At 44.9% G+C, this 126,466-nt stretch overlaps 3 long non-coding RNA genes and 1 pseudogene across 36 annotated transcripts; 1 reads left to right on the forward strand and 3 right to left on the reverse strand.

The window, feature by feature from the left end:
• Positions 1–249: 249 nt before the first annotated feature.
• Positions 250–63,688, reverse strand: LOC127927814 (DIS3-like exonuclease 1; annotated as a pseudogene).
• LOC127927812 (uncharacterized) lies at positions 1,188–2,783 on the forward strand. 4 transcript variants are annotated; one of them, XR_008129158.1, is made up of 3 exons: positions 1,855–2,034; positions 2,344–2,406; positions 2,592–2,783. It is a non-coding gene; the product is annotated as an uncharacterized LOC127927812 (long non-coding RNA). The 4 variants fall into 4 exon arrangements; XR_008129156.1 differs by lacking the exons at positions 1,855–2,034; positions 2,344–2,406 and adding an exon at positions 1,188–1,702; XR_008129157.1 differs by lacking the exon at positions 2,344–2,406 and having other exon boundaries at positions 1,848–2,050.
• LOC127927811 (uncharacterized) lies at positions 4,995–7,120 on the reverse strand. Of its 31 annotated transcripts, none has more exons than XR_008129128.1 (7): positions 6,953–7,119; positions 6,573–6,873; positions 6,359–6,530; positions 5,657–5,910; positions 5,273–5,612; positions 5,102–5,230; positions 4,995–5,057 (listed from the first exon to the last, which is right to left on the reverse strand). It is a non-coding gene; the product is annotated as an uncharacterized LOC127927811 (long non-coding RNA). The 31 variants fall into 31 exon arrangements; XR_008129149.1 differs by lacking the exon at positions 4,995–5,057 and having other exon boundaries at positions 5,069–5,230; positions 6,573–6,658; positions 6,745–6,873; XR_008129146.1 differs by lacking the exon at positions 4,995–5,057 and having other exon boundaries at positions 5,069–5,230; positions 6,573–6,701; positions 6,745–6,873.
• On the reverse strand, positions 19,189–20,435 carry LOC127927813 (uncharacterized). The gene is made up of 3 exons (XR_008129160.1): positions 20,358–20,435; positions 20,060–20,101; positions 19,189–19,672 (listed from the first exon to the last, which is right to left on the reverse strand). It is a non-coding gene; the product is annotated as an uncharacterized LOC127927813 (long non-coding RNA).
• Positions 63,689–126,466: the final 62,778 nt, after the last annotated feature.

The following is a 126,466-nucleotide window of genomic DNA, read 5'->3' on the forward strand; positions in this document are numbered from 1 at the left end:
ATAGTTAAATGGCTGGTTAGTTAGTAACAGTATACCTGGTGTCTATGTATAGTTAAATGGCTGGTTAGTTAGTAACAGTATACCTGGTGTCTATGTATAGTTAAATGGCTGGTTAGTTAGTGACACCATACCTGGTGTCTATGTATAGTTAAATGGCTGGTTAGTTAGTGACACCATAGTAACAGTATACCTGGTGTCTATGTATAGTTAAATGGCTGGTTAGGTAGTGACACCATAGTAACAGTATACCTGGTATCTATGGTGAAGCCACGTGCCCGGGCACTGTCCTGAAGCTGGTTGAAGAACTCCTGGCGTGGGGGCGGGTGGTGGCGCAGCAAGGCCTGCTGGGGGAAACTCTCCTGGATCTTCCGGGCCACCCAGTGGTTGGCATAGATCATGCACTCTGCCACCTGGAAACACACCCATCTCCATCTTGTTAGCTTGGATGTGCATTGGCTAGCTCCTTTTTTAATGTATTTTTATTTTACCTTTATTTAACTAGGCAAGTCAGTTAAGAACAAATTCTTATTTTCAATGATGGCCTGGGAACAGTGGGTTAACTCCTGTTCAGGGGCAGAACGACAGATTTGTACCTTGTCAGCTCGGGATTTGAACTGCAACCTTCCGGTTACTAGCCCAACGCTCTAACCACTAGGCTACGCTGCCGCCCCTTGATAGCAATGACAAGCAGGATTCGTTGGCAAACATGCTATGGTTTCTACTTTTTCAAATAGTCAATTACAACAGTCAAACATTACAAAAATAAACATGACAACAACAAACATTACAACAGTCAAACATTACAACAGACAAACATTACAAAAACAAACATAACAACAAACATTACAAAAACAAACATGACAACAGTCAAACATTACAAAAACAAACATGACAACAGTCAAACATGACAACAGTCAAACATGACAACAGACAAACATTACAACAGTCAAACATTACAACAGACAAACATGACAACAGACAAACATTACAACAGTCAAACATTACAACAGTCAAACATTACAACAGACAAACATTACAAAAACAAACATAACAACAGTCAAACATTACAAAAACATTACAACAGTCAAACATGACAACAGTCAAACATTACAACAGTCAAACATGACAACAGTCAAACATGACAACAGTCAAACATGACAACAGTCAAACATTACAACAGTCAAACATTACAACAGTCAAACATGACAACAGTCAAACATTACAACAACAAACATGACAACAGTCAAACATTACAACAGTCAAACATTACAACAACAAACATGACAACAGTCAAACATTACAACAGTCAAACATTACAACAGTCAAACATTACAACAGTCAAACATGACAACAGTCAAACATTACAACAGTCAAACATGACAACAGTCAAACATGACAACAGTCAAACATTACAACAACAAACATTACAACAACAAACATGACAACAACAAACATTACAACAGTCAAACATGACAACAGTCAAACATTACAACAGTCAAACATTACAACAGTCAAATATTACAACAGTCAAACATTACAACAGTCAAACATTACAACAGTCAAACATTACAACAGTCAAACATTACAACAGTCAAACATTACAACAGTCAAACATGACAACAGTCAAACATGACAACAGTCAAACATTACAACAGTCAAACATTACAACAGTCAAACATTACAACAGTCAAACATGACAACAGTCAAACATGACAAACATTCAGCAAACATTACAACAGTCAAACATTACAACAGTCAAACATTACAACAGTCAAACATTACAACAGTCAAACATTACAACAGTCAAACATACAACAAACAACAACAAACATTACAACAAAAGTCAAACATGACAACAGTCAAACATTACAACAGTCAAACATTACAACAGTCAAACATGACAACAGTCAAACATGACAACAGTCAAACATGACAACAGTCAAACATTACAACAGTCAAACATTACAACAGTCAAACATTACAACAGTCAAACATTACAACAGTCAAACATTACAACAGTCAAACATTACAACAGTCAAACATGACAACAGTCAAACATTACAAACATTACAACAAACATTACAACAGTCAAACATTACAACAACAAACATTACAACAAACATTACAACAGTCAAACATTACAACAAACATTAAATAGTCAAACATTACAACAAACATTACAACAGTCAAACATACAACAGTCAAACATTACAACAACAAACATTACAACAGTCAAACATGACAACAGTCAAACATTACAACAGTCAAACATTACAACAGTCAAATATTACAACAGTCAAACATGACAACAGTCAAACATTACAACAGTCAAACATACAACAGTCAAACATTACAACAGTCAAACATTACAACAGTCAAACATTACAACAGTCAAACATGACAACAGTCAAACATGACAACAACAAACATTACAACAACAAACATGACAACAGTCAAACATTACAACAACAACAAACATTACAACAGTCAAACATGACAACAGTCAAACATTACAACAGTCAAACATGACAACAGTCAAACATTAAACACAACATTACAACAAACATGACAACAGTCAAACATGACAACAGTCAAACATTACAACAGTCAAACATTACAACAGTCAAACATGACAACAGTCAAACATTACAACAGTCAAACATGACAACAGTCAAACATGACAACAGTCAAACATGACAACAGTCAAACATTGACAACAGTCAAACATGACAACAGTCAAACATGACAACAGTCAAACATGACAACAGTCAAACATGACAACAGTCAAACATGACAACAGTCAAACATGACAACAGTCAAACATGACAACAGTCAAACATGACAACAGTCAAACATGACAACAGTCAAACATGACAACAGTCAAACATTACAACAGTCAAACATTACAACAGTCAAACATTACAACAACAAACATGACAACAGTCAAACATTACAACAGTCAAATATTACAACAGTCAAACATTACAACAGTCAAACATGACAACAGTCAAACAATTGATGTTGTCAAACATTACAACAGATAACCTTTTTTTTTGTCGCACAAGAAAACAGTGAACAGAAATATGAATTCAAACGTCTGTTGCTACAAGGTTTTGTTCCCCACCGTCTCATGGACCTCCAGTGGCTGTCTGGGCACCAGGGCTGTGATGTTCCAGTCCAAACATCCAGCTGCAAACATTACCTCACCTCTACCCCTCCAGCTCCAACAGTCCATGACCCTTGTCAAACTGGGCCCGCAAGCTGTCTGGTGGACAGATGTATGGTCATTTATGGAAGTGTTCTCTAATCATTGACAAAGAATGATTAACAGAAACCAACTCTAGTACCTACCTGGCCACGTGGGTGAGACAGTGATTAACAGAAACCCTCTAGTACCCACCTGGCCACGTGGGTGAGACAAAGATGAACAGAAACCCTCTAGTACCTACCTGGCCACGTGGGTGAGACAGTGATTAACAGAAACCCTCTAGTACCTACCTGGCCACGTGGGTGAGACAACAATGATTAACAGAAACCCTCTCTAGTACCTACCTGGCCACGTGGGTGAGACAATGATTAACAAAAATCCTCTCTAGTACCTACCTGGCCACGTGCGTGATACAGTGATTAACAGAAACCCTCTAGTACCTACCTGGTCATGTGGGTGATACAGTGATTAACAGAAACCCTCTAGTACCCACCTGGCCACGTGGGTGAGACAATGATTAACAGAAACCCTCAAGTACCTACCTGGTCATGTGGGTGATACAGTGATTAACAGAAATCCTCTCTAGTACCTACCTGGCCACGTGGTGAGGGTCAAACAGGGCCTGGGTGAGCTGGGCCAGCTTGGCATCCCTCTCCCAGGTGGTAGCTGGCTATAGAAGAAGAAGAATATAACTTTATTGACAACACAATGAAGAATTCACTTTGGCTTCACAATAAGATGAATTAAACCAGAACATAAAAACACATCTGTTCTATTACCCTCTATAGTGCACTACTTTAGACAGCCTGGAGAAGGGTACAACACTACTTTAGACAGCCTGGAGAAGGGTAGTGCACTACTTTAGACAGCCTGAGAAGGGTAGTGCTCTACTTTAGACAGCGTGGAGAAGGGTAGTGCACTACTTTAGACAGCCTGGAGAAGGGTAGTGCACTACTTTAGTCAGCCTGGAGAAGGGTAGTGCAACTCAAACTTTAGGCAGCCTGGAGAAGGGTAGTGAACTACTTTAGGCAGCCTGGAGAAGGGTAGTGCAAACTACTTTAGACAGCCTGGAGAAGGGTAGTACTACTTTAGGCAGCCTGGAGAAGGGTAGTGCACTACTTTAGACAGCCTGGAGAAGGGTAGTGCAACTACTTTAGACAGCCTGGAAAAGGTAGTGCACTACTTTAGGCAGCCTGAGAAGGGTAGTGCACTACTTTAGACAGCCTGGAGAAGGGTAGTGCACTACTTTAGACAGCCTGAGAAGGGTAGTGCACAGTTAAACATTTAGACAGCCTGGAGAAGGGTAGTGTTCTACTTTAGACAGCCTGAGAAGGGTAGTGCACTACTTTAGACAGCCTGGAGAAGGGTAGTGCACTACTTTAGGCAGCCTGGAGAAGGGTAGTGCAAACTTTAGACAGCCTGGAGAAGGGTAGTGACTACTGGAGAAGGGACAGTGCACTACTTTAGACAGCCTGGAGAAGGGTAGTGCACTACTTTAGACAGCCTGGAGAAGGGTAGTGCAAACTTTAGACAGCCTGGAGAAGGGTAGTGCACTACTTTAGGCAGCCTGAGAAGGGTAGACAACAGTCAAACATTAGACAGCCTGGAGAAGGGTAGTGCACTACTTTAGACAGCCTGGAGAAGGGTAGTGCACTACTTTAGACAGCCTGGAGAAGGGTAGTGCACTACTTTAGGCAGCCTGGAGAAGGGTAGTGCACTACTTTAGACAGCCTGGAGAAGGGTAGTGCATTACTTTAGACAGCCTTTGTCCCTCTCCATTCAGCACCTATTATAACATGATGGGACCTCTGTCTCCTCTCCATTCAGCAGTATTATAACATGATGGGACCTCTGTCTCCCTCTCCATTCAGCAGTATTATAACATGATGGGACCTCTGTCTCCTCTCCATTCAGCAGTATTATAACATGATGGGACCTCTGTCTCCTCTCCATTCAGCAGTATTATAACATGATGGTACCTCTGTCTCCTCTCCATTCAGCAGTATTATAACATGATGGGACCTCTGTCCCTCTCCATTCAGCAGTATTATAACATGATGAAACCTCTGTCTCCTCTCCATTCAGCAGTATTATAACATGATGGGACCTCTGTCTCCTCTCCATTCAGCAGTATTATAACATGATGGGACCTCTGTCTCCTCTCCATTCAGCAGTATTATAACATGATGGGACCTCTGTCTCCTCTCCATTCAGCAGTATTATAACATGATGGTACCTCTGTCTCCTCTCCATTCAGCAGTATTATAACATGATGGTACCTCTGTCTCCTCTCCATTCAGCAGTATTATAACATGATGGGACCTCTGTCTCCTCTCCAGCAGTATTATAACATGATGGTACCTCTGTCTCCTCTCCATTCAGCAGTATTATAACATGATGGGACCTCTGTCTCCTCTCCATTCAGCAGTATTATAACATGATAAAAACCTCTGTCTCCTCTCCATTCAGCAGTATTATAACATGATGGGACCTCTGTCTCCTCTCCATTCAGCAGTATTATAACATGATGGGACCTCTGTCTCCTCTCCATTCAGCAGTATTATAACATGATGGGACCTCTGTCTCCTCTCCAGCAGTATTATAACATGATGGGACCTCTGTCTCCTCTCCATTCAGCAGTATTATAACATGATGGGACCTCTGTCTCCTCTCCATTCAGCAGTATTATAACATGATGGGACCTCTGTCTCCTCTTTCAGCAGTATTAAAACATGATGGTACCTCTGTCTCCCTCCACTCAGCAGTATTAAAACATGATGGTACCTACTTTGTCAGCCTCTCCATTCAGCAGTATTATAACATGATGGGACCTCTGTCTCCTACTCCATTCAGCAGTATTATAACATGATGGTAGCCTCTCCAGTTCATAGTAGCACTATAACATGATGGGATTCTCCATTCAGCAGTATTATAACATGATGGGACCTCTGCACTACTTGTTCAGCATTCAGCAGTATTATAACATGAAGGGTCCCCTACTGACAGCCTCTCCATTCAGCCTGGACATGATGGGACCTCTGTCTCCTCTCCATTCAGCAGTATTATAGACATGAAGGGTACACACTTTCAGCCAGAGCAGGGTATTATAACATGATGGTACACTCCAGCAGTATTATAACATGATGGGACCTCTGTCTCCTCTCCATTCAGCAGTATTATAACATGATGGGACCTCTGTCTCCTCTCCATTCAGCAGTATTATAACATGATGGGACCTCTGTCTCCTCTCCATTCAGCAGTATTATAACATGATGGGACCTCTGTCTCCTCTCCATTCAGCAGTATTATAACATGATGGGACCTCTGTCTCTCTCCATTCAGCAGTATTATAACATGATGGGACCTCTGTCTCCTCTCCATTCAGCAGTATTATAACATGATGGGACCTCTGTCTCCTCTCCATTCAGCAGTATTATAACATGATGGGACCTCTGTCTCCTCTCCATTCAGCAGTATTATAACATGATGGGACCTCTGCCTCCTCTCCATTCAGCAGTATTATAACATGATGGGACCTCTGTCTCCTCTCCATTCAGCAGTATTATAACATGATGGGACCTCTGTCTCCTCTCCATTCAGCAGTATTATAACATGATGGGACCTCTGTCTCCTCTCCATTCAGCAGTATTATAACATGATGGGACCTCTGTCTCCTCTCCAGCAGTATTATAACATGATGGACCTCTGCCTCTCTCATTCAGCAGTATTATAACATGATGGGACCTCTGTCTCCTCTCCATTCAGCAGTATTATAACATGATGGGACCTCTGTCTCCTCTCCATTCAGCAGTATTATAACATGATGGGACCTCTGTCTCCTCTCCATTCAGCAGTATTATAACATGATGGGACCTCTGTCTCCTCTCCAGCAGTATTATAACATGATGGGACCTCTGACTCTCCATTCAGCAGTATTATAACATGATGGGACTCTGTCTCCTCTCCATTCAGCAGTATTATAACATGATGGGACCTCTGACCTCTCCATTCAGCAGTATTATAACATGATGGGACCTCTGTCTCCTCTCCACTCAGCAGTATTAAACATGATGGGACCTCTGTCTCCTCTCCATTCAGCAGTATTAAAACATGATGGTACCTGTTCTGGGACCTCGGATTCTCCATTGACAGATGGGACCAGTTCGGTAAAGCTCCTCTATTCAGCAGGTACGGACATGATGGGCCTCAGACCTCTCCATTCAGCAGGGTTATCCAGGTAACATGGCATACCTGGACAACTCCTCTCCACAGAGTGACCTATAACAAATGAATCATCTCTGATGAACTTCCAGCAGGTTTATAACAGAGGGACAGAGGTCAGTCTCCATTCAGCAGTGTATAACATGATGGGACTCCTCCCTCTGCACCCCTCTCCATTCAGCAGTATTATAACAGATGGGACCTCTGGTTCTCCATTCAGCAGTATTATAACATGATGGGACCACCCCTCCCAGCAGAGGGACAAACAGAGGGTCAGTGGGACACAGACTGAGGGTGTCAGACACACGGACACAGGGACACGTTCTTCACCGGACAGGAGGACACGGACAGAGGACACACACCCAGCAGAGGTCAGAGGTCAGGGTTGGGACAGGACAGTACACACGGACAGTGACGCACAGAGGGACACACCAGAGGGACACACGGACACGCACAGAGGGACAGCACAGAGACACAGAGACACACAGAGGGACACAGAGGACAGCAGGACACAGAGGGAGGGACAGAGGGACACACGGACAGAGGGACACACACAGAGGGACACACGGACACGGACAGAGGGACACAGAGGGAGGGACAGAGGGACACACGGACAGAGGGACACACACAGAGGGACACACGGACACGCACAGAGGGACACAGAGGGAGGGACAGAGGGACACACGGACAGAGGGACACACGGACAGAGGGACACACGGACAGAGGGACACACGGACAGCTGTTAATGAGGCACGGACATACAGCCTCAGACTACCTGTTAGTTCCAACCAACGTTATGAGAGTGACCTAAGACTAAATGAATCATCCTGATGAACTTCACTGAGGTTTACAGAGCAGAGGTCAGAGGTCAGTGTGTTGTGGTGTAAGTAGGTGTTGTTCCTTCACCTGTCCACTCCTCCCAGCAGAGGTCAGAGGTCAGTGTGTTGTGGAGTCAGTAAGTGTTGTTCCTTCACCTGTCCACCCCTCCCAGCAGAGGTCAGAGGTCAGTGTGTTGTGGTGTCAGTAAGTGTTGTTCTTCTACCTGTGCACTCCTCCCAGCAGAGGTCAGAGTCAGGTCAGTGTGTTGTGGAGTCAGTAAGTGTTGATCTCTCACCTGTCCACCCCTCCCAGCAGAGAGCAGAGGTCAGCACTGAGGACAGCAGGCAGCATGTCATACCGGCGGTCAGCCAGGTAGTACGTGGTGGCCCTGAGAACATGACAGAAGAAAGAGTTTACTGGAGCTAACACAGTCCCCAGCAGGGGGCGACTGACCCCACAACATCAGACCGTACTGTCTGTCAGACTGGGGGAGGGAGACGGACAGGAGGGACGTGTCAGAGCTGTTGACTTTTGGGGAAGTGGGTATTCCAGGGTCACTTTAAGGGAGGAGATATCCAACAGTGGGTTAACTGCCCCTGAGGGCAGGGTAGCCTAGCGGTTAGAGCGTTGGACTAGTAACCAGCAGGTAGCCTAGCGGTTAGAGTGTTGGACTAGTAACCAGCAGGTAGCCTAGCGGTTAGAGCGTTGGACTAGTAACCAGCAGGTAGCCTAGTGGTTAGAGCGTTGGACTAGTAACCAGCAGGTAGCCTAGCGGTTAGAGCGTTGGACTAGTAACCAGCAGGTAGCCTAGCGGTTAGAGCGTTGGACTAGTAACCAGCAGGTAGCCTAGCGGTTAGAGCGTTGGACTAGTAACCAGCAGGTAGCCTAGCGGTTAGAGCGTTGGACTAGTAACCAGCAGGTAGCCTAGCGGTTAGAGCGTTGGACTAGTAACCAGCAGGTAGCCTAGTGGTTAGAGCGTTGGACTAGTAACCGGAAGGTTGCAAGTTTAAACCCCCGAGCTGACAAGGTACAAATCTGTCGTTCTGCCCCTGAACAGGCAGTTAACCCACTGTTCCCAGGCCGTCAATTGAAAATAAGAATTTGTTCTTAACTGACTTGCCTAGTTAAATAAAGGTTAAATAAAAATGATTCACCAAATTATATTTTGAAAGAGGAAGCTAAATATTTTAAGCATATGTTTTCTTTTCAGTCTCCTCCATTTCCACTGAATGATGTGAACTGTAAGGATTTATTTCCTAATAATAATAATAATAATAATGTCAAATGAACACATTTACAGAAAGACCTGTGTGAAGGCCAACTTACAGAAGAGGAACATTTTGAGGCAATAAAATATTTTCAGTCTGGAAAAACACCTTCCATAGCTTGATGGTAAAACACCAGGGCTTGATGGTAAAACACAAGGGCTTGATGGTAAAACACCAGGGCTTGATGGTAAAACACCAGGGCTTGATGGTAAACCATCAGGGCTTGATGGTAAAACACCAGGGCTTGATGGTAAAACATCAGGGCTTGATGGTAAAACACCAGGGCTTGATGGTAAAACATCAGGGCTTGATGGTAAAACACCAGGGCTTGATGGTAAAACATCATGTCTTGATGGTAAAACACCAGGGCTTGATGGTAAAACATCAGGGCTTGATGGTAAAACACCAGGGCTTGATGGTAAAACATCAGGGCTTGATGGTAAAACACCAGGGCTTGATGGTATACCAGTAGAAGTATATCAGACCTTTTTTTTTTACATACTCAAAGATCCATTATTAGCATGTTTTAATTACTCTAATACAAACGGTAGACTTTCAGGTACTCAACAAGAAGGTCTGATGTCATTACTACTAAAACAGGACCCAGGTGGTATAAAGATCCAGTCTATTTAAAACACTGGAGGCCTCTAACACTTCTATGTTGTGATGCGAGAAGCCTGGTAAAATGTGTAGCGCATTGAATAAAAAAGTTTTTTTACCAAATATTGTTTTTTACATGGACGATATATTGGAGATAATGTACGACAATTTCTTGAAATAATCGAAGATACCAGGTCTGGTCTTCATAGCAGATTTTGAAAAGGCGTTTGATAAAGTACGACGAGAGTTAATGGATTACTTTAATTTTTGGTGAATCTCTTATCCAAAGGGTTAAAGTTATGTACAGCAACCCCAGGTGTAAAATAGTAAATAATAGTGACTTGTCAGAAAATATAGAGTTTTTAAGAGGAGTAACACAAGGCTGTCCGTTGTCTCCATATCTATTTATTATGGCCATTGAAATGCCAGCTATTCAAATTGGATGCATCAAGAACATCAAGGAAATCCAGGGGGTAAAAACTAAAGTGTCAATGTATACCGATGACTCTAGTTCTTTTCTTAAGTCCGCAATCTGGATCCCTGTACAGTCTCATTCTGGATCCCTGTACAGTCTCATTCTGGATCCCTGTACAGTCTCATTCTGGATCCCTGTACAGTCTCATTCTGGATCCCTGTACAGTCTCAATCTGGATCCCTGTACAGTCTCATTCTGGATCCCTGTACAGTCTCATTCTGGATCCCTGTACAGTCTCATTCTGGATCCCTGTACAGTCTCAATCTGGATCCCTGTACAGTCTCATTCTGGATCCCTGTACAGTCTCAATCTGGATCCCTGTACAGTCTCATTCTGGATCCCTGTACAGTCTCATTCTGGATCCCTGTACAGTCTCATTCTGGATCCCTGTACAGTCTCAATCTGGATCCCTGTACAGTCTCATTCTGGATCCCTGTACAGTCTCATTCTGGATCCCTGTACAGTCTCAATCTGGATCCATGTACAGTCTCATTCTGGATCCCTGTACAGTCTCACCTGGATCCCTGTACAGTCCCTGTACAGTCTCAATCTGGATCCCTGTACAGTCTCAGATCTACAGTCTCATTCTGGATCCCTGTACAGTCTCAATCTGGATCCCTGTACAGTCTCAACCTGGATCCCTGTACAGTCTCATTCTGGATCCCTGTACAGTCTCATTCTGGATCCCTGTACAGTCTCATTCTGGATCCCTGTACAGTCTCATTCTGGATCCCTGTACAGTCTCAACCTGGATCCCTGTACAGTCTCAACCTGGATCCCTGTACAGTCTTGTTGAATATCTTGATCCCTTTTCTAGCCTCTCTGGATTACAACCTAATTATGACAAGTGAACCATATTACGTATTGGATTGTTAGAAAACTCAGTGTTTACACTACCTTGTAGGTTACTAATAAAATGGGTGGATGGTGAAGTAGACATACTTGGTATTCACATCTCAAAAAAATATGAATGAATTTACCACAATTAATTTAAATAGAAAGTTAGCAAAAATAGATAAGATTCTGCAACCATGGAGAGGTAAATAGTTGTATATTTCTGGTAAAATCAAATTGATGAACTCTTTGGTCCGATCCCAGTTTACTGACTAATGGCACTGCCATTGATGAACTCTTTGGTCTGATCCCAGTTTACTGACTAATGGCGCTGTCATTGATGAACTCTTTGGTCTGATCCCAGTTTACTGACTAATGGCGCTGCCATTGATGAACTCTTTGGTCTGATCCCAGTTTACTGACTAATGGCGCTGTCATTGATGAACTCTTTGGTCCGATCCCAGTTTACTGACTAATGGCGCTGCCATTGATGAACTCTTTGGTCTGATCCCAGTTTACTGACTAATGGCGCTGCCATTGATGAACTCTTTGGTCTGATCCCAGTTTACTGACTAATGGCACTGCCATTGATGAACTCTTTGGTCTGATCCCAGTTTACTGACTAATGGCGCTGCCATTGATGAACTCTTTGGTCTGATCCCAGTTTACTGACTAATTGCCATTGATGAACTGTCCAATCCCAGTTTACTGACTAATGGCGCTGCCATTGATGAACTCTGTGGTCTGATCCCAGTTTACTGACTAATGGCGCTACCATTGATGAACTCTTTGGTCTGATCCCAGTTTACTGACTAATGGCACTGCCATTGATGAACTCTTTGGTCTGATCCCAGTTTACTGACTAATGGCACTGCCATTGATGAACTCTTTGGTCCAATCCCAGTTTACTGACTAATGGCACTGCCATTGATGAACTCTTTGGTCCAATCCCAGTTTACTGACTAATGGCGCTGTCATTGATGAACTCTTTGGTCTGATCCCAGTTTACTGACTAATGGCACTGTCATTGATGAACTCTTTGGTCTGATCCCAGTTTACTGACTAATGGCACTGCCATTGATGAACTCTTTGGTCCAATCCCAGTTTACTGACTAATGGCACTGTCATTGATGAACTCTTTGGTCTGATCCCAGTTTACTGACTAATGGCACTGTCATTGATGAACTCTGTGGTCTGATCCCAGTTTACAGACTAATGGCACTGCCATTGATGAACTCTTTGGTCCAATCCCAGTTTACTGACTAATGGCGCTACCATTGATGAACTCTTTGGTCTGATCCCAGTTTACTGACTAATGGCGCTGTCATTGATGAACTCTTTGGTCTGATCCCAGTTTACTGACTAATGGCACTGCCATTGATGAACTCTTTGGTCCGATCCCAGTTTACTGACTAATGGCACTGCCATTGATGAACTCTGTGGTCTGATCCCAGTTTACTGACTAATGGCGCTGCCATTGATGAACTCTTTGGTCTGATCCCAGTTTACTGACTAATGGCGCTGCCATTGATGAACTCTTTGGTCTGATCCCAGTTTACTGACTAATGGCGCTGTCATTGATGAACTCTTTGGTCTGATCCCAGTTTACTGACTAATGGCGCTGCCATTGATGAACTCTTTGGTCTGATCCCAGTTTACTGACTAATGGCACTGCCATTGATGAACTCTGTGGTCTGATCCCAGTTACTGACTAATGGCGCTGCCATTGATGAACTCTGTGGTCTGATCCCAGTTACTGACTAATGGCGCTGCCATTGATGAACTCTGTGGTCTGGTCCCAGTTTACTGACTAATGGCACTGCCATTGATGAACTCTTTGGTCTGATCCCAGTTTACTGACTAATGGCGCTGTCATTGATGAACTCTTTGGTCTGATCCCAGTTTACTGACTAATGGCGCTGCCATTGATGAACTCTGTGGTCTGATCCCAGTTTACTGACTAATGGCACTGCCATTGATGAACTCTGTGGTCTGATCCCAGTTACTGACTAATGGCGCTGCCATTGATGAACTCTGTGGTCTGATCCCAGTTACTGACTAATGGCGCTGCCATTGATGAACTCTGTGGTCTGATCCCAGTTACTGACTAATGGCGCTGCCATTGATGAACTCTGTGGTCTGATCCCAGTTTACTGACTAATGGCACTGCCATTGATGAACTCTTTGGTCTGATCCCAGTTTACTGACTAATGGCGCTGCCATTGATGAACTCTGTGGTCTGATCCCAGTTACTGACTAATGGCGCTGCCATTGATGAACTCTTTGGTCTGATCCCAGTTTACTGACTAATGGCGCTGTCATTGATGAACTCTGTGGTCTGATCCCAGTTTACTGACTAATGGCACTGCCATTGATGAACTCTTTGGTCTGATCCCAGTTTACTGACTAATGGCGCTGTCATTGATGAACTCTTTGGTCTGATCCCAGTTTACTGACTAATGGCACTGCCATTGATGAACTCTTGGTCTTCCCAGTTTACTGACTAATGGCACTGCCATTGATGAACTCTGTGGTTGATCCCAGTTTACTGACTAAGTCATTGATGAACTCTTTGGTCTGATCCCAGTTTACTGACTAATGGCACTGCCATTGATGAACTCTGTGGTCTGATCCCAGTTTACTGACTAATGGCACTGCCATTGATGAACTCTGTGGTCTGATCCCAGTTTACTGACTAATGGCACTGCCATTGATGAACTCTGTGGTCTGATCCCAGTTTACTGACTAATGGCACTGCCATTGATGAACTCTGTGGTCTGATCCCAGTTTACTGACTAATGGCACTGCCATTGATGAACTCTTTGGTCCGATCCCAGTTTACTGACTAATGGCACTGCCATTGATGAACTCTTTGGTCTGATCCCAGTTTACTGACTAATGGCACTGTCATTGATGAACTCTTTGGTCTGATCCCAGTTTACTGACTAATGGCACAGCCATTGATGAACTCTTTGGTCCGATCCCAGTTTACTGACTAATGGCACAGCCATTGATGAACTCTTTGGTCTGATCCCAGTTTACTGACTAATGGCACAGCCATTGATGAACTCTTTGGTCCGATCCCAGTTTACTGACTAATGGCACAGCCATTGATGAACTCTTTGGTCTGATCCCAGTTTACTGACTAATGGCACTGCCATTGATGAACTCTTTGGTCTGATCCCAGTTTACTGACTAATGGCGCTGCCATTGATGAACTCTTTGGTCTGATCCCAGTTTACTGACTAATGGCACTGCCATTGATGAACTCTTTGGTCTGATCCCAGTTTACTGACTAATGGCGCTGTCATTGATGAACTCTTTGGTCTGATCCCAGTTTACTGACTAATGGCACTGCCATTGATGAACTCTTTGGTCTGATCCCAGTTTACTGACTAATGGCGCTGCCATTGATGAACTCTTTGGTCTGATCCCAGTTTACTGACTAATGGCGCTGTCATTGATGAACTCTTTGGTCTGATCCCAGTTTACTGACTAATGGCACTGCCATTGATGAACTCTTTGGTCCGATCCCAGTTTACTGACTAATGGCGCTGTCATTGATGAACTCTTTGGTCTGTGCCATTGATGAACTCTTTGGTCTGATCCCAGTTTACTGACTAATGGCGCTACCATTGATGAACTCTTTGGTCTGATCCCAGTTTACTGACTAATGGCGCTGTCATTGATGAACTCTTTGGTCTGATCCCAGTTTACTGACTAATGGCACTGCCATTGATGAACTCTTTGGGGTTTACTGACTAATGGCACTGCCATTGATGAACTCTTTGGTCTGATCCCAGTTTACTGACTAATGGCGCTGTCATTGATGAACTCTTTGGTCTGATCCCAGTTTACTGACTAATGGCACTGTCATTGATGAACTCTTTGGTCCGATCCCAGTTTACTGACTAATGGCGCTGCCTACTCCAGATGACTCATTTTTTAAATCATATGTGTATGAATAAAGCTTTTAGTGAGGAAGCTTTAATATTGAATAATTTTAGCCCCCAAACTCATATTCATTGTATAAATAGGCACATTTAATTTTGTCAGGCTTAGCAATCAAAATAAAATGAAATATTTTTTTGCATAAATTAAACTTAAACCCAAATTGGTTCTTCAGTAGATTATTAAGAAAAGCTCGTCCTTTGGTTCAAAAATGGCTTTTTTGCCTTTATACAGAATACAACTTCTCAGATTATTATTATTATTATTTTTTGCCTTTATTTAACTAGGCAAGAGTTAAGAACAAATTCTTATTTTCAAGGCCTAGGAACAGTGGGTTAACTGCCTTGTTCAGGGGCAGAACGACCTTAATATAATAATAATATATGCCATTTAGCAGACGCTTTTATCCAAAGCGACTTACAGTCATGTGTGCATACATTCTACGTATGGGTGGTCCCGGGAATCGAACCCACCCTGGCGTTACAAGCGCCATGCTCTACCAACTGTGCTACAGAAGGACCACAAAACCTTGTCAGCTCGGGTTTGAACTTGCAACCTTCCGGTTACTAGTCCAACACTCTAACCACCAAAATATTTTATTGCCTCAAAATGTTCCTGGGTGGCAGGGTAGCCACCCAGGGTAGCCACCCAGAACAGGGCTTGATGGTATGCCAGTAGGGGTATATCAGACCTTTTTGATGTACTCAAAGATCCATTAATTGCATGTTTTTTTGGAAAGGAAATGATATATGTCCTTTCTTAAACAAGCCGTACAAAAGCTGGGTACAATTTCAGTTTTATCCTCCAGAAAATATAGAACAAATATTACATCAAATGTCATGGTTAAACTGAAATATACTGATGAATTTAAAAAAATCTTTATGGAAAAAAAAAAAACTGGTATTATATTTATTAATGATATTATGAATAGAAATGTAGGAGTTATGTCACATACGCAGTTATCGAAAATATAGGAAAGATCCAAACGTACAACCAACTGATTGCAGCCGACCACAAAAATGGAGGAGGCGAGTGGAAAAGGGAGACGGCAGGGAACTAGTTTGTCTGTCATTATTAATGATACTAATTGGCTGAAAGGAACTGGCATAAAAGACAATATATACCAGTTTCATCTGAGGACAAACATGTTGACAGATGCGCCAGGAGATTTGCAATGTACTGATTCCATGGTTTATGAACTGCTACAATAAACCCACTTGATTCAACACTGAGTTTTTCAATTTAAGTTACTGTATAGAATCCTTGCCACCAACAGAATGCTATATATATGGGGCACAGAACAATCTCAGCTCTGAAGATTTTGTTGCGAAGAGACCAAATCACTAAATAATTTATTCTGTATTGCTACTATGTAGCTTGTTTCTGGTCACCGGGCTGAGAATGGTGATAGGTGGGATGGGCTCAGAAGGTGGATGGTGATAGGTTGGGATGGGCTGAGAGGGTGGTCTATGGTGATAGGTTGGGATGGGCTGAGAGGGTGGTCTATGGTGATAGGTGGGATGGGCTGAGGGTGGTCTATGGTGATAGGTTGGGATGGGCTGAGAGGGTGGTCTATGGTGATAGGTTGGGATGGGCTGAGAGGGTGGTCTATGGTGATAGGTGGGATGGGCTGAGAAGGTGGTCTATGGTGATAGGTTGGGATGGGCTGAGAGGGTGGTCTATGGTAATAGGTGGGATGGGCTGAGAGGGTGGTCTATGGTGATAGGTTGGGATGGGCTGAGAGGGTGGTCTATGGTGATAGGGTGGGATGGGCTGAGAGGGTGGTCTATGGTGCTAGGTTGGGATGGGCTGAGAGGGTCATGTGACTGCTTTATATCAAGGTACCGTGTATGTAAAACATATGTATATGTCCCCCGAAGAGGAGGAAGATATATGTCCCCCGAAGAGGAGGAAGATATATGTCCCCCGAAGAGGAGGAAGATATATGTCCTCCGAAGAGGAAGAAGATATATGTCCTCCGAAGAGGAAGAAGATATATGTCCTCCGAAGAGGAGGAAGATATATGTCCTCCGAAGAGGAGGAAGATATATGTCCTTCGAAGAGGAGGAAGATGTCCTCCGAAGAGGAAGAAGATATATGTCCCCCGAAGAGGAGGAAGATATATGTCCCGAAAGAGGAAGATATATGTCCCCGAAGAGGAGGAAGATATATGTCCTCCGATGAGGAGGAAGATATATGTCCCCGAAGAGGAGGAAGATATATGTCCCCGAAGAGGAGGAAGATATATGTCCTCCGAAGAGGAGGAAGATATGTCCCCCGAAGAGGAGGAAGATATATGTCCTCCGAAGAGGAGGAAGATATATGTCCTCCGAAGAGGAAGATATATGTCCCCTGAAGAGGAGGAAGATATATGTCCTTCGAAGAGGAGGAAGATATATGTCCTTCGAAGAGGAGGAAGATATATGTCCCCGAAGAGGAAGATATATGTCCCCGAAGAGGAAGATATATGTCCTTCGAAGAGGAAGATATATGTCCCCGAAGAGGAAGATATATGTCCTTCGAAGAGGAAGATATATGTCCCCCGAAGAGGAAGATATATATCCCCGAAGAGGAAGATATATGTCCCCCGAAGAGGAAGATATATGTCCCCGAAGAGGAAGATATATGTCCGAAGAGGAAGATATATGAAGAGGGGGGTGGAGGAGTTAATACATGTTTTCTTTATTTAAATATAGGGAGGACCTGGCACATGCCTCACAGACACTCAAACACATTCACTCCCCCCCTCTCCCTCTCACCTAGCGCGAGCCTCCAGGTCTGTCAGGGACCCCTCTTTAACAAAGTGTGTGACGTCAGCGATGTGAACGCCCAGCTCTAACCTCTCACCCCGCGGGCCGGGGGGGAGGCTGCGTATGGACAGGGTGTCGTCTACGTCCTCACAGCCCCGAGGGTCGACGCTGAACACCAGGTGGGTTTGTCTCAGATCCCGTCTGGTAATCACCTCAGCGGGGTCTACCGACCAGGGGCTCTCAGGGGAGGACACTGGCATCTCACCGAGCTAGAAACACACAAACAGATACGCAGCGACGCATACATCAACATACAGGGACATGTAGACACACACAACAAGAAATATACATTTAAAAACTAAAAAAAGCCTAATTTCTACATAAGTACTCCGCTGCATCTACAGGGTCTCCTAAAGGGACAAGTTTATGGAAGTAAGGACAACAATTGACATCTTAGTGCAAAGACTGACTTTACTAGAACCTACCTGGATACAGATCTCTATGAGGATGGTGTATTATACTATAACCTACCTGGATACAGATCTCTATGAGGATGGTGTATTATACTATAACCTACCTGGATACAGATCTCTATGAGGATGGTGTATTATACTATACCTGGATACAGATCTCTATGAGGATGGTGTATTATACTATACCCTACCTGGATACAGATCTCTATGAGGATGGTGTATTATACTATAACTGGATACAGATCTCTATGAGGATGGTGTATTATACTATAACTGGATACAGATCTCTATGAGGATGGTGTATTATACTATAACCTACCTGGATACAGATCTCTATGAGGATGGTGTATTATACTATAACCTACCTGGATACAGATCTCTATGAGGATGGTGTATTATACTATAACTGGATACAGATCTCTATGAGGATGGTGTATTATACTATAACTGGATACAGATCTCTATGAGGATGGTGTATTATACTATAACCTACCTGGATACAGATCTCTATGAGGATGATGTATTATACTATAACTGATACAGATCTCTATGACTATATACTATACCTGGATACAGATCTCTATGAGGATGGTGTATTATACTATAACTGGATACAGATCTCTATGAGGATGGTGTATTATACTATAACTGGATACAGATCTCTATGAGGATGGTGTATTATACTATAACTGGATACAGATCTCTATGAGGATGGTGTATTATACTATACCTGGATACAGATCTCTATGAGGATGGTGTATTATACTATAACTGGATACAGATCTCTATGAGGATGGTGTATTATACTATAACTGGATACAGATCTCTATGAGGATGGTGTATTATACTATAACCTACCTGGATACAGATCTCTATGAGGATGGTGTATTATACTATAACCTACCTGGATACAGATCTCTATGAGGATGGTGTATTATACTATAACCTACCTGGATACAGATCTCTATGAGGATGGTGTATTATACTATAACTGGATACAGATCTCTATGAGGATGGTGTATTATACTATAACTGGATACAGATCTCTATGAGGATGGTGTATTATACTATAACTGGATACAGATCTCTATGAGGATGGTGTATTATACTATAACCTACCTGGATACAGATCTCTATGAGGATGGTGTATTATACTATAACCTACCTGGATACAGATCTCTATGGGGATGGTGTATTATACTATAACTGGATACAGATCTCTATGAGGATGGTGTATTATACTATAACTGGATACAGATCTCTATGAGGATGGTGTATTATACTATAACTGGATACAGATCTCTATGAGGATGGTGTATTATACTATACCTGGATACAGATCTCTATAAGGATGGTGTATTATACTATAACCTACCTGGATACAGATCTCTATGAGGATGGTATTATACTATAACTGGATACAGATCTCTATAAGGATGGTGTATTATACTATAACATACCTGGATACAGATCTCTATGGGGATGGTGTATTATACTATAACCTACCTGGATACAGATCTCTATGAGGATGGTGTATTATACTATAACTGGATACAGATCTCTATGAGGATGGTGTATTATACTATAACTGGATACAGATCTCTATGAGGATGGTGTATTATACTATAACTGGATACAGATCTCTATGAGGATGGTGTATTATACTATACCTGGATACAGATCTCTATGAGGATGGTGTATTATACTATAACCTACCTGGATACAGATCTCTATGAGGATGGTGTATTATACTATAACCTACCTGGATACAGATCTCTATGAGGATGGTGTATTATACTATAACCTAACTGGATACAGATCTCTATGAGGATGGTGTATTATACTATACCTGGATACAGATCTCTATGAGGATGGTGTATTATACTATACCCTACCTGGATACAGATCTCTATGAGGATGGTGTATTATACTATAACTGGATACAGATCTCTATGAGGATGGTGTATTATACTATAACCTACCTGGATACAGATCTCTATGAGGATGGTGTATTATACTATACCCTACCTGGATACAGATCTCTATGAGGATGGTGTATTATACTATAACCTACCTGGATACAGATCTCTATGAGGATGGTGTATTATACTATAACCTACCTGGATACAGATCTCTATGAGGATGGTGTATTATACTATAACCTACCTGGATACAGATCTCTATGAGGATGGTGTATTATACTATAACTGGATACAGATCTCTATGAGGATGATGTATTATACTATAACCTACCTGGATACAGATCTCTATGAGGATGATGTATTATACTATAACCTACCTGGATACAGATCTCTATGAGGATGGTGTATTATACTATAACTGGATACAGATCTCTATGAGGATGGTGTATTATACTATAACCTACCTGGATACAGATCTCTATGAGGATGGTGTATTATACTATAACCTACCTGGATACAGATCTCTATGAGGATGGTGTATTATACTATAACTGGATACAGATCTCTATGAGGATGGTGTATTATACTATAACTGGATACAGATCTCTATGAGGATGGTGTATTATACTATACCCTACCTGGATACAGATCTCTATGAGGATGATGTATTATACTATAACTGGATACAGATCTCTATGAGGATGGTGTATTATACTATACCTGGATACAGATCTCTATGAGGATGGTGTATTATACTATACCTGGATACAGATCTCTATGAGGATGGTGTATTATACTATAACCTACCTGGATACAGATCTCTATGAGGATGGTGTATTATACTATAACTGGATACAGATCTCTATGAGGATGGTGTATTATACTATACCTGGATACAGATCTCTATGAGGATGGATGGTGTATTATACTATAACTGGATACAGATCTCTATGAGGATGGTGTATTATACTATACCTACCTGGATACAGATCTCTATGAGGATGGTGTATTATACTATAACCTACCTGGATACAGATCTCTATGAGGATGGTGTATTATACTATAACTGGATACAGATCTCTATGAGGATGGTGTATTATACTATAACTGGATACAGATCTCTATGAGGATGGTGTATTATACTATAACTGGATACAGATCTCTATGAGGATGGTGTATTATACTATAACTGGATACAGATCTCTATGAGGATGGTGTATTATACTATAACTGGATACAGATCTCTATGAGGATGGTGTATTATACTATAACCTACCTGGATACAGATCTCTATGAGGATGGTGTATTATACTATAATCTCTATGGGGATGGTGTATTATACTACTACTGGATACAGATCTCTATGAGGATGGTGTATTATACTATAACTGGATACAGATCTCTATGAGGATGGTGTATTATACTATACCTGGATACAGATCTCTATAAGGATGGTGTATTATACTATAACCTACCTGGATACAGATCTCTATGAGGATGGTGTATTATACTATAACTGGATACAGATCTCTATGAGGATGGTGTATTATACTATAACCTACCTGGATACAGATCTCTATGAGGATGGTGTATTATACTATAACCTACCTGGATACAGATCTCTATGAGGATGGTGTATTATACTATAACTGGATACAGATCTCTATGAGGATGGTGTATTATACTATAACTGGATACAGATCTCTATGAGGATGGTGTATTATACTATACCTGGATACAGATCTCTATGAGGATGGTGTATTATACTATACCTGGATACAGATCTCTATGAGGATGGTGTATTATACTATAACCTACCTGGATACAGATCTCTATGAGGATGGTGTATTATACTATAACCTACCTGGATACAGATCTCTATGAGGATGGTGTATTATACTATAACTGGATACAGATCTCTATGAGGATGGTGTATTATACTATACCTGGATACAGATCTCTATGAGGATGGTGTATTATACTATACCCTACCTGGATACAGATCTCTATGAGGATGGTGTATTATACTATAACTGGATACAGATCTCTATGAGGATGGTGTATTATACTATACCCTACCTGGATACAGATCTCTATGAGGATGGTGTATTATACTATACCCTACCTGGATACAGATCTCTATGAGGATGATGTATTATACTATACCCTACCTGGATACAGATCTCTATGAGGATGATGTATTATACTATACCCTACCTGGATACAGATCTCTATGAGGATGATGTATTATACTATAACCTACCTGGATACAGATCTCTATGAGGATGGTGTATTATACTATAACTGGATACAGATCTCTATGAGGATGGTGTATTATACTATAACTGGATACAGATCTCTATGAGGATGATGTATTATACTATAACTGGATACAGATCTCTATGAGGATGGTGTATTATACTATAACTGGATACAGATCTCTATGAGGATGGTGTATTATACTATAACCTACCTGGATACAGATCTCTATGAGGATGATGTATTATACTATAACCTACCTGTATCTCTATATGGTGTATTATACTATAACCTACCTGGATACAGATCTCTATGAGGATGGTGTATTATACTATACCCTACCTGGATACAGATCTCTATGAGGATGGTGTATTATACTATAACTGGATACAGATCTCTATGAGGATGGTGTATTATACTATACCTGGATACAGATCTCTATGAGGATGGTGTATTATACTATAACCTACCTGGATACAGATCTCTATGAGGATGGTGTATTATACTATAACCTACCTGGATACAGATCTCTATGAGGATGGTGTATTATACTATACCCTACCTGGATACAGATCTCTATGAGGATGGTGTATTATACTATAACCTACCTGGATACAGATCTCTATGAGGATGGTGTATTATACTATACCTGGATACAGATCTCTATGAGGATGGTGTATTATACTATAACCTACCTGGATACAGATCTCTATGAGGATGGTGTATTATACTATAACCTACCTGGATACAGATCTCTATGAGGATGGTGTATACTATACTATACAGATCTCTATGAGGATGGTGTATTATACTATAACTGGATACAGATCTCTATGAGGATGATGTATTATACTATACCCTACCTGGATACAGATCTCTATGAGGATGATGTATTATACTATAACCTACCTGGATACAGATCTCTATGAGGATGGTGTATTATACTATAACTGGATACAGATCTCTATGAGGATGATGTATTATACTATAACCTACCTGGATACAGATCTCTATGAGGATGATGTATTATACTATAACTGGATACAGATCTCTATGAGGATGGTGTATTATACTATAACCTACCTGGATACAGATCTCTATGAGGATGGTGTATTATACTATAACCTACCTGGATACAGATCTCTATGAGGATGGTGTATTATACTATACCTGGATACAGATCTCTATGAGGATGGTGTATTATACTATAACTGGATACAGATCTCTATGAGGATGATGTATTATACTATAACCTACCTGGATACAGATCTCTATGAGGATGGTGTATTATACTATACCTGGATACAGATCTCTATGAGGATGGTGTATTATACTATACCTGGATACAGATCTCTATGAGGATGGTGTATTATACTATAACCTACCTGGATACAGATCTCTATGAGGATGGTGTATTATACTATAACTGGATACAGATCTCTATGAGGATGGTGTATTATACTATAACTGGATACAGATCTCTATGAGGATGGTGTATTATACTATAACTGGATACAGATCTCTATGAGGATGGTGTATTATACTATACCCTACCTGGATACAGATCTCTATGAGGATGGTGTATTATACTATAACTGGATACAGATCTCTATGAGGATGGTGTATTATACTATACCCTACCTGGATACAGATCTCTATGAGGATGGTGTATTATACTATACCCTACCTGGATACAGATCTCTATGAGGATGGTGTATTATACTATACCCTACCTGGATACAGATCTCTATGAGGATGGTGTATTATACTATAACCTACCTGGATACAGATCTCTATGAGGATGGTGTATTATACTATAACCTACCTGGATACAGATCTCTATGAGGATGGTGTATTATACTATAACTGGATACAGATCTCTATGAGGATGGTGTATTATACTATAAACCTGGATACAGATCTCTATGAGGATGGTGTATTATACTATAACCTACCTGGATACAGATCTCTATGAGGATGGTGTATTATACTATAACTGGATACAGATCTCTATGAGGATGGTGTATTATACTATAACCTACCTGGATACAGATCTCTATGAGGATGGTGTATTATACTATACTATACAGATCTCTATGAGGATGGTGTATTATACTATAACTGGATACATGGTGTATTATCTCTGGATACAGATCTCTGAGGATGGTGTATTATACTATAACCTACCTGGATACAGATCTCTATGAGGATGATGTATTATACTATAACTGGATACAGATCTCTATGAGGATGGTGTATTATACTATACCCTACCTGGATACAGATCTCTATGAGGATGGTGTATTATACTATAACTGGATACAGATCTCTATGAGGATGGTGTATTATACTATAACTGGATACAGATCTCTATGAGGTATTATACTATAACTGGATACAGATCTCTATGAGGATGGTGTATTATACTATAACTGGATACAGATCTCTATGAGGATGGTGTATTATACTATAACTGGATACAGATCTCTATGAGGATGGTGTATTATACTATAACTGGATACAGATCTCTATGAGGATGGTGTATTATACTATAACCTACCTGGATACAGATCTCTATGAGGATGGTGTATTATACTATAACCTACCTGGATACAGATCTCTATGAGGATGGTGTATTATACTATAACCTACCTGGATACAGATCTCTATGAGGATGGTGTATTATACTATAACTGGATACAGATCTCTATGAGGATGGTGTATTATACTATAACTGATACAGATCTCTATGAGGATGGTGTATTATACTATAACTGGATACAGATCTCTATGAGGATGGTGTATTATACTATAACCTACCTGGATACAGATCTCTATGAGGATGGTGTATTATACTATAACCTACCTGGATACAGATCTCTATGAGGATGGTGTATTATACTATAACTGGATACAGATCTCTATGAGGATGGTGTATTATACTATAACTGGATACAGATCTCTATGAGGATGGTGTATTATACTATAACTGGATACAGATCTCTATGAGGATGGTGTATTATACTATACCTGGATACAGATCTCTATGAGGATGGTGTATTATACTATAACCTACCTGGATACAGATCTCTATGAGGATGGTGTATTATACTATAACTGGATACAGATCTCTATGAGGATGGTGTATTATACTATACCCTACCTGCGCCTCAGAGAAAGGAGGTACGTGGATGCAGTTCTCTATGAGGATGGTGTATTATACTATAACCTACCTGGATACAGATCTCTATGAGGATGGTGTATTATACTATACCTGGATACAGATCTCTATGAGGATGGTGTATTATACTATAACTGGATACAGATCTCTATGAGGATGGTGTATTATACTATAACTGGATACAGACTATGAGGATGTGTATTATACTATACCTGGATACAGATCTCTATGAGGATGGTGTATTATACTATAACCTACCTGGATACAGATCTCTATGAGGATGGTGTATTATACTATAACCTACCTGGATACAGATCTCTATGAGGATGGTGTATTATACTATAACCTGGATACAGATCTCTATGAGGATGGTGTATTATACTATAACCTGGATACAGATCTCTATGAGGATGGTGTATTATACTATACAGATCTCTATGAGGATGTGTATTATACTATAACTGGATACAGATCTCTATGAGGATGGTGTATTATACTATACCTACCTGGATACAGATCTCTATGAGGATGGTGTATTATACTATAACCTACCTGGATACAGATCTCTATGAGGATGATGTATTATACTATAACCTACCTGGATACAGATCTCTATGAGGATGATGTATTATACTATACCTACCTGGATACAGATCTCTATGAGGATGATGTATTATACTATAACCTACCTGGATACAGATCTCTATGAGGATGGTGTATTATACTATAACTGGATACAGATCTCTATGAGGATGGTGTATTATACTATAACCTGGATACAGATCTCTATGAGGATGATGTATTATACTATAACTGGATACAGATCTCTATGAGGATGGTGTATTATACTATAACTGGATACAGATCTCTATGAGGATGGTGTATTATACTATATACCTGGATACAGATCTCTATGAGGATGATGTATTATACTATAACCTACCTGGATACAGATCTCTATGAGGATGGTGTATTATACTATAACCTACCTGGATACAGATCTCTATGAGGATGGTGTATTATACTATAACTGGATACAGATCTCTATGAGGATGGTGTATTATACTATAACTGGATACAGATCTCTATGAGGATGGTGTATTATACTATACCTGGATACAGATCTCTATGAGGATGGTGTATTATACTATAACCTACCTGGATACAGATCTCTATGAGGATGATGTATTATACTATAACCTACCTGGATACAGATCTCTATGAGGATGGTGTATTATACTATACCCTACCTGGATACAGATCTCTATGAGGATGGTGTATTATACTATAACCTACCTGGATACAGATCTCTATGAGGATGGTGTATTATACTATACCTGGATACAGATCTCTATGAGGATGGTGTATTATACTATAACCTACCTGGATACAGATCTCTATGAGGATGGTGTATTATACTATAACCTACCTGGATACAGATCTCTATGAGGATGGTGTATTATACTATAACTGGATACAGATCTCTATGAGGATGGTGTATTATACTATAACTGGATACAGATCTCTATGAGGATGGTGTATTATACTATAACCTACCTGGATACAGATCTCTATGAGGATGATGTATTATACTATAACCTACCTGGATACAGATCTCTATGAGGATGGTGTATTATACTATAACTGGATACAGATCTCTATGAGGATGATGTATTATACTATAACCTACCTGGATACAGATCTCTATGAGGATGATGTATTATACTATAACTGGATACAGATCTCTATGAGGATGGTGTATTATACTATAACCTACCTGGATACAGATCTCTATGAGGATGGTGTATTATACTATAACCTACCTGGATACAGATCTCTATGAGGATGGTGTATTATACTATACCTGGATACAGATCTCTATGAGGATGGTGTATTATACTATAACTGGATACAGATCTCTATGAGGATGATGTATTATACTATAACCTACCTGGATACAGATCTCTATGAGGATGGTGTATTATACTATAACTGGATACAGATCTCTATGAGGATGGTGTATTATACTATAACTGGATACAGATCTCTATGAGGATGGTGTATTATACTATAACCTACCTGGATACAGATCTCTATGAGGATGATGTATTATACTATAACCTACCTGGATACAGATCTCTATGAGGATGGTGTATTATACTATAACTGGATACAGATCTCTATGAGGATGGTGTATTATACTATAACCTACCTGGATACAGATCTCTATGAGGATGGTGTATTATACTATAACTGGATACAGATCTCTATGAGGATGGTGTATTATACTATAACTGGATACAGATCTCTATGAGGATGGTGTATTATACTATACCTGGATACAGATCTCTATGAGGATGGTGTATTATACTATAACCTACCTGGATACAGATCTCTATGAGGATGGTGTATTATACTATACCTGGATACAGATCTCTATGAGGATGGTGTATTATACTATAACCTACCTGGATACAGATCTCTATGAGGATGGTGTATTATACTATACCTGGATACAGATCTCTATGAGGATGGTGTATTATACTATAACCTACCTGGATACAGATCTCTATGAGGATGGTGTATTATACTATAACTGGATACAGATCTCTATGAGGATGGTGTATTATACTATAACTGGATACAGATCTCTATGAGGATGATGTATTATACTATACCTGGATACAGATCTCTATGAGGATGGTGTATTATACTATACCTGGATACAGATCTCTATGAGGATGGTGTATTATACTATAACCTACCTGGATACAGATCTCTATGAGGATGGTGTATTATACTATAACTGGATACAGATCTCTATGAGGATGGTGTATTATACTATAACTGGATACAGATCTCTATGAGGATGGTGTATTATACTATAACCTACCTGGATACAGATCTCTATGAGGATGGTGTATTATACTATAACTGGATACAGATCTCTATGAGGATGGTGTATTATACTATAACCTACCTGGATACAGATCTCTATGAGGATGGTGTATTATACTATAACCTACCTGGATACAGATCTCTATGAGGATGGTGTATTATACTATAACCTACCTGGATACAGATCTCTATGAGGATGGTGTATTATACTATAACCTACCTGGATACAGATCTCTATGAGGATGGTGTATTATACTATAACTGGATACAGATCTCTATGAGGATGGTGTATTATACTATAACCTACCTGGATACAGATCTCTATGAGGATGGTGTATTATACTATAACTGGATACAGATCTCTATGAGGATGGTGTATTATACTATAACTGGATACAGATCTCTATGAGGATGGTGTATTATACTATAACTGGATACAGATCTCTATGAGGATGGTGTATTATACTATACCTGGATACAGATCTCTATGAGGATGGTGTATTATACTATAACCTACCTGGATACAGATCTCTATGAGGATGGTGTATTATACTATAACCTACCTGGATACAGATCTCTATGAGGATGGTGTATTATACTATAACTGGATATAGATCTCTATGAGGATGGTGTATTATACTATAACTGGATACAGATCTCTATGAGGATGGTGTATTATACTATAACTGGATACAGATCTCTATGAGGATGGTGTATTATACTATACCCTACCTGCGCCTCAGAGAAAGGAGGTACGTGGATGCAGTTCTCTATGAGGATGGTTTGAACCTCAGTCTCCAGCTCCCCAGCCCGGCCCAGAACCCTGACACTGTGTCCGTTAGGGTAGAGGGAGGTGCTGTCCCACGAGTCCAGACGAACTATCACCCGGTGATCCTGGAGAGACGGAGGAGATGACAGGCTTCATGTCCTTTCAACAGTCAGAGACTTAAAGCAAGTTCACCTGATTCAACCACTCTACTAATCATCAAGTCTTTAGTCTGACCTGTAGTTTGTCAGCCTGTTGGGTGCTGATTCGGATCTTGGGGATGCGTTGGTCCCAGGGCGTGGCCAGGATACGCTGGGAGTTCCTGCTCTGTGATTGGGTCTCCTCCTTGGGGGGGAAGGTCACGACATAGTCCCTCCAGTTCCTCTGAAGGATCCCTACCACACGACCTGGAGGGAGGAGGGAGGGGTGAGAGAGGTAAGGAGGGAGGAGAGAGGGAGAAGAGAGAGAGGAGAGGAGAGGGAGGGAGGCGAGAGAGAGGAGGGGGAGAGAGAGGGAGAAGAGAGAAGAGAGAGGAGAGGGAGAAGGACGAGAAAGAGGAGGGGGAGAGAGAGGGATAAGAGAGAGAGGAGAGGGAGGGAGAAGGAGGGAGAAGAGAGAGGAGGTGGAGAGAGAAGAGAGAGAGGAGGGGGAGAGAGAGGGAGAAGAGAGAGAAGGACGAGAAAGAGGAGGGGGAGAGAGAGGGATAAGAGAGAGAGGAGAGGGAGGGAGAAGGAGGGAGAAGAGAGAGGAGGTGGAGAGAGAAGAGAGAGAGGAAGAAGAGAGAGAGGAAGAAGAGAGAGAGGAGAGGGAGAAGAGAGAGGAGGGGGAGAGAGGGAGAAGAGAGAGAGGAGGGGGAAGAGAGAGAGAGGGGGAGAAGGAGGGGGAAGAGAGAGAGGAGGGGGAGAAGGAGGGGGAAGAGAGAGAGAGGAGGGGGAGAAGGAGGGGGAAGAGAGGAGGGGGAGAGAGAGGGAGAGAGAGGGAGAAGAGGGAGAGGAGGGGAGAGAGAGGGAGAAGAGAGAGAGGAGGGGGAAGAGAGAGAGGAGGGGGAGGGAGAAGGATGGGGAAGAGAGAGAGGAGAGGGAGGGAGAAGGAGGGGGAAGAGAGAGAGGAGGGGAAGAGAGAGAGGAGGGAGAAGAGAGAGAGGAGAGGAGAGGGAGGGAGGCGAGAGAGAGGAGGGGGAGAGAGAAGGAGGGGGAAGAGAGAGAGGAGGGGGAGAGAGGGAGAGAGAGAGAGGAGAGGGAGGGAGAGAGAGGGAGAAGAGAGAGAGGAGAGGGAGGGAGAGAGAGGGAGAAGAGAGAGAGGAGAGGGAGGGAGAGGGAGAGAGAGGGAGAACAGAGAGAGGAGAGGGAGGGAGAAGAGAGAGGAGAGGGAGGGAGAGGAGTAAATGATATGTTACATGAATGTAATTCTAGTCTTTATACTGTATGTTCTGTCTAGTATCTCCTCCATTCAGGAAAGACAGAGGTGAGTAATTGAGACAGGAATTAGTGTGTTAGTCAGTAGTGTGTGTGTGTGTGTGTGTGTGTGTGTGTGTGTGTGTGTGTGTGTGTGTGTGTGTGTGTGTGTGTGTGTGTGTGTGTACCTGTGGCCATGGGTTGGCTCTGTGTCTCGTCTCCCTTCTCTTCCCCCTGACCCTCCGTTAGGGCCGTGGTTCTCCCCCTCCACTCCCCCTTCGGCAACAGCTCCACGGCAACCATATCGCCATGCACCGCCCGGTTACGATTCTTCCCCCCACACACCAGCACATCACTGTTCAGCTCTGGGAGAGGATGCACAGTGACACACGTTGTTGTGTTGTTTCTGGCTCTGGTCCTCCAGCACTTTGGATTTGAAATGATATGACGATGATGAGGTTAACGTGCAGACTGGCAGCTTTCATTTGAGGGGATTTTTCATGTATTTTTTTTTCCCAGGGGGGGCAGGGTAGCCTAGCGGTTAGAGCGGTGGACTAGTAACCGGAAGGTTGCAAGTTCAAACCCCCGAGCTGACAAGGTACGAATCTGTCGTTCTGCCCCTGAACAGGCAGTTAACCCACTGTTCCTAGGCCAGTTAACCCACTGTTCCTAGGCCAGTTAACCCACTGTTCCTAGGCCAGTTAACCCACTGTTCCTAGGCCAGTTAACCCACTGTTCCTAGGCCAGTTAACCCACTGTTCCTAGACCAGTTAACCCACTGTTCCTAGGCCAGTTAACCCACTGTTCCTAGGCCAGTTAACCCACTGTTCCTAGACCAGTTAACCCACTGTTCCTAGACCAGTTAACCCACTGTTCCTAGGCCAGTTAACCCACTGTTCCTAGGCCAGTTAACCCACTGTTCCTAGACCAGTTAACCCACTGTTCCTAGGCCAGTTAACCCACTGTTCCTAGGCCAGTTAACCCACTGTTCCTAGGCCAGTTAACCCACTGTTCCTAGACCAGTTAACCCACTGTTCCTAGGCCAGTTAACCCACTGTTCCTAGGCCAGTTAACCCACTGTTCCTAGACCAAGTTAACCCACTGTTCCTAGACCAGTTAACCCACTGTTCCTAGACCAGTTAACCCACTGTTCCTAGACCAGTTAACCCACTGTTCCTAGACCAGTTAACCCACTGTTCCTAGACCAGTTAACCCACTGTTCCTAGACCAGTTAACCCACTGTTCCTAGACCAGTTAACCCACTGTTCCTAGACCAGTTAACCCACTGTTCCTAGGCCAGTTAACCCACTGTTCCTAGGCCAGTTAACCCACTGTTCCTAGGCCAGTTAACCCACTGTTCCTAGGCCAGTTAACCCACTGTTCCTAGACCAGTTAACCCACTGTTCCTAGACCAGTTAACCCACTGTTCCTAGACCAGTTAACCCACTGTTCCTAGACCAGTTAACCCACTGTTCCTAGACCAGTTAACCCACTGTTCCTAGACCAGTTAACCCACTGTTCCTAGACCAGTTAACCCACTGTTCCTAGACCAGTTAACCCACTGTTCCTAGACCAGTTAACCCACTGTTCCTAGACCAGTTAACCCACTGTTCCTAGACCAGTTAACCCACTGTTCCTAGACCAGTTAACCCACTGTTCCTAGACCAGTTAACCCACTGTTCCTAGACCAGTTAACCCACTGTTCCTAGGCCAGTTAACCCACTGTTCCTAGGCCAGTTAACCCACTGTTCCTAGACCAGTTAACCCACTGTTCCTAGGCCAGTTAACCCACTGTTCCTAGGCCAGTTAACCCACTGTTCCTAGGCCGTCATTGAAAATAAGAATTTGTTCTTAACTGACTTGACTGGTTAAATAAAACAACAAAAAAACATAGTCCCCCCATTTTAAGGGACCAAACGTTTTGGGACAAATTCACTTGTATTTGTATTAAAGTTGTTATTATTGTTATTATTTGACCATGCCGGTCATCTATGAACGTCTTGTCCATGTTCTGTTATAATCTCCACCCGGCACAGCCAGAAGAGGACTGGCCACCCCACATAGCCTGGTTCCTCTCTAGGTTTCTTCCTAGGTTTTGGCCTTTCTAGGGAGTTTTTCCTAGCCACCGTGCTTCTACACCTGCATTGCTTGCTGTTTGGGGTTTTAGGCTGGGTTTCTGTACAGCACTTTGAGACATCAGCTGATGTACGAAGGGCTTTGTAAATACATTTGATTTGAAGTATTTGGTTCATGGTAGTCAATGACGACATCAAGCGTGTGACTCTACACATTTGTCGTTTGTTGTGGCTGTATTTTGTGCCCAATAGAAATGAATGGTAAATCATGTTTGATTGTAAATAACAATAGTCTACATTAATGTGGAACCTACCCTGATTAAGGATAATCCTGAATGTGAATAATGATGAATGAGAAAGTTACAGACCCACAAAATATCATACCCCCAAGACATGCTAACCTCCCCCCTATTACAATAACAGAGGAGATTAGCATGTTATATCCTACCCACAAGACATGCTAACCTCCCCCCTATTACAATAACAGAGGAGATTAGCATTTTATATCCTACCCACAAGACATGCTAACCTCCCCCCTATTACAATAACAGAGGAGATTAGCATTTTATAGCATACCCCAAGACATGCTATCCCCTATTACAATAACAGAGGAGATTAGCATTTTTATATCATAGCCCCAAGACATGCTAACCTCCCCCTATTACAATAACAGAGGAGATTAGCATTTATATCATACCCCAAGACATGCTAACCTCCCCCTATTACAATAACAGAGGAGATTAGCATGCTAGCCCCAAGACATGCTAACCCCCCTATTACAATAACAGAGGAGATTAGCATTTTATATCATACCCCAAAGACATGCTAACCTCCCCTATTACAATAACAGAGGAGATTAGCATTTTATATACCCCCAAGACATAACCTCCCCTATTACAATAACAGAGGAGATTAGCAAGACATGCTAACCTCCCCTATTACAATAACAGAGGAGATTAGCATGTTATATCCTACTCCCCAAGACATGCTAACCTCCCCTATTACAATAACAGAGGAGATTAGCATTTTATATCATATCCCCAAGACATGCTAACCTCCCCTATTACAATAACAGAGGAGATTAGCATTTTATTTTTAAATAACAGAGGAGATTGTAGCCCCAAGACATGATTATAACAGAGGAGATTGCATGCAAGACATGCTAACTTTACAATAACAGAGGAGATTCTCATCATAACTCCCCTATTACAATAACAGAGGAGATTAGCATTTTTAAATATGTATGATATTTGTGCGTCTGTAACTTTCTCTCTCATCATAACTTTCTCTCTCATCATTATTCCTGATTCATGTAGGATGACCTGTAATCATGGTATCAGTAATAAACTCAACTGGGTCAGAACGTCTGCAGGTACTCCTGAACAGAAACAGAATCTCATTATGCCCTGATTGACTTGAATGGGCTGGGCCAGTTCTACTCATTCTAGTTCTGTGCTCCTGAAGACCAAGAGACATGCACAAGGTAACGAACGATACACTGGCTGACAATATAGGAGATGTTTAATCCTGTGTTCAGTATGTGTAGGCTATGTGATCCCTGCGGGGGAATTGAACCCACAACCTTTACGCTGAAGGTCAAACAGAACAGTTTAAGGTCATAGGTCGGTTTTGTTGTGGAACTCACCTGAGCTCTTGTTAGAAGAGCCCTCAAAGCGGACGAAGGCTTCATGCTGGGCCCTGTGCTTGTTCACATTCAGAGTACCCTGGAATGGAGGGACAGAGAGACAGAAGACTTAGTACCCTGGAATGGAGGGACAGAGGGACAGAAGACTTAGTGCCCTGGAATGGAAGGACAGAGACAGAAGACTTAGTGCCCTGGAATGGAAGGACAGAGACAGAAGACTTAGTGCCTGGAATGGGAGGGACAGAGAGACTGAAGTAGTACCCTAGAATGGAAGGACAGAAGACTTAGTACCCTGGAATGGAAGGGAGGGACAGAGACAGTAGACTTAGTACCCTAGAATGGAAGGACAGAAGACTTAGTACCCTGGAATGGAGGGACAGAAGACTTAGTACCCTGGAATGGAAGGAGGGACAGAAGACTTAGTACCCTGGAATGGAGGGACAGAAGACTTAGTACCCTGGAATGGAAGGGAGGGACAGAAGACTTAGTACCCTGGAATGGAAGGGAGGGACAGAGACAGTAGACTTAGTACCCTGGAAAGGAAGGGAGGGAAAGAGACAGTAGTACCCTGGAATGGAGGGACAGAAGACTTAGTACCCTGGAATGGAGGGACAGAAGACTTAGTACCCTGGAATGGAGGGACAGAAGACTTAGTACCCTGGAATGGAGGGACAGAAGACTTAGTACCCTGGAATGGAGGGACAGAAGACTTAGTACCCTGGAATGGAGGGACAGAAGACTTAGTACCCTGGAATGGAGGGACAGAAGACTTAGTACCCTGGAAGGGAGGGACAGAAGACTTAGTACCCTGGAATGGAGGGACAGAAGAAAACTTTTTTTAAATGTTTTTTTTTTAATGTCATTTAGCAGACGCTCATATCCAGAGCAACTTACAGGAGCAATTAGGGTTAAGTGCCTTGTTCAAGGGCACATCGCCAGATTTCACCTCGTCAGCTCTACGATTCGAATCAGCAACCTTTTGGTTACTGGCCTAAACCGCTTAACCGCTAGGCTAGCACCCAGCCCACATTGGGGGGACATTTTCATTTCACAGAAATGTGTATTTTTGTGTGTTTTCGGTGTTTGCTTTTCTCCAGAGTTGTTGTGTTTGTAGGCCTCAAAATGGCTGTCGAGGAGGACCTTCACATCTGGGTGTAGTTTGGAGAAAAGAGGAGGACCTTCACATCTGGGTGTAGTTTGGAGTAAAGAGGACCTTCTATGTCTCTCACACACACACACACACACACACACACACACACACACACACACACACACACACACACACACGCACACGCACACGCACACACACACACACACACACTGCTGTTCAAACACAGACACGCCCTCTCCACCTGCCTGTATGTATCGGCCAGACTTAATGCCAGCCTCCAGGACCTCGGCAGGCAGGTGTTCAGTGTACTCTCTCTCCGTCCCTCGCTCCCTTTCTCCTGCAGGGACTGAGCGATGGAGCAGTACAGCTCCAGGGCAGCCTGCAGCTCCGGCCAGAACGTCTGCAGGTACTCCTGAACATAGAAACAGAATCTCATTATGCCCTGATTGACTTGAATGGGCAGGGCCAGTTCTACTCATTTTAGTTCTGTGCTCCTGAAGACCAAGAGACATGCACAAGGTAATGATACACTGGCTGACAATATAGGAGATGTTTTATCCTGTGTTTAGTAGGTGTAGGCTATGTGATCCCTGCGGGGATTTGAACCCACAACCCTGGGTCTCACTCTTACCAACGGAGCCACACAGGACCGACAACATAGTATACACTATACCAACTGAGAGAAAACTGATCTGAACCCAACCCGGCTTCCTGTATGGGTCCTTTTGACTGATGTTCCCTGAGGTTCCATTACCCAGGTATTCACCTATAGAGGAGTATTCAGCAGGGTTCTCATTACCCAGGTATTCACCTATAGAGGAGTATTCAGCAGGGTTCTCATTACCCATGTATTCACCTATAGAGGATCAGTATACAGCAGGGTTCTCATTACCCAGGTATTCACCTATAGAGGAGTATTCAGCAGGGTTCTCATTACCCAGGTATTCACCTATAGAGGAGTATTTAGCAGGGTTCTCATTACCCATGTATTCACCTATAGAGGAGTATTCAGCAGGGTTCTCATTGCCCAGGTATTCACCTATAGAGGATCAGTATTCAGCAGGCTTCTCATTACCCAGGTATTCACCTATAGAGGAGTATTCTTCAGCAGGGTTCTCATTACCCAGGTATTCACCTATAGAGGAGTATTCAGCAGGGTTCTCATTACCCAGGTATTCACCTATAGAGGAGTATTCAGCAGGGTTCTCATTGCCCAGGTATTCACCTATAGAGGAGTATTCAGCAGGGTTCTCATTGCCCAGGTATTCACCTATAGAGGATCAGTATTCAGCAGGGTTCTCATTACCCAGGTATTCACCTATAGAGGATCAGTTTACAGCAGGGTTCTCATTACCCAGGTATTCACCTATAGAGATTCAGTATTCAGCAGGGTTCTCATTACCCAGGTATTCACCAACAGTGCCTTGCGAAAGTATTCGGCCCCCTTGAACTTTGCGACCTTTTGCCACATTTCAGGCTTCAAACATAAAGATATAAAACTGTATTTTTTTGTGAAGAATCAACAACAAGTGGGACACAATCATGAAGTGGAATGACATTTATTGGATATTTCAAACTTTTTTAACAAATCAAAAACTGAAAAATTGGGCGTGCAAAATTACTGGTGTGTACTATAGTGTTTACCTGTGTTCAGAGGACGTAGACACCACAGTTGAGGCTGTGTGTACTATAGTGTACCTGTGTACAGAGGACGTAGACACCACAGTTGAGGCTGTGTGTACTATAGTGTACCTGTGTACAGAGGAAGTAGTCACCACAGTTGAGGCTGTGTGTACTATAGTGTTTACCTGTGTACAGAGGACGTAGACACCACAGTTGAGGCTGTGTGTACTATAGTGTTTACCTGTGTACAGAGGACGTAGACACCACAGTTGAGGCTGTGTGTACTATAGTGTTTACCTGTGTACAGAGGACGTAGACACCACAGTTGAGGCTGTGTGTACTATAGTGTTTACCTGTGTACAGAGGACGTAGACACCACAGTTGAGGCTGTGTGTACTATAGTGTACCTGTGTACAGAGGACGTAGTCACCACAGTTGAGGCTGTGTGTACTATAGTGTTTACCTGTGTACAGAGGACGTAGACACCACAGTTGAGGCTGCTGTACTCTGCCACAGCGGTCTGGTCTTCAGTGATCATCACTACTGGCTTCAGACCTGCCAGGTGGTCATGGTACCACACCGCAGCATGATACACACACCTACAGGGAGGGAGACGAGGACACACCTGCATTACCACACAGATACACACACCTACAGGGAGGGAGACGAGGACACACCTGCATTACCATACAGATACTGCACCTACAGGGAGGGAGACGAGGACACACCTGCACCATACAGATACACACACCTACAGGGAGGGAGACGAGGACACACCTGCATTACCACACACCTACAGGGAGGAGACGAGGACACACCTGCATTACCACACAGATACACACACCTACAGGGAGGGAGACGAGATGAGGACACACCTGCATTACCACACACCTACAGGGAGAGAGACGAGGACACACCTGCATTACCACACACCTACAGGGAGGGAGACGAGGACACACCTGCATTACCACACAGATACACACACCTACAGGGAGGGAGACGAGGACACACCTGCATTTACCACACACCTACAGGAGAGGAGGACACACCTGCATTACCACACAGACGAGGGACACACCTGCATTACCACACACCTACAGGGAGGGAGACGAGGACACACCTGCATTACCACACACCTACAGGGAGGAGACGAGGACACACCTGCATTACCACACACCTACAGGGAGGAGACGAGGACACACCTGCATTACCACACACCTACAGGGAGAGAGACGAGGACACACCTGCATTACCACACACCTACAGGGAGGGAGACGAGGACACACCTGCATTACCATACAGATACACACACCTACAGGGAGGAGACGAGGACACACCTGCATTACCACACACCTACAGGGAGGGAGACGAGGACACACCTGCATTACCACACACCTACAGGGAGAGAGACGAGGACACACCTGCATTACCACACACCTACAGGGAGGAGAGACGAGGACACACCTGCATTACAGATACACACACCTACAGGGAGGGAGACGAGGGCACACCTGCATTACCACACACCTACAGGGAGGGAGACGAGGACACACCTGCATTACACACACACCTACAGGGAGGGAGACGAGGACACACCTGCATTACCACACACCTACAGGGAGGAGACGAGGACACACCTGCATTACCACACACCTACAGGGAGGAGACGAGGACACACCTGCATTACCACACACCTACAGGGAGGGAGACGAGGACACACCTGCATTACCACACACCTACAGGGAGAGAGACGAGGACACACCTGCATTACCATACAGATACACACACCTACAGGGAGGGAGACGAGGACACACCTGCATTACCATACACCTACAGGGAGGGAGACGAGGACACACCTGCATTACCATACAGATACACACCTACAGGGAGGGAGACGAGGACACACCTGCATTACCACACACCTACAGGGAGGGAGACGAGGACACACCTGCATTACCACACAGATACACACACCTACAGGGAAGGAGACGAGGACACACCTGCATTACCACACACCTACAGGGAGGGAGACGAGGACACACCTGCATTACCACACACCTACAGGGAGAGAGACGAGGACACACCTGCATTACCATACAGATACACACACCTACAGGGAGGGAGACGAGGACACACCTGCATTACCATACACCTACAGGGAGGGAGACGAGGACACACCTGCATTACCATACAGATACACACACCTACAGGGAGGGAGACGAGGACACACCTGCATTACCATACAGATACACACACCTACAGGGAGAGAGACGAGGACACACCTGCATTACCATACAGATACACACACCTACAGGGAGAGAGACGAGGACACACCTGCATTACCACACAGATACACACACCTACAGGGAGGGAGACGAGGACACACCTGCATTACCACACACCTACAGGGAGGGAGACGAGGACACACCTGCATTACCATACAGATACACACACCTACAGGGAGGGAGACGAGGACACACCTGCATTACCACACACCTACAGGGAGGGAGACGAGGACACACCTGCATTACCACACACCTACAGGGAGGGAGACGAGGACACACCTGCATTACCATACAGATACACACACCTACAGGGAGGGAGACGAGGACACACCTGCATTACCACACACCTACAGGGAGGGAGACGAGGACACACCTGCATTACCACACACCTACAGGGAGGGAGACGAGGACACACCTGCATTACCACACACCTACAGGGAGGGAGACGAGGACACACCTGCATTACCACACACCTACAGGGAGAGAGACGAGGACACACCTGCATTACCACACACCTACAGGGAGAGAGACGAGGACACACCTGCACAGATACACACACCTACAGGGGAGAGAGACGAGGACACACCTGCATTACCACACAGATACACACACCTACAGGAGAGAGACGAGGACACACCTGCATTACCAACAGATACACACACCTACAGGGAGAGAGACGAGGACACACCTGCATTACCACACACCTACAGGGAGGGAGACGAGGACACACCTGCATTACCACACAGATACACACACCTACAGGGAGAGAGACGAGGACACACCTGCATTACCACACACCTACAGGGAGAGAGACGAGGACACACCTGCATTACCACACACCTACAGGGAGAGAGACGAGGACACACCTGCATTACCACACACCTACAGGGAGGAGACGAGGACACACCTGCATTACCACACACCTACAGGGAGAGAGACGAGGACACACCTGCATTACCACACACCTACAGGGAGGGAGACGAGGACACACCTGCATTACCATACAGATACACACACCTACAGGGAGAGAGACGAGGACACACCTGCATTACCACACACCTACAGGGAGAGAGACGAGGACACACCTGCATTACCACACACCTACAGGGAGGGAGACGAGGACACACCTGCATTACCATACAGATACACACACCTACAGGGAGGGAGACGAGGACACACCTGCATTACCATACAGATACACACACCTACAGGGAGAGAGACGAGGACACACCTGCATTACCACACACCTACAGGGAGGGAGACGAGACACACCTGCATTACCATACACACACCTACAGGGAGGGAGACGAGGACACACCTGCATTACCACACACCTACAGGGAGGGAGACGAGGACACACCTGCATTACCACACAGATACACACCTACAGGGAGAGAGACGAGGACACACCTGCATTACCACACACCTACAGGGAGGGAGACGAGGACACACCTGCATTACCACACACCTACAGGGAGAAAGACGAGGACACACCTGCATTACCACACACCTACAGGGAGAGAGACGAGGACACACCTGCATTACCACACACCTACAGGGAGGGAGACGAGGACACACCTGCATTACCACACACCTACAGGGAGGGAGACGAGGACACACCTGCATTACCACACACCTACAGGGAGAGAGACGAGGACACACCTGCATTACCACACAGATACACACACCTACAGGGAGGGAGACGAGGACACACCTGCATTACCACACAGATACACACACCTACAGGGAGGGAGACGAGGACACACCTGCATTACCATACAGATACACACACCTACAGGGAGGGAGACGAGGACACACCTGCATTACCACACAGATACACACACCTACAGGGAGAGAGACGAGGACACACCTGCATTACCACACACCTACAGGGAGAGAGACGAGGACACACCTGCATTACCATACAGATACACACACCTACAGGGAGAGAGACGAGGACACACCTGCATTACCACACAGATACACACACCTACAGGGAGAGAGACGAGGACACACCTGCATTACCATACAGATACACACACCTACAGGGAGAGAGACGAGGACACACCTGCATTACCACACAGATACACACACCTACAGGGAGGGAGACGAGGACACACCTGCATTACCACACAGATACACACACCTACAGGGAGAGAGACGAGGACACACCTGCATTACCACACACCTACAGGGAGAGAGACGAGGACACACCTGCATTACCACACACCTACAGGGAGAGAGACGAGGACACACCTGCATTACCACACACCTACAGGGAGGGAGACGAGGACACACCTGCATTACCACACACCTACAGGGAGAGAGACGAGGACACACCTGCATTACCACACACCTACAGGGAGGGAGACGAGGACACACCTGCATTACCATACAGATACACACACCTACAGGGAGGGAGACGAGGACACACCTGCATTACCACACACCTACAGGGAGAGACACGAGGACACACCTGCATTACCACACACCTACAGGGAGGGAGACGAGGACACACCTGCATTACCATACAGATACACACACCTACAGGGAGGGAGACGAGGACAAACCTGCATTACCATACAGATACACACACCTACAGGGAGAGAGACGAGGACACACCTGCATTACCACACACCTACAGGGAGGGAGACGAGGACACACCTGCATTACCATACAGATACACACACCTACAGGGAGGGAGAGACGAGGACACACCTGCATTACCACACACCTACAGGGAGGGAGACGAGGACACACCTGCATTACCACACAGATACACACACCTACAGGGAGAGAGACGAGGACACACCTGCATTACCACACACCTACAGGGAGGGAGACGAGGACACACCTGCATTACCACACACCTACAGGGAGAAAGACGAGGACACACCTGCATTACCACACACCTACAGGGAGAGAGACGAGGACACACCTGCATTACCACACACCTACAGGGAGGGAGACGAGGACACACCTGTATTACCACACACCTACAGGGAGGGAGACGAGGACACACCTGCATTACCACACACCTACAGGGAGAGAGACGAGGACACACCTGCATTACCACACAGATACACACACCTACAGGGAGGGAGACGAGGACACACCTACATTACCACACAGATACACACACCTACAGGGAGGGAGACGAGGACACACCTGCATTACCATACAGATACACACACCTACAGGGAGGGAGACGAGGACACACCTGCATTACCACACAGATACACACACCTACAGGGAGAGAGACGAGGACACACCTGCATTACCACACACCTACAGGAGAGAGACGAGGACACACCTGCATTACCACACACCTACAGGGAGAGAGACGAGGACACACCTGCATTACCACACACCTACAGGGAGGGAGACGAGGACACACCTGCATTACCACACACCTGCATTACCACACACCTACAGGGAGGGAGACGAGGACACACCTGCATTACCATACAGATACACACACCTACAGGGAGGGAGACGAGGACACACCTGCATTACCACACACCTACAGGGAGAGAGACGAGGACACACCTGCATACCACACACCTACAGGGAGGGAGACGAGGACACACCTGATTACACACACCTACAGGGAGGGAGACGAGGACACACCTGCATTACCACACACCTACAGGGAGAGAGACGAGGACACACCTGCATTACCACACAGATACACACACCTACAGGGAGGGAGACGAGGACACACCTACATTACCACACAGATACACACACCTACAGGGAGGGAGACGAGGACACACCTGCATTACCATACAGATACACACACCTACAGGGAGGGAGACGAGGACACACCTGCATTACCACACAGATACACACACCTACAGGGAGAGAGACGAGGACACACCTGCATTACCACACACCTACAGGGAGAGAGACGAGGACACACCTGCATTACCACACACCTACAGGGAGAGAGACGAGGACACACCTGCATTACCACACACCTACAGGGAGGGAGACGAGGACACACCTGCATTACCACACACCTACAGGGAGAGAGACGAGGACACACCTGCATTACCACACACCTACAGGGAGGGAGACGAGGACACACCTGCATTACCATACAGATACACACACCTACAGGGAGGGAGACGAGGACACACCTGCATTACCACACACCTACAGGGAGAGACACGAGGACACACCTGCATTACCACACACCTACAGGGAGGGAGACGAGGACACACCTGCATTACCATACAGATACACACCTACAGGGAGGGAGACGAGGACAAACCTGCATTACCATACAGATACACACACCTACAGGGAGAGAGACGAGGACACACCTGCATTACCACACACCTACAGGGAGGGAGACGAGGACACACCTGCATTACCATACAGATACACACACCTACAGGGAGGGAGACGAGGACACACCTGCATTACCACACACCTACAGGGAGGGAGACGAGGACACACCTGCATTACCACACAGATACACACACCTACAGGGAGAGAGACGAGGACACACCTGCATTACCACACACCTACAGGGAGAGAGACGAGGACACACCTGCATTACCACACACCTACAGGGAGAAAGACGAGGACACACCTGCATTACCACACACCTACAGGGAGAGAGACGAGGACACACCTGCATTACCACACACCTACAGGGAGGGAGACGAGGACACACCTGTATTACCACACACCTACAGGGAGGGAGACGAGGACACACCTGCATTACCACACACCTACAGGGAGAGAGACGAGGACACACCTGCATTACCACACAGATACACACACCTACAGGGAGGGAGACGAGGACACACCTACATTACCACACAGATACACACACCTACAGGGAGGGAGACGAGGACACACCTGCATTACCATACAGATACACACACCTACAGGGAGGGAGACGAGGACACACCTGCATTACCACACAGATACACACACCTACAGGGAGAGAGACGAGGACACACCTGCATTACCACACACCTACAGGGAGAGAGACGAGGACACACCTGCATTACCACACACCTACAGGGAGAGAGACGAGGACACACCTGCATTACCACACACCTACAGGGAGGGAGACGAGGACACACCTGCATTACCACACACCTACAGGGAGAGAGACGAGGACACACCTGCATTACCACACACCTACAGGGAGGGAGACGAGGACACACCTGCATTACCATACAGATACACACACCTACAGGGAGGGAGACGAGGACACACCTGCATTACCACACACCTACAGGGAGAGACACGAGGACACACCTGCATTACCACACACCTACAGGGAGGGAGACGAGGACACACCTGCATTACCATACAGATACACACACCTACAGGGAGGGAGACGAGGACACACCTGCATTACCATACAGATACACACACCTACAGGGAGAGAGACGAGGACACACCTGCATTACCACACACCTACAGGGAGGGAGACGAGGACACACCTGCATTACCATACAGATACACACACCTACAGGGAGGGAGACGAGGACACACCTGCATTACCACACACCTACAGGGAGGGAGACGAGGACACACCTGCATTACCACACAGATACACACACCTACAGGGAGAGAGACGAGGACACACCTGCATTACCACACACCTACAGGGAGGGAGACGAGGACACACCTGCATTACCACACACCTACAGGGAGAAAGACGAGGACACACCTGCATTACCACACACCTACAGGGAGAGAGACGAGGACACACCTGCATTACCACACACCTACAGGGAGGGAGACGAGGACACACCTGTATTACCACACACCTACAGGGAGGGAGACGAGGACACACCTGCATTACCACACACCTACAGGGAGAGAGACGAGGACACACCTGCATTACCACACAGATACACACACCTACAGGGAGGGAGACGAGGACACACCTACATTACCACACAGATACACACACCTACAGGGAGGGAGACGAGGACACACCTGCATTACCATACAGATACACACACCTACAGGGAGGGAGACGAGGACACACCTGCATTACCATACAGATACACACACCTACAGGGAGAGAGACGAGGACACACCTGCATTACCATACAGATACACACACCTACAGGGAGAGAGACGAGGACACACCTGCATTACCACACACCTACAGGGAGGGAGACGAGGACACACCTGCATTACCATACAGATACACACACCTACAGGGAGAGAGACGAGGACACACCTGCATTACCACACACCTACAGGGAGGGAGACGAGGACACACCTGCATTACCATACAGATACACACACCTACAGGGAGGGAGACGAGGACACACCTGCATTACCATACAGATACACACACCTACAGGGAGGGAGACGAGGACACACCTGCATTACCATACAGATACACACACCTACAGGGAGAGAGACGAGGACACACCTGCATTACCATACAGATACACACACCTACAGGGAGAGAGACGAGGACACACCTGCATTACCACACACCTACAGGGAGGGAGACGAGGACACACCTGCATTACCACACAGATACACACACCTACAGGGAGAGAGACGAGGACACACCTGCATTACCATACAGATACACACACCTACAGGGAGAGAGACGAGGACACACCTGCATTACCACACACCTACAGGGAGAGAGACGAGGACACACCTGCATTACCACACACCTACAGGGAGAGAGACGAGGACACACCTGCATTACCACACAGATACACACACCTACAGGGAGAGAGACGAGGACACACCTGCATTACCACACAGATACACACACCTACAGGGAGGGAGACGAGGACACACCGGCATTACCATACACCTACAGGGAGGGAGACGAGGACACACCTGCATTACCACACACCTACAGGGAGAGAGACGAGGACACACCTGCATTACCATACACCTACAGGGAGGGAGACGAGGACACACCTGCATTACCATACAGATACACACACCTACAGGGAGGGAGACGAGGACACACCTGCATTACCACACACCTACAGGGAGGGAGACGAGGACACACCTGCATTACCATACAGATACACACACCTACAGGGAGGGAGACGAGGACACACCTGCATTACCACACACCTACAGGGAGGGAGACGAGGACACACCTGCATTACCATACACCTACAGGGAGAGAGACGAGGACACACCTGCATTACCACACACCTACAGGGAGGGAGACGAGGACACACCTGCATTACCACACAGATACACACACCTACAGGGAGAGAGACGAGGACACACCTGCATTACCACACAGATACACACACCTACAGGGAGGGAGACGAGGACACACCGGCATTACCATACACCTACAGGGAGGGAGACGAGGACACACCTGCATTACCACACACCTACAGGGAGAGAGACGAGGACACACCTGCATTACCACACACCTACAGGGAGGGAGACGAGGACACACCTGCATTACCACACAGATACACACACCTACAGGGAGAGAGACGAGGACACACCTGCATTACCACACACCTACAGGGAGGGAGACGAGGACACACCTGCATTACCACACACCTACAGGGAGAAAGACGAGGACACACCTGCATTACCACACACCTACAGGGAGAGAGACGAGGACACACCTGCATTACCACACACCTACAGGGAGGGAGACGAGGACACACCTGTATTACCACACACCTACAGGGAGGAGACGAGGACACACCTGCATTACCACACACCTACAGGGAGAGAGACGAGGACACACCTGCATTACCACACAGATACACACACCTACAGGGAGGGAGACGAGGACACACCTGCATTACCATACAGATACACACACCTACAGGGAGGGAGACGAGGACACACCTGCATTACCATACAGATACACACACCTACAGGGAGAGAGACGAGGACACACCTGCATTACCATACAGATACACACACCTACAGGGAGAGAGACGAGGACACACCTGCATTACCACACACCTACAGGGAGGGAGACGAGGACACACCTGCATTACCACACAGATACACACACCTACAGGGAGAGAGACGAGGACACACCTGCATTACCATACAGATACACACACCTACAGGGAGAGAGACGAGGACACACCTGCATTACCACACACCTACAGGGAGAGAGACGAGGACACACCTGCATTACCACACACCTACAGGGAGAGAGACGAGGACACACCTGCATTACCACACAGATACACACACCTACAGGGAGAGAGACGAGGACACACCTGCATTACCACACAGATACACACACCTACAGGGAGGGAGACGAGGACACACCGGCATTACCATACACCTACAGGGAGGGAGACGAGGACACACCTGCATTACCACACACCTACAGGGAGAGAGACGAGGACACACCTGCATTACCATACACCTACAGGGAGGGAGACGAGGACACACCCGCATTACCATACAGATACACACACCTACAGGGAGGGAGACGAGGACACACCTGCATTACCACACACCTACAGGGAGGAGACGAGGACACACCTGCATTACCATACAGATACACACACCTACAGGGAGGGAGACGAGGACACACCTGCATTACCACACAGATACACACACCTACAGGGAGGAGACGAGGACACACCTGCATTACCACACACCTACAGGGAGGGAGACGAGGACACACCTGCATTACCACACAGATACACACACCTACAGGGGAGAGACGAGGACACACCTGCATTACCACACAGATACACACCTACAGGGAGGAGACGAGGACACACCGGCATTACCATACACCTACAGGGAGGGAGACAAGGACACACCTGCATTACCACACACCTACAGGGAGAGAGACGAGGACACACCTGCATTACCATACACCTACAGGGAGGGAGACGAGGACACACCTGCATTACCACACAGATACACACACCTACAGGGAGGGAGACGAGGACACACCGGCATTACCATACACCTACAGGGAGGGAGACGAGGACACACCTGCATTACCACACACCTACAGGGAGAGAGACGAGGACACACCTGCATTACCACACACCTACAGGGAGGAGACGAGGACACACCTGCATTACCACACAGATACACACACCTACAGGGAGAGAGACGAGGACACACCTGCATTACCACACACCTACAGGGAGGGAGACGAGGACACACCTGCATTACCACACACCTACAGGGAGAAAGACGAGGACACACCTGCATTACCACACACCTACAGGGAGAGAGACGAGGACACACCTGCATTACCACACACCTACAGGGAGGGAGACGAGGACACACCTGTATTACCACACACCTACAGGGAGGGAGACGAGGACACACCTGCATTACCACACACCTACAGGGAGAGAGACGAGGACACACCTGCATTACCACACAGATACACACACCTACAGGGAGGGAGACGAGGACACACCTGCATTACCATACAGATACACACACCTACAGGGAGGGAGACGAGGACACACCTGCATTACCATACAGATACACACACCTACAGGGAGAGAGACGAGGACACACCTGCATTACCATACAGATACACACACCTACAGGGAGAGAGACGAGGACACACCTGCATTACCACACACCTACAGGGAGGGAGACGAGGACACACCTGCATTACCACACAGATACACACACCTACAGGGAGAGAGACGAGGACACACCTGCATTACCATACAGATACACACACCTACAGGAGAGAGACGAGGACACACCTGCATTACCACACACCTACAGGGAGAGACGAGGACACACCTGCATTACCACACACCTACAGGGAGAGAGACGAGGACACACCTGCATTACCACACAGATACACACACCTACAGGGAGAGAGACGAGGACACACCTGCATTACCACACAGATACACACACCTACAGGGAGGGAGACGAGGACACACCGGCATTACCATACACCTACAGGGAGGGAGACGAGGACACACCTGCATTACCACACACCTACAGGGAGAGAGACGAGGACACACCTGCATTACCATACACCTACAGGGAGGGAGACGAGGACACACCCGCATTACCATACAGATACACACACCTACAGGGAGGGAGACGAGGACACACCTGCATTACCACACACCTACAGGGAGGGAGACGAGGACACACCTGCATTACCATACAGATACACACACCTACAGGGAGGGAGACGAGGACACACCTGCATTACCACACAGATACACACACCTACAGGGAGGGAGACGAGGACACACCTGCATTACCACACACCTACAGGGAGGGAGACGACGACACACCTGCATTACCACACAGATACACACACCTACAGGGAGAGAGACGAGGACACACCTGCATTACCACACAGATACACACACCTACAGGGAGGGAGACGAGGACACACCGGCATTACCATACACCTACAGGGAGGGAGACAAGGACACACCTGCATTACCACACACCTACAGGGAGAGAGACGAGGACACACCTGCATTACCATACACCTACAGGGAGGGAGACGAGGACACACCTGCATTACCACACAGATACACACACCTACAGGGAGGGAGACGAGGACACACCTGCATTACCATACACCTACAGGGAGGGAGACGAGGACACACCTGCATTACCACACACCTACAGGGAGGGAGACGAGGACACATCTGCATTACCATACAACTACAGGGAGAGAGACGAGGACACACCTGCATTACCACACACCTACAGGGAGGGAGACGAGGACACACCTGCATTACCACACACATACAGGGAGAGAGACGAGGACACACCTGCATTACCACACACCTACAGGGAGGGAGACGAGGACACACCTGCATTACCACACAGATACACACACCTACAGGGAGGGAGACGAGGACACACCTACATTACCACACAGATACACACACCTACAGGGAGGGAGACGAGGACACATCTGCATTACCATACAGATACACACACCTACAGGGAGGGAGACGAGGACACACCTGCATTACCACACACCTACAGGGAGGGAGACGAGGACACACCTGCATTACCATACACCTACAGGGAGAGAGACGAGGACACACCTGCATTACCACACACCTACAGGGAGGGAGACGAGGACACACCTGCATTACCACACACATACAGGGAGAGAGACGAGGACACACCTGCATTACCACACACCTACAGGGAGGGAGACGAGGACACACCTGCATTACCATACAGATACACAGAGTGATGCCTAAACACACACACACAGACTTGACTTGCATTAACTGGCTTAATATTGGGTTTTACAGTCGGAGGAGGAGGATGAAGAGGAGGATGAAGGCAGAGGAGTAGGAGAAGGAGGAAGAAGGCAGAGGAGGATGAAGACAGAGGAGGATGAAGGCAGAGGAGGATGAAGGCAGAGGAGGATGAAGGCAGAGGAGGATGAAGGCAGAGGAGGATGAAGGCAGAGGAGGATGAAGGCAGAGGAGGAAGAAGGCAGAGGAGGATGAAGGCAGAGGAGGATGAAGACAGAGGATGAAGGCAGAGGAGGATGAAGACAGAGGAGGATGAAGGCAGAGGAGGATGAAGACAGAGGAGGATGAAGACAGAGGAGGATGAAGACAGAGGAGGATGAAGACAGAGGAAGATGAAGACAGAGGAGGATGAAGACAGAGGAGGATGAAGGCAGAGGAGGATGAAGGCAGAAGAAGGCGGAGGAAGAAGGCAGAGGAGGATGAAGGCAGAGGAGGATGAAGGCAGAAGAAGGCGGAGGAAGAAGACAGAGGAGGATGAAGGCAGAGGAGGATGAAGACAGAGGAGGATGAAGACAGAGGAGGATGAAGGCAGAGGAGGATGAAGGCAGAAGAAGGCGGAGGAAGAAGACAGAGGAGGATGAAGGCAGAGGAGGATGAAGACAGAGGAGGATGAAGGCAGAGGAGGATGAAGACAGAGGAGGATGAAGGCAGAGGAGGATGAAGGCAGATGAGGATGAAGGCAGAGGAGGATGAAGGCAGAAGAAGGCGGAGGAAGAAGGCAGAGGAGGATGAAGGCAGAGGAGGATGAAGGCAGAGGAGGATGAAGGCAGAAGAAGGCGGAGGAAGAAGGCAGAGGAGGATGAAGACGGAATAGGATAAAGAGGATGAAGAAGGAGGATTTTATTTGATTTATTTTACCAGTCAAGTCAGTTAATAACAAATTCTTATTTTCAATGACGGCCTAGGAACAGTGGGTTAACTGCCTTGTTCAGGGGCAGAACGACAGATTTTTACCTTGTCAGCTCAGGGATTCGATCTAGCAACCTTTCAGTTACTGGCCCAACACTCTAACCACTAGGCTACCTTTCAGTTACTGGCCCAACACTCTAACCACTAGGCTACCCGCCACCCCAGGATGAAGGAGGAGGATGAAGGCAGAGGATGAAGACGGAGGAGGTGGTGTAGGAAGGCCACTCACCTGGTCTGCCATTTGTCCTGCGGCTCTCCCTTTTCTCTGGGGCAGTAGGAATACTCCTGGAACTCGTTGGCAAACAGGATACAGTGATGACGAGGGTCCTTCAGCAAGCTGCGTAGCCGGTTGTACTGCCTGATAGAAACAATTCATTTTCTACTCAGAGTGCATCGTTGTGCTGATATGTGGGCTGATATAAAGTGGGATAAAACTCAAATATGGTCTCGTAAAATAGTAGACAAGACATAAACAACGTAAAAGTGAAAAGATAACAATGAAATAGCAACTCATGAAGTATGGTCTCATGTAGTACAATGAAGTACCATGTAGTACCATGAAGTATGGTCTCATGAAGTACAATGAAGTACCATGTAGTACCATGAAGTATGGTCTCATGTACAATGAAGTACAATGAAGTACCATGTAGTACCATGAAGTCTATGGTCTCATGAAGTACAATGAAGTATGGTACCTCATGTAGTACCATGAAGTATGGTACTCATGTAGTACTCATGAAGTACCATGAAGTACCATGAAGTACCATGAAGTATGGTCTCATGAAGTACCATGAAGTATGGTATCATGAAGTATGAAGTACCATGTAGTACCATGAAGTATGGTCTCATGTAGTACAATGAAGTACCATGAAGTATGGTCTCAAGTACCATGAAGTATGGTCTCATGAAGTACAATGAAGTACCATGTAGTACCATGTAAGTACCATGAAGTATGGTCTCATGAAGTACCATGAAGTACCATGAAGTATGGTCTTATCAGTACCATGAAGTATGGTATCATGAAGTACAATGAAGTACCATGTAGTACCATGAAGTATGGTCTCTCATGAAGTACCATGAAGTACCATGAAGTACCATGAAGTATGGTCTCATGAAGTACCATGAAGTACCATGAAGTACCATGAAGTACCATGAAGTATGGTCACATGTAGTACCATGAAGTATGGTATCATGTAGTACCATGAAGTACCATGAAATATGGTCTCATGTAGTACCATGAAGTACCATGAAATATGGTCTCATGAAGTACCATGAAGTACCATGAAGTATGGTCTCATGTAGTACCATGAAGTACCATGAAGTATGGTCTCATGAAGTATGGTCTCATGTAGTACCATGAAGTAACATGAAGTATGGTCTCCTGTAGTACCATGAAGTACCATGAAGTATGGTCTCATGAAGTACCATGAAGTATGGTCTCATGAAGTACCATGAAGTACCATGAAGTATGGTCTCATGAAGTACCATGAAGTATAGTCCTAGATCTGACACCAGCTACAGCAGTAGCTTTAAAGTACTTACGTAAAAAATACTTTAAAGTACTTAAGTAAAAATTATTTAAAGTACTTACGTAAAAATACTTTAAAGTACTTAAGTAAAAATTATTTAAAGTACTTACGTTAAAAATACTTTAAAGTACTTAAGTAAAAATACTTTAAAGTACTACTTAAGTAGTTTTTGGGGTTATCTGTACTTTACTATTGTCACGTTGGTTGAATGGAGGATGTGAATCCATTCTTCTTTTAATGAAACGAAGAACACTTTACAAAACAACAAAACGAACGTGAAGCTATATATATAAACAAGTGCAGACACAGGCACTTTAACACATAGACAATAACCCACACAATAACCCAAGGAATATGGCTGCCTAAATATGGTTCCCAATCAGAGACAATGATAAACAGCTGCCTCTAATTGAGAACCAATCTAGGCAACCATAGACATACATAAACACCTAGACTAGTAAACACCCATAGACGTACAAAACCCCTAGACAGGGCCATACACACACACATCAGTTACGGTCACACCCTGACCGAACCAAAATAATAAAGAAAACAAAGAATACACAGGTCATGGCGTGACAACTATTTATATTTTTGACAACTTTTAACGTCCTTACATTCCTAAAGAAAATTATGTATTTTTTATTCCATACATTTTCCCTGACATCTTAAAGTACTCGTTCAATTTTTTAAATGCTTAGCAGGACAGGAAAATTGTCTAATTCACACACTTGTCAAGAGAACATCTCTGGTCGTCCCCACAGCCTCTGATCTGGTGGACTCACTAAACACATGCTTGGTTTGTAAATTATGTCTGAGTGTTGGAGCCTCTGGCTATTTGTAAATTAAAAAACACACGAAAATGATGCCGTCTGGTTTTCTTTATATAAGGAATTTAAATGATTCATACTTTTACTTTGACTTTTGATACTTCAGTATATTTTAGCAATTATATTTATTTGTAATACTTTAAGTATATTTAAAAACAAATACTTTCAGACTTTTAAGTAGTAAGTAGTTAAGTAGTATTATTATAAGTAGTTAAGTAGTATTTCACTGGGTGACTTTCACTTTTACTTGAGTCATTTTCTATCAAGGTATCTTTACCTCTACTCAGGTATGACAGTTGTGTACTTTTTTCCACCACTGCTAATAACCTCGTAGCCTAATAACCTTGTAGCACGTACAGTATGTAGCCTACAGTATGTAGCCTAATAACCTTATAGCATACAGTATGTAGCCTAATAACCTAGTAACCTACAGTATGTAGCCTAATGACCTAGTAACCTACAGTATGTAGCCTAATAACCTAGTAACCTAGTATGTAGCCTAATAACCTAGTAACCTACAGTATGTAACCTACAGTATGTAGCCTAATAACCTAGTAGCATACAGTATGTAGCCTAATAACCTACTAACCTACAGTATGTAGCCTAATAACCTAGTAACCTACAGTATGTAGCCTAATAACCTAGTAACCTACAGTATAGCCTAATAACCTAACCTACAGTATGTAGCCTAATAACCTAGTAACCTACAGTATGTAGCCTAATAACCATGTAGCCTACAGTATGTAGCCTAATAACCTCATAGCCTAATAATGTAGCCTAATAACCTAGCCTAATAACATAGTAACCTACAGTATGTAGCCTAATAACCTTGTAGCCTAATAACCTTGTAGCCTACAGTATGTAGCCCTAGCAACCTACAGTATGTAGCCTAATAACCTTGTAGCCTACAGTATGTACCCTAGCAACCTACAGTATATAGCCTAAAAACCTCACAGCCTAATAAACTTGTAGCCTAATAACCTGGCAACCTACAGTATGTCGCCTAATAACCTTGTATCCTAATAACCTTGTAGCCTACAGTATGTACCCTAGCAACCTACAGTATGTAGCCTAATAACCTCGTAGCCTAATAACCTCGTAGCCTAATAACCTCGTAGCCTAATAACCGTGTAGCCTAATAACCTTGTAGCCTAATAACCTACAGTATGTATCCTAATAACCTTGTAGCCTAATAACCTTGTAGTCTAATAACCCACAGTATGTGATACATTTACATTTAAGTCATTTAGCAGATGCTCTTATCCAGAGCGACTTACAAATTGGTGCATTCACCTTATGACATCCAGTAGAACAGTCACTTTACAATAGTGCATCTAAATCTTAAGGGGGGGTGAGAAGGATTACTTATGATAACCTACAGTATGTGATAACCTACAGTATGCGATAACTCACAGTATGTGATAACCCACAGTATGTGATAGCCTACAGTATGTGATAATCTACAGTATGTGATAACCCACAGTATGTGATAACCTACAGTATGTGATAACCCACAGTATGTGATAACCCACAGTATGTGATAGCCCACAGTATGTGATAGCCTACCGTATGTGATAACCTACAGTATGTGATAACCCACAGTATGTGATAGCCTACAGTATGTGATAACCTACAGTATGTGATAACCCACAGTATGTGATAACCTACAGTATGTGATAACCCACAGTATATGATAACCTACAGTATGTGTTAGCCCACAGTATGTGATAGCCTACAGTATGTGATAACCTACAGTATGTGATAACCCACAGTATGTGATAACCCACAGTATGTGATAACCCACAGTATGTGATAGCCTACAGTATGTGATAACCTACAGTATGTGATAACCCACAGTATGTGATAGCCTACAGTATGTGATAACCCACAGTATGTGATAACCCACAGTATGTGATAGCCCACAGTATGTGATAACCTTCAGTATGTGATAACCCACAGTATGTGATAGCCCACAGTATGTGATAACCTATAGTATGTGATAACCTACAGTATGTGATAACCTACAGTATGTGATAACCTACAGTATGTTGTAGTGATAACCTACAGTATGTGATAACCTACAGTATGTGATAACCCACAGTATGTTGTAGTGATAACCTACAGTATGTGATAACCTACAGTATGTGATAACCTACAGTATGTTGTAGTGATAACCTATAGTATGTGATAACCTACAGTATGTGATAACCTACAGTATGTGATAACCCACAGTATGTGATAACCTACAGTATGTGATAACCTACAGTATGTGATAACCCACAGTATGTGATAACCTACAGTATGTGATAACCCACAGTATGTTGTAGTGATAACCTACAGTATGTGATAACCTACAGTATGTTGTAGTGATAACCTACAGTATGTGATAACCTACAGTATGTGATAACCCACAGTATGTGATAACCCACAGTATGTGATAACCTACAGTATGTGATAACCCACAGTATGTGATAACCTACAGTATGTGATAACCTACAGTATGTGATAACCTACAGTATGTGATAACCCACAGTATGTGATAACCTACAGTATGTGATAACCCACAGTATGTGATAGCCTACAGTATGTGATAACCCACAGTATGTGATAACCTACAGTATGTGATAACCCACAGTATGTGATAACCTATAGTATGTGATAACCCACAGTATGTGATAACCCACAGTATGTGATAACCTATAGTATGTGATAACCCACAGTATGTGATAACCCACAGTATGTGATAACCTACAGTATGTGATAACCCACAGTATGTGATAGCCTACAGTATGTGATAACCCACAGTATGTGATGTCCTACAGTATGTGATAACCCACAGTATGTGATAACCCACAGTATGTGATAGCCTACAGTATGTGATAACCCACAGTATGTGATAACCCACAGTATGTGATAACCCACAGTATGTAATAACTCAATACAAATCTTTCCTACCAACAGGATAGCGTGTCAGTGGGTATAACAGAGACTCCCTGACTCAGCGGTTCGTCCTGGGGTCCCCTGTGTGTTTTAGTGAATAGAGCTCTGCAATTTAACCAACTACACAGCATGACATCAGCACAACACACACACACACACACACACACACACACACACACACACACGGTCGCACGCATACACACATACACACACACTCACACACACTCACACACACACACAAAGTGAAGCCTCGTCAAGTTAACGATGCAACAGATTTATAAAACGTGAGCTAACGGAAACAAAAGGAGACCAGGACGAGGCTGCTGAAAGTCTACCGGGACTGTTATTTACACGAAGTCATCAACTTTGAACAAGAACAAACACCAATGTGTGTGTATTGTATAAGAGCCGTATACTGTATACTGTTAGAAGGGGTGTGTATTGAATAAGAGCCGTATACTGTATACTGTTAGAAGGGGTGTGTATTGAATAAGAGCCGTATACTGTATACTGTTAGAAGGGGTGTGTATTGAATAAGAGCCGTATACTGTATACTGTTAGAAGGGGTGTGTATTGTATAAGAGCCGTATACTGTATACTGTTAGAAGGGGTGTGTATTGTATAAGAGCCGTATACTGTATACTGTTAGAAGGGGTGTGTATTGTATAAGAGCCGTATACTGTATACTGTTAGAAGGGGTGTGTATTGTATAAGAGCTGTATACTGTATACTGTTAGAAGGGGTGTGTATTGTATAAGAGCCGTATACTGTATACTGTTAGAATGGGGTGTGTATTGAACACACCTGTGTCCTCCGCTGATATACTGTTAGAAGGTGTGTGTATTGTCCCCATATGATAGATACTGTCATACTGTTAGAAGGGGTGTGTATTGAATAAGTGTAGGAGATTGTATACTGTATACTGTCCCTAGAAGGGGTGTGTATTGTATAAGCCTGTATACTGTAGATCGCTGTCAGAAGGGGTGTGTATTGAATAAGTGCCTATGCGGATACTGTATACTGTTAGAAGGGGTGTGTAGATTGTCATAAGTGTACCTATATACCTGTGTATCCACTATGTTAGATATGTCATAATGTGTATAACACACCTGTATCCTCCACTACTGTTAGATAGGGGTGTGTATTGTATAACAGCCGTATACTGTATACTGTATACTGTTAGGTTTAAACACCTGTGTCCTCCACTATGATAGATATGTCATAAGGTGTAGGTTTAACACACCTGTGTCCTCCACTATGATAGATATGTCATAATGTGTACCTATAACACACCTGTGTCCTCCATTATGATAGATATGTCATAAGGTGTAGGTTTAACACACCTGTGTCCTCCACTATGATAGATATGTCATAATGTGTAGGTTTAACTCACCTGTGTCCTCCACTATGATAGATATGTCATAATGTGTAGGTATAACTCACCTGTGTCCTCCACTATGATAGATATGTCATAAGGTGTAGGTTTAACACACCTGTGTCCTCCACTATGATAGATATGTCATAAGGTGTAGGTTTAACACACCTGTGTCCTCCACTATGATAGATATGTCATAATGTGTAGGTTTAACACACCTGTGTCCTCCACTATGATAGATATGTCATAATGTGTAGGTTTAACACACCTGTGTCCTCCACTATGATAGATATGTCATAATGTGTACCTATAACACACCTGTGTCCTCCACTATGATAGATATGTCATAATGTGTAGGTATAACTCACCTGTGTCCTCCACTATGATAGATATGTCATAAGGTGTATGTCTACTCTGCCCTACAAAGTAAAAGTGTAGTAATTGCACATTTGGTCAAAAATGAGTTCTGATCCTTTTTCTATACATGAAATACGTGTTTTATCACGTGGACAAATATCCTGCCTCCATTGTGTTGTGTTACGGAGAAAATGGGGTTCATGTCTGCAGTAACTGCAAGAAGTTACATTGAAACCAAGGAAAAAGGCCAAAACTGGCATCCCTCACGTCAGCAACTGGCATCCCTCACGTCAGCAACTGGCGTCACTCACGTCAGCAACTGGCATCCCTCACGTCAGCAACTGGCATCCCTCACGTCAGCAACTGGCGTCCCTCACGTCAGCAACTGGCATCCCTCACGTCAGCAACTGGCATCCCTCACGTCAGCAACTGGCATCCCTCACGTCAGCAACTGGCGTCACTCACGTCAGCAATTGGCATCACTTGGTGTCACTGATCTTTGGGGCTGCAGTCTCTATGGTTTACCTTGGTGTCACTGACCTTTGGGGCTGCAGTCTCTACAGTTTACCTTGGTGTCACTGATCTTTGGGGCTGCAGTCTCTACGGTTTACCTTGGTGTCACTGATCTTTGGGGCTGCAGTCTCTACGGTTTACCTTGGTGTCACTGATCTTTGGGGCTGCAGTCTCTACAGTTTACCTTGGTGTCACTGATCTTTGGGGCTGTAGTCTCTACGGTTTACCTTGGTGTCACTGATCTTTGGGGCTGCAGTCTCTACGGGTTTACCTTGGTGTCACTGATCTTTGGTGCTGCAGTCTCTACGGTTTACCTTGGTGTCACTGATTTTGGGGCTGCAGTCTCTACGGTTTACCTTGGTGTCACTGATCTTTGGGGCTGCAGTCTCTACGGTTTACCTTGGTGTCACTGATCTTTGGGGCTGCAGTCTCTACGGTTTACCTTGGTGTCACTGATCTTTGGGGCTGCAGTCTCTACGGTTTACCTTGGTGTCACTGATCTTTGGGGCTGCAGTCTCTATGGTTTACCTTGGTGTCACTGATCTTTGGGGCTGCAGTCTCTACGGTTTACCTTGGTGTCACTGATCTTTGGGGCTGCAGTCTCTACGGTTTACCTTGGTGTCACTGATCTTTGGGGCTGCAGTCTCTACGGTTTACCTTGGTGTCACTGATCTTTGGGGCTGCAGTCTCTACGGTTTCCCTTGGTGTCACTGATCTTTGGGGCTGCAGTCTCTACGGTTTACCTTGGTGTCACTGATCTTTGGGGCTGCAGTCTCTACGGTTTACCTTGGTGTCACTGATCTTTGGGGCTGCAGTCTCTACGGTTTACCTTGGTGTCACTGATCTTTGGGGCTGCAGTCTCTATGGTTTACCTTGGTGTCACTGATCTTTGGGGCTGCAGTCTCTACAGTTTACCTTGGTGTCACTGATCTTTGGGGCTGCAGTCTCTACGGTTTACCTTGGTGTCACTGATCTTTGGGGCTGCAGTCTCTATGGTTTACCTTGGTGTCACTGATCTTTGGGGCTGCAGTCTCTATGGTTTACCTTGGTGTCACTGATCTTTGGGGCTGCAGTCTCTACGGTTTACCTTGGTGTCACTGATCTTTGGGGCTGCAGTCTCTTGGTGTCCCTTTGCTATTATGTATTGTTCTTTGCTGATAAAAGTATCAAACTATTTGTCGTGGTCACTGATCTTTGGGATCGTATTCCAGTGGGTGTCCAGCAAGAAGGCAGTAACTGCCGTCTAGGGTCAAAGGTCATGTCAGAGGTCAGGGTCAATATGAATGTAACCTCGTCAGTAGGGACAACAGATAAACACATCTGTCTAACTACAATGTCATTTGGCTGGACAATAAAAAAAAGTCATTTTCTCTGTTTCCCTATGAGCAGTTACTGTTATTTTGGTTGGTGTACTGTTCTGTACCCATGAGATAGTCATTGGAGAGGTGTACTGTTCTGTCCCCATGACATAGTCATTGGAGAGGTGTACTGTTCTGTCCCCATGACATAGTCATTGGAGAGCTGTACTGTTCTGTCCCCATGACATAGTCATTGGAGAGCTGTACTGTTCTGTCCCCATGACATAGTCACTGGAGAGATGTACTGTTCTGTCCCCATGACATAGTCATTTGAGAGGTGTACTGTTCTGTCCCCATGACATAGTCATTGGAGAGGTGTACTGTTCTGTCCCCATGACATAGTCATTGGAGAGGTGTACTGTTCTGTCCCCATGACATAGTCATTGGAGAGGTGTACTGTTCTGTACCCATGACATAGTCATTGGACAGGTGTACTGTTCTGTCCCCATGACATAGTCATTGGAGAGGTGTACTGTTCTGTCCCCATGACATAGTCATTGGAGAGGTGTACTGTTCTGTCCCCATGACATAGTCATTGGAGAGGTGTACTGTTCTGTCCCCATGACATAGTCATTGGAGAGGTGTACTGTTCTGTCCCCATGACATAGTCATTGGAGATGGTGTACTGTTCTGTCCCCATGACATAGTCATTGGAGAGGTGTCACTGTTCTGTCCCCATGACATAGTCATTGGAGATGTGTACTGTTCTGTCCCCATGACATAGTCATTGGAGATGGTGTACTGTTCTGTCCCCATGACATAGTCATTGGAGGGTGTCAGTACTGTTCTGTCCCCATGACATAGTCATTGGAGATGTGTACTGTTCTGTCAGTCTCTCCCCATGACATACCATTGGTAGGTGTACTGTTCTGACCCCATTACTACTGTCTGCCCCAACACCAATGGTAGATGTCTCATTACTACTGTCTGCCCCAACACCAATGGTAGATGTCTCATTACTACTGTCTGCCCCAACACCAATGGTAGATGTCTCATTACTACTGTCTGCCCCAACACCAATGGTAGATGTCTCATTACTACTGTCTGCCCCAACACCAATGGTAGATGTCTCATTACTACTGTCTTCCCCAACACCAATGGTAGATGTCTCATTACTACTGTCTGCCCCAACACCAATGGTAGATGTCTCAGTACTACTGTCTGCCCCAACACCAATGGTAGATGTCTCATTACTACTGTCTGCCCCAACACCAATGGTAGATGTCTCATTACTACTGTCTGCCCCAACACCAATGGTAGATGTCTCATTACTACTGTCTGCCCCAACACCAATGGTAGATGTCTCATTACTACTGTCTGCCCCAACACCAATGGTAGATGTCTCATTACTACTGTCTGCCCCAACACCAATGGTAGATGTCTCATTACTACTGTCTGCCCCAACACCAATGGTAGATGTCTCATTACTACTGTCTGCCCCAACACCAATGGTAGATGTCTCATTACTACTGTCTGCCCCAACACCAATGGTAGATGTCTCATTACTACTGTCTGCCCCAACACCAATGGTAGATGTCTCATTACTACTGTCTGCCCCAACACCAATGGTAGATGTCTCAGTACTACTGTCTGCCCCAACACCAATGGTAGATGTCTCAGTACTACTGTCTGCCCCAACACCAATGGTAGATGTCTCAGTACTACTGTCTGCCCCAACACCAATGGTAGATGTCTCAGTACTACTGTCTGCCCCAACACCAATGGTAGATGTCTCATTACTACTGTCTGCCCCAACACCAATGGTAGATGTCTCAGTACTACTGTCTTCCCCAACACCAATGGTAGATGTCTCAGTACTACTGTCTGCCCCAACACCAATGGTAGATGTCTCAGTACTACTGTCTGCCCCAACACCAATGGTATGAAGGCCTAGTTACTCAACATGTGTTACAGTAATTATCTATGTGTAGGGTGAAGGCATGTAGCTCCTGTACCTGCGTCCTCTGCTGTGTTGGACAGCCTGGCAGGCGGTCTGAGTGAACACTATCCCCTGGATCTCTCTAAACTCCAGAATCTCCATAAAGTCCCTCGCCACGCCTGCATCAGGCATCACATAGTGAGTCACCTCTCCAGACAGCACCTTGCCCTCTGCTGGGACAGAACAGAGAGAGAGAGAGAGAGAGAGAGAGAGAGAGAGAGAGAGATAATCTGTCAACTAATCACTCTAGAAAAGGGATAGTGTATGATGAGGGTGTTTGAGCAGGTGTACTCTGTCTCTGTAGGTATGAACAGGTTCAGACTCTACCATGTCTTGAATGGAGATCATTTCAAACACAGCAACACTGTTGTCAACAACATCCACGTCTATTCGTAGCTATACGCATTTATGCCCAGGAGTCTAAGTCGTCTTATCTACCTTTACTGCCTCTCAGGCCATCATCATTATTTTATTGCTATTGTACTCAGGAACTAGCTGTTAAAAGGGTGACACGTGTTGTTACGGTGTAACAACTAACATCACGTGACAGTGTGATACAAAAGAGAAACATCATAGTTTACCTTATGCCTTGTTGTAATTCAGCAAGTTAGCATGTTACATTTACGTTTTTCCTACAATTTGACGGACATCAGAAGGAAGACTTATAGAGAATTTTATTTTGTAAAAACTGACTTTACCGTTGGCGCATTGTGCCTGACAGAGAGAGCTGTAGCAGGGAACATGTTCTCTCAAATAATGTTCCCGGACCACACGGACCTTCCGTCCTCGGGAACTCTTCAAATGCAACACCTTCTCGGTCTTAATCATTGTCACCCCGCTTCATAGAAAACGTTTTTGGGACGATTGTTTTGAAAGATTATAGCTGCTGTTGACAAGACAAGCGGGAACCGATTCCGAAATTGTAAACAAACCATTCAAGTCCAGGAAGCACACTGCGCAAACGCGGTAGGGCTCGTCGAGTTGACGTCATCAATTACCCACACACACACACACACACACACACACACACACACTTTTTCTTACAGATTATAAATGTCTTTAGAAAAGCGGAAAACAATATGTTAACGTATCCAGTTTAAACCTTTGTTGGATGCAGTGCACTGTCATGAGTGATTTGAATGTGCTTGTATATCCCTGCCCTGACACCAGAAATTAAATTCCCTTTGGAAAATAAAGCTATTTAAGTCCATTTAAAGCCAAAGCGAATTGCACCGATGATTGATTTCTCAACTGATTCATTGTGACAATATGCAACAGTTTGTTTCTCCACCGATGTTAATGTTCTATGCTAATTTTTTTTGTTTTTGTTATGAGTTAATCAAACTATATAATAATCATATCCAAACCAAGGTGATCTTTTGATGTTATAATTAATTATTATCGTTATATTACGTGATATTGTTGAATTTATTTTTTATTTTTAATCCCAGGAACCCGTCCCCGTTTTAGGTATCTCTTTATGTAGTGTTGTGTTGTCTCTCGTGTTGTGATGTGTGTTTTGTCCTATATTTATATTCATATTGTATTTTTTTAGTATTTATTTTAATCCCAGGCCCCTGTTCCCGCAGGAGGTCTTTGCCTTTTGGTAGGCCGTCATTGTAAATAAGAATTTGTTCTTAACTGACTTTCCTAGTTAAATAATCTTTTTAATAAATAAAAAAATATATAAATATATATTTATGAATGGGCACATGTCCATGTAGGCCTGGTAAATTCGAATAGAAGTCAGTCAATTCAGGAAGTTAATTTAAATAACAATAAAAAATGGAAGAAAAAAATGGCATCTATTTTCAAACTGACAGCAGAAGCTATTTATGTCAAAAGTGTTTCAATAGTTTTTTTATTTTGAATAAAAATCCCTTTCTGAACTGACTGCTTTCAATCTGAATTGACCCCAGCCCTGGTACCGGAGATGAGAGCGTATCTGAATTGACCCCAGCCCTGGTACCGGAGATGAGAGCGTATCTGAATTGACCCCAGCCCTGGTACCGGAGATGAGAGCGTATCTGAATTGACCCCAGCCCTGGTACCCAGATGAGAGGGTATCTGAATTGACCCCAGCCCTGGTACCGGAGATGAGACTGTATCTGAATTGACCCCAGCCCTGGTACCGGAGATGAGAGCGTATCTGAATTGACCCCAGCCCTGGTACCGGAGATGAGAGCGTATCTGAATTGACCCCAGCCCTGGTACCGGAGATGAGAGCGTATCTGAATTGACCCCAGCCCTGGTACCGGAGATGAGAGCGTATCTGAATTGACCCCAGCCCTGGTACCGGAGATGAGAGCGTATCTGAATTGACCCCAGCCCTGGTACCGGAGATGAGAGCGTATCTGAATTGACTCCAGCCCTGGTACCAGAGATGAGAGTGTATTTGAATTAACCCCAGCCCTGGTACCGGAGATGAGAGCGTATCTGAATTGACCCCAGCCCTGGTACCGGAGATGAGAGCGTATCTGAATTGATCCCAGCCCTGGTACCAGAGATGAGAGTGTATTTGAATTAACCCCAGCCCTGGTACCGGAGATGAGAGCGTATCTGAATTGACCCCAGCCCTGGTACCGGAGATGAGCGTATCTGAATTGACCCCAGCCCTGGTACCGGAGATGAGAGCGTATCTGAATTGACCCCAGCCCTGGTACCAGAGATGAGAGGGTATCTGAATTGATCCCAGCCCTGGTACCGGAGATGAGACTGTATCTGAATTGACCCCAGCCCTGGTACCAGAGATGAGAGCGTATCTGAATTGACCCCAGCCCTGGTACCAGAGATGAGAGCGTATCTGAATTGACCCCAGCCCTGGTACCGGAGATGAGAGCGTATCTGAATTGACCCCAGCCCTGGTACCAGAGATGAGTTAATTTAAATAACAATAAAACATGACAGCAGAAATGGCGTATCTGAATTGACCCCAGCCCTGGTACCGGAGATGAGAGCGTATCTGAATTGACCCCAGCCCTGGTACCGGAGATGAGAGCGTATCTGAATTGACCCCAGCCCTGGTACCAGAGATGAGAGCGTATCTGAATTGATCCCAGCCCTGGTACCGGAGATGAGAGCGTATCTGAATTGATCCCAGCCCTGGTACCAGAGATGAGAGTATTCGTGACGTCACTGGTATTTAAATGATCCGCGCTCGAGCGCCAGTTGCAGTGTGGATAGAAGCGATGCGCGAGAGAAGTGAGGAGCGAATATCATTGAAGCTTTAGGGGCTTGACTGTACAACCTTACGCGACAATTTATCCACAATTTAATCGACTTTCGCCACAGGAAATATATTATCCTTATTTACCAGGTGCGTAAGACACTGTTGAACGATAGGCTACACAGCTAAAGACTGTCTCTGGGAAGGAAGAGATCACAGAACACAGAAAAGGTAGGCTTCTCTGTCTCCGGGAATTTTTCTAATGCCATTGAGTTCAGCAAAGTTCTCCAGAATATGTTTTAATGCCCTTTAATTGCTCGTCTTTGGTAAGTGTCACGTCTCAAGTGCTGCTGGGATAATTGCTATGTCTCAAGTGTTGTTGCAAGGTCTGATTATGCTTGTTAATTAGTTGCAGTGTGATAGAGTAGTCTATAATGTGATTGGGTCCTTCAAAGATATTGATGCTGAGAAGTATTGTGTTTCTGAGTATGCTTCCGTTAGGTTGAATTGTGTTTTGTAGCCTATCTGCTTCTATTCGAGTTAAATTGTAAATGTAATGTCTATTGAACTATTTGAAACTGTTTGGCTATATTTCTAAAAACCTCTGTACCAGAGGGTGCATTTTTTTAAAGGGGTAATTTCCGCATTTGATTAGAATTACCACGTTATTAGCATGTTGCCACGTAACAATGAGACAGGAAGTGCTTCCATCTAAAGAAGACCACGCTGTATCATCATACCTCCAGCGGAGAGGTATTGTTTTATGAGTTGTTTGATTATTTGGAACCCCTTGAGCCCACAACGGGGGACTTATCTCCCAACAGTCCTATGAAAAAAACATAAAACACATCAAATATGTTACAGTGTGAAAGTATTTTACAGTAGCCTAGAAACCCCGTTGGAGTTGAATCCCCTTGAATTATCACTGTCTCTGTGGGACGAGATTCAAGAACGTTCACTTTTCTTCACAAGTTGCTGTGAGAAAGCGAATGTACAAAGCAATAGGAGGGTTTTTGATGTTGATCAGGTCTGACAGGAGACCGTCATGGTCTAAAATGAGGTGGGTTTCGTTCCCAAAAGGCTCCCTTAAATTACCAATATAGTGCACTACTTTAGACCAAAGCTGATCGAAAGCAGTGCACTATATAGGGAATAGGGTACCAGAGTCCTACTGACCCTGGTCTAAAGCAGTGCACTATATAGGGAATAGGGTGCCAGAGTCCTACTGACCCTGGTCTAAAGCAGTGCACTATATAGGGAATAGGGTGCCAGAGTCCTACTGACCCTGGTCTAAAGTAGTGCACTATGTAGGGAATAGGGTGCCAGAGTCCTACTGACCCTGGTCTAAAGTAGTGCACTATGTAGGGAATAGGGTGCCATTTGGTACGGACCCGTGATCTTCTGCTCTGACCTTCAAGTTGAATGAGGCACCAATCAAATCACTATTGATCCCTGCGTGGAAGCTGTAAATTGAGGCATTGTTGTGCAGCAGAGAGAAAGAGGGGTGTTTTGCCCAGTGACAAACGGGACAGATTCACCACTAACACTATAGGTGGATGGCTATATTGCTTAAGGCTCTAGTACTGTTGCTGCTTTCGGTTACTAAGAACAGATGAGGACAGTTTCATTTCAAACGCCAACTGCTTTTTTAAAGTCTGTATTGCTAATCAGGCTACTGCTACAATTCCCTTTCCTTTCATTTGTCAGAGAAAAGGAGAAAAACATTTACTAACCATGTTCTTATACCACTGGCAGTTTCTCCAGAATCCCACCAAGTCTGAGTTTGCCCCCCCCACCCCCCTACCCTCACCCCCCAACCCCCTACCTAACCATGTTCTTACACCACTGTCAGTTTCTCCAGAATCCCACCAAGTCTGAGTTTGCCCCCCACCCCCAACCCCTACCTAACCATGTTCTTACACCACTGTCAGTTTCTCCAGAATCCCACCAAGTCTGAGTTTGCCCCCCCCACCCCCCACCCCCTACCTAACCATGTTCTTACACCACTGTCAGTTTCTCCAGAATCCCACCAAGTCTGAGTTTGCCCCCCCACCCCCAACCCCCTACCTAACCATGTTCTTACACCACTGTCAGTTTCTCCAGAATCCCACCAAGTCTGAGTTTGCCCCCCCCACCCCCACCCCCTACCTAACCATGTTCTTACACCACTGTCAGTTTCTCCAGAATCCCACCAAGTCTGAGTTTGCCCCCCCCCCCCCCCCCTACCTAACCATGTTCTTACACCACTGTCTGTTTCTCCAGAATCCCACCAAGTCTGAGTTTGCCCCCACCCCCAACCTAACCATGTTCTTACACCACTGTCAGTTTCTCCAGAATCCCACCAAGTCTGAGTTTGCCCCCCCACCCCCAACCCCCTACCTAACCATGTTCTTACACCACTGTCAGTTTCTCCAGAATCCCACCAAGTCTGAGTTTGCCCCCCCCCACCCCCCACCCCTACCTAACCATGTTCTTACACCACTGTCAGTTTCTCCAGAATCCCACCAAGTCTGAGTTTGCCCCCCACCCCCAACCCCTACCTAACCATGTTCTTACACCACTGTCAGTTTCTCCAGAATCCCACCAAGTCTGAGTTTGCCCCCCCCCCTACCTAACCATGTTCTTACACCACTGTCAGTTTCTCCAGAATCCCACCAAGTCTGAGTTTGCCCCCCCACCCCCACCCCTACCTAACCATGTTCTTACACCACTGTCTGTTTCTCCAGAATCCCACCAAGTCTGAGTTTGCCCCCCACCCCCAACCTAACCATGTTCTTACACCACTGTCAGTTTCTCCAGAATCCCACCAAGTCTAGTTTGCCCCCCACCCCCCAACCCCTACCTAACCATGTTCTTACACCACTGTCAGTTTCTCCAGAATCCCACCAAGTCTGAGTTTGCCCCCCATTTGTCCCCCTACCTAACCATGTTCTTACACCACTGTCAGTTTCTCCAGAATCCCACCAAGTCTGAGTTTGCCCCCCCCCCCCCCCCTACCTAACCATGTTCTTACACCACTGTCAGTTTCTCCAGAATCCCAAAGTCTGAGTTTACCCCCCAACCTAAATGTTCTTACACCACTGTCAGTTTCTCCAGAATCCCACCAAGTCTGAGTTTGGCCCCCACCCCCAACCCCTACCTAACCATGTTCTTACACCACTGTCAGTTTCTCCAGAATCCCACCAAGTCTGAGTTTGGCCCCCCACCCCCACCCCCTACCTAACCAAGAAATAGAGTTAAGAAAATAAAGAAGAAATGTAAATGTTCTTACACCACTGTCAGTTTCTCCAGAATCCCAAAAAAAGTTTGCCCCCCACCCCCTACCTAACCATGTTCTTACACCAAAGTTTCTCCAGAATCCCACCAAGTCTGAGGAACAATCACCCCCAGAACCTAACCATGTTCTTAAACCACTGTCAGTTTCTCCAGAATCCCACCAAGTCTGAGTTTGCCCCCCACCCCCTACCTAACCATGTTCTTAACCACTGTCAGTTTCTCCAGAATCCCACCAAGTCACAGTTTGCCCCCCACCCACCCCCCTACCTAACCATGTCACTATGTGGAATCCCACCAAGTCACAAAGACCCCAGGACCCCCAACCTAACCATGTTCTTACACACTGTCAGTTTCTCCAGAACCCACCAAGTCTGAGTTTGCCCCCCACCCCCAACCCCCTACCTAACCATGTTCTTACACCACTGTCAGTTTCTCCAGAATCCCACCAAGTCTGAGTTTGCCCCCCACCCCCACCCCTACCTAACCATGTTCTTACACCACTGTCAGTTTCTCCAGAATCCCACCAAGTGGAGTTTGCCCCCCACCCCCACCCCCTACCTAAACATGTTCTTACACCACTGGTTCTCCAGAACCCACCAAGTCTGAAGTTTCACCCCCACCCCCAACCAAACCAGTTCTTACCACTGTCAGTTGCCACAAATCCCAAAGTCAGGAAGTTTGCCCCCCACCCCCAAAAAACCTAACCATGTTCTTACACCACTGTCAGTTTCTCCAGAATCCCACCAAGTCTGAGTTTGGCCCCCCACCCCCACCCCCCTACCTAACCATGTTCTTACACCACTGTCAGTTTCTCCAGAATCCCACCAAGTCTGAGTTTGCCCCCCACCCCCCACCCCCTACCTAACCATGTTCTTACACCACTGTCAGTTTCTCCAGAATCCCACCAAGTCTGAGTTTGCCCCCCACCCCCAACCCCTACCTAACCATGTTCTTACACCACTGTCAGTTTCTCCAGAATCCCACCAAGTCTGAGTTTGAACCCCCACCCCCTACCTAACCATGTTCTTATTACACCACTGTCAGTTTCTCCAGAATCCCACCAAGTCTGAGTTTGCCCCCACCCAACCATGTTCTTACACCACTGTCAGTTTCTCCAGAATCCCACCAAGTCTGAGTTTGGCCCCCCACCCCCAATCTAACCATGTTCTTACACCACTGTCAGTTTCTCCAGAATCCCACCAAGTCTGAGTTTGCCCCCCCCCCCACCCAACCATGTTCTTACACCACTGTCAGTTTCTCCAGAATCCCACCAAGTCTGAGTTTGGCCCCCCACCCCCCAACCTAACCATGTTCTTACACCACTGTCAGTTTCTCCAGAATCCCACCAAGTCTGAGTTTGCCCCCCCCCCCCCCCCCACCTAACCAAAATAACCTAATGAGTCAGCCACTCACAAAGTATATACTACTGATGTCTGTCCATGGTTCTGAAACTGCAACGTCACAGCGGCTGCCTATCCAGGAACTATCAGGTTACGCTGTGCTACTGCTTGTAGTAAAGTGGCCTGGAGCTTTGCTTTAATGGATGTTAATCCTAACGTTTATATTTCACCAAGCCGATAGGCCGACGGTGGCCCAATTACTGATCTTTAGAATGCTGGCTGCTCGGCAACAATGGAATTCCTTGTTCAGTAATTAAAGTGAGAAAGTCGAACGTTGTAGATTGTGAAAATTAATTTCCGATGCAACAGCGTACTAAAGCAATAAGGCCAGGAACAAATGTTATATGTTATCATGATACAACCTATGTGTTGTGATACTTCAAATCACATTTTATTTGTCACCCTGCGCCAAATACAACAGGTTTATTTACCGTGAAATGCTTACTGACAAGCCCTTAACCAACAGTGCAGTCCAAGAAATAGAGTTAAGAAAATAAAGAAGAAATGTAAAGTAACGGTTTTCTCTTCTGGTGAAAGAGAGGCGGACCAAAATGCAGCGTGGTTAGTTTTGTACGTCTTTAATAAAGATGAAAATACAACAATCTACAAAACAAGAAACGTGAAAAAAACGAAACAGTCCTATCTGGTGCCACAAAGACAGGAACAATCACCCACAGAACCCAACACAAAACAGTCCTATCTGGTGCCACAAACACAAAGACAGGAACAATCACCCACAGAACCCAACACAAAACAGTCCTATCTGGTGCCACAAACACAAAGACAGGAACAAAAAAACGCAACACAAAACAGTCCTATCTGGTGCCACAAACACAAAGACAGGAACAATCACCCACAGAACCCAACACAAAACAGTCCTATCTGGTGCCACAAACACAATGACAGGAACAATCACCCACAAGAGACCTAAAGAATATGGCTGCCTAAATATGGTTCCCAATCAGAGACACCGATAAACACCTGCCTCTGATTGAGAACCACTCTAGGCAACCATAGACTTACCTAGAGTACTACTCTAACCACAATCCCATAACTACAAACAACCCCAGACAAAACAAACCACATAAATCCCCATGTCACACCCTGGCCAAACCAAAATAATACCGAAAACACAGAATACTAAGGCCAGGGCGTGACAGTAACACAGTAGAATTACATAACAATAACGAGGCTGTTTGTTCTGTAACCTGTTAGTTCATATCGAGGATATTGAGGATATTGCGTTGTTTGTTCTGTAACCTGTTAGTTCATATCGAGGATATTGAGGATATTGCGTTGTTTGTTCTGTAACCTGTTAGTTCATATGCCTTGCCACCGTGATATAGAGGCCTAACGGCCGAGACGATAAGACCAGGGAGCAACATTTGATATCTGTGAAGTCCACAAAACATATTGGATGGAACAAACAGTTCCAGGTCCTACAGCATGGTCAGTCAAGGTAATGTTTCCTACATTTTGGGACTAGCCACCAGAAGACAACGACACAACGAGATGCAACAATATACGTTTTTTTTTTTCTGTCAATGAGTTTGGCTTGATGTGATGTGGATGTGATGTGGTGTGGTGTGGTGTGATGTGATTGGTGTGATGTGATAGGGTAAGTAATCCTTCTCACCCCCCTCCCCTTCTCCCCCAACAAGATTTAGATGCAAGTGGCTGTTCCACTGGGTGTCATAGGTGTTTGCACCAATTTGTAAGTCGCTCTGGATAAGAGCGTCTGCTAAATGACTTAAATGTAAATGTAAATGTGATGTGATGTGACGTGATGTGACGTGACGTGACGTGGCGTGACGTGATGTGATGTGATGTGATGTGATGTGATGTGATGTGATTGGTGTGATGTGATGTGATTGGTGTGATGTGATGTGATGTGATGTGATGTGATGTGTGATGTGATGTGGTGTGATGTGGTTGGTGTGATGTGATGTGTGTGATGTGATGTGATTGGTGTGATGTGATGTGATGTGATGTGTGATTGATGTGATGTGATGTGGTGTGGTTGGTGTGATGTGGTGTGTGTGATGTGATGTGGTTGTGTGTGATGTGATTGGTGTGATGTGATGTGATGTGATGTGGTGTGATGTGATGTGATTGGTGTGATGTGATGTGATGTGATGTGATTGGTGTGATGTGATGTGATGTGGTGTGGTGTGATGTGATGTGGTGTGGTGTGATGATGTGATGTGATGTGATGTGATTGGTGTGATGTGATGTGATGTGATGTGATTGGTGTGATGTGATTGGTGTGATGTGATGTGATGTGATTGGTGTGATGTGATGTGATTGGTGTGATGTGATTGGTGTGATGTGATGTGATGTGATGTGATGTGATGTGGTGTGATGTGATGTGATGTGGTGTGATGTGATTGGTGTGATGTGATGTGATGTGATGTGATGTGTGTGATGTGATGTGATGTGATTGGTGTGGTGTGATGTGATGTGATGTGATGTGATGTGATGTGATGTGATGTGATGTGATGTGATGTGATGTGATGTGATGTGTGGTGTGATGTGATGTGATGTGGTGTGATGTGATGTGGTGTGATGTGATGTGATGTGATGTGTGTGTGATGTGATGTGATGTGATGTGATGTGATGTGATGTGATGTGATGTGATGTGATGTGATTGGTGTGATGTGATGTGATTGGTGTGATGTGATTGGTGTGATGTGATGTGATGTGGTGTGATGTGATGTGATGTGATGTGATGTGATGTGATGTGATTGGTGTGATGTGATGTGATTGGTGTGATGTGATGTGATGTGATGTGATGTGATGTGATGTGATGTGATGTGATGTGATGTGATGTGATGTGATTGGTGTGATGTGATGTGATGTGATGTGATGTGATGTGATGTGATGTGATGTGATGTGATGTGGTGTGATGTGATGTGGTGTGATGTGATGTGATGTGATGTGATTGGTGTGATGTGATGTGATTGGTGTGATGTGATGTGATTGGATGTGATGTGATGTGATGTGATGTGATGTGATGTGATGTGATGTGATGTGATGTGATGTGATTGGTGTGATGTGATGTGATGTGATGTGATGTGATGTGATGTGATGTGATTGGTGTGATGTGATGTGATTGGTGTGATGTGATGTGGTGTGATGTGATGTGATGTGATGTGATGTGATTGGTCTGAAGCCAAATCCAAACTGACTTCCTTTTACATTTGTTTTTATTTTTTTGGTGCCGCCAGGGCCATTCACAGCTGAGCTCACTCAGTTTAGAGCAACGCTGATTGGCCACCCATAGCATTCAATGCTACGGTTGGCAACAATGTCATACTCTTTTTTTTTTACCAGACAGCGTCAGATAGATACGCTACACATACTGAGACAGAGGGGCGCTGATTCATTTGATCGGATGCTTTCTCCGGTGACATTACATTCAGCCTCTTGCCAAATTAAGGACATTTATGAAACACAGAGAGACGGAAGATCAATTATTTTTGTATGGGCTGTTTTGTGTAAAACAAATTTGGGTTAACCTGGCATCCCGTGGCATCCATGAATACACCCCACTACAAATAATACAACCAGTCCACCATCAAAACAATAGTTTAGTATGGATTGTTTATGCAGACATTGTAGTCTAGCCTACTAGCCTATCTATAGCTATATATAGTATTTATCTGGTAGCCTATTATATTACACAGTGGAGCTCAGACTCCACGCTGTCGGGGCTATCCGTCTCATCACTCGTAGATTTACAAGTGTCCACAGAAGGGGGTGTCGCTCTCATGAGCGCCACTGGGTCTCTGGCAGTCGACAGCTGTGAGGAGGAGAAGGGTGGGGGCCGGCATCTCACTAGAGGAACTGTCACTATTCTCGAGGGGAAGGAAGAAGAGGAGGTGCAAGGCCACTGGCATTGCCAGGCCGTGCAGTGAGGTCTCTGTCGAGTCCAGCTACTGCATAAGACCTTACTAGCAAGGGGGGGTAGCTTTGCTGATGTGGTCTTCGGTAATTTGGCACGAGCTTGAACAACGACTCAACTCTCCATCCGAGTCCGACCTGATTCACCTAACTTTTTAAAAGATTTAATAGCCAATTAGGTGAGGAGGACGAGGTGGGGTTGCCGCCGGCGCCGGAGAAACAGGCTAACTAGATGTGTGACAACTATACTGAACAATAATATAAAGAAGCACGTAAAGTGTTGGTCCCATGTTTCATGAGCTGAAATATAAGATCCCAGAAATTATCTATACGAACAAAAAGCACACGCCAGGGTAGTGGGATGATTACACCACCCATAAGAATGTATGCACACATGACTGTAAGTCGCTTTGGATAAAAGCGTCTGCTAAATGGCATATATATATAAAATAATCCATTCACCTGACATGTGTGGCATATCAAGAAGCTGATTGTAGAGCATGATAATTACACAGGTGTACCTTGTGCTGGGAGACAATAAAAGGCCACTCTAAAATGTGCAGTTTTTTTCAATTGGCTGACTACAGGAATGTCCACCAGAGCTGTTGCCAGAGAATTGAATGTTCATTTCTCCACCATAAGCCGCTTCCAACGTCATTTTATAGAATTTAGCAGTATGTCCAACTGGCCTCACAACCACATGACCATGTGTAACCATGCCAACCCAGAACCTCCACATCCGGCTTCTTCACCAGCGGGGTTGTCTGAGACCAGCCACCCAGACAGCTGATGAAACTGTGGGTTTGTCTGAGACCAGCCACCCAGACAGCTGATGAAACTGTGGGTTTGCACAATTGAAGAATATCCGTCTCAGTGAACCGTCTCAGTGAAGCTAATCTGCGTGCTTGTCATCCTCACCAGGGTCTTGACCTGACTGCAGTTCAGCGTTGTAACCAACTTCAGTGGGCAAATGCTCAACTTTGATGGCAACTGGCACACTGGAGAAGTGTGCTCCCTAGAAGTTTCCTAGAAGTTTCTAAAATTCCTGTGACCACTATCTGTGACCACCATATCAAATTAAATGTATTTATATAGCCCTTCTTACATCAGCTGATATATCAAAGTGCTGTACAGAAACCCAGCCTAAAACCGTGTAGAAGCACGGTGGCTAGGAAAAACTCCCTAGAAAGGCCAAAACCTAAGAAGAAACCTAGAGAGGAACCAGGCTATGTGTCCTCTTCTGGCTGTGCCAGGTGTCAAATAATGGTAGTCACAGGTCAGTAGCCGCAGGAAGAACAGTTGAAACTGAAGCAGCAGCACGGCCAGGTGGACTGGGGACAACAAGGAGTCATCATGCCAGGTAGCCCCGAGGCATGGTCCTAGGGCTCAGGTCCTCAGAGAGAGAGAGGCTAGAGAGAGAGAGAGAGAGAGAGAGAGAGAGAGAGAGAGAGAGAGAGAGAGAGAGAGAGAGAGAGAGAGATTCACCTGTTACATGTGGAAATTAAAAAGGAGGGTTACCTTCAGAATTATTTATTTAAACTGTGGGTGAGGTGGGTGCTGTGGATGTGGGTGCTGTGGGTGAGGTGGGCTGTGGGTGAGGTGGGTGCTGCGGGTGCTGCGGGTGAGGTGGGGTGGGTGCTGTGGGTGCTGTGGGTGCTGTGGGTGAGGTGGGTGAGGTGGGTGCTGTGGGTGAGGTGGGTGCTGTGGGTGAGGTGGGTGCTGTGGGTGCTGTGGGTGGGTGCTGTGGGTGCTGTGGGTGCTGTGGGTGCTGTGGGTGAGGTGGGTGCTGTGGGTGCTGTGGGTGAGGTGGGTGCTGTGGGTGGGTGGGTGAGGTGGGGGTGGGTGCTGTGGGTGAGGTGGGTGCTGTGGGTGCTGTGGGTGCTGTGGGTGCTGTGGGTGCTGTGGGTGCTGTGGGTGCTGTGGGTGAGGTGGGTGCTGTGGGTGAGGTGGGTGCTGTGGGTGCTGTGGGTGAGGTGGGTGCTGTGGGTGAGGTGGGTGCTGTGGGTGAGGTGGGTGCTGTGGGTGCTGTGGGTGCTGTGGGTGCTGTGGGTGGGTGCTGTGGGTGCTGTGGGTGCTGTGGTGAGGTGGGTGCTGTGGGTGCTGTGGGTGAGGTGGGTGCTGTGGGTGAGGTGGGTGCTGTGGGTGAGGTGGGTGCTGTGGGTGAGGTGGGTGCTGTGGGTGCTGTGGGTACACCAGTGACATATAAAACAGAACAGCAGAGACTGACTTTTCTATCAGGTTAACTTCTAAGAACCAGAGGTGGCCTATTACGACAATGAGAAGCATTTTAACGGAACAGCACTGTGACGGTGAACGTTATGGGTCCCCACTGGGTTGGTGCATTTTGAAATAGTTTTATTCCACCATGTCACAGATTCATCACAACCGGACTTTGGCAATCAGAGTAATGCAGCTTTTGACGACTGAAGCTCTTAGCCTAATTAAGCAGGCTTTTTTATTCTGCTTTGAGGATGCTGCTCAACAGTGTGTGTGTGTGTGTGTGTGTGTGTGTGTGTGTGTGTGTGTGTGTGTGTGTGTGTGTGTGTGTGTGTGTGTGTGTGTGTGTGTGTGTGTGTGTGTGTGTGTGGCTTTGGAAAAAATATATGATTGCGTCCAACGAGATCTTTGCTCCTCTAAATGTTTTAGAACCAGTTGTAATTGTCATATACTGTACCTATTTCCCTTTAAATGATTCACGTCCCCTCCTGTTCCTCAATAGACCTGTATAAATGACTCATAGGATTCATGCCATTTTTAATCAAAGCAATGAATAATGTTGAATCATTAATTTAATTTAATGACAAGACCTTGGTCAAGCTGAAGATTAATGAATATGAGTTGTACAGCGGTACGACGACATGCCCTCGTGTGTTTTCCGAAATGGCACCCTATTCCCTATGAAGTGCACTACTTTTGGCCATGGCCTATAGGGCTCTGGTCTAAAGTAGTGCACTATGAAGGGCATAAGGTGCCATTTGGCAGAGACGTTATGAGTTGTACAGCACCGACGACAACTAGATGCCCTTGAATCAGGACTAGCCCCTCCATCCTATGAATAATACTATACGTTTGAATCAGGACTAGCCCCTCCATCCTATGAATAATACTATACGTTTGAATCAGGACTAGCCCCTCCATCCTATGAATAATACTATACGTTTGAATCACGGACTAGCCCCTCCATCCTATGAATAATATTATACGTTTGAATCAGGACTAGCCCCTCCATCCTATGAATAATACTATACGTTTGAATCAGGACTAGCCCCTCCATCCTATGAATAATACTATACGTTTGAATCAGGACTAGCCCCTCCATCCTATGAATAATACTATACGTTTGAATCAGGACTAGCCCCTCCATCCTATGAATAATACTATACGTTTGAATCAGGACTAGCCCCTCCATCCTATGAATAATACTATACGTTTGAATCAGGACTAGCCCCTCCATCCTATGAATAATACTATACGTTTGAATCAGGACTAGCCCCTCCATCCTATGAATAATACTATACGTTTGAATCAGGACTAGCCCCTCCATCCTATGAATAATACTATACGTTTGAATCAGGACTAGCCCCTCCATCCTATGAATAATACTATACGTTTGAATCAGGACTAGCCCCTCCATCCTATGAATAATACTATACGTTTGAATCAGGACTAGCCCCTCCATCCTATGAATAATACTATACGTTTGAATCAGGACTAGCCCCTCCATCCTATGAATAATACTATACGTTTGAATCAGGACTAGCCCCTCCATCCTATGAATAATACTATACGTTTGAATCAGGACTAGCCCCTCCATCCTATGAATAATACTATACGTTTGAATCAGGACTAGCCCCTCCATCCTATGAATAATACTATACGTTTGAATCAGGACTAGCCCCTCCATCCTATGAATAATACTATACGTTTGAATCAGGACTAGCCCCTCCATCCTATGAATAATACTATACGTTTGAATCAGGACTAGCCCCTCCATCCTATGAATAATACTATACGTTTGAATCAGGACTAGCCCCTCCATCCTATGAATAATACTATACGTTTGAATCAGGACTAGCCCCTCCATCCTATGAATAATACTATACGTTTGAATCAGGACTAGCCCCTCCATCCTATGAATAATACTATACGTTTGAATCAGGACTAGCCCCTCCATCCTATGAATAATACTATACGTTTGAATCAGGACTAGCCCCTCCATCCTATGAATAATACTATACGTTTGAATCAGGACTAGCCCCTCCATCCTATGAATAATACTATACGTTTGAATCAGGACTAGCCCCTCCATCCTATGAATAATACTATACGTTTGAATCAGGACTAGCCCCTCCATCCTATGAATAATACTATACGTTTGAATCTGACTAGCCCCTCCATCCTATGAATAATTATACGTTTGAATCAGGACTAGCCCCTCCATCCTATGAATAATACTATACGTTTGAATCAGGACTAGCCCCTCCATCCTATGAATAATACTATACGTTTGAATCAGGACTAGCCCCTCCATCCTATGAATAATACTATACGTTTGAATCAGGACTAGCCCCTCCATCCTATGAATAATACTATACGTTTGAATCAGGACTAGCCCCTCCATCCTATGAATAATACTATACGTTTGAATCAGGACTAGCCCCTCCATCCTATGAATAATACTATGAGTTTGAATCAGGACTAGCCCCTCCATCCTATGAATAATACTATACGTTTGAATCAGGATAGCCCCTCCATCCTATGAATAATACTTACGTTTGAATCAGGACTAGCCCCTCCATCCTATGAATAATACTATACGTTTGAATCAGGACTAGCCCCTCCATCCTATGAATAATACTATACGTTTTCAGGACTAGCCCCTCCATCCTATGAATAATACTATACGTTTGAATCAGGACTAGCCCCTCCATCCTATGAATAATACTATACGTTTGAATCAGGACTAGCCCCTCCATCCTATGAATAATACTATACGTTTGAATCAGGACTAGCCCCTCCATCCTATGAATAATACTATACGTTTGAATCAGGACTAGCCCCTCCATCCTATGAATAACACTATACGTTTGAATCAGGACTAGCCCCTCCATCCTATGAATAACACTATACGTTTGAATCAGGACTAGCCCCTCCATCCTATGAATAATACTATACGTTTGAATCAGGACTAGCCCCTCCATCCTATGAATAATACTATACGTTTGAATCAGGACTAGCCCATCCTATGAATAATACTATACGTTTGAATCAGGTGTAGCCCCTCCATCCTATGAATAATACTATACGTTGTGTGTGTGTGTGTGTGTGTGTGTGTGTGTGTGTGTGCGTGCGTGCGTGTGTGTGTGTGTGTGTGTGTGTGTGTGTGTGTGTGTGTGTGTGTGTGTGTGTGTGTGTGTGTGTGTGTGTGTGTGTGTGTGTGTGTGTGTGTGTGTGTGTGTGTGTGTGTGGAAAAACAAATAGAGCATGCTGGGAAATATGATAATGATGGGTGTGGTTTTGATTCAACTCTGGTTATTAACACCAACACAACACTAATTAATTTATCCTTTTACAGTGTTCATTTAACTTTTTATAGTGTTAATTTAACTCTTGAATCAATGTTAGAAAATGTGTCACTGAAAAACCATCACTAGTTAACACTGGCCGATTTGCTGGGTGCTATGAAAGGGACACAACTGGATCCTTCCATACATTTCCAGAACCTTTTAGAATTTTGAAGAACCAATGAATCCCCCCACTTAAGCTTCTTTATCAGGTAAGAGTTCTCCAAGGAACCTTACGAGCTGAGGAAGAACCATTTAAATCCCTTCCTTTTTTCAGTGTATGATAGACCATTATAATATAATAATAATAATAATAATATTAATTTATATTAACTAGGTACCAGTCTGATAGACCATTATATTAACTAGGTACCAGTCTGATAGACCATTATATTAACTAGGTACCAGTGGGTTATACAGGCAATACATTAACTTGTTGAGCTGAACTCTCTAATTGGTGGCGAGATTCCCCATGTTGGCTAGGCTTCTTTTAGCTTAAATTATGCAGGCAGGGGTAGGCTAATGCAGGGGTAGGCTAATGCAGGGGTAGGCTAATGCAGGGGTAGTCTAATGCAGGGGTAGTCTAATGCAGGCAGGGGTAGGCTAATGCAGGCAGGGGTAGGCTAATGCAGGCAGGGGTAGGCTAATGCAGGCAGGGGTAGGCTAATGCAGGCAGGGGTAGGCTAATGCAGGGGTAGTCTAATGCAGGCAGGGGTAGGCTAATGCAGGGGTAGGCTAATGCAGGGATAGGCTAATGCAGGGGTAGGCTAATGCAGGGATAGGCTGATGCAGGGGTAGGCTAATGCAGGCATGGGTAGGCTAATGCAGGGGTAGGCTAATGCAGGGGTAGGCTAATGCAGGGGTAGGCTAATGCAGGTGTAGGCTAATGCAGGCAGGGGTAGGCTAATGCAGGCATGGGTAGGCTAATGCAGGCATGGGTAGGCTAATGCAGGCAGGGGTAGGCTAATGCAGGGGTAGGCTAATGCAGGGATAGGCTAATGCAGGCAGGGGTAGGCTAAGGCAGGCAGGGGTAGGCTAATTCAGGGGTAGGCTAAGGCAGGCAGGGGTAGACTAAGGCAGGGGTAGGCTAAGGCAGGCAGGGGTAGACTAAGGCAGGGGTAGGCTAAGGCAGGCAGGGGTAGGCTAAGGCAGGCAGGGGTAGGCTAATGCAGGCAGGGGTAGGCTAAGGCAGGCAGGGGTAGGCTAAGGCAGGCAGGGGTAGGCTAATGTGGCAGGGGTAGGCTAATGCAGGCAGGGGTAGGCTAATGGCAGGGGTAGGCTAATGCAGGCAGGGGTAGGCTAATGCATGCAGGGGTAGGCTAATGTGGCAGGGGTAGGCTAATGTGGCAGGGGTAGGCTAATGCAGGCAGGGGTAGGCTAATGTGGCAGGGGTAGGCTATTGCAGGCAGGGGTAGGCTAATGCAGGCAGGGGTAGGCTAATGCAGGCAGGGATAGGGACATCATAAGAGTGGATTGATATACAACTTCCTTTATTTATGTTAATAAGATTACATAGTCATGGAAACGGATCAAATTACTTACAGGGCATTGATATGTGAGTAGTAACTATTGTTTCTAGTTTGTGAGCCAAAAAGTTGTCTTAGTCACGTCAATTGACCCATTGTCAAGCCCCACCCTCTTTATCTACCCGGAGAGCTGCAATTGGTTCGTCAGCCAATCAATCAAATGCCTAAAAACATCTGGGGCGGGACTTGACAATGGGTCAATTGCCAGTTGTTCCAGGCTGTTGAACCTATTCAACTGGGACAACCTGATCAATAACATGTAATCAGTGTTGATTAATGAGTGATCACTGGACAGGCTGGCTGTTAGTATCCCAAGGACATCCTACTAGAGCATCAATGTACAGGGATCTGTAGACTGTAGTAGTAATATAAGTATAGTATAGTTATAGTGGTTTATAGTTATTAGGTATAGGAGCTCCATAGTGTAGCTACAGGGATCTGTAGACTGTAGTAGTATAGTATAGTTATAGTAGTTTATAGTTATTAGGTATAGGAGCTCCATAGTGTAGCTACAGGGATCTGTAGACTGTAGTAGTATAGTATAGTTGTAGTAGTTTATAGTTATTAGGTATAGGAGGATCTGTAGACTGTAGTAGTATAGTATAGTTGTAGTAGTTTATAGTTATTAGGTATAGGAGGATCTGTAGACTGTAGTAGTATAGTATAGTTGTAGTAGTTTATAGTTATTGGGTATAGGAGGATCTGTAGACTGTAGTAGTATAGTATAGTTGTAGTAGTTTATAGTTATTGGGTATAGGAGGATCTGTAGACTGTAGTAGTATAGTATAGTTGTAGTAGTTTATAGTTATTGGGTATATGAGGATCTGTAGACTGTAGTAGTATAGTATAGTTGTAGTAGTTTATAGTTATTGGGTATAGGAGGATCTGTAGACTGTAGTAGTATAGTATAGTTGTAGTAGTTTATAGTTATTGGGTATAGGAGGATCTGTAGACTGTAGTAGTATAGTATAGTTGTAGTAGTTTATAGTTATTGGGTATAGGAGGATCTGTAGACTGTAGTAGTATAGTATAGTTTTAGTAGTTTATAGTTATTAGGTATAGGAGGATCTGTAGACTGTAGTAGTATAGCATAGTTGTAGTAGTTTATAGTTATTAGGTATAGGAGGATCTGTAGACTGTAGTAGTATAGTATAGTTGTAGTAGTTTATAGTTATTGGGTATAGGTATAGGAGGATCTGTAGACTGTAGTAGTATAGTATAGTTGTAGTAGTTTATAGTTATTGGGTATAGGAGGATCTGTAGACTGTAGTAGTATAGTATAGTTGTAGTAGTTTATAGTTATTAGGTATAGGAGGATCTGTAGACTGTAGTAGTATAGTATAGTTGTAGTAGTTTATAGTTATTAGGTATAGGAGGATCTGTAGACTGTAGTAGTATAGTATAATCATAGTAGTTTATAGTTATTAGGTATAGGAGGATCTGTAGACTGTAGTAGTATAGTATAGTTGTAGTAGTTTATAGTTATTGGGTATAGGAGGATCTGTAGACTGTAGTAGTATAGTATAGTTGTAGTAGTTTATAGTTATTAGGTATAGGAGGATCTGTAGACTGTAGTAGTATAGTATAGTTGTAGTAGTTTATAGTTATTGGGTATAGGAGGATCTGTAGACTGTAGTAGTATAGTATAGTTGTAGTAGTTTATAGTTATTAGGTATAGGAGGATCTGTAGACTGTAGTAGTATAGTATAGTCGTAGTAGTTTATAGTTATTGGGTATAGGTATAGGAGGATCTGTAGACTGTAGTAGTATAGTATAGTTGTAGTAGTTTATAGTTATTGGGTATAGGAGGATCTGTAGACTGTAGTAGTATAGTATAGTTGTAGTAGTTTATAGTTATTGGGTATAGGAGGATCTGTAGACTGTAGTAGTATAGTATAGTTGTAGTAGTTTATAGTTATTGGGTATATGGTCTGTAGAGTAGAGGCTATAAACGGATAGGACCAATAGTGATAATTTTCCATGGTTTTGTACGTTAGGTACACATGAACAAACGTAGTTTAAAATGTGAAAACTCAAAACAGTCCTATCTGGTGCACACACAGAGACAGGAACAATCACCCACAAACACACAGTGAAACCCAGGCCAGTAGTATGATTTATGTATGACACCTGCCTCTGTAACTGTAGTAGTATAGAAATAACCAAAACATAGAAAAACATACATAGACTGTTATAGGAGGCCCCTGTACTGTAGTAAATACACAGGTAGGTAGTTTATAGTTACAGGTATAGGAGGATCTGTAGACTGTAGTAGTATAGTATAGTTGTAGTAGTTTATAGTTATTGGGTATAGGAGGATCTGTAGACTGTAGTAGTATAGTATAGTTGTAGTAGTTTATAGTTATTGGGTATAGGAGGATCTGTAGACTGTAGTAGTATAGTATAGTTGTAGTAGTTTATAGTTATTGGGTATAGGAGGATCTGTAGACTGTAGTAGTATAGTATAGTTGTAGTAGTTTATAGTTATTAGCTATAGGAGGATCTGTAGACTGTAGTAGTATAGTATAGTTGTAGTAGTTTATAGTTATTGGGTATAGGTATAGGAGGATCTGTAGACTGTAGTAGTATAGTATAGTTATAGTAGTTTATAGTTATTGGGTATAGGGGGATCTGTAGACTGTAGTAGTATAGTATAGTTATAGTAGTTTATAGTTATTGGGTATAGGAGGATCTGTAGACTGTAGTAGTATAGTATAGTCGTAGTAGTTTATAGTTATTGGGTATAGGAGGATCTGTAGACTGTAGTAGTATAGTATAGTCGTAGTAGTTTATAGTTATTGGGTATAGGAGGATCTGTAGACTGTAGTAGTATAGTATAGTCGTAGTAGTTTATAGTTATTGGGTATAGGAGGATCTGTAGACTGTAGTAGTATAGTATAGTTGTAGTAGTTTATAGTTATTGGGTATAGGTATAGGAGGATCTGTAGACTGTAGTATAGTATAGTATAGTTGTAGTAGTTTATAGTTATTGGGTATAGGTATAGGAGGATCTGTAGACTGTAGCTAGTAGACCTGCCTTGGACAGCATCATCATTGGACACAGAAATGTTCCAAGGCCAGTTAATGTAATAGTTTAGGGCCGTTACATGTAACAGTGACGTTCAGCCAAACAGACATACATGTGTTAGTATTTATGTATGTGGTAACAGTGGCGTTCAGCCAAAGAGACATACATGTGTTAGTATTTATGTATGTGGTAACAGTGGCATTCAGCCAAAGAGACATACATGTGTTAGTATGTATGTATGTGGTAACGTGTTCCAAGCTCCATACATGTGTTAGTATGTAGCTCCAACGTATGTGGTAACAGTGGCGTTCAGCCAAAGAGACATACATGTGTTAGTATTTATGTATGTGGTAACAGTGGCGTTCAGCCAAAGAGACATACATGTGTTAGTATGTATGTATGTGATAACAGTGGCGTTCAGCCAAAGAGACATACATGTGTTAGTATGTATGTATGTGGTAACAGTGGCGTTCAGCCAAAGAGACATACATGTGTTAGTATGTATGTATGTGATAACAGTGGCGTTCAGCCAAAGAGACATACATGTGTTAGTATTTATGTATGTGATCCATGGCATTGCTAGCACCATGCTCTTACAGTGGGTTTTGACCAGAGGTGGTCCTCCTCTTGACAACGTTTCGCCCCTGCACTTCGCCCCACCTCCAACGCTCCACCTCCAACACTTCGCTCCAACGCTCCACCTCCAGCGCTCCACCTCCAACACTTCGCTCCAACGCTCCACCTCCAGCGCTTCGCTCCAACGCTCCACCTCCAGCGCTTCGCTCCAACGCTCCACCTCCAGCGCTTCGCTCCAACGCTCCACCTCCAACGCTTCGCTCCACCTCCAATGCTTCGCTCCAACGCTCCACCTCCAGCGCTTCGCTCCAACGCTCCACCTCCAGCGCTTCGCTCCAACGCTCCACCTCCAACGCTTCGCTCCAACGCTCCACCTCCAGTGCTTCGCTCCAACGCTCCACCTCCAACGCTTCGCTCCAACGCTCCACCTCCAACGCTCCACCTCCAACGCCCGCTCCAACGCTCCACCTCCAACGCTCCACCTCCAACGCTCCACCTCCAACGCTTCGCTCCAACGCTCCACCTCCAACGCTCCACCTCCAGCGCTTCGCTCCACCTCCAGCGCTCGCTCCAACGCTCCACCTCCAGCGCTTCGCTCCAACGCTCCACCTCCAGTGCTTCGCTCCAACGCTCCACCTCCAACGCTTCGCTCCAACGCTCCACCTCCAACGCTCCACCTCCAACGCTCCACCTCCAGCGCTCCACCTCCAACGCTCCACCTCCAACGCTCCGCTCCAACGCTCCACCTCCAACGCTCCACCTCCAACGCTCCGCCTCCAACGCTCCACCTCCAACGCTCCACCTCCAATCGCTCCAACGCTCCACCTCCAACACTTCGTCTCAATGCTTCTCCCCAACACTGCGCTCCACCTGCAATGCTTCCACCGTCCCAACGCTTCGTCTCAATGCTTCACCCCAATGCTTCGTCCCAACGCTGTCTCAACGCTTCACCTGCAATGCTTCGCCCCAACGCTTCGCTCCACCTCCAACTCTTCGCTTTAAATTTGCATGAAGTATAGCGGCGCTCAACTGTTTCTACCGCTACGCTAGCAGGGTTCTCGTCCCCTCACCTTCCCACAATCCCCCGCATTTCTCTGCGTTCCCTCGTTGAAAATGAATGGGGCGGAACTACTCCCGTTGAATTGGTTGTTGGTGAGAACCCACTGTTAGCTTGCTATGAACACTGAGCCACACAGGAACTGTCTTTGATTTCATCACACACTTGTCCCCAAAGATGATCAGCTCGCTACTGTACAGCAGCTTATGGTTCATTTATCACTTCTCTGCACTGATTGGATTCATGTATTTATACTGAAGTCATTGATGCATGACGCATGTCCTGAGACAGATATATCTGCCAATATAAACGTGATGTTTAAACGTCCTTAGTTTAGAGTCTTTCAGATACAGGCGAACGTAAATATGGAGGCTTTTGTTCATTTAAGGAGTTGCTGTTCCCCCTCCTTTCCTCATCGGTGAGAACTTTGTTTTTTAGAGGTGATGTTTCATGTCAGATATAGAGGTCAAAGTCTGAATCTGTATTTATTACAGTATACCTGAAGGAGATAGCAGGCTGCTTGGCAAGGAGCAGATGTTATGAATTATGGAAGTTCCACATTCCGCCTTCTTTCTCATTCTAGAACTCAGACGGTAAACAACGGTCATGAAATTCAAATCCTTCATAACGTCAAGAGGAAGATAAAAAAACAACTGAACCCATTAAGACCAGGAGCCCTTGGCTTTATCCATTTAATTCATCTGCCAACAAAGAGCGAAGAAAGGGGGGATAAGGAGAAAGAGACAGACTGAGAGAAGAATAAAGGCAACATGAAAGACTTAAAGTGGTCGTCTTTCTGGCTGGTGGGCACCTCGGTCAAGACAGGAACCATTACAGAACTGTCCTCAATGCCCTCCTCTCCTCTCCTCCTCCTCTCCTCTCCTCTCCTCTCCTCTCCTCTCCTCTCCTCTCCTCTCCTCTCCTCTCCTCTCCTCCTCCTCCTCCTCTCCCTCCCTCCTCCCCTCCCCTCCCCTCCCCTCCTCTCCTCTCCTCTCCTCTCCCTCCCTACCTCCCCTCCTCCCTCCTCTCCTCTCCTCTCCTCTCCCCTCCCCTCCCCTCCCTCCCCTCCTCCTCACCAGGTCCAACACACAGAGTGCTGTGCTATGGACAAAGGGCCTAGGGATGCATCTCAAATAGCATCCTGTTCCCTATATAGTGCACTACTTTTGACCAGAGCGCTATGCAGTGTGACGTAATGCAGTATGAAGGACAAACAGTGCCATTTAGGATGTCGGTCTCTACTTCTGGACCAAGCTGTTACCAAGCAGTGGGACAGCAGCCGCTGAGATCATCCAATGGCGTGGGGACGTCCACGTTGAAGCAATGCATGATGGGATGTGGTTGTATAGCTCAGGGCTGCTGTGACCCGGCTAAGGACAGACACTCCTTTAGAGTGGGGCTGCTGTGGGCTTTGTGTTTGTTTGTGGAAGCATCACCATCAGGTTGTTAAGAGCAGTGAGGTTGTGTTGTGTCTGAGACTGTGTCTCATACTACCATTAGTGCCACTCACTAGGTTTCAATAGTGTTGAATGCTGGGACTCATCCTGACCTGAGCCATCAGCGAGGAGGGAGGGAGGGGAGAAGTGGGAGAGGAGTATGGAAGGGGATGGGGAGGGGTGCAGTGGGAGAGGAGTATGGAAGGGGATGGGGAGGGGTGCAGTGGGAGAGAAGCATTATGGATGTGGAGGGTGGGAGAGGTGTATGGAAGGGGATGGGGAGGGGTGCAGTGGGAGAGGAGTATGGAAGGGGATGGGGAGGGGTGCAGTGGGAGAGGAGTATGGAAGGGGATGGGGAGGGGTGCAGTGGGAGAGGAGTATGGAAGGGGATGGGGAGGGGTGCAGTGGGAGAGGAGCATTATGGATGAGGAGGGTGGGAGAGGTGTATGGAAGGGGGGGGATGAAAGGAGGAGGGGGCAGTGGGAGAGGAGTATGGAAGGGGATGGGGAGGGTGGCAGTGGGAGAGGAGTATGGAAGGGGATGGGGAGGGGAGCAGTGGGAGAGGAGTATGGAAGGGGATGGGGAGGGGGCAGTGGGAGAGGAGTATGGAATGGGGATGGATGGAGGGGGGAGGGTGGGGGGAGGTGTATGGAAGGGGGGGGATGGAAGGAGGGGGTGCAGTGGGAGAGGAGTATGGAATGGGGATGGGGAGGGGAGCAGTATGGAAGGGGAGGAGTATGGAAGGGGAGGAGGGGGGGGGTGATATTAACAGCTTCACCGGGAACGTGTATGGTGGCAATGAGGCTAATCAAGCATTATGTTATTATGAGGAAAGGGTGAAAGTCTGTGTGATGGTAAAAGGGGCTATGTGATTAAACATCATGAACCAGGAGTATAGGGGGGTCAGTGGTGGGAGGTGCCGTGTCAAGGGGAGGTACATCATGAACCAGGATAGGGTCAGTGGGAGGAGTATGTCACCAGGGGGAGGACATCATGAAACGGGGATAGTATAACCACTCTGGGAAGTGGGGAGGTGTATGGAAGGGGGAGGAGTATAAACTCTGGTGTCAGTGGTGGGCCGGTCACCAGAAGGACATCATGAACCACGTGGATAGGACCACTCTGGGTCAGTGGGGGATGGTGCCGTGTCACCAGAGAGGTATGGAACGTGGATAGTATAACCACTCTGGGGGTCAGGAGGTATGAACATCATGAACCACGTGGATAGGGGAGGTGTCAGTGGTATGTCACCAGGAAGGGGTATAACCACTCTGGTGCCAGTGGGGGATGGTGCCGTGTGGAATGGTGGGGAGGCATCATGGAAGGGGGACCACTCTGGTGTCAGTGGTGGGATGGTGGGGAGGTGTGTACATCATGAAGGGGGAGGAGTATGGAAGGTGGTGCCAGGGGTGATATTGTCACCACAGCTTACATCATGAACCAGAACGTGTATGGTGGCAATGTAGGCTAATCAACCACGTGGATAGTATAACCACTCTGGTGTCAGTGGTGGGATTGTCACCAGAGAGGTCCCATTGTGAAAGTCTCATGAACCACGTGGATTTGTAAAGCAGTTTCTCCTCCATTGGCTATGTGATTAAACATCATGAACCACGTGGATAGTATAACCACTCTGGTGTCAGTGGTGGTGCCGTGTCACCAGAGAGGTGTGAACATCATGAACCACGTGGATAGTATAACCACTCTGGTGTCAGTGGTGGGATGGTGCCGTGTCACCAGAGAGGTGTGTACATCATGAACCACGTGGATAGTATAACCACTCTGGTGTCAGTGGTGGGATGGTGCCGTGTCACCAGAGAGGTGTGTACATCATGAACCACGTGGATAGTATAACCACTCTGGTGTCAGTGGTGGGATGGTGCCGTGTCACCAGAGAGGTGTGTACATCATGAACCACGTGGATAGTATAACCACTCTGGTGTCAGTGGTGGTGCCGTGTCACCAGAGAGGTGTGTACATCATGAACCACGTGGATAGTATAACCACTCTGGTGTCAGTGGTGGGATGGTGCCGTGTCACCAGAGAGGTGTGTACATCATGAACCACGTGGATAGTATAACCACTCTGGTGTCAGTGGTGGTGCCGTGTCACCAGAGAGGTGTGTACATCATGAACCACGTGGATAGTATAACCACTCTGGTGTCAGTGGTGGGATGGTGCCGTGTCACCAGAGAGGTGTGAACATCATGAACCATGTGGATAGTATAACCACTCAGTGGTGGTGCCGTGTCAGTGGTGTACATCATGAACCACGTGGATAGTATAACCACTCTGGTGTCAGTGGTGGTGCCGTGTCACCAGAGAGGTGTGTACATCATGAACCACGTGGATAGTATAACCACTCTGGTGTCAGTGGTGGGATGGTGCCGTGTCACCAGAGAGGTGTGTACATCATGAACCACGTGGATAGTATAACCACTCTGGTGCCAGTGGTGGGATGGTGCCGTGTCACCAGAGTGGTGTGTACATCATGAACCACGTGGATAGTATAACCACTCTGGGTCAGTGGTGGTGCCGTGTCACAGATAGGTTTCATCATGCATGAAAATGTCAGTGGTGGGATTTGTCACACAGTAAATGAAACGTGGATAGTATAACCACTCTGGTACACGGTGGGATGGTGCCGTGTCACCAGAGAGGTGTGTACATGTGAGGGGTCAGTGAAGCACATTCTCATGCATGCCATTTGGACACACGTGCCATTTCAGTGCCATTTCAGTGCCATTTCAGTGCCATTTCAGTGCCATTTCAGTGCCTGTCAATGACATGTTCTGAACCTGTCGCCTTGACCACGATCCTCTCAGAATCTAGAAAAGAGTTGCTGACTGAATGGAAAACCTGTCCTTCCTCTTCCTCATATTTAGTTGACTTTTCAGGATATTTCTTCCTGGATTAGAGGATGAAAATGAAGTTGTCGACTGAAAAGTGAAACAGCTTTGACAGCTTGCTTCAGTGAAAGACCTCCGGAGAGGAGGAGAAGAGAGGAGAAGAGAGGAGAAAAGGAGAAGAGAGCAGGAAGCATTTTACTGTGGATTAGAGTTAAGTCCAGCAGAACCAAAGCACAGCGAGACTCTCTGCGTCCCAAATAGAACCTTATTCCCTACATAGTGCACTATGGTCTAAAGTAAGTGCAGTATATAGGGAATGTATATAGGGAATAGGGGGCCATTTGGGAAACACTCTCTCCCCCGCTGCAAAAAGTGAGAGTGATCTTCCTAAATGTGTGCCAATCATATGTTCCAACTTCCGCAGTGTGAGTCATAGCTTTAGTGATTGAATAGGGAATGTTGGTTGTGAAACTGAAACTTTGTATATTTTATTTTAATGAGAGAGAGAGAGACCTCCCCTAACCCACGCTGGGAGACCTCCCCTAACCCTAACCCACGGTGGGAGACCTCCCCTAACCCTAACCCACGGTGGGAGACCTCCCTAACCCTAACCCACGGTGGGAGACCTCCCTAACCCTAACCCACGGTGGGAGACCTCCCTAACCCACGCTAACCCTAACCCACGGTGGGAGACCTCCCCTAACCCACGCTGGGAGACCTCCCCTAACCCACGGTGGGAGACCTCCCCTAACCCTAACCCACGGTGGGAGACCTCCCCTAACCCTAACCCACGGTGGGAGACCTCCCCTAACCCACGCTGGGAGACCTCCCCTAACCCACGCTGGGAGACCTCCCCTAACCCACGGTGGGAGACCTCCCCTAACCCACACTGGGAGACCTCCCCTAACCCACACGGGGAGACCTCCCCTAACCCTAACCCACGGTGGGAGACCTCCCCTAACCCACACTGGGAGACCTCCCCTAACCCACGGTGGGAGACCTCCCCTAACCCACACTGGGAGACCTCCCCTAACCCACACTGGGAGACCTCCCCTAACCCACACGGGGAGACCTCCCCTAACCCTAACCCACGGTGGGAGACCTCCCCTAACCCACACTGGGAGACCTCCCCTAACCCACGGTGGGAGACCTCCCCTAACCCACACTGGGAGACCTCCCCTAACCCACACTGGGAGACCTCCCCTAACCCACACTGGGAGACCTCCCCTAACCCACAGTGGGAGACCTCCCCTAACCCACGGTGGGAGACCTCCCTTAACCCACGCTGGGAGACCTCCCCTAACCCACGCTGGGAGACCTCCCCTAACCCACACTGGGAGACCTCCCCTAACCCACGCTGGGAGACCTCCCCTAACCCACACTGGGAGACCTCCCTTAACCCACGGTGGGAGACCTCCCCTAACCCACGCTGGGAGACCTCCCTAACCCACGCTGGGAGACCTCCCCTAACCCACGCTGGGAGACCTCCCCTAACCCACGCTGGGAGACCTTCCCTAACCCACGCTGGGAGACCTCCCCTAACCCTAAACCACGGTGAGAGATTTACCCTAACGCACGCTGGGAGGGAGATGTGTGCTGCAGGCCACAGACCTATCTGCTAGACCAGCCCCAGGGCACATACTGATGTTAGTGGTGTGGAGTTTGAACTTGTGTGGTTTTGCAAAACAAGAAGTACTTTATATTCTATTGGCACAGGACAACACAGTACTAATAATGGTTTTGTATTCTTCAGTGTGCTCAAGGCATACTGTACAATGTTATGACTGTACAATGATATGACTGTACAATGTTATGACTGTACAATGTTATGACTGAACAATGATGTGACTCTACAGTGATATGACTGTACAATGTTATGACTGTACAATGATATGACTGTACAATGTTATGACTGTACAATGATATGACTGAACAATGTTATGACTGTACAATGATATGACTGTACAATGTTATTCCTTGTATTTTGAACTGCAAAGTTAAAAGCTGTAGAAACTAGGGCCGGGACATGACCAGTATCGCAGTAATCGTTAGTATCGTGACAAGGAAAACAAAACACCAAGCAGATTTAACTTCTTTAGGAAAACAGCCGTAATGTTGGAAACAGACATCCTTATGATGTCTTCCAGAGTCACATGTATTTATTTACCAAACAGGTTTAGGACCAGGCTATATCACACACTATGTTCCATACAGCAGGTTTAGGACCAGGCTATATCACACACTATGTTCCATACAGCAGGTTTAGGACCAGGCTATATCACACACTATGTTACATACAGCAGGTTTAGGACCAGGCTATATCACACACTATGTTCCATACAGCAGGTTTAGGACCAGGCTATATCACACACTATGTTCCATACAGCAGGTTTAGGACCAGGCTATATCACACACTATGTTCCATACAGCAGGTTTAGGACCAGGCTATATCACACACTATGTTCCATACAGCAGGTTTAGGACCAGGCTATATCACACACTATGTTCCATACAGCAGGTTTAGGACCAGGCTATATCACAAACTATGTTCCATACAGCAGGTTTAGGACCAGGCTATATCACAAACTATGTTCCATACAGCAGGTTTAGGACCAGGCTATATCACACACTATGTTCCATACAGCAGGTTTAGGACCAGGCTATATCACACACTATGTTCCATACAGCAGGTTTAGGACCAGGCTATATCACACACTATGTTCCATACAGCAGGTTTAGGACCAGGCTATATCACACACTATGTTCCATACAGCAGGTTTAGGACCAGGCTATATCACACACTATGTTACATACAGCAGGTTTAGGACCAGGCTATATCACACACTATGTTCCATACAGCAGGTTTAGGACCAGGCTATATCACACACTATGTTCCATACAGCAGGTTTAGGACCAGGCTATATCACACACTATGTTCCATACAGCAGGTTTAGGACCAGGCTATATCACACACTATGTTCCATACAGCAGGTTTAGGACCAGGCTATATCACACACTATGTTACATACAGCAGGTTTAGGACCAGGCTATATCACACACTATGTTCCATACACAGGTTTAGAACCAGGCTATTTAGTTTATGACCAGGCTATATCACACACAGCGGGTTTAGGACCAGGCTATATCACACACTATGTTCCATACAGCAGGTTTAGGACCAGGCTATATCACACACTATGTTCCATACAGCAGGTTTAGGACCAGGCTATATCACACACTATGTTCCATACAGCAGGTTTATGACCAGGTTTTGAAAGGACAACGGTTTGATCTGCTTCCTGTTTTTATTGTTGCCATGGAAAATGTGATATTGGTATCTTCACAACCCTAGTAGAAACACTACATCAAAGTTAGCATCGTCTTAATAAAGCCACAGGAAGGCCAAATCTAATATGATTATGATATATATATATATATATATTTATATATTATATTTCATATGGTGATATGTTATTAGTGAGTAATCAGAAAAGACATATGATGTTTTTCCCATTCTGTTGGTATTAAAGTTTTTTTTCTGGGATTAGGTTTAGGATTAGCTACTTTGAGTTCAGTACAGAAGTCATTTACGAAACTGGCTTAGTCAGGACCACCATGCTGTTAGTTGATAGGCTGGACAGGGAGCTCGGGGAAATGCAAAGCTGTCCTCATCAGGAAGTTTTGGAAGTATTTTTTACTGTCATCATCGGGTCAAAGACATCATCGGGGTCGTGTTCATAACGACACGCTTGGAAAACGTTTTTAAAATGTTTTCACATTTTAAATGAGCGTTTCTTATTGGACAAATCTGGTTAGTTCCTCCCTGTTCCAGTCTTGTTTTCTACAGTTTGTTGCCTGATGAACATGACCCATTCTTGTGTCCTTAAATAGCGACTCTGATCCCCCTAACAGGCTGTTGAAGAAGTCTGTATCTTCTCTTCCATCTGTCTCAGACGACCTGACTGATCAGTTTTATTGAACATAAATATAGATTGGAAAGTTCTGGACCAATATACAGCTAATCCAGGGTAGGCACATTTCCCCAATAAGCAAATCCCCCACAATGTAGAGGGTCAGCCAAGTCTCCTCCCTTCCCAATATACAACACACACACACACACACACACACACACACACACACACACACACACACACACACACACACACACACACACACACACACACACACACACACACACACACACACACACACACACACACACACAGGGAAACTTGAAAACCCTTACTTCAGCCTTCAATGCCCTCCCCTCATTAATTCAGAGATCAATGATTGGACAGTTTGTCTGATTGACAGGTGGACTCCCACAGGGATTGGTAAATGTGACTTTTTACAGATAGTGCTGATCAGAGCCATATAGGCTGTGGTGCAGATAGGACACACACACACACACACACACACACACACACACACACACACACACACACACACACACACACACACACACACACACACACACACACACACACACACACACACACACACACACACACACACACACACACACACACACACACAGGGCTGATAGGCCTTGTGTCTGTCAGTTCCCAAGGGAGTAGCACCACAATCCCACAGCCTCCTTCTCTCTTGTCTTACTGCCTGTTACTGTGAATGACTGGGTTATGAACCCAAGTCATTAGTCACTGTGAACGACTGGGTTTTGAACCCGAGTCATCTGTTACTGTGAACGACTGGGTTTTGAACCCAAGTCATCTGTCACTGTGAACGACTGGGTTTTGAACCCAAGTCATCTGTCACTGTGAACGACTGGGTTTTGAACCCAAGTCATCTGTTACTGTGAACGACTGGGTTTTGAACCCAAGTCATCTGTCACTGTGAACGACTGGGTTTTGAACCCAAGTCATCTGTCACTGTGAACGACAAGTCATCTGTCACTGTGAACGACTGGGTTTTGAACCCAAGTCATCTGTTACTGTGAACGACTGGGTTTTGAACCCGAGTCATCTGTTACTGTGAACGACTGGGTTTTGAACCCAAGTCATCTGTTACTGTGAATGACTGGGTTTTGAACCCAAGTCATCTGTCACTGTGAATGACTGGGTTTTGAACCCAAGTCATCTGTTACTGTGAACGACTGGGTTTTGAACCCAAGTCATCTGTTACTGTGAACGACTGGGTTTTGAACCCGAGTCATCTGTTACTGTGAACGACTGGGTTTTGAACCCAAGTCATCTGTTACTGTGAACGACTGGGTTTTGAACCCAAGTCATCTGTTACTGGAATGACTGGGTTTTGAACCCTGAGTCATCTGTTACTTTTGACTGGGTTTTGAACCCGAGTCATCTGTTACTGTGACACGACTGGGTTTTGAACCCAAGTCATCTGTCACTGTGAACGACTGGGTTTTGAACCCAAGTCATCTGTCACTGTGAACGACTGGGTTTTGAACTGAAAAGTCATCTGTCACTGTGAACGACTGGGTTTTGAACCCAAGTCATCTGTCACTGTTTTGAACCCAAGTCATCTGTTACTGTGAACGACTGGGTTTTGAACCCGAGTCATCTGTTACTGTGAACGACTGGGTTTGAACATGTCACCTGCGCAAACCAAGTCATCTGTTACTGTGAACGACTGGGTTTTGAACCCAAGTCATCTGTCACTGTGAACGACTGGGTTTTAACCCAAGTCATCTGTTACTGTGGACTGTTTGAACCCAAGTCATCTGTTACTGTGAATGACTGGGTTTTGAACCCAAGTCATCTGTCACTGTAAACGACCTGGGGTTTGAACCATGTTAGGTCACCTGCGCACCACAGGACTATGTTAGCCCGCTGAGATAAAGCCCTGAGGCATTATTTTTGAGGAGCTTACGTAAATCTTTCCGATCTCATGCAAGGTTACACAACTGTACTCGCCAACCCGAAAGCTGAAGTCTCAGCTCTGTGCAGATGAGCCTTTACCTGGAAATAAATCAACAGTGATTTCACGCAGCAGGGTCCTCTGCACACTGAAACAGAATTCCCCTCCCCTCGTGTGCTACAAATAAAGACATCGGTAGTGTGATACGGAGCATGTTGACCTCAGCTCTTCACAGGATCACCGGGTGTGAAAGACTGCCGTTGGACTGTTGGACTGTTTTTTACTCATGAAAATAATGCAAGTTAAGTCAATGGAAAGGACTGTCTCAGCAAACAGAGTCCCAGTGTTATCCCCATGGTACCATGTTAGGAAACCAGCATCTGGTGTGATGATGCTACCATGTTAGAGAAACCAGCATCTGGTGTGATGATGCTACCATGTTAGAGAAACCAGCATCTGGTGTGATGATGCTACCATGTTAGCTAAACTGACATCTGGTGTGATTATGCTACCATGTTAGCTAAACTGACATCTGGTGTGATTATGCTACCATGTTGGTTAAACCAACATCTGGTGTGAATATGCTACCATGTTAGGAAACCAACATCTGGTGTGATTATGCTACCATGTTAGCTAAACTGGTGTGACATCTACCATGTTGTGATTATGCTACCATGTTAGCTAAACCAACATCTGGTGTGATTATGCTACCATGTTAGGAAACCAGACATCTGGTGTGAATATGCTACCATGTTAGCTAAACCAACATCTGGTGTGATTATGCTACCATGTTAGCTAAACCAACATCTGGTGTGATTATGCTACCATGTTAGCTAAACCAACATCTGGTGTGATTATGCTACCATGTTAGCTAAACCAACATCTGGTGTGATTATGCTACCATGTTAGGAAACCAGCATCTGGTGTGTTAGCTAAACCAACATCTGGTGTGATTATGCTACCATGTTAGAAACCAACATCTGGTGTGAATATGCTACCATGTTAGAGAAACCAACATCTGGTGTGATTATGCTACCATGTTAGCTAAACCAACATCTGGCTAAACCAACATCTGGTGTGAATATGCTACCATGTTAGAGAAATCAACATCTGGTGTGAATATGCTACCATGTTAGCTAAACTGACATCTGGTGTGATTATGCTACCATGTTAGAGAAACCAACGTCTGGTGTGATTATGCTACCGTGTGTCCTTCTCTACTCAGCACTTTAAATCCATGCTGACTGTGTCCAACATGATTGCCCATGCAGTCTAAACGTCATGTCTTGCCTCACTGTGTGTGTGTGTGTGTGTGTGTGTGTGTGTGTGTGTGTGTGTGTGTGTGTGTGTGTGTGTGTGTGTGTGTGTGTGTGTGTGTGTGTGTGTGTGTGTGTGTGTGTGTGTGTGTGTGTGTGTGCTGAGCCATGAAATCATCACCAGATGAAATCAATCGCTCACAAATTTCACTTCCTGACTGTTTGAACATGATTCTACTGTTCAGCAGAACAACTGTCAATCACACATCAACAGCGATATGATATGAAGGTTTAGAAACTACGTCTATCTATGTATGGAACGGGTTTACCTCAGGAATAAAACATCACTTGGCTTAGAGTTGAGCTTTTAAGTCTGGATGTGATGGGTTTCTCTGTTGGTGAGGTGTTGTGTTAGACTAGGCATTATCAGGCTGATATTGGGTAAGGTGTTGTGTTAGACTAGGCATTATCAGGCTGATATTGGGTAAGGTGTTTTGCTGGACTAGGCATTATCAGGCTGATATATTGGGCATTATCAGGTGATTTTGTTGTTAGCTAGGCATTATCAGGCTGATATTGGGTAAGGTGTTTTGCTGGGCTAGGCATTATCAGGCTGATATTGGGTAAGGTGTTGTGTTAGACTAGGCATTATCAGGCTGATATTGGGTAAGGTGTTTTGCTGGGCTAGGCATTATCAGGCTGATATTGGGTAAGGTGTTGTGTTAGACTAGGCATTATCAGGCTGATATTGGGTAAGGTGTTTTGCTGGGCTGGGCATTATCAGGCTGATATTGGGTAAGGTGTTTTGCTGGGCTAGGCATTATCAGGCTGATATTGGGTAAGGTGTTGTGTTAGACTAGGCATTATCAGGCTGATATTGGGTAAGGTGTTTTGCTGGGCTAGGCATTATCAGGCTGATATTGGGTAAGGTGTTGTGTTAGACTAGGCATTATCAGGCTGATATTGGGTAAGGTGTTTTGCTGGGCTAGGCATTATCAGGCTGATATTGGGTAAGGTGTTTTGCTGGGCTGGGCATTATCAGGCTGATATTGGGTAAGGTGTTTTGCTGGGCTAGGCATTATCAGGCTGATATTGGGTAAGGTGTTTTTTAGGCTAGGCATTATCAGGCTGATATTGGGTAAGGTGTTTTGCTGGGCTAGGCATTATCAGGCTGATATTGGGTAAGGTGTTGTGTTAGACTAGGCATTATCAGGCTGATATTGGGTAAGGTGTTGTGTTAGACTAGGCATTATCAGGCTGATATTGGGTAAGGTGTTGTGTTAGACTAGGCATTATCAGGCTGATATTGGGTAAGGTGTTTTGCTGGGCTAGGCATTATCAGGCTGATATTGGGTAAGGTGTTGTATTAGACTAGGCATTATCAGGCTGATATTGGGTAAGGTGTTTTGCTGGGCTAGGCATTATCAGGCTGATATTGGGTAAGGTGTTTTGTTAGACTAGGCATTATCAGGCTGATATTGGGTAAGGTGTTGTGTTAGACCAGGCATTATCAGGCTGATATTGGGTAAGGTGTTGTGTTAGACTAGGCATTATCAGGCTGATATTGGGTAAGGTGTTTTGTTGGGCTAGGCATTATCAGGCTGATATTGGGTAAGGTGTTGTGTTAGACTAGGCATTATCAGGCTGATATTGGGTAAGGTGTTTTGCTGGGCTAGGCATTATCAGGCTGATATTGGGTAAGGTGTTTTGCTGGGCTAGGCATTATCAGGCTGATATTGGGTAAGGTGTTGTGTTAGACTAGGCATTATCAGGCTGATATTGGGTAAGGTGTTGTGTTAGACTAGGCATTATCAGGCTGATATTGGGTAAGGTGTTTTGCTGGGCTAGGCATTATCAGGCTGATATTGGGTAAGGTGTTTTGCTGGGCTAGGCATTATCAGGCTGATATTGGGTAAGGTGTTTTGCTGGGCTAGGCATTATCAGGCTGATATTGGGTAAGGTGTTTTGCTGGGCTGGGCATTATCAGGCTGATATTGGGTAAGGTGTTTTGCTGGGCTAGGCATTATCAGGCTGATATTGGGTAAGGTGTTTTGCTGGGCTAGGCATTATCAGGCTGATATTGGGTAAGGTGTTTTGCTGGGCTGGGCATTATCAGGCTGATATTGGGTAAGGTGTTTTGCTGGGCTGGGCATTATCAGGCTGATATTGGGTAAGGTGTTTTGCTGGGCTGGGCATTATCAGGCTGATATTGGGTAAGGTGTTTTGCTGGGCTAGGCATTATCAGGCTGATATTGGGTAAGGTGTTTTGCTGGGCTGGGCATTACACTAAGCTCTCTGTGACTGTAATATTGGTGATGGGCTCCTTTTAAGCCAGGCATTTGGCTATGTGCTTATTCAGCGCTATACGGTGCAAGTCCCTGATCAATGGTGGTCTGTCTGTCTGTCTGTCTGTCTGTCTGTCTGTCTGTCTGTCTGTCTGTCTGTCTGTCTGTCTGTCTGTCTGTCTGTCTGTCTGTCTGTCTGTCTGTCTGTCTGTCTGTCTGTCTGTCTGTCTGTCTGTCTGTCTGTCTGTCTGTCTGTCTGTCTGTCTGTCTGTCTGTCTGTCTGTGTCTTGTCTGTCTGTCTGTCTGTCTGTCTGTCTGTCTGTCTGTCTGTCTGTCTGTCTGTCTGTCTGTCTGTCTGTCTGTTTGTCTGTCTGTCTGTCTGTCTGTCTGTCTGTCTGTCTGTCTGTCTGTCTGTCTGTCTGTCTGTCTGTCTGTCTGTCTGTCTGTCTGTCTGTCTGTCTGTCTGTCTGTTTGTCTGTCTGTCTGCTTGTCTGATTCAAATGATCAACTCATCATCAAGCCCTTGATAGTGATGAATTTAATCAGGTAGGCTGGTGTTTAACTAGATCTGTCTGTCTGGATGGGGTGGGCAGGCAGTCTGTCTGGATGGGGGGCAGGCAGTCTGTCTGTCTGTCTGTCTGTCTGTCTTGGGTCTGCTTGTCTGATTCAAATGATCAACTCATCTGCCCTTGATAGTGATGAATTTAATCAGGTAGGCTGGCAGTTTAACTAGTCTGTCTGTCTGGATGGGGGGGCAGGCAGTCTGTCTGATGGGGGCAGGCAGTCTGTCTGGATGGGGGGCAGGCAGTCTGTCTGTCTGTCTGGATGGGGGGCAGGCAGTCTGTCTGTCTGTCTGGATGGGGGGCAGGCAGTCTGTCTGTCTGTCTGGATGGGGGGTGGGCAGTCTGTCTGGATGGGGGCGGGCAGTCTGTCTATCTGTCTGGATGGTTGAATTAAACACAGTAGGTTGTAGTTTTGTGTCTGTCTGGGTAAGAAATACTTGTATATTTGATTAGAAGGCAGGTCAGCTTTAATAGTGTAGATAGAGTGTGGCTTCTACCAATGTCATCGTCTGCATCATTTCCATTTACCAAGAGTGTGCAGAGCTGTCATCAAGGGGGGCTACTAAGAATCTCAAATATAAAATATATTTTGATTTGTTTAACACTTTTTTGCTTACTACATGATTCCATATAGCATTTCATAGTTTTGATGTCTTCATTATTATTCTACAATGTTGAAAATTGTAAAAAAAATATAGTGTCTATATAGATAGCTCTATGTAGGGTCCTCTATAGTGTCTATATAGATAGCTCTATGTAGGGTCCTCTATAGTGTCTCTATGTAGACTACTCTACGTAGGGTCCTCTATCATGTCTCTATGTAGATAGCTCTACGTAGGGTCCTCTATAGTGTCTCTATAGATAGCTCTATGTAGGGTCCTCTATAGTGTCTCTATGTAGACTACTCTACGTAGGGTCCTCTATAGTGTCTCTATGTAGGGTCTTCTATAGTGTTCGCTAGCAAAATGATCCAAGTTAACCTAACTTGTATCTATAAAGATTAGCTCACTCACTAGCATGTTGGCTTGTGCTATGTAGGGTCCTCTATTGTTTATGAGACTCTTGTGTTGAGTTTCTATAATACTCTGCTACTAGAGGTTAGTGTCTCTATGTAGATAGCTATTAGTGAATATTCATTATTCATGGATCTGGTTACATTTGTAACAACAGGGGTATTTTCATAGACAGACTTGAAAGCCAAATCAACGATTATTGCAACAACAAAAAAATCAGGTTAAATTATTTTGGACAAAATACCTCACCACTTGTATTCATCATCTCCAGCAAAACCACAACGATGTCTTGGTCCTCAGAGGAGAAGGACTTTAAGATACGAGGCAGAATCTGATGAAAGACAGAATCTGGGGCAGCAGCCCCTCTTCAGAATGCGCTCTGTGAAGCTCAGTTTGCCTGGTGGTACAATGTCTGTTAGTCTCAGCCAGGCCATATCAACTATTAATGACCTGTTGGCCTCATTGTCCTGTTTCAGACCAGCTTGTTAGTAATGTTTCAGACCAGCTTGTTAGTAATGTTTCAGACCAGCTTGTTAGTAATGTTTCAGACCAGCTTGTTAGTAATGTTTCAGACCAGCTTGTTAGTAATGTTTCAGACCAGCTTGTTAGTAATGTTTCAGACCAGCTTGTTATTAATGACCTGTTGGCCTGACAGTCCTGTTTCAGACCAGCTTGTTATTAATGACCTGTTGGCCTGACAGTCCTGTTTCAGACCAGCTTGTTATTAATGACCTGTTGGCCTGACAGTCCTGTTTCAGACCAGCTTGTTATTAATGTCCTGTTGGCCTGACAGTCCTGTTTCAGACCAGCTTGTTATTAATGTCCTGTTGGCCTGACAGTCCTGTTTCAGACCAGCTTGTTATTAATGTCCTGTTGGCCTGACAGTCCTGTTTCAGACCAGCTTGTTATTAATGACCTGTTGGCCTGACAGTCCTGTTTCAGACCAGCTTGTTATTAATGACCTGTTGGCCTGACAGTCCTGTTTCAGACCAGCTTGTTATTAATGACCTGTTGGCCTGACAGTCCTGTTTCAGACCAGCTTGTTATTAATGACCTGTTGGCCTGACAGTCCTGTTTCAGACCAGCTTGTTATTAATGACCTGTTGGCCTGACAGTCCTGTTTCAGACCAGCTTGTTGGTAATGACCTGTTGGCCTGACAGTCCTGTTTCAGACCAGCTTGTTATTAATGTCCTGTTGGCCTGACAGTCCTGTTTCAGACCAGCTTGTTATTAATGACCTGTTGGCCTGACAGTCCTGTTTCAGACCAGCTTGTTAGTAATGTCCTGTACTTCAGACCAGCTTGTTATTAATGACCTGTTGGCCTGACAGTCCTGTTTCAGACCAGCTTGTTAGTAATGACCTGTTGGCCTGACAGTCCTGTTTCAGACCAGCTTGTTATTAATGACCTGTAGGCCTGACAGTCCTGTTTCAGACCAGCTTGTTATTAATGACCTGTTGGCCTGACAGTCCTGTTTCAGACCAGCTTGTTAGTAATGACCTGTTGGCCTGACAGTCCTGTTTCAGACCAGCTTGTTATTAATGACCTGTAGGCCTGACAGTCCTGTTTCAGACCAGCTTGTTAGTAATGACCTGTTGGCCTGACAGTCCTGTTTCAGACCAGCTTGTTATTAATCAGACCCTGTTATTTGGCCTGACAGTCCTGTTTCAGACCAGCTTGTTATTAATGACCTGTAGGCCTGACAGTCCTGTTTCAGACCAGCTTGTTATTAATGACCTGTAGGCCTGACAGTCCTGTTTCAGACCAGCTTGTTATTAATGACCTGTTGGCCTGACAGTCCTGTTTCAGACCAGCTTGTTATTAATGACCTGTAGGCCTGACAGTCCTGTTTCAGACCAGCTTGTTATTAATGACCTGTAGGCCTGACAGTCCTGTTTCAGACCAGCTTGTTAGTAATGACCTGTTGGCCTGACAGTCCTGTTTCAGACCAGCTTGTTATTAATGACCTGTAGGCCTGACAGTCCTGTTTCAGACCAGCTTGTTATTAATGACCTGTTTCAGACCAGCTTGTTAGTTAATGCCTGACAGTCCTGTTTCAGACCAGCTTGTTATTAATGACCTGTAGGCCTGACAGTCCTGTTTCAGACCAGCTTGTTAGTAATGACCTGTTGGCCTGACAGTCCTGTTTCAGACCAGCTTGTTATTAATGACCTGTTGGCCTGACAGTCCTGTTTCAGACCAGCTTGTTAGTAATGTTTCAGACCAGCTTGTTAGTAATGTTTCAGACCAGCTTGTTATTAATGACCTGTTGGCCTGACAGTCCTGTTTCAGACCAGCTTGTTATTAATGACCTGTTGGCCTGACAGTCCTGTTTCAGACCAGCTTGTTATTAATGACCTGTTGGCCTGACAGTCCTGTTTCAGACCAGCTTGTTATTAATGACCTGTTGGCCTGACAGTCCTGTTTCAGACCAGCTTGTTATTAATGACCTGTTGGCCTGACAGTCCTGTTTCAGACCAGCTTGTTATTAATGACCTGTTGGCCTGACAGTCCTGTTTCAGACCAGCTTGTTATTAATGACCTGTTGTTCTAACAGCCTGACAGTCCTGTTTCAGACCAGCTTGTTATTAATGACCTGTTGGCCTGACAGTCCTGTTTGAGACCAGCTTGTTGACCTGTTGGTAAGTCCTGTTTCAGACCAGCTTGTTATTAATGACCTGTTGGCCTGACAGTCCTGTTTCAGACCAGCTTGTTAGTAATGACCTGTTGGCCTGACAGTCCTGTTTCAGACCAGCTTGTTATTAATGACCTGTTGGCCTGACAGTCCTGTTTCAGACCAGCTTGTTAGTAATGTTTCAGACCAGCTTGTTATTAATGACCTGTTGGCCTGACAGTCCTGTTTCAGACCAGCTTGTTATTAATGACCTGTTGGCCTGACAGTCCTGTTTCAGACCAGCTTGTTATTAATGACCTGTTGGCCTGACAGTCCTGTTTCAGACCAGCTTGTTAGTAATGTTTCAGACCAGCTTGTTAGTAATGTTTCAGACCAGCTTGTTAGTAATGTTTCAGACCAGCTTTTAGTAATGTTTCAGACCAGCTTGTTAGTAATGTTTCAGACCAGCTTGTTAGTAATGACCTGTTGTTCACACCCTCGGACGTGATTATGAAGTAGTTCATGAAACATTTATTCATTTTATTGATACTCCTTTTTGAACTATTTGTTTATCTTATTAATAGCTTGTTAACAGTGTGGATGTTTTTTTAGGATTGAATTTTAATTTGTGTTCTCGTCTTGGAAATTTTCAGAAAGGCTGTGCGTCATGGATTATTCCGGGATTAGCCTATTTGGGGAAACAGGTTACGTTTGGAAAGGATTATTTTATTCCCTCGTCATGTTCTTAATATAAAATAATAAAGTGAGCTGTTTAACAAGAATTATATTTTAATTTGCTAAAAAAAAAAAAAAAAAAATGTCTGCTTTTAGTCTGAAGAAGTGACTGGCATACTGACTGTGCCGTGCACACCTTCGATGAACACCGTATCAAATGGAGGAAAGCACCATATCCTTCATTTCTTTTGGCGAAATGCAGGTGTGCCGTTTTCCTCATTAACGTGAAGGGCGACCTGATACCCTGCAGCCTTCTGGTGGACAGGTACAGAGAGAAGTGTGCCGTTTTCCTCATTAATGTGAAGGGCGACCTGATACCCTGCAGCCTTCTGGTGGACAGGTACAGAGAGAAGTGTGCCGTTTTCCTCATTAATGTGAAGGGCGACCTGATACCCTGCAGCCTTCTGGTGGACAGGTACAGAGAGAAGTGTGCCGTTTTCCTCATTAATGTGAAGGGCGACCTGATACCCTGCAGCCTTCTGGTGGACAGGTACAGAGAGAAGTGTGCCGTTTTCCTCATTAATGTGAAGGGCGACCTGATACCCTGCAGCCTTCTGGTGGACAGGTACAGAGAGAAGTGTGCCGTTTTCCTCATTAATGTGAAGGGCGACCTGATACCCTGCAGCCTTCTGGTGGACAGGTACAGAGAGAAGTGTGCCGTTTTCCTCATTAATGTGAAGGGCGACCTGATACCCTGCAGCCTTCTGGTGGACAGGTACAGAGAGAAGTGTACCGTTTTCCTCATTAATGTGAGCTCAAGGGCGACCTGATACCCTGCAGCCTTCTGGTGGACAGGTACAGAGAGAAGTGTACCGTTTTCCTCATTAATGTGAAGGGCGACCTGATACCCTGCAGCCTCCTGGTGGACAGGTACAGAGAGAAGTGTGTGCCGTTTTGTTAATGTGTGTGTGTGTGTACCCTGTGTGTGTGTGTGTGTGTGTGTGTGTGTGTGTGTGTGTGTGTGTGTGTGTGTGTGTGTGTGTGTGTGTGTGTGTGTGTGTGTGTGTGTGTGTGTGTGTGTGTGTGTGTGTGTGTGTGTGTGTGTGTGTGTTAAAGTTTTGCGTGGTATGTAAGCGAAGGACAAAGTGTCAGTGTTGAAACAGTCCCCTCAGGGCCCATCAGCTCTGACCAGGCCTGCCAGGAGATGTTTTAGCTCAGTAATGGCCACCACACACACACATACACACACACACACACACACACACACACACACACACACACACACACACACACACACACACACACACACACACACACACACACACACACACACACACACACACACACACACACACACACCAGGCCTCCTTCTCCAGTCATTCACTGAGGAGAAGTGCAGGTTAATTGGCTGTAGAGGGGGATGAATCAACGAGGCTAAAGGAGGACTGGAGGACAGCTGGTAAAACACAGTAAAACATGATGAATCAACGAGGCTAAAGGAGGACTGGAGGACAGCTGGTAAAACATGATGAATCAACGAGGATAAAGGAGGACTGGAGGACAGCTGGTAAAACATGATGAATCAACGAGGCTAAAGGAGGACTGGAGGACAGCTGGTAAAACATGATGAATCAATGAGGATAAAGGAGGACTGGAGGACAGCTGGTAAAACATGATGAATCAACGAGGCTAAAGGAGGACTGGAGGACAGCTGGTAAAACACAGTAAAACATGATGAATCAACGAGGCTAAAGGAGGACTGGAGGACAGCTGGTAAAACATGATGAATCAACGAGGCTAAAGGAGGACTGGAGGACAGCTGGTAAAACACAGTAAAACATGATGAATCAACGAGGCTGAAGGAGGACTGCAGGACAGCTGGTAAAACATGATGAATCAACGAGGCTAAAGGAGGACTGGAGGACAGCTGGTAAAACACAGTAAAACATGATGAATCAACGAGGCTAAAGGAGGACTGGAGGACAGCTGGTAAAACATGATGAATCAACGAGGCTGAAGGAGGACTGGAGGACAGCTGGTAAAACATAATGAATCAACGAGGCTAAAGGAGGACTGGAGGACAGCTGGTAAAACACAGTAAAACTTGATGAATAAACGATGCTAAAGGAGGACTGGAGGACAGCTGGTAAAACACAGCACAACATGATGAATCGACGAGGCTGAAGGAGGACTGGAGGACAGCTGGTAAAACATGATGAATCAACGAGGCTGAAGGAGGACTGGAGGACAGCTGGTAAAACATGATGAATCAACGAGGCTGAAGGAGGACTGGAGGACAGCTGGTAAAACACAGTAAAACATGATGAATCAATGAGGCTGAAGGAGGACTGGAGGACAGCTGGTAAAACACAGTAAAACATGATGAATCAACGAGGCTGAAGGAGGACTGGAGGACAGCTGGTAAAACACAGTAAAACATGATGAATCAACGAGGCTGAAGGAGGACTGGAGGACAGCTGGTAAAACACAGTAAAACATGATGAATCAACGAGGCTAAAGGAGGACTGGAGGACAGCTGGTAAAACATGATGAATCAACGAGGCTAAAGGAGGACTGGAGGACAGCTGGTAAAACATGATGAATCAACGAGGCTAAAGGAGGACTGGAGGACAGCTGGTAAAACACAGTAAAACATGATGAATCAACGAGGCTAAAGGAGGACTGGAGGACAGCTGGTAAAACATGATGAATCAACGAGGCTAAAGGAGGACTGGAGGACAGCTGGTAAAACATGATGAATCAACGAGGCTGAAGGAGGACTGGAGGACAGCTGGTAAAACATGATGAATCAATGAGGCTAAAGGAGGGCTGGAGGACAGCTGGTAAAACACAGTAAAACACTCTCATAAATAAATGTTCTACCCTGCAACCAAGCCTCACTTGGACAGTCATTGCCGTTGCTCTCTCTCTCTTTCTCTCTCTCTCTCTCTCTCTCTCTCTCTCTCTCTCTCTCTCTCTCTCTCTCTCTCTCTCTCTCTCTCTCTCCCCATAAAAAGCTTTTAGTTCATTGTTCTCCTTCTGAAGGAGGAGCTCCTAAAGGAACAAAGCTTTTGTTGTTCCAGTCTATCAGTGACTAGTTGATGCCCCCAGGAGCCCAGGGCACTATGGTCTGAGAGAGGGAGAGAGGAAGGGAGGGAGGACAGATGGAGGCTGCTTTCCACAATCTGAGGGTACTGAAGGGTACCACTCTTGATGTGGAATACAAAGCATTTTTCTAATTAATTGATGAATTTAATCAACAGTTGATTAAGATTATATTGTTAGTATATTATATAATATGCCAGTTAACAGACACTTTCATCCAAAGCGACTCAGGCATGATGCCATACATTTTGTGTCATTGCCTTGCAAGCATCATGCTCTACCAACTGAGCTACAGAGGTCCAGACTGAGCTACAGAGAACCAGACTGAGCTACAGAGGTCCACACTGAGCTACAGAGAACCAGACTGAGCTACAGAGGACCAGACTGAGCTACAGAGAACCAGACTGAGCTACAGAGAACCAGACTGAGCTACAGAGGACCACACTGAGCTACAGAGGACCACACTGAGCTACAGAGAACCAGACTGAGCTACAGAGGACCACACTGAGCTACAGAGAACCAGACTGAGCTACAGAGGACCACACTGAGCTACAGAGGACCAGACTGAGCTACAGAGGACCACACTGAGCTACAGAGAACCACACTGAGCTACAGAGAACCAGACTGAGCTACAGAGGACCACACTGAGCTACAGAGGACCACACTGAGCTACAGAGAACCAGAGAGCTACAGAGGTCCAGACTGAGCTACAGAGGACCACACTGAGCTACAGAGGACCACACTGAGCTACAGAGGACCACACTGAGCTACAGAGGTCCAGACTGAGCTACAGAGGACCAGACTGAGCTACAGAGGACCAGACTGAGCTACAGAGGACCAGAGAGCTACAGAGGACCACACTGAGCTACAGAGGACCACACTGAGCTACAGAGAACCAGACTAAGCTACAGAGGACCACACTGAGCTACAGAGAACCAGACTGAGCTACAGAGGACCACACTGAGCTACAGAGAACCAGACTGAGCTACAGAGGACCACACTGAGCTACAGAGGTCCAGACTGAGCTACAGAGAACCAGACTGAGCTACAGAGGACCACACTGAGCTACAGAGAACCAGACTGAGCTACAGAGAACCAGACTGAGCTACAGAGGACCACACTGAGCTACAGAGAACCAGACTGAGCTACAGAGGACCACACTGAGCTACAGAGAACCAGACTGAGCTACAGAGGACCACACTGAGCTACAGAGAACCAGACTGAGCTACAGAGGACCACACTGAGCTACAGAGGACCACACTGAGCTACAGAGGACCACAATGAGCTACAGGGGACCACACTGAGCTACAGAGGACCACACTGAGCTACAGAGGACCACACTGAGCTACAGAGGACCAGACTGAGCTACAGAGGACCAGACTGAGCTACAGAGGTAGAGAACCAGACTGAGCTACAGAGGACCACACTGAGCTACAGAGGACCACACTGAGCTACAGAGGACCACACTGAGCTACAGAGGTGAGCTACAGAGAACCACTGAGCTACAGACTGAGCTACAGAGGACCAGACTGAGCTACAGAGGACCAGACTGAGCTACAGAGGACCACACTGAGCTACAGAGAGAACCAGACTGAGCTACAGAGGACCACACTGAGCTACAGAGGACCAGACTGAGCTACAGAGGACCACACTGAGCTACAGAGGACCAGACTGAGCTACAGAGGACCACACTGAGCTACAGAGGACCACACTGAGCTACAGAGAACCAGGAGCTACACCACACTGAGCTACAGAGGACCACACTGAGCTACAGAGAACCAGACTGAGCTACAGAGAACCAGACTGAGCTACAGAGGACCACACTGAGCCAGAGGACCACACTGAGCTACAGAGGACCCACTGAGCTACAGAGAGAGCCTGAGCTACAGAGGACCAGACTGAGCTACAGAGGACCAGACTGAGCTACAGAGGACCAGACTGAGCTACAGAGGACCCACTGAGCTACAGAGGACCACCAGACTGAGCTACAGAGGACCACACTGAGCTACAGAGAACCAGACTGAGCTACAGAGGACCACACTGAGCTACAGAGGACCAGACTGAGCTACAGAGGACCACACTGAGCTGAGCTACAGAGGACCACACTGAGCTACAGAGGACCACACTGAGCTACAGAGGACCACACTGAGCTACAGAGGACCACACTGAGCTACAGAGGACCAGACTGAGCTACAGAGGACCACACTGAGCTACAGAGAACCAGACTGAGCTACAGAGGACCACACTGAGCTACAGAGGACCACACTGAGCTACAGAGGACCACACTGAGCTACAGAGGACCACACTGAGCTACAGAGGACCACACTGAGCTACAGAGGACCACACTGAGCTACAGAGGACCAGACTGAGCTACAGAGGACCACACTGAGCTACAGAGGACCACACTGAGCTACAGAGGACCACACTGAGCTACAGAGGTCCAGACTGAGCTACAGAGGACCAGACTGAGCTACAGAGGACCAGACTGAGCTACAGAGGACCACACTGAGCTACAGAGGACCACACTGAGCTACAGAGAACCAGACTGAGCTACAGAGGACCACACTGAGCTACAGAGAACCAGACTGAGCTACAGAGGACCACACTGAGCTACAGAGAACCAGACTGAGCTACAGAGGACCACACTGAGCTACAGAGGACCACACTGAGCTACAGAGAACCAGACTGAGCTACAGAGGACCACACTGAGCTACAGAGAACCAGACTGAGCTACAGAGAACCAGACTGAGCTACAGAGGACCACACTGAGCTACAGAGAACCAGACTGAGCTACAGAGGACCACACTGAGCTACAGAGAACCAGACTGAGCTACAGAGGACCACACTGAGCTACAGAGAACCAGACTGAGCTACAGAGGACCACACTGAGCTACAGAGGACCACACTGAGCTACAGAGGACCACAATGAGCTACAGGGGACCACACTGAGCTACAGAGGACCACACTGAGCTACAGAGGACCACACTGAGCTACAGAGGACCAGACTGAGCTACAGAGGACCACACTGAGCTACAGAGGACCACACTGAGCTACAGAGAACCAGACTGAGCTACAGAGGACCACACTGAGCTACAGAGGACCACACTGAGCTACAGAGAACCACACTGAGCTACAGAGGACCACAATGAGCTACAGGGGACCACACTGAGCTACAGAGGACCAGACTGAGCTACAGAGGACCACACTGAGCTACAGAGGACCACACTGAGCTACAGAGAACCACACTGAGCTACAGAGAACCACACTGAGCTACAGAGGACCACACTGAGCTACAGAGGACCAGACTGAGCTACAGAGGACCACACTTAGCTACAGAGGACCAGACTGAGCTACAGAGGACCAGACTGAGCTACAGAGGACCAGACTGAGCTACAGAGGACCAGACTGAGCTACAGAGGACCAGATTGAGTTACAGAGGACCACACTGAGCTACAGAGGATCAGACTGAGCTACAGAGGACCACACTGAGCTACAGAGGACCAGACTGAGCTACAGAGAACCACACTGAGCTACAGAGGACCAGACTGAGCTACAGAGAACCACACTGAGCTGCAGAGGACCACACTGAGCTACAGAGGACCACACTGAGCTACAGAGGACCACACTGAGCTACAGAGGACCAGACTGAGCTACAGAGGACCAGACTGAGCTACAGAGGACCATATGTTTGAAGCTGCAATCTGCATAAATCCAGCATAGTTTTGGCTACATCAAAAGACACACTCTCTCTCTCTCTCTCTCTCTCTCTCTCTCTCTCTCTATTTCTCTCTCTCTCTCTATTTCTCTCTCTCTCTCTCTGTCTCTCTAGAGTGACTGAATAACAGTGTTCTAACCACAGAACTAGAGTGACTGAATAACAGTGTTCTAACCACAGAACTAGAGTGATTGAATAACAGTGTTCTAACCACAGAACTAGAGTGACTGAATAACAGTGCTCTAACCACAGAACTAGATTGATTGAATAACAGTGTTCTAACCACAGAACTAGATTGATTGAATAACAGTGTTCTAACCACAGAACTAGATTGATTGAATAACAGTGTTCTAACCACAGAACTAGAGTGATTGAATAACAGTGTTCTAACCACAGAACTAGAGTGATTGAATAACAGTGTTCTAACCACAGAACTAGAGTGATTGAATAACAGTGTTCTAACCACAGAACTAGAGTGATTGAATAACAGTGTTCTAACCACAGAACTAGAGTGATTGAATAACAGTGTTCTAACCACAGAACTAGATTGATTGAATAACAGTGTTCTAACCACAGAACTAGAGTGATTGAATAACAGTGTTCTAACCACAGTGATTGAATAACAGTGTTCTAACCACAGAACTAGAGTGATTGAATAACAGTGTTCTAACCACAGAACTAGAGTGATTGAATAACAGTGTTCTAACCACAGAACTAGAGTGATTGAATAACAGTGTTCTAACCACAGAACTAGAGTGATTGAATAACAGTATTCTAACCACAGAACTAGAATGATTGAATAACAGTGTTCTAACCACAGAACTAGAGTGATTGAATAACAGTGTTCTAACCACAGAACTAGAGTGATTGAATAACAGTGTTCTAACCACAGAACTAGAGTGATTGAATAACAGTGTTCTAACCACAGAACTAGAGTGATTGAATAACAGTATTCTAACCACAGAACTAGAGTGATTGAATAACAGTGTTCTAACCACAGAACTAGAATGATTGAATAACAGTGTTCTAACCACAGAACTAGAATGATTGAATAACAGTGTTCTAACCACAGAACTAGAATGATTGAATAACAGTATTCTAACCACAGAACTAGAGTGATTGAATAACAGTGTTCTAACCACAGAACTAGAATGATTGAATAACAGTATTCTAACCACAGAACTAGAATGATTGAATAACAGTATTCTAACCACAGAACTAGAGTGATTGAATAACAGTATTCTAACCACAGAACTAGAGTGATTGAATAACAGTGTTCTAACCACAGAACTAGAATTGAATTGTTCTAACCACAGAACTAGAGTGATTGAATAACAGTGTTCTAACCACAGAACTAGAATGATTGAATAACAGTGTTCTAACCACAGAACTAGAGTGATTGAATAACAGTATTCTAACCACAGAACTAGAGTGATTGAATAACAGTGTTCTAACCACAGAACTAGAGTGATTGAATAACAGTGTTCTAACCACAGAACTAGAATGATTGAATAACAGTGTTCTAACCACAGAACTAGAATGATTGAATAACAGTGTTCTAACCACAGAACTAGAATGATTGAATAACAGTGTTCTAACCACAGAACTAGAGTGATTGAATAACAGTGTTCTAACCACAGAACTAGAGTGATTGAATAACAACAGAACTAGAATGATTGAATAACAGTGTTTAACCACAGAGTGATTGAATAACAGTATTCTAACCACAGAACTATAGTGATTGAATAACAGTGTTCTAACCACAGAACTAGAGTGATTGAATAACAGTGTTCTAACCACAGAACTAGAATGATTGAATAACAGTGTTCTAACCACAGAACTAGAGTGATTGAATAACAGTGTTCTAACCACAGAACTAGAATGATTGAATAACAGTGTTCTAACCACAGAACTAGAATGATACTATTCTATTTCAAACACATTTTACGGGATAATTTTGCACGCCCAATTTTTCAGTTTTTGATTTGTTAAAAAAGTTTGAAATATCCAATAAATGTCGTTCCATTTCATGATTGTGTCCCACTTGTTGTTGATTCTTCACAAAAAAATACAGTTTTATATCTTTATGTTTGAAGCCTGAAATGTGGCAAAAGGTCGCAAAGTTCAAGGGAGCCGAATATTTTCGCAAGGCACTGTATAATGAACTGTGCACAGTATAACTAATCCTCTACTATATATAATGAACTGTACACAGTATAACTAATCCTCTACTATATATAATGAACTGTACACAGTATAACTAATCCTCTACTATATATAATGAACTGTACACAGTTAAACTAATACTCTACTATATATAATGAACTGTACACAGTATAACTAATACTCTACTATATATAATGAACTGTGCACAGTTAAACTAATACTCTACTATATATAATGAACTGTACACAGTTAAACTAATATACTACTATACACAGTATATAATGAACTGTACACAGTTAAACTAATACTCTACTATATATAATGAACTGTGCACAGTATAACTAATACTCTATTATATATAATGAACTGTACACAGTATAACTAATACTCTACTATATATAATGAACTGTACACAGTATAACTAATCCTCTACTATATATAATGAACTGTACACAGTTAAACTAATACTCTACTATATATAATGAACTGTACACAGTATAACTAAGTACTCTATATATATAATGAACTGTACACAGTATAACTAATACTCTACTATATATAATGAACTGTACAGTATAACTAAACTAATGAACTCTAGTTAAATATATAATGAGAACTGTACACAGTTAAACTAATACTCTACTATATATAATGAACTGTACACAGTATAACTAATCCTCTACTATATATAATGAACTGTACACAGTTAAACTAATACTCTACTATATATAATGAACTGTACACAGTATAACCAAGAACTCTACTATATAATGAACTGTACACAGTACTAACCACTACTACTAATACTCTACTATATATAATGAACTGTACACAGTTATAACTAATACTCTACTATATATAATGAACTGTACACAGTTAACTAATACTCTACTATATATAATGAACTGTACACAGTATAACTAATCTCTACTATATATAATGACTGTACTGTACACAGTATGAAACAGTATTAATACTCTACTATATATAATGAACTGTACACAGTATAACTAATACTCTACTATATATAATGAACTGTACATCCTCTACTATATATAATATAACAGTATAACTAATCCTCTACTATATATAATGAACTGTACACAGTTAAACTAATACTCTACTATATATAATGAACTGTACACAGTATAACTAATACACTACTATATATAATGAACTGTACACAGTATAACTAATACTCTACTATATATAATGAACTGTACACAGTATAACTAATACTCTACTATATATAATGAACTGTACACAGTATAACTAATCCTCCCCCTCTTGACTCAGTCGGTGTGTCCAAACGTTTGACTGGTACTGTATATAAACTGAACCAAGGGTGACAAAACCCTCTTGACTGGTTAAATAGGTCTCAGACCAGATTAGAACTGGACCGGGTCCAATAGCCGGGGAGGAGGTTAACCACGCCCAACAGGCTGCTCTGCTCGGACTGTAGATAAAACCTGTGTAGTTTCCTGTCCATTCCTTCTAATGTGATTTGGCCGCTGGAACAGAACTCTACCAGTTTTCATGGTTCATCCCATCAACAGTCAAAGCCAGACTGTTCGTCTTGAGTTGACATCACCCATGTCCAATGTGGCACCCTATTCCCTATATAGTACACTACTATAGACCAGAGCCCTATTCCCTATATAGTACACTACTATAGACCAGGGCCCTATTCCCTATATAGTGGTACTACTATAGACCAGAGCCCTATTCCCTATATAGTGGTACTACTATAGACCAGAACCCTATTCCCTATATAGTGGTACTACTATAGACCAGAGCCCTATTCCCTATAGAGTACACTACTATAGACCAGAGCCCTATTCCCTATATAGTGCACTACTATAGACCAGAGCCCTATTCCCTACATAGTACACTACTATAGACCAGAGCCCTATTCCCTATATAGTACACTACTATAGACCAGGGCCCTATTCCCTATATAGTACACTACTATAGACCAGAGCCCTATTCCCTATATAGTACACTACTATAGACCAGAGCCCTATTCCCTATATAGTACTACTATAGACCAGAGCCCTATTCCTATATAGTGGTACTACTATAGACCAGAACCCTATTCCCTATATAGTGGTACTACTATAGACCAGAGCCCTATTCCCTATAGAGTACACTACTATAGACCAGAGCCCTATTCCCTATATAGTGCACTACTATAGACCAGAGCCCTATTCCCTACATAGTACACTACTATAGACCAGAGCCCTATTCCCTATATAGTACACTACTATAGACCAGGGCCCTATTCCCTATATAGTACACTACTATAGACCAGAGCCCTATTCCCTATATAGTACACTACTATAGACCAGAGCCCTATTCCCTATATAGTACACTAAAAAATAACCCAATTCCCTATATAGTACACTACTATAGACCAGAGCCCTATTCCCTATATAGTACACTACTATAGACCAGAGCCCTATTCCCTATATAGTACACTACTATAGACCAGAGCCCTATTCCCTATATAGTACACTACTATAGACCAGAGCCCTATTCCTATATAGTGGTACTACTATAGACCAGAGCCCTATTCCCTATAGTACACTACTATAGACCAGAGCCCTATTCCCTATATAGTACACTACTATAGACCAGAGCCCTATTCCTATATAGTGGTACTACTATAGACCAGGGCCCTATTCCCTATATAGTGGTACTACTATAGACCAGAGCCCTATTCCTATATAGTGCACTACTATAGACCAGAGCCCTATTCCCTATATAGTACACTACTATAGACCAGAGCCCTATTCCCTATATAGTACTACTATAGACCAGAGCCCTATTCCTATATAGTGCACTACTATAGACCAGAGCCCTATTCCCTATATAGTACACTACTATAGACCAGAGCCCTATTCCCTATATAGTACACTACTATAGACCAGAGCCCTATTACCTATATAGTACACTACTATAGACCAGAGCCCTATTCCCTATATAGTACACTACTATAGACCAGAGCCCTATTCCCTATATAGTACACTACTATAGACCAGAGCCCTATTCCCTATATAGTACACTAAAAAATAACCCAATTCCCTATATAGTACACTACTATAGACCAGAGCCCTATTCCCTATATAGTACACTACTATAGACCAGAGCCCTATTCCCTATATAGTACACTACTATAGACCAGAGCCCTATTCCTATATAGTACACTACTATAGACCAGAGCCCTATTCCTATATAGTGGTACTACTATAGACCAGAGCCCTATTCCTATATAGTACACTACTATAGACCAGAGCCCTATTCCCTATATAGTACACTACTATAGACCAGAGCCCTATTCCTATATAGTACACTACTATAGACCAGAGCCCTATTCCCTATATAGTGGTACTACTATAGACCAGAGCCCTATTCCCTATATAGTACACTATTATAGACCAGAGCCCTATTCCTATATAGTGGTACTACTATAGACCAGAGCCCTATTCCCTATATAGTGGTACTACTATAGACCAGAGCCCTATTCCCTATAGAGTGGTACTACTATAGACCAGAGCCCTATTCCTATATAGTGCACTACTATAGACCAGAGCCCTATTCCCTATATAGTACACTACTATAGACCAGAGCCCTATTCCTATATAGTACACTACTATAGACCAGAGCCCTATTCCCTATATAGTACACTACTATAGACCAGGGCCCTATTCCCTATATAGTGGTACTACTATAGACCAGAGCCCTATTCCCTATATAGTGGTACTACTATAGACCAGAGCCCTATTCCCTATATAGTGGTACTACTATAGACCAGAACCCTATTCCCTATATAGTGGTACTACTATAGACCAGAGCCCTATTCCCTATAGAGTACACTACTATAGACCAGAGCCCTATTCCCTATATAGTGTACTACTATAGACCAGAGCCCTATTCCTATATAGTGGTACTACTATAGACCAGAGCCCTATTCCCTATATAGTACACTACTATAGACCAGGGCCCTATTCCCTATATAGTACACTACTATAGACCAGAGCCCTATTCCCTATATAGTACACTACTATAGACCAGAGCCCTATTCCCTATATAGTACACTAAAAAATAACCCAATTCCCTATATAGTACACTACTATAGACCAGAGCCCTATTCCCTATATAGTACACTACTATAGACCAGAGCCCTATTCCCTATATAGTACACTACTATAGACCAGAGCCCTATTCCCTATATAGTACACTACTATAGACCAGAGCCCTATTCCCTATATAGTGGTACTACTATAGACCAGAGCCCTATTCCCTATATAGTACACTACTATAGACCAGAGCCCTATTCCCTATATAGTACACTACTATAGACCAGAGCCCTATTCCCTATATAGTGGTACTACTATAGACCAGGGCCCTATTCCCTATATAGTGGTACTACTATAGACCAGAGCCCTATTCCCTATATACTGCACTACTATAGACCAGAGCCCTATTCCCTATATAGTACACTACTATAGACCAGAGCCCTATTCCTATATAGTGGTACTACTATAGACCAGAGCCCTATTCCTATATAGTGCACTACTATAGACCAGAGCCCTATTCCCTATATAGTACACTACTATAGACCAGAGCCCTATTCCCTATATAGTACACTACTATAGACCAGAGCCCTATTACCTATATAGTACACTACTATAGACCAGAGCCCTATTCCCTATATAGTACACTACTATAGACCAGAGCCCTATTCCCTATATAGTACACTACTATAGACCAGAGCCCTATTCCCTATATAGTACACTAAAAAATAACCCAATTCCCTATATAGTACACTACTATAGACCAGAGCCCTATTCCCTATATAGTACACTACTATAGACCAGAGCCCTATTCCCTATATAGTACACTACTATAGACCAGAGCCCTATTCCCTATATAGTACACTACTATAGACCAGAGCCCTATTCCCTATATAGTACACTACTATAGACCAGAGCCCTATTCCCTATATAGTACACTACTATAGACCAGAGCCCTATTCCCTATATAGTACACTACTATAGACCAGAGCCCTATTCCCTATATAGTACACTACTATAGACCAGAGCCCTATTCCCTATATAGTACACTACTATAGACCAGAGCCCTATTCCCTATATAGTACACTATTATAGACCAGAGCCCTATTCCCTATATAGTACACTACTATAGACCAGGGCCCTATTCGCTATATAGTGGTACTACTATAGACCAGAGCCCTATTCCCTATATAGTGGTACTACTATAGACCAGAGCCCTATTCCCTATATAGTACACTACTATAGACCAGAGCCCTATTCCTATATAGTGGTACTACTATAGACCAGAGCCCTATTCCCTATATAGTACACTACTATAGACCAGGGCCCTATTCCTATATAGTGGTACTACTATAGACCAGAGCCCTATTCCTATATAGTGGTACTACTATAGACCAGAGCCCTATTCCCTATATAGTGGTACTACTATAGACCAGAGCCCTATTCCCTATATAGTGGTACTACTATAGACCAGAGCCCTATTCCCTATAGAGTACACTACTATAGACCAGAGCCCTATTCCTATATAGTGCACTACTATAGACCAGAGCCCTATTCCTACATAGTACACTACTATAGACCAGAGCCCTATTCCTATATAGTGGTACTACTATAGACCAGGGCCCTATTCCTATATAGTACACTACTATAGACCAGAGCCCTATTCCTATATAGTACTACTATAGACCAGAGCCCTATTCCCTATATAGTACTACTATAGACCAGAGCCCTATTCCCTATATAGTACACTACTATAGACCAGAGCCCTATTCCCTATATAGTGGTACTACTATAGACCAGAGCCCTATTCCTATATAGTACTACTATAGACCAGAGCCCTATTCCCTATATAGTACACTACTATAGACCAGAGCCCTATTCCTATATAGTGGTACTACTATAGACCAGAGCCCTATTCCCTATATAGTACACTACTATAGACCAGAGCCCTATTCCTATATAGTACACTACTATAGACCAGAGCCCTATTCCCTATATAGTGGTACTACTATAGACCAGAGCCCTATTCCTATATAGTGGTACTACTATAGACCAGAGCCCTATTCCCTATATAGTGGCACTACTATAGACCAGAGCCCTATTCCTATATAGTACACTACTATAGACCAGAGCCCTATTCCTATATAGTACACTACTATAGACCAGAGCCCTATTCCCTATATAGTACACTACTATAGACCAGAGCCCTATTCCCTATATAGTACACTACTATAGACCAGAGCCCTATTCCCTATATAGTACACTACTATAGACCAGAGCCCTATTCCTATATAGTACACTACTATAGACCAGAGCCCTATTCCCTATATAGTACACTACTATAGACCAGAGCCCTATTCCCTATATAGTACACTACTATAGACCAGAGCCCTATTCCCTATATAGTACACTAAAGACCAAGCCCTATTCCTATATAGTACACTACTATAGACCAGAGCCCTATTCCTATATAGTACACTACTATAGACCAGAGCCCTATTCCCTATATAGTACACTACTATAGACCAGAGCCCTATTCCCTATATAGTACACTACTATAGACCAGAGCCCTATTCCCTATATAGTACACTACTATAGACCAGAGCCCTATTCCCTATATAGTACACTACTATAGACCAGAGCCCTATTCCCTATATAGTACACTACTATAGACCAGAGCCCTATTCCCTATATAGTACACTACTATAGACCAGAGCCCTATTCCCTATATAGTACACTACTATAGACCAGAGCCCTATTCCCTATATAGTACACTATTATAGACCAGAGCCCTATTCCCTATATAGTACACTACTATAGACCAGGGCCCTATTCCCTATATAGTGGTACTACTATAGACCAGAGCCCTATTCCCTATATAGTGGTACTACTATAGACCAGAGCCCTATTCCCTATATAGTACACTACTATAGACCAGAGCCCTATTCCCTATATAGTACACTACTATAGACCAGAGCCCTATTCCCTATATAGTACACTACTATAGACCAGGGCCCTATTCCCTATATAGTGGTACTACTATAGACCAGAGCCCTATTCCCTATATAGTGGTACTACTATAGACCAGAGCCCTATTCCCTATATAGTACACTACTATAGACCAGAGCCCTATTCCCTATATAGTACACTACTATAGACCAGAGCCCTATTCCCGATATAGTACACTACTATAGACCAGAGCCCTATTCCCTATATAGTACACTACTATAGACCAGAGCCCTATTCCCTATATAGTACACTACTATAGACCAGAGCCCTATTCCCTATATAGTACACTACTATAGACCAGAGCCCTATTCCCTATATAGTACACTACTATAGACCAGAGCCCTATTCCCTATATAGTGGTACTACTATAGACCAGAGCCCTATTCCCTATATAGTACACTACTATAGACCAGAGCCCTATTCCCTATATAGTACACTACTATAGACCAGAGCCCTATTCCCTATATAGTGGTACTACTATAGACCAGGGCCCTATTCCCTATATAGTGGTACTACTATAGACCAGAGCCCTATTCCTATATAGTGCACTACTATAGACCAGAGCCCTATTCCCTATATAGTACACTACTATAGACCAGAGCCCTATTCCCTATATAGTACACTACTATAGACCAGAGCCCTATTCCCTATATAGTGCACTACTATAGACCAGAGCCCTATTCCCTATATAGTACACTACTATAGACCAGAGCCCTATTCCCTATATAGTACACTACTATAGACCAGAGCCCTATTACCTATATAGTACACTACTATAGACCAGAGCCCTATTCCCTATATAGTACACTACTATAGACCAGAGCCCTATTCCCTATATAGTACACTACTATAGACCAGAGCCCTATTCCTATAGAGTACTACTATAGACCAGAGCCCTATTCCCTATATAGTACACTACTATAGACCAGAGCCCTATTCCCTATATAGTACACTACTATAGACCAGAGCCCTATTCCCTATATAGTACACTACTATAGACCAGAGCCCTATTCCTATATAGTACACTACTATAGACCAGAGCCCTATTCCTATATAGTTACTACTATAGACCAGAGCCCTATTCCTATATAGTGGTACTACTATAGACCAGAGCCCTATCCCTATATAGTACACTACTATAGACCAGAGCCCTATTCCCTATATAGTACACTACTATAGACCAGAGCCCTATTCCCTATATAGTACACTACTATAGACCAGAGCCCTATTCCCTATATAGTGGCACTACTATAGACCAGAGCCCTATTCCCTATATAGTGGTACTACTATAGACCAGAGCCCTATTCCCTATATAGTGCACTACTATAGACCAGAGCCCTATTCCCTATATAGTACACTACTATAGACCAGAGCCCTATTCCCTATATAGTGGCACTACTATAGACCAGAGCCCTATTCCCTATATAGTGGTACTACTATAGACCAGAGCCCTATTCCCTATATAGTACACTAATACAGACCAGAGCCCTATTCCCTATATAGTACACTACTATAGACCAGAGCCCTATTCCCTATATAGTGGCACTACTATAGACCAGAGCCCTATTCCCTATATAGTGCACTACTATAGACCAGAGCCCTATGCATGGACCCTTGTGAATAGGGTGCCACAGCCAGTGTCTCAGAGGCTAGAGCTACAGTGGTGACCTCTGACCTCTGACTGGGAAATGTTCAACAGGGTCTGGCACCAACAATAACATTATTTGTATTGATTTTCTGTCCCTGTGTGACGAGACACAGCATCTCCCTCGAGCCTACTACCAAACTGTGTGTGTGTGTGTGTGTGTGTGTGTGTGTGTGTGTGTGTGTGTGTGTGTGTGTGTGTGTGTGTGTGTGTGTGTGTGTGTGTGTGTGTGTGTGTGTGTGTGTGTGAGACAGCACCCCCCTCCAGCACCATGCTTTATAGCTCTCTACAGGTCCGTTACAGTATCAGGCTTGTTTATCCTGAACTGTAAACACACACACACATGCACGTACGTACAGACATAGAGAGAAAGAGAGAGAGAGAGGAAAGTGAGAAAGCGAGAGAGAGAGAGAGAGAGAGAGAGAGAGAGAGAGAGAGAGAGGGAAGTGAGTAAGACAGAGAGGGAAGTGAAAAAGAGTGAGAGAGAGAGGGAAGTGAGAGAGAGAGAGAAAGAAAGAGAGCGAGAGAGAGCGAGAGAGAGAGGGAGAGAGAGAGAGAGAGCGAGACGAGAGCGAGAGAGAGAGGGAGAGAGAGAGAGTGAGAGAGTAGGTGAGAAAGTTAGAGAGAGAAAGAGGAGGTGAGGGAGAGAGAGCGAGGAGGTGAGGAAGAGAGAGAGAAAGAGAGAGAGAGAGAGAGGAGGTGAGGAAGAGAGAGAGAAAGAGAAAGAGAAAGAGAGAGAGAGAGGTAGAGGGAAAGCGAGAGAGAAACTCAGAAAGTAGTCAGTCAGTGTGTTTTAGGGGGAATTGATTTTGTCCTGAGGTTAACATTGTATCACACTGTTTCTGTCCATGTCAAGCATAGATATTTACATATTTACATTGTTCTGGTAAAGTATCTTTGACATTTGCATTTTGTGTTCAAGCTCTGAGAAAAGACTTCCTGTGCAAAGGAGAAGAACAGCTACCAGACAAGACTGTTTCTATTCAGGATCTACAGACCAGTTTGTCTCTGAGCGTCACTAAAGATGAAACAGCTATCAGTCAAGACTGTTTCTATTCAGGATCTACAGACCAGTTTGTCTCTGAGCATCACTAAAGGTAAAACAGCTATCAGTCAAGACTGTTTCTATTCAGGATCTACAGACCAGTTTGGAGCATCACTAAAGGTAAACAGCTCAGTCAACTGTTTCTATTCAGGATCTACAGATTGTTAAAGGTCATTTCAAGAGATTCAGGCCAGACCAGGTCTTGAGCATCTCAGAGACAGTTTCTATTCAGGTCTCACACAGCAGCCCACATCCTCAGTGTACAGTTATATAGGCTGCACACAGCAGTACAGCAGCCCACATCCTCAGTTATATAGGCTGCACACAGCAGCCCACATCCTCAGTGTACAGTTATATAGGCTGCACACTGCACACAGCAGCCCACATCCTCAGTGTACAGTTATATAGGCTGCACACAGCAGCCCACATCCTCAGTGTACAGTTATATAGGCTGCACACAGCAGCCCACATCCTCAGTGTACAGTTATATAGGCTGTCAGCAGTAACATCCTCAGTGTATCCTCAGTTATATAGGCTGCACACAGCAGTCAACATCCTCAGTGTACAGTTATATAGGCTGCACACAGCAGTCTACATCCTCAGTGTACAGTTATATAGGCTGCACACAGCAGCCCACATCCTCAGTGTACAGTTATATAGGCTACACAGCAGCCCACATCCTCAGTGTACAGCTTATATCCTCAGGCTGCACACAGCAGCCCACATCCTCAGTGTACAGTTATATAGGCTGCACACAGCAGCCCACATCCTCAGTGTACAGTTATATAGGCTGCACACAGCAGCCTACATCCTCAGTGTACAGTTATAGGCTAGGCTGCACACAGCAGCCCACATCCTCAGTGTACAGTTATATAGGCTGCACACAGCAGCCCACATCCTCAGTGTACAGTTATATAGGCTGCACACAGCAGCCCACATCCTCAGTGTACAGTTATATAGGCTGCACACAGCAGCCCACATCCTCAGTGTACAGTTATATAGGCTGCACACAGCAGCCCACATCCTCAGTGTACAGTTATATAGGCTGCACACAGCAGCCCACATCCTCAGTGTACAGTTATATAGGCTGCACACAGCAGCCCACATCCTCAGTGTACAGTTATATAGGCTGTACACAGCAGCCCACATCCTCAGTGTACAGTTATATAGGCTGCACACAGCAGCCCACATCCTCAGTGTACAGTTATATAGGCTGCACACAGCAGCCCACATCCTCAGTGTACAGTTATATAGGCTGCACACAGCAGCCCACATCCTCAGTGTACAGTTATATAGGCTGCACACAGCAGCCCACATCCTCAGTGTACAGTTATATAGGCTGTACACAGCAGCCCACATCCTCAGTGTACAGTTATATAGGCTGCACACAGCAGCCGACATCCTCAGTGTACAGTTATATAGGCTGTACACAGCAGCCCACATCCTCAGTGTACAGTTATATAGGCTGCACACAGCAGCCCACATCCTCAGTGTACAGTTATATAGGCTGCACACAGCAGCCCACATCCTCAGTGTACAGTTATATAGGCTGCACACAGCAGCCCACATCCTCAGTGTACAGTTATATAGGCTGCACACAGCAGCCCACATCCTCAGTGTACAGTTATATAGGCTGCACACAGCAGCCTACATCCTCAGTGTACAGTTATATAGGCTGCACACAGCAGCCCACATCCTCAGTGTACAGTTATATAGGCTGCACACAGCAGCATCCTCACAGGCTGCACACAGCAGCCCACATCCTCAGTGTACAGTTATATAGGCTGCACACAGCAGCCCACATCCTCAGTGTACAGTTATATAGGCTGCACACAGCAGCCCACATCCTCAGTGTACAGTTATATAGCTGCACACAGCAGCAGTTATATAGGCTGCACACAGCAGCCCACATCCTCAGTGTACAGTTATATAGGCTGCACACAGCAGCCCACATCCTCAGTGTACAGTTATATAGGCTGCACACAGCAGCCCACATCCTCAGTGTACAGTTATATAGGCTGCACACAGCAGCCCACATCCTCAGTGTACAGTTATATAGGCTGCACATCCTCAGTGCAGCCCACATACATCCTCAGTGTACAGTTATATAGGCTGCACACAGCAGCCCACATCCTCAGTGTACAGTTATATAGGCTGCACACAGCAGCCCATCCTCATCCTCAGTGTGCACACAGCAGCCCACATCCTCAGTGTATAGGCTGCACACAGCAGCCCACATCCTCAGTGTACAGTTATATAGGCTGCACACAGCAGCCCACATCCTCAGTGTACAGTTATATAGGCTGCACACAGCAGCCCACATCCTCAGTGTACAGTTATATAGGCTGCACACAGCAGCCCACATCCTCAGTGTACAGTTATATAGGCTGCACACAGCTGCACACAGCAGTCACATCCTCAGCCCACATCCTCAGTGTACAGTTATATAGGCTGCACACAGCAGTCCACATCCTCAGTGTACATCCTCAGCCCACATCCTCAGTGTACAGTTATATAGGCTGCACACAGCAGCCCACATCCTCACAGCAGCAGCCCACATCCTCAGTGTACAGTTATATAGGCTGCACACAGCAGCCCACATCCTCAGTGTACAGTTATATAGGCTGCACACAGCAGCTGCACACAGCAGCCCACATCCTCAGTGTACAGTTATATAGGCTGCACACAGCAGCCCACATCCTCAGTGTACAGTTATATAGGCTGCACACAGCAGCCCACATCCTCAGTGTACAGTTATATAGGCTGCACACAGCAGCCCACATCCTCAGTGTACAGTTATATAGGCTGCACACAGCAGCCCACATCCTCAGTGTACAGTTATATAGGCTGTCGACACACAGCATCCTCAGTGTACACAGCAGCCCACATCCTCAGTGTACAGTTATATAGGCTGCACACAGCAG

Source organism: Oncorhynchus keta, unplaced genomic scaffold (assembly GCF_023373465.1).
Source record: "Oncorhynchus keta strain PuntledgeMale-10-30-2019 unplaced genomic scaffold, Oket_V2 Un_scaffold_17732_pilon_pilon, whole genome shotgun sequence".
Classification (NCBI taxonomy): Eukaryota; Metazoa; Chordata; class Actinopteri; order Salmoniformes; family Salmonidae; genus Oncorhynchus; species Oncorhynchus keta.